This window comes from Enoplosus armatus, chromosome 6, assembly GCF_043641665.1.
Source record: "Enoplosus armatus isolate fEnoArm2 chromosome 6, fEnoArm2.hap1, whole genome shotgun sequence".
Classification (NCBI taxonomy): domain Eukaryota; kingdom Metazoa; phylum Chordata; class Actinopteri; order Centrarchiformes; family Enoplosidae; genus Enoplosus; species Enoplosus armatus.
The window spans coordinates 6,443,497-6,587,675 of record NC_092185.1 but is presented as its reverse complement, the minus strand read 5'-3'; the positions used below and the strand labels follow the sequence as shown (position 1 = coordinate 6,587,675).

The window sequence follows — 144,179 nt, the reverse complement described above, 5'->3', positions numbered from 1 at the left end:
CTGGAGGAGCAAGAGGGGCTAGAAGAAGAAGAGGAGGAGGATCAGGAGGACAGGACAAAGAAGTAGAAGGCCAGGAGGAGGACTAGGAGGGTCAGGAGGAGGAGGCAGAATACAAAGACGAGGAAGACCAGGTGGACAGGAAGAGGAGGAAGAATAAGAGGGGTAGGAGGGCGATAGGAGGAGAAAGAAGAGGAAGAGGACCAGGGAGAGGAGGAAACAAAGGAGGAGCAGGAGGAGATTTAGTGTTGACAAGCGTTGATAAAGACATTCTCCTTCTTTTTGAGGAGGCAGGAGGATGAGGAGCAGATGATTCTCTTTCGGCTCACAGTGAAATAAAATAAAATGAAGACACAAGACGTTAGGAGGAGGCGTGATGGAGGCGTAGAAGGTGGGCGGTCAGGAAGGAGAGAACAACAACAGGTCAAACCTTTAGTGAGAAACACAAATGAGAGATTTTATTTTAAGTCAGAAAGTCATCATTCATGGATAAATATTTTCTCACAAAAAAGGAAAAATGAAACAACATTTTGTGCCTGAAGATGTGAGTGAACAGTAAACCATCAGACCAGCAGGTGGCAGCACAGTAACATCACAGCACATAACGGCTGAAGACGTAGTGAAAGAAAAAGCACTTCTGTACATTTATTTGGTGATCGACATTAATGAGCTCAGGAAGTGACCGTATTATCTGCAGTGTAAGTAGTGATACAAGTGACAGTATTAGTGGTATTAGTAGTATTATGAGCAGAGTGGCAGCAGGGAAGCCGTCCTGATCACATTTATTAATCAGATTTGTCTCGGCTGCCTGCTGACTGACTGAATGAACCTAATCAGTTTATTTGTCCTCGCTCAGAAAGCTGATATCTCACTCTCGCCTGGTCCAGGATCAGCTTTCCTCGCCATGAAAGCGGAGCAGCATCAAAGCTCAGGGTCTCTGCAGACACTGTGGCCGAGCTGCAGTGGTCCAGATGCTGCTGTGGTCCAGGTGCTGCTGGTCTCTGTCCAGGAGCTGCAGCCTGGTGACATCCGGGCGTCTGCAGTCTGTTTTGAATTGTATTATTTAAATAAACTGGTTTGTACAGAAAGTTAAAGAGCTGCGACATTTTACTGTCAGAAGGTTTGAGCGTTACAAGTGAAATGTCTCAGCTTTCGTTACAAACAACATTTTTGTGGCTTCAACTTAGAAACTAAATTCCTTGAAGAGGTCACGGTCAATAATCATGCTGTTTACTGAACTGCTTTTCTTTGAAACAGCCCTAATTATTTAGGTAGAATATGATGACTATTTCTGCAAGCACCTGCTCTACAATCTCAAACTTATATGATTGTTTAGTCTATAAAATGTCGCCCACTTTGAGCCCAAAGTGTCAACTTCAAACTGCTGTCCAAAACACAAAGATATTGTTGAGTTTGGTTTATTTGTACAAAAGCCCATCTATGGATGGGCACTGCAAACTACATTAGTCTGTAAATGCTGTGGTGTGTGACGTTGGTCCTTATTGTACATTTCACTATGAAATAAACAAATTGAGGGCCGGATTCACCTCCTTTCTGTGCCTTTTGTCTGTATTAGTGAGTCTCTTGACCCTAACCCTGACCCTCATTAAGTTAAGAGTATGCACCATGTAAAGGGCAATATGAACTGGATCTGAACTGTGAGCTCCTGAACAGGCCTCGCACCTTCTCGTCCCCATTGTTAAGGTTTCTATTGTCTTTTAGTGTTGATTACAGAAAACACGTTTGTAGTTAATCAAATTACCACATACTAATAGTCACATGGTGAACTTGGAGTCATGACGCCCATTGAGGGTGTGGGGCTTCGGGGCAGTTGCCCACTTTTCCCCTTTGGTAATGTAGCCTTGCTGCAACTGGATGCTGGCATTATTTAAGGGGAATCCAATCTGGAAGAATTAAGTATTTAACAGATCAGGCAGCAGTCTGACTGTCGACAGACCACAGCAGGTTTCACTGTACGGTTTGTTTGTAACTTCTCTTCTTCTTTTCATTCATCTTTTCATCTGTTTGTACTCATGTTGATTATAATCTGTGCTGGAACAAGTACTCAGATCTTTTACTTCAGTAAAAGTAGTGATACTACTGTGTAGAAGTACTCTTACAAGTAAAAGTCCTGCATTCAAAACTTTACTTAAGTAAAAGTACAATAATATTAGCATCAAAATATACTTAAAGTACCAAAAGTAAAAGTGCTCATTATGCAGAATGGCCCATTTCAGAATGATAGATATTATATTATTGGATTACAGTTTTTGATGCATTAATTAATGTTGCAGCTGGTGAAGGTGGAGCTCACTTTATATGCTAGCTTGTTAATTATCTTAATTTATTTGTTGATTATATTTTGTATTATTAATCTGAAAAGTAACTGAAGTTATCAGATAAATGATGTGAAGTAAAGAGTACAATATTTCCCGCTGAGATGGAGTGGAGTGGAAGTATGAAGTAGCTTAAAATGGAAATACTTAAGTAAAGTACAAGTACCTGAGTAAATGTACAGTAATCTAGTTACACAGAAGGAGGAGAAGCTGGTTTTAAATAGCCTGAGCAGGTCAGTGATGGCAGCTCGTCAGTCACACGGCTGTGATCCAACCAGGAGCTGCAGCTGATCTTTTAAGCCTCTTCCAGGTAATCTACCTCCTCATTTAAAAAGTACCAACAAGGGAGTCGCAGCGTCCACAGGAGAGGAACTCTTCGTGTTAAAAAGGATACGTCGCAAAGTCACATTTCACAGGTGTCTCTGCAGATGCTACATGTCGGGTTTATTCCTCCTCGGCCCGTGTAAACGGCTGTATAAACTCTTCTGTGACTCTGGAGGAGAAAATAACCCAGATGACGTCACAGTGATGTCATCTGGGTGATGGCGTCACTGTGACGACTATAGATGTCTCACAGTCTGTGTTACAAACTGGAGGTGTGGAGTTTGAAAGACGCGGCCGTTCACCAGGCAGAGAGGCGCCAATGAAAGAGACTGTCCAGGTGCGTTATGGGAAATGTAGGATCAGGATATCTCCGCCTCTGCTACTCAGATTTGGATCGTCCTATTTTTAATCTGTCTCCCCCAAGAACTACTACTTCAGCAAAACCAAACTGCTGATATGGTTTGAGCGGCTACATTTAAAGTTATTTTCAAATCTGCTGGTCCTGATTGACATGAACCTGAGCAGAGCGGTCCAATAACGTAGACTGAGCGGCTGGATGAGCTCGTCCCTGTACTTGGTGGCCGTGCTGTGATTGGAGCAGATGACCTGATGGGGGCGTGGCTGAGAGTGGTGACTGAGACTGATAGTTGTGACATCACAACCTTACAGAAGTCCTGACGGCTCATTTAAAGGCAAAGTGTCGGAATACGGGCTGTGTGCATTTCTCCCTGGACTGAGCGTTTTGATACTTTCACAGTATTTACACAGCACCTAGACCTGCTTTATAAATAAACAAGACATGGAAATCTCACTTCCTACAATATGGGACCTTTAATTGTGCATGTTACAACCACCTTATGGACAGTTCTGAGAGACATCTTCAGTCCAAAACTCTTATATTAGATATTCAGTTTAGAAAAGCAGCAAATCTTGATATTTGAGAGGCTGAAACTGGAGAATATTTGACTTTTGTGCTTGTTTAAACGACTGTAATGATTCATCGATGAATTTTTTCAGCTCTGAACTGCTCTGCTGAGTAAAAGAGCTTTTTATGAATCTGCTGCTTCTGCCTGGAAGAGTTAAAATGGCAACATTTGGTCTTTCAATGTGAATTTAAATAACTGCAGCAAAGATGGATTGCGATGAAATGTGGTTCAGACATTCATGTTCCCCTCAAGATGAATTGTAATAACTTTGGTGATCCTCTGACTTTTCATCATTTTAATGCGTCCAATACTTTGATTTATGACCAAATACCTGCAGAACTGATGATATTCCCATCACAGACAACACACCAAACTAATATGGTGAACATGGTGAACATTAGACCTGCTTAACATTAACATGTTAGCATTGTCATTGTGATCATGTTAGCATATAGCTCAGAGCTTTGCTGTATCTCGGTACAGCCTCACAGAGCTGCTAGCATGGCTGCAGACTCTTGTTCCATCATGTGAAAAAGAGATTTTTAGGGCTGAGTTTATTAATCCATTAATTGATTAGTCGATTGTGCATGATAAATCAGTGAATGGAGAGAAGAATTGTCAGACGAATCGACAAATAATCTTTAGTTGCGGCTGTAGAAATTTTTAATCTCATTGAGAATTTCCTGCTTATTTAAAGGTTTAAATGTTTGTGCATCACAAGATTTTTTTTTTATCCTGACCTTAAAAATATTTGACAGAAACTCAAAAGTGGGATCATCTGAGATCTTGAAGGGAGCGTCAGCCTGGTTGCCATGCCACTCGCTCCATAGTAACGGCAAAAGCAACCAACAGAATTAGATTCTCCTACAAGACGTCACTAATTAGTCACATTATCAGCACCTATGTTCACTTTAGTTGAACTGTCAGCAGGTTAATAAACCTAAAGAACATATGAGATGTAATGTTTGGACACATTAGCATGCAGCCTCCTTCCTGTTATTTTATTTGTGTTTAATCGGATCCATAATGCAGCAGCGCCACAGCCTTGAAGTGTTAATGAAGAGTATTCTGGGATGTTGGAGTGGGCCGGCGGCTCCATTCATCTCCGGACAAGCCGCATTGAAGTGAGCGATTACAAAAGGACGAGCTGCTCCTAAATCAGCTCTGTTGATGAACTGGTCCTGGGTCAGCTGCTTGGTCCAACATGAAGCTGCACTGAGAGCAGATTTAGCTGCAGTGAAGCTCCTGAGTTAAAGAGTTATTTTAAAACAGCAGCTTAGTCTCTCTCTCTCTCTCTCTCTCTCTCTCTCTCTCTCTCTCTCTCTCTCTCTCTCTCTCTCTCGCTCTGCTGCCTCTGTCAGTGTGTTTTTCCTCTTCATCCATCCAGGACTGACTGAACGCTTCCTCTCAGGTTGTATAAAACTTAACTGTACAAATCTCATCCTGAGCTTCTTCTTCTGTCTCTGATTGGTTGCTGTGATTTTGATTTTCAGTTATTTCTTTGTTTACTGTTTTAGGAGTTTTTCTATGTACTGGACCATCTCAGATACCCCCTCTCTCTTTCTCTCTCTCTCTGTGTCCTGTGTTGACCTCGCTGTTAAATCACTGACTGAATAACAGAGATTACATTTCTGCGGTTATTTAACAGCCACATGTTGCAAGTTATTGTTTGAGTTCTGGTTTTCTCGGTGTTGATGCTCCTCTTTTCAAGTGTTTAAAATTGTAATTAGAGCTGGGTGATAATCTACTCAGGCTGCTGTCTTTTGTGTCGATATTATACCTGATTTTTGATTTCTTTTTCTGCTGCACAGAATCCTTTTTTCATTAACAAAAAAGCAAACTTTTCAAAAATGAACTGTCTAAACTGAAGCAACAATACAAGAACTTTTCTTCAATAAAATAAGCAAACTGTTGCTTAAAATCTGAAAATATTTCTTTTTGTGTTTTTATCCTGTGTCATGCTTAATTTTATGCATGACATTTTGTTAATATTCTGTTATAGTTTCTGTTATAGTCCATGTTTTATGTGAGATTGAATCTGTGTCCTTTTGTTTTTATAGTAACAGACATAACTCACTTTTCCACACATTGAAAAGTGAGTTATGTGTCTGTTGTTTTAAGACAGAATCAAACCATTTGATTGAAAAATAAGTAAACAGCAGTATTGTGATATAATTTCCTAGTCCTAATTATAATGTCAGTGTAGACAGTTGGTGTCAGAGGGAAGGTGGTGCTGAGTTTTCCGCAGACAGTTTGATCTGGATCTGTCGCTGTCTTTCCCACCAGACCCCACCGCGCTGCATCGAAAAGGATCGATCTGTCCCCCTCCAACTAAATGTAGTTGCACTCTGCAGGCGGATCAGAGGAGCTATTAATATAAGATGTGAATGATATGAATAATGTTAAAACTGTAGAAACTGTAGACCCTCTGTAGTCTGTGTTGCACTAAGATAAACTGAGGCATTTTAAAGTGAGATCTGGTTCAGCAGCTGTTCAAAACTGAGCCTTGTTCTAGCGTCAATGTTTGACTGAATAACATCAGTTAGCTTAGCATAATCATATATATCAATACTACTAACTCTGAAACACACAGATTTCTCCATGTATGCAGACAGAAATGAATAAAGTTTTAATGGTGCAACGTGATTTAGTAAAGCACTAGTTTGAAACTAGCTTGTAGTTACTAAGAGACTTATGAAGGACTTTTTGTTCAGACTGAGTGAAGGACTTATGAAGAGCTAACACAGACCTGGTTCTGAGTCTGGTTGAAGGTTGACGTCCTCTGTAACATCAAATCAGCCAGAAGGGTCTTTGGCAGTGGTGAAAGTGTTGGCTGGCTTTTGTATATGTTGCTCCTTCTGCCTGGAACCTTCTGAAACTACATTTAAAATAATGTAAACTGTGCTCTTGGTCTTTGTGATTTAAAACATTGCTGTAGAAAACTGCACTTTGTGGTTGCTGATGTTTTGGATTATTTTAGGATCTACGCTTGCTTCATTATGATTGGTCTTATTTGTTTTATTGTTTTAAACAGCTCTTGGTTGGTTTGAAGGTGTCATTAAGGTGGTTTCAAGGATCCAGTCTTATATATGATTTGTAGTAGCATTTTTAGCCATGCTAGCAGTTTGGTTGGCCCAAAACTTTGATCTAGATTATAACAACTATTGGATGGATTGTGATGAAATATGGTTCAGACATTCATGTTCCCCTCAGGATGAATTGTAATAACTTTGGTGATCCTCTGACTTTTCATCTAGCGCCATCATCAGGTCAACATTTTACTGGTTTATAACCAAGTACCTGCAGAACTAATGACATTCCTATCAGCCTCAGCTGTACTTTGTGTTTACTGCTAATTAGCAAATTTTAGCATGCTAACACGCTAAACTAAGATGATGAACATGGTAAACATTATACCTGACTGATGTTAGCATTTAGCTCAAAGCACTGCTGTGTCTCACAGAGCTGCTACCATGACTCTCAGCCTGATTGTGTTTTGTGTTTTGTTTTTTGTCTGTAACTCATTTTGTTGCTGCAAATATAAAAAAGAGATTTGTTAGAAAATCAATCAACCAAGCAAAAAATTATTTTGATAATCAAATAAATGATTTTTCAAGCAAAAATTTCATGATTCCAACTTCTCAAATGTGAGTATTTGTAACTTTTCCTTGTCTTACACGATAGTGAACTGAATATCTTCCGGTTGAAGATACTTGGGCTTTAAGAAAGTGTGTCTATATTTTGTTTTTGACTCTGATGAAGACAAAGCAGTTGTTTGAGAGAGAGAGAAGATGACATACAGCAAAGGGACCAGGCTGGAATCAAACCCAGGCCGCTGGGGTAAGGACTCAGCCTTGATATAGTACGCGCTCCACCAGCTGAGCTACCAGGGCATTTAATTTAGACACCTGGACAGTTTATCATGATGTCTCTAGTTTCTGTCGTTCTCTCCTTCTCTTCACCAGCTTCAGTCTGAACTGTGTTTGTGTCCTCAGATCTCTGTAAAACAAACTGCATCACTGCTGCCGGTTGTTGGTTATCTGTGTTTGTCCACATGTTGCTGCAGTTTATCACCTGCTGTTTATTACAGCTCACTGAGTCTCGTCTGCTGCTGTTTGTGAAACCAACAATAGCATGATAATTAGTGAGCAGCCCCAGCTTGTACTATTTACTGTTTGATAGTGTTGTTTGGATTCATACTGAAGTCAACAGAGACGCAGACAGATGAGGCAGCTGTGGTTTTATATAAGTTTATACACCGACTATTTTTATTCTCATGGCGAAGCAGCGCTGCTGGGAGGGAACTTCACTCACATGTTATCATTAATTTTATTTATATATAAGTAGAATATACAGTAAAGATAGAAAGAAAACAGGACATAAGCTATACAATGCAAATGTTAAAAGGACAAAAATAGAAATTACACTTGAGAATAAAAGATACAGTTTTTATGCTCTCGCATTAAATGTTAAAAGTCGGACTAACTACATTTAAAAGTTTGTTTTTTGGTGTTAAAATATTCAGGTTTAAATTTGGTATCTTAAACAAACAGTTTGACGATGCAACATACTGCATCAGAGGGGTCGTACTCTCCTACAGCCAAAAATACAAACTGATTCTTTGAAGCAAAAGTACAACATTTCTGGAAACAATCTTTTTCTCTGTCAGATTGATACCAGCAGTAACTAAGTACTCAAGTACTGCATTTATGTATAATGTTGAGATTCATTACGTACATTCTTTACCATCAGTACAAACTTTTACTGATACACAGTATATGGTGTACTTCACTGTGTACTTTCTACCTAATGTTCAGTGCAGAATTGTTGTAGTGGAGTATTTTTCCTTTATTCTTATTCTTAATTATTTACTCTTCATTTGGATCTGCATCAGCTTCCACACACAGTCATTGCTAGCCTATTCTTCACACAAAAACAACAGCAATTCAAAAACACACAGTATCAATAAAACAGAAAATATTTGAAATAATCTACATATGAAAAGGTAAATAATAGAGACTTACAACAAAAACAAAGTCATAGAAAATGTCATTAAATGTGAGGATTTGATGGGTTTTTTTGAGCAGTATATGTATATACACTGTCTGGAAGATCATAAGCATTTTTCACTATTTTGTTATTTGAGAAAATAATTTGCAGATGAATCAACAATAACGACAATAGTCATTAGTTGGAGCTCTATATGTGTTTATACCTCTGAAAACAAAAGTATATACTAGTTTTTTTATGAAAGAAGTGTTGTGTGTTTTCCACTGTGGCACTGTGTGTACTTTTCCACTGTGGCACTGTGTGTACTTTTCCACTGTGGTACTGTAACTTGTACCTGAGTATTGAGTATTTGAGGCTGCTAAGCGTCCGGTTACCAGGTGTTGAATGTTACAGTGAGCTGTGGGACGTCGGCCAGCCTCTGATCAAAAGGTAACCTGATAACTGTGACTGGCTGCTGCTCAGACAGGTGACAGGTGAGGCTGCAGAGTGAAAGTGAGGAGGAAGTCCTATAAATAGAGAGGTTTCCCTGCAGCTCCTGGAGAGAGAGAGAGAGTGTGTGTGTGTGTGTGTGTGTGTGTGTGTGTGTGTGTGTGTGTGTGTGTGTGTGTGTGTGTGTGTGTGTGTGTGTGTGTGTGTGTGTGTGTGTGTGTGTGTGTGTGTGTGTGTGTCAGTAATCGGCTGCTGATAATCAGTTAGAGCAGCAGAGTTTCCTCCCCTCGTTCTGCTCACGTCACATCCTGCAGATAAGACCTCATGATCCCTAAAACACAGCAGGGATCAGGCCAACCACGGTGTGCTCCGGGGAAACTTTATTTTTATTTATTTATGTATGGCTTTATTGTGCCAACATGCACAGACTTGTTAGTATTGACAGATATAAAGACAAGTAAACAATGTTTTAAAATGTTGTTTCATCAGCAAATCGAAGCAGAAATTCCTGCTGGGTTTGAACAAACAGAACATTTTACATGAAGATTATAAAGTTAAGGTCAATGTGATTCATAAGATACGAGAATTTAAGAGAATATAAAAGAGCTTATTTATTTTGGATTGCATTAGATTATACAGTTTATACACTTCATGGCTCCAAATGTTTGAACTGGCTCTTAAAAAAATAAATACATAATAAACAAAATCCTCCCATACTGATAACTTGTTTGTAGAGACTAGATCACTGTGAAGAGTCTGTGAGAAAAAGACTTGTGGATTTGGGGTTTAAATATGAAAACGTATTGAGCTGAACTGTATATAAAAAAGTCGTACTTCAGTGAGGAACAATCAACAATATTGCAGTGTGAGTATTTCCTTTTTAAAACTGGATCAATTATTTTACACGTTACCAAATCTTTATAGGAGAGGCAAAGATTTATACTTGAATTTTGTTTATTCCTTTTAAACTGTTTGCTGTTTAAACAGCTCTGAATGCGTTTATATTAGTTAGAGAACCAGTCAGATATATTCGACTTTAAATTAAAAATCCTGTGTTGTTTCGTTCGGCCAATGATAGAGTGGTTGCCTGTTTTTCTGTGTGCTGATTGGCTCAAATTTTGAGCTGTACAAATGTGAACTGAATTCACATTATATTTTAAAGAGGGCCATGAAAGGAAGTGTAGTGTCTTGCTGTCACACTTGCAGTAATAATCAAGCAAAGTGCCTTTCCGATATTAACTTCATCTGCTGTAACAAACAAACCATTTGTACAGAAAAGCATGCATGCATGCAAAACACACATGCTTTATTGTCTGTTTATAGTTTCAGTGTACAGGAAACAGAGTGCCATGTGCTCTCTTATGTGCAGTGAGTGGACTGATGGACACTATTTATTGTCTAAAACCACAGTAAACTGAATGTCTTTGAGTTTTGGACTGACAAGATATTTGAAGAAGTCACCTTGTTCTGGATGAACAGATATTAACTGTTTTGAGTTTGTGCTGTTGGATCGGTGAAGCTGTCGTCACAGACTGATTACTGGTGTTATGTTTCTGTTTGGAGGGCAAGAAGCCAGCAGGTAGCCGTGGCCTTAATTACTGTTCCTTCCTGTTGTTGTGCTGCTCCCCCCCCCCCCCATGGAGAGACCCCCACTCTTCCTCTGAGTGTTTTATAATTCATGTTTCTCTGTTCCTGTCAGCTTAAAGCTAATATGTCAGTAACACGAGCAATTTTGCACAAAGACACAACTTCACATGATACTTTACAACATGAAAGGTTGTTTAGCTTTTACAAAAAGGAGCACTTCTAAAGCAGAGTGATGGTCGTCAGTGTATGTTTGACACGTAAATTCTTAATCACAGTGCCGACTGTTGTTTGAGTGACACATCAGGAAGCCAATATCATGTTCAGAGGTGGAGAGCTCTCTGGTTAGAGCTCATTGTGCAGCTCCACCTCATGTTTCATGCTGCTGAATTTGCCGGAAGACAGTGCATTTCGAGTTATAAGGTTTAGGCAATGTTCTATTGGAAATGAGGAAGATGACTTTAAAATACCTGATTATTTAAATGTCATCTGGTGGAAAACTCTGACAAATGGCACAGTGTACAGTGTGATATTTCTAATGTTTGTCAGGACTGGGTGGCAGTATTTCTGCAGGTATGTGATCTCACCTGTCTTATGGTTATTAATGCCACTAAATGAGTAAACAAGGAACAAGCTGGTGATTTAGATGAAAGAAAATGATGCCAACTTTATACCCATGTTTTCTATGTTTCTATATACTACAAACTTTCACAAGTGAAGGCTGAAATAAAATCTAAATCCAGGATAAAAATAAAAGAGGACTTGGTCTCAGTTCTATAAAACACAAGCACAGGTGTGAAAGGGAGAGTGTGGTGGTCCAGTAGTCTTATAGAGAGCCAAAGTCATGACGTCCCTTCCTGTCTAGCCTCTGATCCACTAGCATCTGTAACTTAATTCATTCAGCATTTTCTTTCCTCTATCTTTCTGAAAACATGAAGTGTGTTCCTGAAGTTTAGTTTCCATTTTCTGAGACAGATCAGCCTCTCTCTCTCATCAGACACTCTACTGTCCCGCTGTTATTACAGACATCTGAACTATGTGTCGCTGTTCGACTTCAGACTCACCTCTTTAGTCGAACAGGTGACGTTCAACCCACGAAGGTCTGTGGGCTTATGGGAGAATCATGTTTGTTAAAGTCAACGAAAAACATACAAACATGTTTTTCTTTTTAAATTACCGTCCTTATATAAACATATGGAGTAAAACACACGACATACTGTTGAGTTGGATTTTTGGTTATTAGCGTCAATGGGATTTTGAATTAAGTTTTCTTATTTCTGGAACAGAAGTCACAGGAGGTCACAGTCTCACCTCGGCTCTCTATAAACCTGAAACTTGATTTTTGTTTTTGATGGACGAACAAAATTGTAGCTTATGATGACAAGGATATAATTTGTGTTTCCTTGATATAATATCTAATATCTAAATGCTTCTTCCCAGTATCAGCTTCTAGTTTGAATAGCTCTGCACTCCAGGCTAACTCCTTTTTGCGCCCAACAGCCAAAGAGGAGCATTTCAGAAGTCTATCCCCTCGCTCCGTCCAACATGGACACTTTTTTCCGCCGTCACTTTAAGAGGAAGGAAGCTGCTCTGCAGGTGGACGCAGAGGCCAAATCCTGCTGCCAGCGGAGGCCCAGTGTGGCCGTCCCGACCAGCAAGGCCCGTCGGAGGTCTAGCGTCGGGCTGCCTTCCTCCACTCTGACCCAGCGGCGGCGGTCCAGCGTCCAGCTGCAGGTGGGGCTGCCATGTGCAGGAGGGGGGCGTCTGGCAAAATCAGCAAGGCACAACAGGTGGACGGGACACGTTCGCAGGCGCTCCAGCACCACCACCCCCAACCTCAACCCAAGGTTTGCTGTGCGCAGGAAGAAGGTGGGGAAGCTGCGGACCATCGACACCCACCTGCTGGGGCCGTCCATGTTGCTGGCCAGTCTGATCCAGATGGCTGAGGAGGAGGAGGAGGGCATGGAGGCGGGGCTACCGGCCGGAGAACAGCAGGTGGAGGTGAGGGGTGGGGCCAACAACAGGAGGATGTTTTCACGCTCCAGCAGCCTCCACTCAGACGGAGACGATGACAGCAGCGTTTACTCCACTGCCAACGACAGCCAGTCAGAAGCCAGTCAGCTGTCTGAGGCGGATCAGCTGGCCGAAGAGGAGGACGACACCTCCTGGTCTCCTGATCAGCACTCCTCCACCCCCTCCTCCTCCTCTGCTCTGGAGGTGATGAGAGAAACTCCCCAGCCTCCCCCGACGTCGCGGCCCCTTATCAGGGCCCCTCGCTGCCTCCGAAGGAACTCCTCTCATGTTTGTGCAGTAGACTCTGCTCCCTACAGCCGCTATCGTGCTTCCAGCCAGAGGAAGAGGAGAAAGATCTCTACCATCTCCAAGGCTGGGAGCCCCTGGCCAGGAAGAGGCCCTCCGCTGCCCAGCCGCAGGAGTTCAGTCTACTACCTCAACCACCCGGCCTTCTACAGGGGCCCCGGAGCCCTCAGCCCGTTGGGGGCCCACGGCTACGACTCCCACCTGGAGAGCTGGAGTGGCTTCCTGCTGTATGTGTTCCCTGATCTCCAACATGACGGCTGAAGTTAGCTGAGCTTGTCTTAATGTTACTGAAAAAAAACAGTGATTTGACTTATTGACAATGTGACAGATTTTGCTTCCATTCAGTGTGGCTGTAATTTTATTTAACTGACTTCTCCAATAACAACAAACCCCAATATCATGAGGTAGATATAAAATACGATAAGATAAGATAAGCCTTTCAGGTGTTGTAGCAGCACAAGGATAGAAATAAGTACAGATAAATAGAGAAAAGTGAAAATAGAAATAATTAGAAGTATATAAAAAATAAGGCAAGAAATAAAAATAGAAACTAAAGAGCTATTAAACTCGAACTCGCATATATCACACAATAGCACCCACATGGAAATCAGTGTCATCAGTGTCTATCCACTTCATCCGTGAAATAAATATTTATGCCCCACATGAGGAAATATTTTCTTGTTACACATCCTATATGACATTGTGTCATGTGCAGCAACATTTCCTCCAAATCCTGAGAATGAGGCACTAGGCGACTTCCTGAGAATAATTTGTCGTTTCAGTTGAAATAGTCACAAATAAATAGTTATCTAAAAGTAACAGATAAACATTTGAAATAGTTAGCTAAAAGTAACTAATAAACTCTTGAAACAGCTAGCTAAAAGTAATGAATGAACATTTAAAATAGTTAGCTAAAAATAACATATAACATTTGAAATAGCTAAAAGTAACAAATAAACTTGAAACAGCTAGCTAAAAGTAATGAATAAATGGTTGAAATTGTCAGCTAAAAGGAATGTGACAGATTGTGTGACAGAACCACTGTTCTATAGCATACCCTCATCTCCTATATTTCCAGCAGCCCATATTAACCAAGTCTAACTATTTAAGTTATATAGTCTATAACTACTCAGATTGAGGTGGAAGGCTATTACAATTTGGAAATGTACATAGTTACAAGGACATGACATTATGTCATATTATATTTTCCTCTATTCTCTCCTCCTCCTGCCTGGTTCTTCCACTAGTGTTTTCTGTTGGATGTGTTAGAGCTTTACTGCAACATGTGACGAGGTTGAATGTTGTTTGTAAAGGAAATAATGCGTTTTCCATACTGTGCATGGGTGGAGTTAACAAGTGAAAGTCTATGCAGATGATGCAAAGGTTAAAGAACACCTGCACATTTGCTTTGTGGGTAGGGCACCTCCTGTAGCACGTCGGAAGCATGAAAAGTGCCCAACATAAATAAGTCATAAAATGATTAAATGATTCCTGATCTCAGCCGGAGATTCTGCTGCAGACACAGACTTCCTCCGTGGAGCTGAAGCTCATTAGCAGCTTGCGCTAACAATTACATGACTGACTCACCGACACCGATAACAGCAGAGCAGCTCTGTTGCTAAGGTTAATGAATGGATGTGTGTTTGTGTGTTTTGTGGCATCTGGATGCCTGAGCAGGTGACTGGGATCTCACAACAAAGTGTACAGTACACCGTGTCAGTCCTGAAGTGTTGTGAACAACACCTTTAAAAATGCAAATAGCTTGAGATGAAAGCACAAGGAGGGAGGTCATATAACATTAATACCATCATAACAGAGATTATCTGCTTCTGATTGGCTGGCAGTTTTTTTTTTAAGTTATGTTGTTCACCAAAAGAATAAAATGATTTTGGTCAACAGTTTCATCACCACTTACTAAATCAGCGCTTCATTTATATTAGGCTGCAGGTAACCGTAGCAACAACAATATTGACTACATTCATTGTTTGAGTCTACTAAACTAATTGAAGTTTAGACCCGATGAGAAGCTCGAAGAAGCTGAAAAATGAATGAACTTTCATTTCCACAGTGCTGCTAATTTGATATAAAAAGTAATGATCTTGTAGGAGAAGCTATGTGATGTGTTACCTTTGCTCATGAAAGGACTCAAGAAAGCTGGTCGATCTGAAGTCTGTTTTCTTAAGAGATTTTTTGCCTTCTTGTGGTTTCAGGAAAGCCATTGCGAAGTCGGGCCTGCAACACGTGGCGGCTCCGCCCAACGTCTCGACGTCCGGACAGACTGACCCGCTGCAGGAGCCCAACAGCACCGTCGACTGGAGCGTGAGTCACTTTTGACACGGCATTTGACAAACTCGCCAGCTACTGAACCAGCCAGTGAATATTCAAAATAAAATGATTAAATCAATGAGGAAACTTCAAAATCATTCAGGATATTAAAACGAGGAGGTAGAGAACCGTGTGTAACAACATAATCACGAATGAAAATGGTGACATGCTGATGCCAGGTCAAAGGTCAATCAGGGACTGAATGACGGCGCACACACATAAACTATTAGTATTACTAATTGTTCTGCTATTGTTATTTGTACTACTAATCTCTGCTAATAATATCTGCTGACTAAAAAAAACCTAAAGCTACTGCAGCACTCCAGTGTTACACACCAGTTGTGGTTTCTCTGTCACAGTTTAGTTTGATAGTCTGACTGAACTGCTGAAACAAAAGCATCAGAGGAAATAGTTAAAGGAGCTCCGTGGAGTTTTCTTGTAAACAAACAATTGTTATGTTCGCATTCAATATGAATGTGTTTGTATCCTTGAGCTCTAACAAACATGTTGAGTGTATTTTGTTAAAACATCATAAAACATCTGCAAAGCCGATTTTTTAAAGTATTTTAAATCCTGTATTGTGTTAATCCAGGTTTACTAGCTTGCAGTCTTCCTCTTGCCTGTCTTTGTTGGCACATTGCTGTATATTCAATTCAACTGTAATTGGCATGACATTTGATGTGTTGCCAAAGCGCTATTACAATTACAAACGTCAAATATATAAATACATACATATATACATAACATAACAAAATTATAAAATTGGTCAGTGGAAGAGCATGAAAACCATTGGTAAGACTGGGCCTCTGCATGTGCACGAGAGAGCAAAACAAGAACTCATATAAACAGTTCCAAGAGTTCAGAAACTCAACAGAGAACCATTAAGACTGCATGTATTTTTTAAATGTATGTAAGTTCAGCTCTGACCATTTTTAGAGATGATCATGACCAGGAGAAAAAAAAGGTTGAATTTAACCACCTTACTTTGAATGTGCCATACTCGCGAGCTGACCTGCCTTTTTCCTCATTCCATTGAACAATTTTCTCTATTGCTACTGATGAAGTGTCTGTCGCTGGTACATGTCGCTATCGTTTTATCGCCCAGGCCTTTATTTTTTTATGTTTGACTTTGTGAAAAGATTTAAATTGTCTCGAGCAGGATAGTTGCTGTAAAAATGTTTTGATGAATGGCTGTTATCCGTCGCAGGACAACGCCCAGTTTGGGGACCACATCTGGTTTGAGACCAGTGGGTCTGGAGACTTCTGTTATGTTGGAGAGCAGTACTGCATCGCTAAATCACTGGTGAGTTACAGCCTGTGGTCAGAAACACTGTACTGCCTGTTAATGAAATGTTGCTGCTGGAGTATTTTAGGGACTGTATGAAAATTGTTGGGGTGGGGAGGCAGGCACGCTGAGTATTATGTTTCACTTAGTTAAAAAAGCAAGGCCCTCCCCAGTGTTTAATATTTAATGTTTTCCTTGGACCTCCCCTTGACTAAGAAACTAAGACACAAAACATTTCAACACTGCCCGCAATAAGATAGTGAACTCCAATTTGAACTTTAATACATTAGTGGAATAACAAATTTAAGTTTTCAACAGTAATGTAATTAGCAAAAGTGTTAAAATGATGACAAGCACAAAATGATGCATCCTGTTTACTGAATATTCAATATATTCTTTATTTTATTTTATTTATACTGAACCAAGAGCTGCAACAGGACACATTTATATTTTGTGACATTTATAATGTAGTTCTGCTTTGTTAAGATACACAATAAAGTGAAGCTGGGAGCTGCTGTAGGCCTTACCCTAATAAGAAATACACAACCCTCCCCCTTTTCTAAACCACCTCCCCCTTCACAATTACATACAGTCGCTCAATAAAACAACTGTTACCAAGCAATACGCAGGTATTTCAATGCATTAAACATGTTGTTATTTTCAGCAAAAGTCGGTGGCGAGGAAGAAATGTGCAGGATGTAAGATATCAGTTCACACCATGTGTATGGAGCAGCTAGAGAAGGTAAACTCTGGGTCTTCTCTGGATCAACAGCTTCACTCTGAGATGTTTCTGTTTCTCTCCTCACAGCCTCTTTGTCTTGTTCAGATTAATTTCAGGTGCAAACCGTCATTTAGAGAACCAGGATCTCGAGCTGTTCGAGAGGTCAGCCTCATTTCAGTTTGTCTAAAGTGGTGTCATATTGGTTATTTGCTGTGTGGTTAGTCATTTCTGTGTCGACTCTCTAGTGACTGCTGTTATCCATTAGATGATTTGAAATGAATTGAATACTCGTGCTTACAAATCATGTCAGACTGTTAATACACTGTTTTATTTCAGTCCAACGTTGTGCGACACCACTGGGTCCACAGGAGGCGCCAGACAGGGAAATGTCGACAATGTGGGAAGGTGAGCCTCCACTGATCCCTCCAAACTGTTTTACTCAAAGGATGCAGAGCCTGAGAGCTAACTGAGTCTCTTATTTTATCACCAACAGGGATTTCAACAGAAGTTTTCATTTCACAGCAAAGAGATTGTTGCCATCAGCTGCTCGTGGTGCAAACAGGCGGTAAGTCCCACAGTCACACAGCTGTTAGGTAGATTGGAACAGTAACCTTTCAGAGATGTCAGAAAATTTTATTTTGTAATCTCCCAGCCGGTGAAACCTCAGTGTGTACAGAAAGCATTATTTCTCATGTTAGTGCACTTTTGTGCTAAATATTGCAAAGAAGTGAGTAAAAGTTTAAAAAGAGAAAAAAGAGAAACAGACTTGGTGAATAAATGCTGACGTACATGAAGCATGTGACTTAAAGTGAAGAGCTAAAAACATCAGATCTGTGTGGGGCGATGAGGAGACTGTAACCTTCCTCACATCATGTTCTCCACATGGTTTTCTATTGTTTGTGCTTTGACTGGAGCTCTTTTAATGACCTCATCTCGTCGCGTCCTCTTCTTCTTCTGCGATGGTTTAATGCCAGCTGTTTATCTCCATCAATCAGTGAACTCAATATTCACACAGCAGCAGTGGATGGAAACAAGCAGCAAGTTGTGTTTCTGAAAGAAATTCTGTTAAAATTTGCAAAAAATTTGGATGGAAACCAGACTTGTGTCACTTTTGCAACAAGATATAAGAGACTTATGGTGCCTAATGTTAGCAAACATTAGACAGATATTTCTGTGTAACACACTTACATCGGTTCACTTTAAAAAGTAACTCAACATTAAATCCACTTTTTTGAGTTAGTAAGGTAGTAAGTAGTATTCATTGCCTACTTATTTACTTACTTATTTGCACTTATTTGCCTTTTTTCCAGAGAAAATCTAGTAATGCTACCTTTTACACCAAGAAAAAGAAATCTATGATGTTGCCTTGTACTCGACACCTCCGAAGTACAAGACAACGTCATCTTGTGAGGGCTTGTTCAAGCTGAAACTGGGTTCCAGTATCACAACAAGGTGACTTCCTGTTTGTGTTTCAGTATCACAACAAGGTGACATGCTTCATGCTGCAGCAGATAGAGGAGTGCTGCTCTCTGGGAGCTCATGCTGCTGTCATCATTCCTCCTACCTGGATCATCAGGGTCCGCAGAACACAGGTACACAAGCACACACGCACACAACTATCACCAACTACAACCATCACAACTAAATGCCCAACCACAACCTGTACCCTAACCTCAAGCTAAACCTTATAAACCCTAAAACCAAGTCTTTACCTTAAAACAGTCCTTTGAAGTAGTGCAGACAAGTCAAAATGTACTCACAATGTAGAAATGTCCTCACTAGGATAGTTTAAAACTGAAATTGACCCTCAGAAAACAGCAATACAAGCCCACAACCACACACACACACACACACACACACACACTACAGTGATTCTCTATTGTGGTCCCCACAATGTCAGTGTGCTACCAGGTTTGGGTCCTCACTCTGTAAAACGAACGTGACTCACACACATACGGACACCGGTTGTGTTTGTCTTCCTTTCTGCAGTCGTCTCTAAAGTCCAGTAAAAAGAAGAAAAGAACGTCGCTGAAATGCAACAAGTCGAGCAAGAAGGGAGCAGAGGTGAGGAAGTGACGACACAAAACAGGTTGTTTTATCATTTTACAGATCTAAGGCAAAGCATTGTTTAAGGCTTTCCAGCGGATGTAGCCTTCACTGCTGTGTTGCTTTATGCTTTCGAATCATTGAGTTTGTCTGAATTTAATAACCTGAATTTTCAAAAACATTGCTGTAGTCTTTGAGGTAGCTGTAATATGATTAAAATATCTGTTGTATTAAGGTTAATAAGTTAGGATCACATCACTTGTAAATGTGTCAGCTTCCTGGATGTTTCTACTCGGCTTTGTCTCTCAGGTCCAAGATGGCCGCTGGAAGCCCTTCCTGGTGAAGCCCCTCCCCTCTCAGCTCATGAAGCCTCTGCTGGTGTTTGTTAACCCGAAGAGTGGTGGAAACCAGGTAGTGTAATGGTTCTGCTTAACCAAGCTTAACTATTTCCACTGTGGATGGGGGAATTTTACAGTTTGATTTTCTCACTAAAATCTCTGTAAACGGTGTCCCGACTGTCCAGCTGCCAAAAATCAGATGTGAGAGGAGCTGATCAACATGTTGATACACTCACTCAGTTACTACTGTATTCTATGTGTTTATTTACAGTTAATATTCCCATAAAAATATACTAGAGTTGAGCATCAATTAAAGATAAAGGACTGTGATCTTTGTAGTAAAAAATGGAAATACATTATTTGTCATTAAGGTCTCTACCAAGGAAATTAAACAGGATTTTAAGAAAGTACAAAAATAATGCTGCAATTTACATAGCATTTAATTTTTTTTATACTACCATTATCAAAAAAACAAGATGATCCTACTTTTTTTGTTTTGTTTGTTGAAGAACCTCTGCTTCAAGCTTACAGCCTGAAAGCTTCAATAGAAAAATCCTGTTAAAAGATATAAAAATCCACCTGCAGTGCATTTATGCTTCTGTGTACAAGGGCTGCAACTAATGATTATTTCCATTATCCTTTTTATTTTTATTAATCAATTTAAAAAGGTGTTGAGTCTGTAAAAAGTGAAAATGATTGTGAAAATTGTCATCAAATGTCTTTTTTGCCTGACAAACAGTCCAAAATAAAATAGATTCAATTAACAGTGAAAGCAGCAAATCCCATATTTGAAGCTGGAACCACAGAACGTTTCACATTTTTGTTTGAAAAATGACCTAAATGATTTATTGGATAGCAAAATTATTGGCTGTGAATTTTCTGTTGATCAATGAACAGAAACTACTTATTTCAGTCCTGCTTTGTAAGCGTTGTTGCGTAGTTGCCCAGATGTGACGTCACGTCACGTCCAGATAGTTTCAGCAGCTGCAAAACTTTTCATGAAGAGTTTCACTGATCTAAAACTTCATCAACATTTGTAATTATATTGATTTAGTCCCTCAGATCAAAGAGTGACGTTCTATAAATGTACAGTGAGAAATCTATCAGAGAAGAAGAAACATAAACACCAACTTCTACACTCATAGGAGCAGGAAATAGACCAGAATGCAGTGCAGCTATGACATACTGTAGGTAGTGTAAAGGATAGACTTAAAATCTCCTGCTACACCAACTACACATGTTATCCAAATCCAACAAGTTCAGACTGATGTTGTGCGGACGTGTGAGACTCCCTACAGATGAGGAATATTGTAGCTGAAAATAAAAACACAATTTATTTGTTTTTGTTACGTGGTTTTCCCTCTAAGTTTCTCACCTCAAATGCTTCTGGTTTGTTTGTTTGTTTGTTTTTTTACATTCAGGGAGCCAAGATCATCCAGTCTTTCATGTGGTACCTGAACCCTCGACAGGTATTTGACCTGACGAAGGGAGGACCCAGAGAGGGGTAAGATCAGCCACTTTGACCCAACTACATCCCAATTCATGTATTTCTGTTGGGGAGAGCACTGAAGTTCAGCTGATCTGAGCTCAGTATAAATACAGAACAATGCAGGTTTTTTGATAAATGTGCAGATGTTTAAAGGGGAAACATGCAGAGACACAAATACAAACTCCAAACCATCAAAATCTGTGACGCCGCCATCGGAAAGTGACATCGTTTCAGATGTTCAGTCTCTTTTCTCTAAAAACATTACATTTATTTGTCAGGAACCATGTACAAAAAAACATTAATGTCATACAAGGAGAACAGATGCACCAGATTAAGCTACTAGCTAATCTGCAGTCCTCGGCAGGTCGACAGAAACAGTAATGCAATTAATACAAAAATATAATATTCAAAATACTATAAACACTAAAATCAATAATAGATCCAAACATACAAACCTCAATCAATCAAACTAAACTAAAGTAAATACCCTCCCAGTTGTTCCCCCATGTTTAATTTCACTCCTCAGTCTACTGAAGTCCTCTAAGCCCCCCTAGTCATATACAGACCCCTCCTGTTCTCTCCAGTCCTTCCAGGTCTTTCCAGAGTCTCTTCAGCCCTGGAGGTTTGGAGGAGGTTGTCTGTCCCGGTTTAAATCTCCCTGTTCATGCTTTACTTTGTGTTTTTTTCCCCTGCAGGTTGGAGCTGTATGCCAAAGTGCCCAACCTGAGAATCCTGGCCTGTGGGGGAGACGGGACGGTGAGTCCAACATTATTCACGACATACTGATTTAATGTCAAATGACTGCCGGTATTACACATCCTCTGACTTTATAAGTGTTAAACTGAGCAACAACTGATTACTTATATGTCTATGAACCAAACAACTCAATATAAATATGTTAAACATCATTCTTCACCTTGAAAATGATCAACTTTTGATCAGTGATCACTTTTTCATTAAAGGCACCATGACTGTGGCAGACGACAGGGCCCAACATGTTTAGTTAAAGAACATTTTCAGAACATTTGGAAAAAGGAGTTAAAGATGTTGAATGCAGCTGTGAGACTGAAGCATGTTTCTGACTATGTGTGTTCAGGTGGGCTGGATCTTGTCAGTGCTGGACCAGCTGAAACTCCGTCCTCAGCCTCCTGTGGCCATCCTTCCTCTCGGGACCGGCAACGACCTGGCGAGGACTCTCAACTGGGGAGGGGTGAGTTCTAATGGAGCTTAACTGGAGCTCTACTGGGCGGTTCAGGAGTTCTCATGCTGGTCCTGAAGCAGCAGTTTTATACTACAGTATAAAAATGCTGCATTCAGAGTTGACCTTCAGTAAATATTATCAGCAAAATGTCCATTATTACAAAAGTAAAAGCACAGCCCCTTTCAGAACATTATATTATTATTACTCATGCATTATTTTAATGTTGCTGGCTGAGATAGTACTTGGAATACTGTTTGGTATTTAAATAAAAAACAATGCATCACATTTTATAAACTAGCAAAAGAGTGTGCAGTGTAGTACCTCTCGGGGAAACCTACTCCGTTACACTCAGCCTCTGCCCTCAAGGAAAACACATTTCAGAAAGCATATAAACAAAAAGTAAAACAGCATTTCAGAACATCACAGAAGTATTTCAGAGGCAGTGTTGTTGCTCATAACGCGCTGTACATATAAGCTGGCAGGACAGATATAAACCGTGTTCCCTCCTTTCTCAGGGTTACACTGATGAACCGATAACAAAGATCCTCTCCCACGTTGAGGACGGAAACGTCGTCCAGCTGGATCGATGGAACCTGAACGTGGAGGCGAACCCAGAGGCCCGGCCGGAGGACAGGGACGAACATCAGACAGACAAGGTCCGTCATTTATCGCTGACACAAAATAGTACATTGAGTAAGAAATCTCGTCATTTTGAACACTTTCAATGTTGATTTATGTCGCTGCTGTTTCTCAGCTTCCTATTGACGTCTTCAACAACTACTTCAGTCTGGGCTTCGATGCTCACGTCACACTGGGCTTCCATGAATCTAGAGGTCAGTCCACATGTTATATGTCACAGACTAGACCAGATTGAGCAGCACATCACTGTTGAAGTAGGACCATCACTGCTGTATTCCTATGAGAGACTGCTTTATAGACCTTTAGACTGATATTCAAGATACAAACTGATTTTCTACAAACACTCTAATAATTCAAACATCTAGAAATGCACCATGCATCTCCAGATCTTTTGTATAAATTGTAGTAGCCTGATGATCAGACATTTCACTTTATTATTCAGCCTGACAGTGTGTTCATAACTGAGGTAGCAGCATTTCTCACATCGGTCAACGAATCATTCTGATTTAACAGATGTTATGTCTGTAAATTGAATTACAACTTCCTGTACATTTGCATTGGTCTCATCCACTCTTGCTGCCATTTTTCTGGCTCCGGCACAAGAAGATGACGTCTCCATTGTTAACGTCCGGCCACACCATTGTGTATAAAAGAAACATCACAGTCAAATCAAACACGCAGTCAAATCAATTCATCCAATAAAACTCTTGATGAAATTAAATGATGAACAATCCTGAGGACAAAATGCCTGCCTACAAATTGGCTCAGGTATCTTTTAAATCATTGATCATCATCATCATCACCATGAAGCTTAAAACAAGGCTGTTTTTTTGTGATTAATTAAAAGATAAAGTGCAGGATTTTCACAGGAGAGCAACTTTATCTTTCTGTCTTTCATACATTATGAAATGTGTATTAGTAAGACTAGAACCCGCAAAATAAATCCGCATTATCCTCCTATGTTCTGTTGATGTAATTGCTCCATTTTATCTTCAGTGGTCCTACTGTATTTGTTCTATTCTTATCTACATCCTTTCCTCTGCTGCTCAGTGACCTGATTACCCAACAGGGATCAATAAAAATGCATCTAATTAAATTAAAGTCTCATATAATGAAACTGAGAAACCAATTTATGGATGGACATGTAAGCAAGCTAAGTTTGCTTCAACCACAGTATGTCCACCTCTGTCTTTGTTTTATTCAGATTAAGTGCAGTAAGTGGGTTATTCTGTATTTCAAGTCAATGATGGCTTTAATGCTTAATCAGAAACTTTGTGAATGAATGTTTCTGCTGTTTGTCATTTCAGAGGCGAATCCAGAGAAGTTTAACAGCCGCTTTAGGAACAAGATGTTCTATGCAGGGGTAAGTGTCGTCACTGGTCTGTTCTGTTTACTCTATTTACACATTGAAATGTTTGTAATGTCCATGTATTTGTGTGTGTTTCAGACGGCCTTCTCAGATTTCCTGAGCGGTAGTTCGAAAGACCTCGCCAAGCACATAAAAGTGGTGGTGAGTAGAGACAGATAATGAAAATGTACATGAAACTTTCTACAGAAGGAGGAAGACACAACTTACAGGAATAGACACAAGCTTCCTTTTTAATAAGTAATGATGATTTTATTTCTTAAAACTGAGAAACGGTTTGACTCACATACTTGAAAAATGTGTCCCTTTTAAAGCAGTTAGTTAGATATTCTATATTTTTCTTAATGTCATCAATTCGCATGTTCCGACTCAAACCAACAACATGTTAATCCGTCTCTCAACACTGTCTGTGGCTCTCAGTTCCAAACCCATTGTTTCCTACTGAAGACGTACATCTTTAAAAACACCTGACAAATATATAGTTTGATGTTTAAAAGGTTCACTAATTTGCTCAAACAGCTGCTCACTGTAGTTTTTATCAAACAAACAGGAGGACGGTGTACTGAGTCAAAATAAACTACAGTGTGTGTGTGTGTAAGGTAATGAAGGAACATGTCACCCAGTGCAACAGTGTGGCTCACTGATGTGTTTTCAATATTTTTTTATGGCACAGAGGAAGAAGATATATCAGGCTGTGATTCACACACAGTACTTGTTAGTAGATACATTCACTGTTGGATTGAGTCTGAACATTTGATGAGAAGAAGAAAAGTATTTAATATTTATAGAATATTTCCAGAGTTATACAGTAATATGACTTGACAGCACAGTTGTGTACGGTGGGGCACTCGAGGCTACTGAGCAAGAGAAAGTGTGCTTTAAATGCTAAATATACAACACCCCAGATATGCTGTCAATGGTAGAATGAACAGGCTGCAATGGTTGTGTTGGTGGAAAGAACAGCAGTAACATTTACATACATGAGGCTATTTCTGGTCTGTACAAACAGTCAGTGCTCCTCCCTGCACCCTCAGCAGACTAAAGCTACAGGACACACTGACTGACAGTGTGTACAGTTACATGTAGGAAACCCTGAGCCTGTTTGTGTGTTCCTCCCTCCTCAGTGTGACGGTACAGACCTGACGGCCAAAGTCCAGGAGATGAAGTTACAGTGTCTGCTCTTCCTCAACATCCCCAGGTACGCCAAGCCGGAGAGTAAAACAAACGCACCTCTGAAATCTAATGTTCACATTTGATCTTTGTAAAATGTAAAAGACAGTTGGCTTTAGTCTGTTAAAGCATGTGAGCACTGTACTCAAATGAAAACTAATCTCAAACATCAAACAAACACAGACCTGTATTTAATTATTTAAACTCTCTCTTGTTTGACTTCTGGTTGGGATGGAAATATAAAGCGTATAAAGAGTTTCCTCCTGCACTTTAAACAGTGAAGATCAGTAACTCAGATCAGTAACGTGTGAGTGTGCTGCAGGTACTGTGCCGGCACCATGCCATGGGGTCACCCCAGCGAGCATCAGGACTTTGAACCGCAGCGCCATGACGACGGCTGCATCGAGGTCATCGGCTTCACCATGACCTCTCTGGTGAGCTCTCAGCTGTACTCGGGTACACCACATCAAACCACATGAAACCACACCCAGACCACATCAAATCAGACCACATCACACCTTGTACAAATAACAAACCTGAGCTCACAATGTTTCAAGATATGTTTTATTGTCGTCTGCATAGAAGCGACGTTTAAACCATTCACATGTTTTATGTTTTGTCAGTTGTTTCCTTGCAGGTATTCAGACAAACAATGTTTAATTTAGCTTTAAATGACAATGAACTTAATTAATCATACCACACCATCCTCCACCATCAATGCCATAATACATAATATACCACACAACTCTATATGGGATCATAAATTAGATGAAAGACACTAAACTAAACCACATGCTCAGGTCAGATGTATATGACTCATGAGCAGCAGTTCTACCTGTTGCTGACCTGTGGTTGTTTGTGTCCAGGCCACGCTGCAGGTGGGCGGTCACGGTGAACGGCTCCATCAGTGTAAAGAAGTGACCCTCACCACCTACAAGTCCATCCCCATGCAGGTGGACGGAGAGCCCTGCAAGTTGGCACCGTCCATCATCCACATCAACCTGAGGAACCAGGCCAACATGGTGCAGAAGGCCAAGAGGAGGATCTCCATGCCCCATCTCAACGAGTAAATAATTCACTGATGGTCGCACTACAAACACACTGACCCGTGCTTTGATACTGTATACTGGAAACCAGTACACACTATGGGCCTGATTCACCTAGAAAATGGTGCAAAATGGCCACTTCTGCACTAAGAGCAAGTGTGAAAACAGGCACACACACTAGACCAGATTTATTAGCATGCTAACAGCGTGGCTTTAGGCATGGCTGGTCTGTCAGTCCAGTCTGAAACATCCAAACAACTGGATGGATTGTGATGAAATGTGGTTCAAATGTTCATGTTCCCCTCAGGATGAACTGTAATGACTTTGGTGATCTTCTGACTTTTCATCTAGCGCCATCATCAGCATTTTAATGCGTCCAATACTTTGACCAAATACCTGCGGAACTAATGATCAGTAACGTGTGAGTGTGCTGTGAGTGTGTTCAGCTCATAGTACAAATGAAATGTTTGTGTGTGTTTGTGTGCAGTCAGCAGCCCGTTCCTGAGAAGCTGCAGATCAGGGTGAACAGGATCAGCATGGCAGCGTACGAGGCTCTGCATTACGACAAGGACCAGCTGAGGGAGGCCTGTGAGTCACTGAAGGGTTAACCGATCAATAATGTGCTCAACATGATTAATCAATGATATTTATTTGTTTTCACATTACTTCATCTTGAATTGATATGAACTGGAAAAAGATAAATATCAGCTGTTTATACCTTCTCCTACTGTAGCAGGACTTTGAAGCTTCAGTGTCGTCACTTTGACCTCAAAGTATTCTTTGTTTGTGCAGCGACGCCGCTTGGAGTCATCACCGTCCCCGGAGACAGCGACCTGGAGACCTGCCGCCTGCTCATCGAGCGCCTGCACGACAACCTGGACCAGGTACAGCAGAGATGTGTTATTAGGGCTGCAAATAATGGCTATTAGTGTTATTCATCGATTCATTATCATTACCATTCATTCATGTCCACCAGAAAGGTACCTTCGTTATGGTACAAAAGTTAAAAAGCCTTTATTTTCAGATCACATCCAAACAGCACGTCCTCCTTTGTTTTTTTTATTAATCTGCTGATTATTTGTCATTTAATGAAGTGATCATTAACCTGTAAGACATAACATCTCATACCTCCCTTTTGAAGCCGCAAAAAAAAAGAAAATCAATGCATAAACAGATTAAATATTAATTAAATGTTAATGGTGTTGTTGGACACAAAATGAGCCGAGGTGAAATTACTTTATCTAGAACATTAACTGGATGTTTCTTTTCACGTATGTGATTAAAATGATTAAACCAGTGGTTTCCAAACTCACTGACTAAATAAATGTGCAGGTGTTACTCTTTTGTAAGTTCTTTCTAAAGGCCAGTTCAGATTTGACATTTGGAATATGTTATGTTTCCGGTCTCATCTATCTGTTAAAATTATGTCTTTTTGCATTCAGACATGACGGGACATTGACGGAGAGAGACATAATTTCTCTGTGATTTTTGACACTTTGGGGTCGATGCAGTTTGCCTGACGTGGAGAATTTCCTCTACAACTTGAAATAGTTTCTTTTACAGTGTTTCATAGTTTTTGTGCTGCAGATTGAGATAACACTTGTATCACAGTGATGTTAGAAGACATTTCTCTCTCATGTTTCACCTGCATGTTAATCTGACAGCGTTCACTTCAGACTTGTGTGGTGTTGAAAGTGTCAGAGGAAAGTTTCAGCTCGTCAGATTTCCGTTGTGACTTTTACATAAAAGTGAGCAGAGAGTTTATTCAGATCTAATAAAACGGGGTGGGTGGGAGTCAAAACACTTCATTGAGATAAAAGAAAACAAACAGTTTGGCGACAGTGAATTCAGTTCAGTTAGTCAGGTTTATCAAGACCGAGACGTTTTCATGCGTCTTCTTTCTTGCTGCTCTTTCAGGACTGTGATGCGATGAAGGGAGAGTGTCTGTCTTCACAGAAGTTGTCCATGAAGTGGTGTTTCCTCGACTGTAAGTCCAAACCAGCACACGGCTTCTCAGCACAGAGTCCGGCTCACACACAGAAACCTGACACCAGCTGTTGGTTTGTTTTTCAGGTACAACTGCAGATCGCTTCTACAGGATCGACCGAGCGCAGGTGGGACGGCCACACAAGTGTACCTCTTCTACTACTTTTATGAACATAACCAGTAATGAACTGACATTTGAAGTAAGACATAATTGGAGAAAGACACAAATGCAGGTGTAACCTCAACTGTAGACGGCAGCACAGGACTTCCAGCCAAGTTCCTCTTTATAAGAAAAAATCTGCTTTTTGACAACCTGCCGTGTAAACAAGGCCACATTCACTTTGTGCTGAAAGCCAAATTAATTGATATCATCTGTTGACTGTTGATCTTTTTGAAACAGAATAAAATATTTTTTTCATTCATGGTTGCTGTCAAAACATTTTTCACACACAGTGTATCAGTTGTTTTTTCATCATTTATTTAAAAGTCAATAAACTAATAACCATCAATAACACTTAAAACTTATTTAGGTGATCCAGAATCAGAATTGTAATCATTTTTGTAAATATATATTTATTTATGTATTTATGAATAACTATAGAGACCACATGACCTGAAGACAGTCCTTGAACCAGGTGTTCCCTGACGTTCTCCGGGTGTCCTTCATTTCTTCCAGGAGCACCTGAACTATGTGACGGAGATCTCTCAGGAGGAACTGTACATCCTGGACCCGGAGCTGGTCGTCAAGGAGACGGTGGGCACCTCCCCCGGCATGCCGGACCTGGTGGACTCTGAGGAGCACCAGGACCAGCAGAGACAGTTCGCCTTCCCCTGCTCCCCGTCCTCCCCCAAGTCCTCAAACACACCGAGGTGAGAGGCTGGACGGGATTTATATGGTTTTTACATCAACGTGAAGTACCTTCATTTACTTAATTTAGTATTTAGTTCTCTGGATCAGATATTCCCATCCGTTAATTTACATGAACAGTTTGCAGAAAATGTACTACTTCACAATAAACCATATATTGCAATATAAAGGTACATATACCTCAAAGATTGTATGATAATTAAATACATTTCATTAGCGTATCACTTATAACAAAGTTACAAACAATCAAAGCAAATGCAAATAAAAAGTAATGAGATCATAAAAACAAACGAGTTCATCAAACACAGGAGATTAAAGAAATACTCATTTGAAAAAACACTGAATTTGTGATTAACCGGCCAATTATTTTCTCGATGAGTCGTTTTGTGTATAATAGTGACAAATGTCCAAAAAAATGAAGATGAAGATGATTCATGTAGATGTCTTGTTTTATTTGACGAACCGTCTGAAACCCAAAGATATTCAGTTTACTGGAAGAAAAAATCTGTTTTTATTTTGCTGAGCAAAATGTTTCAGTTTGAGTCAGTTTCCTATTATTTCACCCCCATGTATTAATCTCTATTTAGAGATTATAAATATCTTAGGTTGAATGTTGTGAGGAAAATGAGCTGTTTTGAAAATTAAAATAACATTCTGCATGAGTCACTGTTGCTCTGAAATGTTCGTCTTCCACTTCGCTGTCAGAGAGTCACTTATCACACTTATCACAGTCACAAATATTTCCTGTGTTGTCTTATGTGTTCACACTCTGCAAAGAACTTTTAGTTCAGTCTCAGTGTAGTTCTTAGGGTTTTATTTAGCCGAGTCCTGCACAATCAGCCTTCTGTGTCCTTCCCAGTAAACACAGTCACCAGTTTGTGTTGGGAACCACAGTATCACCTCTTCAGTGTGCTGTGTGTGAGCCGAGCGCCTCCTGCTGGATAAAGCAGGTCCTGCAGCAGCTGCCAGAGCGTCACGACGACCGGTTCAGAGGCTGGATGAATGTGAATGAAGCAGCTCTGATGAGACGAGGTGACAGCTGGTCATTATTATCTGCAGCCAGCAGAAATTAGCTCCTGCTGCTGTTTCCATGGAGCCGCTGATCTGAACCTTTGTCCCTTTGTGGCTTCAGTTTTCTGAGTCACCTGACGACTGCTGCGGAGTTTAGAGTCACAAATCAATCATAGAACACAGGAACAAAACCACGAAAGATGAAGCATGAAAACATCAGCATGAAGCAGAGAAACAGCAGCTCTGTCTGTGTTGTAGGGTGAGGGACTTTCAGAGGAAGAGGATCTCCAGCGACAGTTCAGTGACTGATGCGTTGTCCCAGAGCTCCTCTAAGACTGCCCTCTGCAGGTAGCGTTACACACACACACACACACACACACACACACACACACACACACGTTATGGGGACTTGCAATTAGTCCCCAAAAGGTATGCGAGTCCCCACAATGTGACATGAAACACATTTGTCACGTGGGACATTGCATAAAACACAAAAGGTTTTAAGAAAATGAGACAACAGCCAATATAAAAAACACATACAAATAAGATTTAAAAATAGTAGAGAGAGTAGTAAAAAAAAAACAAGTTTAAAATAGAATAAGACAGAAAAACATGAGAATAAAGATCACAGTGTGTTATGAGGGATGAATAGTGAAAAGTTGACCTGATCCAGACCGTCTGAGAGGTCTGGATGCTTCATAACAGCTGCATAATAAGCAGCAGATCAGAAATAAATCAGTGATTTATAAACCAATCAGAACCACTCTGATTTATCAGCAGTCTCACCATGTTATTATGCAAAAACCTGATGCTTTTATTTGAGTTGATTCTATTTGTGTGTGAAATATTGAATATCACCAGTAGCAACAATTAGATTAATTAAATAACAATCTATATATTCATAAAACTCACATATATCTCTGTAAAAAGGGATAAAATAAATAAGAAATTGGCTCAAATAGAAACAAAAAGATAATTCTCTGATGATCAATGAAAACTGATCACAAAGAGTATTTTTGAAGTTTTAATTTGATAAATAGGTTTTTCTCTTAAGTTTACTTTTGTCTTTCACATAAGTCACTTAAGTCCAAAAATAAAAATCTGAATAGTTAAGATGTGCTCAAAAAGTCGCATAAAATGGAAATACTCAAGTAAAGTACAAGAACCTAAATGTACCTCATGTCTACTGTGAGGTACACTTTGTTCACGGAGTACAGAGTACAGTACTTGAATAAATGTACTTGAGTTACTTTCTATCACTGTTAGATTTTGATGTTGTGACATTGATGATAAATGGTTTCTCAGAGAAAGATTATTTCACCCAAAAAAGAACTAAAAGAACTTTGTTTGTCTTGTCATCAGTGTCGTCATGTATTTATGTATGTATGTGTATATACATATATATATATATATATATATATATATATATATATGATATATATCTCAGATCACAGAGCTCTGGTTGACTGTCAGCTTTGAAATACTTCATGGTACCACATACATGGTACCTCGTACTGTAATACTGCTGGTACCATGAACTGAAGCTGCTATTGAACCTGTCACCTGTCCATCTTGTCCTCGCTGTCTCTCATATGTGATCCGAAGGAGGGGGGCAAAGATTCTCAATGTCCATCGCTCCAATACAACCCTTGCTGATTTCAGACCCATCATTAGGTACGACTCAGTTCAGTGTGTGTGAGCCGTTCCGTCTGTTTTATGTTCATATTTCTATAACATTTTATTTTGCTCCTCTCTGTCTCTTTTCTCTCGACAGTCCCTCCAGTGCTACCTCACACGACCCTGAAAAAGGTAAAAGCTCCTGATGCTGTTCCTCCCAAAGTAAAGGAGAGCTGGTGGTTCTTATACGTTTAAATAATAATGATTTTTCATAGATTTCTTAATGTCCGGCACTATATTGAACAATTAATGAAACAAAAGTATTTAGATAATATTCTATAGAGGTTTTGCACTCAAACCATAAAACCATCTCAAAACTCTACAGGCGCCTACAACAAAGTAAATGCAACTCACTGTTTGTAAAACAAAGATGGGAACGGGAGGAAACCTGATTTATAGGAGGAATTAATGTGAACTTCAATGGAAAAATTAATGTTCATGGAGACAGTTTTGTTGTTGTTGTCTTCATATTATTATTATTATTATTATTATTTATTCTTCTTTTCTTTAAGTGAATTGAGTGTTATGAAGGTACAACCCAACAGCAAGATGAATCTAAGGGGTCAGGAGATAAAGAGCATCAGAGCGAGGAAACAAGAAAAAAAAAAACGACGGAAAATAATGTATATTTTTCATATATTTTCTTGGAACACGGGAGAGTTTAACTTCTTCATGCTTCTAAAATTATTCAAATTTAAACAATCTGAAAAGGTAGAATCACTCTTTATCCAAACGTATCGTATCCAAACTACAGCAAGTAAACATTTGTTTGTATTAACGAGTCAGAGACCAAAGAGTTTAACGTCTCAGTGTCGAGTGGATCCAGTTCTCGTCTTCTCTGCTGTTACGTTTCCGTTTAAATGTGTCTGGATCTGGCTGAACTGCTCATTTACTGTAACAGCTGCTCAGCAGTGAATTCTTTTTCTGTTTTTTAGATGCAGAGTTGATCAACTGCATCAAGGCTGAAGACCTGAACAGAGTGAGTCTGTAAACCGACTGTTAGCGGACAGTTTTCACCTCTTGATCATATAAACCGAAAAGTTTCGGTAAAATCTTTATTGAATTGTTCAAAGTCTTAATACTCATTTCCTCTAAACCGTCTTTTCAGGAAGAAACTGATAAATATATGTATTCAGTTTGTTCCTGTCTGCTGGACTGATTTGTTTATTTAAAGCCATGAGACTGAAACTGGTGACCGGGGTGACTTTGTTTGTCTGTGTTGTTGTTGTTATTGTTGTTGTACAGCTGATGGAGCTCCACCAGCAGGGGGCGGACATCCTGCTGCAGGACGCCGCCGGCTGCACGCTGCTGCATCACGCTGTGGAGGCCAACAGCAAAGAGATCCTCAAGTACCTCATCGACAACGGTGAGAGACTCATGGAGAAGTTTACACCTCTCAAAGATGTACATCAGGGTTTGAAAACTGACTGCATTCAATTGTCATTTTGTCTCTTATTGAGTCTTACAACTTTCTTAAAACAAGTAAATGATTGTGGCGTTACTTTGCCTGCTTTAATGCAAATAATTTAAGAGTTTTCTTTAATGAAAGTTTGTTCTTGATTCTAATGCAGCGATCTGTTTTACTCGTTGTTTCAAGATATAGAACATTTCTAGAAAATACCTGAAACAAAGAAAACTGCAGAAGCGTCTCGTTGACTCATTTCACCGACAGGTCTCTTTCATGTTTTAAAGAGTTTTAATGTGATCTATCTTTATTCTGATACGTTTTAGATGATGCTGATGGCAGACGTTTTGTTTGACAAAATCCCGGTGAAGTCTGGTGCAGTTTATATGTCGCTTTCAGTCTATTCATCTCAACTTCCTTTATGCAGCCTGCACTGCAGCCGACCACTGTGTCTGTTTTTGTTCCTACCACTGGGGGGCGCCAGCAGCAGAACACAGTGGCTCCAAGAATAATACAAAGTACTGAAGGCTGCACCTAGCTGAAACAACCTGTTAAGACTGGACGTGTTTCCAGTGTTTCCACACCTGCAGTCATGACAGGAAGTTCAGTTTCACACTTACATAATTTTCCTTCCAACTGACATGATCTTTAAAGGCAAATAATAAATGGTCTTCCTGAATGTTTAGGTGTAGTTATACATAAAAAAATAAACAATAATAATAACTTTATTTATATAGCAGCTTTCAAAACAAAGTGAGTTTTAAGAAGACATTTAAAACAGGTTTCAGGGTTTTCTAGGTTTAGGAGCCATTGGTGGTAGTTGGTTGTTGTTGTTGTTGTTTTGAGTCAACTGAAGAAAGACTTTCCCACACTGCACCTGTGTATTAATGATGTAAACATGGTAGCTTTGACTGGTTGGTCTCTTTTTACATTCACCTGCTTGTATTTTATATTTTTTTTAAATGGTGAGTAACTCCTGTACCAGTAAGACCACATCAGTTTTTCAAATGTTGTGGTTTAACTTTAAAGTTTTCTGACAAACCGCCTGTGAATGCAGCTCTGTTCTCTGTACCAGCAGACATGTTTAACTTCCCAGCAGCAGGTGAACTTACAGGCTCCATAATGAACAGCTTTCAGGCTGCTGACGTCCTATTAATCACTTTAGGAGTGATTGATTAGTTTGAACTTTCTGCTCTGACAGACAGTTTGTGTGGAGCTGCACAACATGTCACCTCTCCGTGCACACCGTGTCACTGCATGATGTGTGTGTGTGTTTGTTTTGCTTTTCAACTTTTTTTGCAGCAATTTTATTGATATTTCAGGCAAAAAGAGTTGCCATGGGAAACACAGTTCATTCATTCATTATTTTATTTTTGTAATCGCTTCAGAGGACACCTCGAACACAAAGTATAAGCTACAGTATGTGACACCATACACATTCTGTGACTTGTAAAGGAACAGGTTCTTCAGTGACGTACATGTTGAGTTATAGGCACATAAACAGTCTGTGGTCTATTCTTTCCAGTATCTTACATGTTCGTCATCTTGTGGCCTTAAGGTAAAACTCAGTTTCTCCACAGCTTATTGATGAAATGTGTTTCTGTCCCGTTACATTTAGTGCCCACATCTCACCTGGACATAACAGAGAAGGAGACGTAAGTCAAATTTCTGTCCTGTTTTTAATCTAATTAATTTAAAACAACTGTTTATCATTTCTTCTCTTCCACATGTAGCTTTCTTTACGTGTTTATGTTGTGTGTTTCAGAGGTGAGACGGCGCTCCATAAAGCCGCCTCCTCCTGTCAGAGGAGTATCTGTCACTACCTGGTGGAGGCCGGGGCGTCCCTCATGAAGACAGACCTGCAGGTGAACCAACACTCACCTGTAACACACACTCCGTGTTCACACTGAGAAACACACTCAACCTGTCAGGTGAACAGAGAAACTCAACACACTGGCTGAGGACAAGTAGCACTGGTTTAACTGTCTCCAATTGATTTATTTAGTGTTCATTGCTTATGAACGGCAAATCAACATTCATAAGTACATTTATTAAATTAATTTCAGTTAATGATAATGAAACCTCTTAGCAGCCATGGTGGTTTGGGCGAAATGCTAACATCAGCCGTGTTGGGAAAGTTACTTAAATACTGTAATAAATGACTAATTACACTTTACTCATTGAAAAAATATTTATATTACTTTACTTTTGCTGCTGAATAATTAGTAATGTGCTACTTTACTTGTTACTTTACTTTTTTTTTACTCAGCCAACTCCAAATCCTCCACATTCACACGTCACATATTCTGTATTTAACTTGTGTAGAAATTAAAAAACAAGACATTGTGGTTTAACAAGCTGTCAGCCAGTCCAATTTCCTGACCATCCAGCAGCTAACGTTAGCTTAGCTTCAGTGACAGCTCACAGCTCTCCATAAGTCCTGACCTCAGCTGGTCACAAACCCTCCAGCTCTAAGCAAAACGAGGTGATTGTTTACCAGGTTCACCATCTTAGTTTAACGTGTTAGCATGCTAACATTAGCTAATTAGCAGTAAACACAGAGTACAACTGAAACTGATGGGAATGTCATTAGTTCTGCAGGTATTTGGTCATAAAGCATTGGACACATTAAAATGTTGACCTGATGATGGCGCTAGACGAAAAGTCAGAGGATCACCAAAGTTATTACAGTTCATCCTGAGGGGAACATGAACGTCTGAACCACATTTCATCACAGTTGAGACATTTCAGTCTGGACTTAAGTGGAGGACAGACAGACAGACTGACAGACAGATATTAGCATCCATAGAGCCACGATGCTAACATGGCTTAAATAATGACCCTTGACTTCATCGTAAAAATTTAAATATAACTCTTGATAATTTCCTAATAGTTTTCTGGAAAGTAATTTTGTACTAATTATTATAGTGAAAATAGAACTCTTTGATTCTGATTATAGTTGATGTTTTGGATGAGTGAAACATTTTTCTGAGAGCCGCTCAGCAGTGGCAGCTTCCTGCTGTACGAGGCAGCTTTGTGAGGCGTTCTCAGGCACAGTGACGGCCACCAGCCTGAGCTGTCCCACCACTCTTTAAATGGATCTCCTGCAGTATTTGACCCACTTCTATAAAGTGATTAATGTTGTGTGTCATTGAGAAACGAAGCGCCGCGGGATCCCCGGCCTCGCTCCGACACACACAAAGGCCGCGGCTCACCGTTGCCATGGTGAAGCCAGTGGTAACAGGAAGCAGCCCATAATCTGATTTTTTTTTTTTTTCCTTCTTCTTCTTCTTCTCTCCACCAAATGAAAAGAGTTCATGTGTTACTTAGTGTGTCCAGTGTTGGTGTGGAGCCGAGATTCACTGCAGGGTTAGAGAGGAGCTGAGAGGCTTTCCTTTATTATATCTCCTTTCATTTCTCACTCTATCTGTCTGTCTGTATATCTACCTGTCTGTCTGTCAAACTCTAGTAACAACACATCACTTCCACATTGATCGACAACCTTTAATAAAAGCTAAATTGCCTATTTTCATTGGTTCTGCTACATCTGTAATGTTTTCTAATTTATAAGGTCAGAAAATAACAGACTGATTGTCCATTTAAATGTCTAACAAACATCTGTAGTCAATTTTTAACTTTGTTTTAGATTCCAGTGTAGATTCCAACATTTCCAAAGATACTAAATATGTCTATTTACTGCACTGTACTGCATTTCTTTACTGTGCAAAGACATGTTTACATGTTCCACTGACGTCACTTTCACCAGTTAACGTGACAAATGTCTCCGGCTGCAGCTCAGATCAGCTGTCACTAATTAATGTCCATTCAGAACAAAAGTAAACTTGTCTGTTGTCTGTTTGTGTGTCTGAACTCGAGCAAAGATCATCTGTGTGGGAAGAAGCTCCACTCTGTGACACCAGGGTGTTTCTGTAGTCCAACAACTCCAACAGAGTGAGACGGCTTCTCTAATATAAACATCAGCTGATCTCGCGTCAGTTTCAGGAGTCACATGAGGGGTTCATTTGCAAAAACTGATATTTATTTTCCTAAATTGTTCTTTTTTTGTAGTCCAGGGAATATCAATCAAACTGGTTTTGGATTAGTCATTTTAAGAATGGCGTTTATCTGTTTTTGCAAATTAACTCTTCACATTCTCCAGTTAATCTTTCAAAGCGGATCAATAATTTAAGATGATCAATTTAAAGGTACTATATGTAACAATTTACATGTATTAATCGTTTTTTAATGCCAACGTGTGAATGGATTGTAACATAACTTAAAAAATTAGACCTTCCCTGACTTTCTATAACAGCCTGTGGACTGATTTCTATGTAAAGGACTCAGGACGGTTTTTCTAGTTAAATCCAAAGGATGTGACATTTATGCACTCTGCCTAGTTAATGAGCCTCTCTGCAGCTCCATGTTCAGCTTCCCTACAGCAACAACAGTGTGCGACACTAGTTAACATTAGCTAAGAAATGGAGTCCACTAATGTCAACAAACAAAGAGTCCGAAGCAACCAACACCAGATCCATGCAGTGTAGCTAAGTCACAGCTAGCTGGCTAACCTTAGCTTGCTTGCTCGCTAACGTTATTGCTAGCAAAATACTCTCTTGAGTGAATCTGTTAGTTGGCTAGCTTGCCAAATTATTTCACCAGCTAATGTTATCCATGGTATTACGAACTGTGTTGATTTTAGCTAACAATGAATTATGTAGTGGTACAAAGCAAAGGTGTATAACTAATGATTGCTTTCTACTAGTAACCTAAGCTAGCTAGTAGTAGATAGTAATGTTATTCTATGATTGTAAATCACAGTAAATAAGTCTGGTGTGTGTCACTTCACTGTTTTGGCTCGCTTCTTCAACCGCCGTGTCTGTCTGATGTCAGTTAGGCACGGATGTCCTTGGTATCTCTGCTCCAGGCACAGACGATGTTTATGTTTATGTTTATGTCAACATTACTTAGTGACTGTCGTGGGAATTTCAGGAAAACAGAAGACTGGCAACAAGGGAGTAGCTCTTGTGGTTTTATTCACGCCTGCAGACGGACGGCCTCGACAGCAACTCAGTTGCTCCTGCCCGGCTGACCGTACTGCATCTCAGAGTGGTCTGCTTTTATACAGCATGTACAGCAAGGAATGTGAACACCCGTAAGACATATATCACTCTCTTTATTACCTTGTAGGAAATGAAGCCACAATAAAAGATAATTACAGATAGCTGATAACACACAGCTAAGAAAACGTAAAGAAAGCTATAGTCCTTTTACTAGGGTCAAAGGGCACTACAGCAAATGCCTGTGACCATAAATGAACTCTTCAGGGTAGAAAAGGAATGTGTTGTATTTTCCCACTACAGTAACTTTAGGTTTACAGTTTGTCTTTGGAAACTCTTCCAAACACTTCTGGAACTTGGCCGGCCAATCAGAAGAAAGTGGGCTTTTAGGGAGGCGGTCCTTAAAGAGACAGGAGCTCAAACGGCTTGTTTCAGACAGAGGATGAACTGAGGGGCTGCATGAAGGGCCAGAATAAAATAAATCAGGACTTTTTTGAAATGTGAATCATGCAAAGCTACTCTAGTGGAATCACAAAATGAAAATATAGAGCTGGAAATGTGCATAATAGGTCCCCTTTAATAGCAACAACTATTTCAATGTGTCAGATACATATGTCATCAACATTCAGGTTGATATAAGTATCAGATCGGAATCATCGTTAAAGGACCAGATCGGATCAGGACATCCCGAGCTAAAACCCTTTTTGACTAAATGTTTGTGTCTCTGTTTTAGGGTGAGACTCCCAAACAGCGTTCTGAGAAGGCCAACGATCAGGAACTGGCTGAATATCTGGAGAACCGCCAACATTACCAGATGATCCAGAGAGAAGACCAGGAGACGGCGGTCTGAAGTCCACCCTGCCCATCCAAAACATCTGTCTGTCCTTAGGTCTTTCATTTATTTACTCCTTTCTCCCCAAAACATCTATAGCCAGGGTCAGAGGAGAGCAGCTAGTGTTAAACTCCACAGACCGGGCATATTGACAGCAACATATCAGCTATTGCTTCTCCCTTGCGTTGAGGCGGCAGGGGACCGGTAGACAGATGTAAATGGATTATTAATTTTTTTTTAATTGACCAGAGATGATGCTTTGTTTTGAATGAAGTCGGGTTTGTAGATGCCTGAAAACGCCTCTGTCCTCTGGTCAACTCCAAACTAAAGAACATAAAAGCCTCTGGACACTAAAGTGAATTCAAACTTGTCTCTTCAGGCCACAAATACTTTCAGATCTCCTACAAACTGCGTTTTGAATGTGGCTTTATCGACTTAACGTTAGCGCTGTGACCTCTGTGTTAAATGATGTGTACAGAAAGTGCTGTTGAAGTGAAACAACAGCTGCTTTGACCGAACAGTGACTGTATTCATGTGTCTGCAGCTGAACATGATGGAACTAGAAGCTTTCGCCATTTCAGATAGAACGGCTGCAAAAACGTGTCTTCTTTCAAGCTTATAGTGACCTTTTGGATGTATTTGTTTACTCAACAGAAATAAGTGTTTGTTCAGACTTTGGATATTTAACTTAGACACAGACGAATTTAGCTATTTATGATTTACTTGTAGAGATAAAACACATTTTGCTTGTGATCAAACAGTGAAGCAAGTCGTCCATTGCTTCAGTCCGAATTTTAGATATTTCAGTCGACATATGAGATTTGTTTTTGTAATTTTTTTTGTCTGTTACATAACTGTAAAGCAAATGGCTGCCAGCAGAATGCTTTCATTGTGATGTGTATCTACTGTGTAAATAGACGCCCGGTAGACTCGTTTTAAACGGCAACAGAAGCTGAAGCCAGATTCTGCCAAAGCAGTCAAGTCTGTATTAATAATAATTACCTAACAGTCAGAATGACATTATACTGTATGATACTGGAGTAATAACTGTTTTGTTTGGTTTTATCATTTCTGAGTGACCTGCAATAAAGCATGTCAGTTACAGTTTTCTGTGAGGACAATGAAATTATTCCCAAAGAAGAAATGGTTTAATTTATAGCTGAAACAATTCAGCAGCTATTTTGATTTTTTGATTTTATTTTTGATCAATTAATCATTTGAGTCAAAAATACCAGATATTCAGCTTAGTTGTTTGGATTCATTTTTCTTGGTGAAAATGTGATGGTGAAACCACAAACTTGGGGATTTTGAGTGTTGATTGGACAAAACAAGTAATTTGAAGACATCAACAGCTTTAGGAATTTTTTCACAATTTCGTGACTTTTATTAGACCAAAAGATTAATCGATTTATTGAGAAAATAAGTGGTAATTAGCAGATCAATCGATAAAGAACATAATTGAATGTAATTTGTAGTTTGTTTCCAGCAGAATGTGGAGACCGTTACACACTTATTACTTAGAAAAGTCACATTTTGTAGCTTCAGAGGGGCAATACATTTCAGTTTTATCACTTTGTATAATTTTCAAAAAATAAATAACATTAGCCATGGCCTCTCTCAGCTCAACAAAGCTTACAAATCAGGTTTGCTCTCTTGTTTGAAAGATAGAAACTTACAATAAAGAACAGTGAAGGTTGTTTCTCTTTTGGACTAGAAGACTTGTTGTTTAGTAGCTAATGTTCTGCCTCATGTGTCATTATAGTTTTGGTTTATTTATAGTCGTGTTGGCTTCAGTGCATGGGAGTTTCCATTACAGGAACTTTCCCAGTGGACCAAGAACCTTTTCAGGAACTAAACCTGAGTTTCTACTGGAGGAGTTCAGGAACTCTAGAGGCGGGGTTTGTAGGGCTGACCGTCACTGATTGGTCGAACACTTCTTCAACTTGTGAGCCGCTTCATTCATAAAACATGGAAGTCCTCCAGCATTGATATCAGGACAAGGGTTGGACATTTATTCACATTAAACACAATGTCACGAGTTGTTGTTTCCTGACTGTTTTTTTAAAAAGAGAGAAATAAAACTTTCTTTTCTGATTTTCTTCAGATGCAGTAGAAACTTTAATTTTGATATCAGTCTCTCTGGTTCCACAGATCCTGGAACGTTTTGGTCAAAAAGCAACTTTAGAAAAACCTCAAGCTGTCCATAAGGACAGTATATACAGCAGAGCCAGCCTAAATAAAACAATTGATCATTGATTATATTTCGACTTTATGAGTTTGATTAGTTTGTTGCACCATGGTGGATCATTTATGGGAACTTACAAACCATAACAATGCATTCTGGGTAATATGAACCCCTGATGTTTGTTCCACATTTAGTCTCAGAGTTCATCAGAGTAATGCAGCAGCAGGGAGGAGCACAGGGATTGACTGCACTGACTGAACACAAGTCCTAAAAACACCAAGTCCTGGTGTGAGAGGGGACCTGAAGGGGGACAGGACGGGAAGGTTTCCTTCCCTCCCGTTCCCTGGTCCCAGCTGCAGGCCTTAACAATGGCCTCCACGCATGACTGAGCCATCAGAGCGCTGGGAGACTTTATTCTACTGACTGTTTGCCACCAAGAGAACATAGAGCGGAGAACACAGACTGACACAGAACAGTAGAACCACATGAACTAAAGTAGACATTTTAAGTGTTGACATCCAGGATCTTCATTACGTGTCCTCCTCCTCCTCCTGTAATGTGGGTCGGCTCAACTAAACCACAAAAAACCTAATTTCCTAATTTACCTCGACTGGAATCAGCAATAGTTTTGATTTTATTTGCACCTCAGTACAAATAATTTGTGGCGCTCACAGCACATGTACATTGAGAAACTTTAAAAGAAACATGTCTTTGTTATTCTTTGTTACAGACTGATTTTGTTAGAGACTTTGTGCATTTATTCTTTAATGGTGTGAGCAGGACAAACTAAATCCAGTCACCTTCGTATTGTGAAATTTAAAGACAAATAAAACCGAGACTATCTGCATGGTTAGACACACAGTATCATAGAGGTAAGTGAGAAAATATGTTGTTTTGGGTTGTAATTTGAACTCAAGTTCTGTATTTAAGTACACTTTTGATGCTTCTTTACACGTGTACTCCATTACATTTATTTAGGAGCTTTGGTTACTAATTTTACAATAAACTTTCCATGTAAAACATATGATGATGGATTGCTATATGTTAAATTACATGTAAATGGGTCATTAAAAATAGTCAAATAATGTAAATATGATAAATATAATGGTGCCGTTTTGTACTTATATTTTGATACTTTAAGAACATTTTGTTGATAATACTTTTATACTGTGTTGTTGATACTTTTACTTGAGTAAAAAATGTTAATAGTTGTTCCACAGCTGCATACAGCAGAGAGTCGGGTTAGTGTTGAACACTGTGACTGTCTGAGCGACCTTTGACCCAGTCCAGTGTTCCTGTTAAAACAGGCGTTCCCATCACACACCTGTACCTGTGAGTCAGTCTGACTTCTATCCTACAAGCAGCACTTGAAGCGCTCAGTGTTTGAGTAAATATTAGCTCACAGACTCCGTTCACACACACGCACACACACACACACACTTTATGCTAATGAGCTGAGCTTTTGTTCCTCAGGGTATGGATTAAAGCTTGTGATGTCACCATGAGTGTGTGTGTGTGTGTTGGGGGGGTATATATGTGTGTGTGTCTATATGTGTGTGTATGTGTGTGCGTGTGTGTGAGGGGAGGGGTGTTCAGCAGCAGCAGCTGAAGGCAGCGACAGAAAGCAACGACTCCACAGCTCGACTGGCTGCCCCTCTGAGCTCGGCACGTAAGTTTTTATGATTTTATCAAATTACTACCAAAACTGTGTGCGTTTGTTTGCATTCATTAAGGTGTAAAAATAGAATTTGTTTTCAGGATTTGAGCGGAAATGATTAGCTGATTAATAATTTTATCTATCAACAGAGAATTACTCATCTTCTTAAATGTGATTTATTTTAGATGATATTATTAAATTGAATATATCTGAGTTTTGAACTGTTGGTCAGGTAACAACCACCCAACCAAAACAACAATCAGATTTTTTTTCTATTTTCTGACATTTTATAGACAAAATGATGAATTGATTAATCAAGAAATCTGTAGATTAATTGTTAGTTGCAGCTTGAGTAAAAAAAAAATCATTTAGCTACCTTAATATTTCACAAAGAAAGTACACAAAAAGGAGTAGGTTTATTTTGAAGGGGTGGATTCTTTGAATGTCAGAAAACTCAGATTGTTTCACAAACTTTATTTTGGAGGGATATTATAATGCTGCTGAAAAACATCTTGAAATAAGTTTTATTGTAGCTGAGAGTTGGTGAGATATAATTCTGAGGGACAGTTCATTTTCCTGTTTTCCCACATAATGATTTCATTGCTTTATGTATACAAAATGTGATTTAATATTCGATTTATGTCCAGTTTATTTCAAACTGTATGTACTTGTGTTGTTAGACAGGTGATAATGAGATATGTTTGTTTAATAGGTTTGATTTGAGTTTTTTTGAGTTTATTTTTGAGATTGTTGAAGAAAGAAAGAAAGGAAGGAAGATGGAAAGCACACGACTGTTGCGAAGGAGTTTGATACTAATATTCATGTAATGTTCTGAGTTTCAATCAGCTCTGTGGTCCAAAAAGGGAAATGCTGTATAAGTGGCAGGTATGCAGATGTTTCAGCCTCTGGCTCAGTTTATATAACCTTCATATTGTTGTTGTTGCCACTTGCAAACCTTCAGTTTGGTTGTGATCAGTTAAACATAAGTGTTTATTGGACATTTTTCTAGCTGTAGATTTTTACTTGATCTCAGTTAAAGCAGCACCTCATTCTCAGTCGGGGGGAACAAGGAGATGTTTGCGTTGACATGTTTGTGCTTCCTCATTTCCTCCTCACAGCCATCAGACCGCACCTTTTCCTTACAGAGACACAATCCTCATGCCTTTGTTTATGACTCTGCTGTATGTGAGGCTCTGAAAACAAGCTCTGCAGGAGTGAACGTAAAGAGATTCACATCTTTAAACTGTGTTTCATGTTTGCCTCCGGATGTGAGAGTGAACCCTGAGATTCAGGAGGAAGTTCCTCTAAATGTTGTTCCTAGTTTTGAACCAAAGGGAGCATCCCACTCCTTTTCTTCATGCTAAGATTTCATTGTTTTCTTATGCAAATAAGTTTCTATTCAGGGCGGTCTGGGCCGGCAGGGGGGGGGCACAGCTCCTAAGATGTGGCATGGAATCTGTGTTAGGCTTTAAAGAAATGAAACCAGGCTAGAAGAGGCTTTGTTTTGGGCCAATGAATCAGTATTCTTTTGAGGGGAAATCTAAAGGGCTCTTTCAGACGCTGCTTGGCCTCCCCCCCCCCCCTTCTCCTCCTCCTCCTCCTCCTCTTCTTCATTGATGGAGGACAGAGTGGAGGCCTGCTGAGAGCCGGTTCTTTCCTCATAAAAGGCCGCAGGAGGAGCGAGAAGAGCAGGATTTGCTCTGCCAGCTGACATGTGAAAGAGGACCATTGCTTTAATGGAAGCCTGAAAGAGGAGTCTGTCATTTCTCAGCACAATAACAACAGAGAGGGAGAGAGGAGCTTTATGGGTAATTGACTCTCTTTTTTTCAAAGTGGAGCCAAGAGCCTCACTACATTTCTCCTCTGATGGGTGCTGTCGCCGTGTGACGCTCGCACTCATCAAACACTGAAGGAACGCTTTCATCAGGACCAGAGAAACCAGAAATAAATCAAAATATGTGCAAAGTAACAGCAATACGTGTGTGTGTGAGAACAGGAACAATATCTGAATACATTAGCCTACTTTTATAATCCCGATGCTGCTGTGACTACAATAGTCAGATTATTTGGTTTAAGCGTTCTGAGATTTGGGGGGCCGAGCTGAAAAGGGAGCAGATTTGATTTGGACTAAATTTGGACCATCTGGCCCAAGCGGACCAGATCACGCTACAGCTAAACATCGAGATCATGGCAGCTAACAGCAAAACAAGATACGATAATAACAAGGATAGACTTAGATAGATAAATATTAGACAGAATAATAGGCTGTCTTTGTAAATTCAAGCAAATTTCTACAGATTTGATCCACCTTAATATTATGTTATCCTTATATTTGCAGATAAAAGCTTTACTTTTAACTCCAACCTCCATGTTAGAGCCCCGGGTAGTTGGTTCTGCCTGGTTGAACGTTGCGTCACGGCTGCAGTGTGTTGGTTATGTTTTAATCTTGGATGTATTATTCTTCATTTTCCATTTAAAGACATCAGTGTTTTTGTCTCTGCAGAATGCGAAGTTTGTTCTCAGTGACGCTGCTGCTGCTCCTGGCCCTGACGCTCACCACCACGGCCAACAAAAGAGCCAAAGGTCACAAAGGTGAGACTTTGAAATAAGAGTGAAATCGTTTTTCTAAATTCCTAAAGGCATCAGTTACTAGTCCGTTTCAAACCAGGGTCAGTTCACTTAAACCTAATCTAAAACAGACGTGTTTCTTCTGACTTACATTCTACAATAAAAACGTACCTTAGGTGGATATTTTACAGACTGATCCCAGTATTGTTTTAGAGTGAGTCTGCAGCCATGCTAGCAGCTGTACTTACACACAGCAGAGCTAAATGCTAACATGCATGCATTAACATTACATACATTCGCTCGTCCTGGTCGTCTACGTCTGTTTGATTTTCACGTTTCCCAGCATGCCTTTCATGACAGCAGGAACGCACAGCTTGTTGCATGAAGGTTAAAGACAGACAACGAGTTTTTCCTGTAGTGATAAAACTTGGTCACATTCTAATCAAAACCAAACTCAATGAGCCTCGGCTGGATGTCATGGATGTGTAAACTGGTTTTACTGGGACGTTAAAACGAGCTCCTCAGATTCAGGCTAATATTTAAATCTCCGCAGGAATTTTGTGTCTTTGATGCTTGTTCACATAAGATTTTATCCAACTATTGATGTTATCATAATGCACAGACACACCTTTATTTTTGTGAAAATCAACTTAAGGTGGTGTTCCCTTTTTTGTACTTAGGTGTTGTATTGTGTTAAAACCCATAAAACCCTTGATTGCCACAAAAATCACACTCCTTCTCTGAGTCATTACTCAAATCTGAGTACGCAAACATGATACACATACTTTCAGATTCACTTCATGAGGACATCACTAACTCAGACAGCCATTATGAATACACATCCCTACATCCTCTTAGAAATCATAGAAAAAGGGCCTTATAGCTTCAGAACTTGCCCGAGAATCATCATGTTTTTACGTAATCCATTTATAGTTGTCTGTACATCCATGGGTGCACTGCAGGAGCTGCTAACAGCTAATCCAGTTTACTTTAATGGGAATAATTTGACAAAATGTAAACAAATATAAGCCAAAAAACAACACATGGCTGAAGTTGTAGCTTACAGCATTTTATGAGGTATGACAAGTGTTTATAATGAAAATGTTAATGAAACATTTTCAGTTTAACACCTGGATGTACCTGCACAATTTATGACATCACAACTAGTTTGGAACCAATCAGGGCCCAGTATGAAACTTGAAGTCACAAACACTGAGACTTTGCAGTGACGTCTTGTGTCCAGCTGTTAAACTTTAGAAATCAACAATATTTACAGATTCAGAGACTCTGGATTTTTACATTTTTACTTTTTTTGTGGAAAAAGCACATCAGAAAGACATTAATATTAAAGTAGAGTAATAAGTAAGTAAGTAGAGACTGAGTCTGGAGGGGCTCTTCTGAAACATTGTCCCTTTCCGAGTGTATTTTCCTGTTAAAGGTCTGCAGTCTAATACACCAGGTATTGTTAAGTTTTATTCTGACAGAAGCTGCGACTCTCTGTTCCACCAGGTGGTAAACATGATAAATCCCGAACCGCCTCAGAGTGCTCCACTGCAGAGACTCAGTACGGGAAATGTGTACCAGATCATGGAGACTGTGGAGACGGTCTGAGGGAGGCCACCTGCAAAGATCGTACCGACAAGATCCACTGCAAGATCCCCTGCAACTGGAAGAAGGACATCAGTAAGACTCAGCTAACACCAGCAAACACATCTGAATAACACTGGACCATTTTACTGATGTAGTCAAGTAAAAACCTTCAAAATGAATCTTTTAGGAACTAAGAGCAGTTTGATGAACGCACACTGTTGATGTCCGCTGGGTTTTAAGGGAGAAGAACATGAAAGTACTGTATATTTGGCCAATTTATTTTGACTCATTTGAATTTGGTCAATTTGAATAATTAAATAATTAATTTGTGTGCACAATTTTGTATTTTGAAGTCTTGATTCAAAATCATTTTATATATTTTTCCTCAGTCTTTGATGCATTCAGTCAAACGAGTTTGAAGAAGACATTTATGAAGGGCTAGGTTACTTTTTAATGAAGTGGACATCTGTCGTATCATCAAAGTCTTTAGTCGGTTATCCTGTGAAATATGTTTAACAGATCTCAAAGATAAAACACAACGTTGACCAGAAAAAATATCCAAAGACTCTCAGTCTGAGATCCAAATTAAACCGTATTAAATGAAAAGAGACCCGCAGTGAGAGTCGCTTGTCGCAACACTTGAATTTTATTGAGTTCATTTTGTATGTAAAGTTTTGAAAGTGAATATATTTAAAATCACATTTCAGTTAAAGGCAAGTTAAATAACCACCAATACGTTATGTTATATGTTAAGGTTTTTGGAGCCAACTTCTAGTGGTCATTGCAGAAACTGCACACTATGTCCTTTTGATATTGGACTCATCTGATGGACATTTAATGTTGTTTTGAGCTGTAGAAAGAGTCTTTGAATGGTAATCTATCCTGTGTTTGAACGTCCAGTTAGACCATTTTAGGATGAACTGCTCCTTTAAAGTTACTGGTTTGTGTTCATGGTGTTAATTTGAAAGGTGAGGCCTCATTTATGGAGTGAATTAGACTTTGACAAGGAGCATGTGTTCAGGTTTGGTTTGGCAAAGTCACACTTGACATGATCAGAAACACATGTGGACAGTGTTTTCAGTGTGATGGTACAAATGCTGAAACTCACCGGTGTATTAAAGGTTTAAATGTCGCGTATTTCCTCCAGGTGACTGCAAGTACAAGTTCGGCCCGTGGGGATCCTGCGACGCCGACACCAACACTAAGAACCGGTCAGGAACGCTGAAGCGAGCGCTGTTCAACGCAGAGTGTCAAACAACCGTCAAGGTGTCCAAACCCTGCTCCCCAAAAGTCAAGAAGACCAGAGGTGAGACCTGAAGGTTCACAACACCTGAATCACATCCACTCAAAGCTTATGTCTGGATAATAAAAGAAAAAATACTGTATTCTGATCTTATCTTGTAGAGCTCAACACAGCCCCAAATCTCCAAATCACCAAACAGTAACAGTGAAGTGCAAAAACATTTTGTTATTTTTGTTATTACAGAATCAGGGAATGAAGCTTTAAAATAAAGCTAAAAAAACCCAGCATGATAAAATCACATTTTGTTTATGTATATATTTTCAAATATAAACTCTCTGTGCCAGTTTTATATCATATTAATATTAATGTCTTTATATTGCCACGTGCCGATTGGACGAACAGAGGAAGAAGAGATCACAATGTTTATGAATGAAGAATGGCACTTATTATCATTTCCTGGTGAGATGGTTGAATATTAATATACAGTTCAGTCCCTCCAGGACTTGTGACTTCAAGAATAAACACAAATTCAAACATCTCTTTACAATTTTTGCACAAGCTTGCAACTACTTTAAGTCCTGGCAATAAATCGGGAAAATCAATGTAGTTTTCTGTATAAATATAATCTCATTCAGAAACTTTTATTAGTAAAAGTCAAATCAAAATCTAGCCTAAATTACCTTCTTCGTAATTATGGTGAAGGGAACAAACGGTTTGCTGTAAGTTACCTTACAGACTAGTATCAGGGAGAGCTTAAGCCAAGCTGTTATCAAAGATTTTTTAATACATTTTTAAACTTTACTGCAATTTAATGCAAAATAACACAACATTTTATTTATTTTTTTGACAGCCATATAGGAAGCACAAACTAACTTGTTATCTGACCTGTTAAAGAAAACACACAGCTGTTAACTTCCTGGCCAGATCCTGAACTCAGTTTTGCTGTAAAGTATTTACACATTATTTCTTTAATTCCTTAAACAGCTGTAATCTTTTACAGCTGAGTTGCAAGTTTTAAACAACATTTTACTGTTCAACAACAAAATGTTGCAGATTTTATCACAAATATTTGGAAAATTCAAAACAATTAATCACAAAAAAAAACCTCAGTGAGCTCGTGATGAGAATCAGAGCGACTGATTAATTGATTTTAGACGACAGTTCTTCTGAAAACAGCCTGAGGTTGATGAATCAACCCTTTACATGTCCTTTTCCTTCTCCAGGGGACAAGAAGTCAAACTAAAGGATGAACAGAGATGCAGAAGACGGCAGGATTCCCTTCTCATCCTCCAGCTGAACAATCGTCTTCCCTCCTTCATCAAACACAAAAAAAAAAAAACCGAGAGACTCCTCCAAAACAACCAACCACCTTTGATTTTTGGCCCCTTTGACTTTTTTTCTTGTTTTACTGATTCTGATTTGATGTTCTTGTGTTTATTTGGATTAAAGTGTGGAAAGCTTTTCCAGAATCCTCCCGTTAGATAATGATGAATAATACTGTCCTGGTAGTTGATAGTTTGTTTTAACAGTAAATTTCAGATAGTCCTAAAAGCTTTTACAGTAGCTGAAGTTAAATTAATGTTCTGATCCGGTCTCAAAACTCTCCTCGATGATCCGGGACGTCACTTGCTGGATTATAAAAGAGTTCTGTTTAGAATCACCTTTAAAATATGTTAAAAAAAATTTAAAAAAATTAGAAAGGCTTGGATGGATCTGTAATGGCAAAATCCTCTATAAAATCTATTTTTTGAACTATAGATTATTGACGCTGCAAGATGAGACTTGTATAAATGAACAAATTAAATACTGTACATTGTTTTGGTGAAGAGTCTGTTGTTGAGTTTGTTCATTAATGTTCCCGTAACACAAACACATGATAATAAATCTGCTAAAGGACAAAAAATATTCAACACATTTGAACATGATTTAAATTCAGCGGTGATTATAGTCCAAACATTTATATATAGTCCAACAGATATTTATCATGCTGACAGGTTACATCATGCTAACAGTCAGAATTTCACATCGACTACGTTGGGATCTTAGCATGCTTCTAGCATGTTAGCTTGAAGCATGACAGCATGTGTTGACGCGTCAACATTTAGCATTAGCCTGGTTCCAGACCTCTGAGTCCGAATTGTGTAAAATGAGTGTAAATGTGTGTTCGATATAGACGAGTTTCCAGTTTACAATCACTGAAGGATGTGTGTGCAAACGTGTGGTAGAAAAACACCACAAACGCCACAATGTCAAGACAGCTTCATTTTGTACATTTTCAGTATTTAGAAATAAAGCAACCTGCTGGAAACCAGTACAGTTACTGTTTAGAGATACATTTGTATGCGACACCCCTCCCTGCATTTCCAAAACTTTTTGACCACATGCCATCTTTGACAGACATCTGCCTGCTCTGGCTAGCTAACATGATGCATATATATATATATATATATAACACAGACTACACACAGTTAGCTCTACAGGTAGAGAGAAAAGAACTGTGTCTCAAAACATCAGCGGACACCACAGAAGAACTCACACATGGAGCGTAAAACATGAAAAATAAGGTTAGCATGAAATTCCTGCTGCTAAGAGCACAGACTCATTCTGATTATTTTATTTGCAGCATTAGCATGTGTATAAATCCTGCTGTTTCCTCTAAATATACAGACGCTGGATATCTGCCAGAGGTTTTATGTTAGCGCAAAGACTCATATTAGAGATGGCTGTGGTGCCATCAGTCTGCAGCTCTATCAGCTGTCACCACTGAAACTCTAAACACACGTCAGTCAAACTGATTAGTGAAGCATCGATCTGAGAGTCTGACGGACTCTTTATTACTAAAAAGCCTTAAACACACAGTAACAGTCTGAGCATCTCAACTTAAAACTTGCATTCCTGCAGTTTCAGTGGAAAAAAACATCCACAGCCTTCATAAAATGCACGGCTCTGACCAGATCTGTGGAGCTAACAGCTAATTCTGCACTCGGAGCTAAAAGCGAACAGTTTCCTTCTTGAGATAATGAACATTTCAAAGCACAAAAACAACTCCACATGTTGATCTCCAGATAAACTCTCATGTCTCTCTCATGCATCTCACTGATGACGTCGCTCGGAAACCCGCAAAAATCCCACAATGCAATGCCCTACATCAGTCAGTTCAGAGAGTTAGCATGCTATAATAGCAATAAAGTTACAACTCTGATTCACAACTGACTCCTTCTTCTTCTTCTTCTTCTTCTTCTTCTTCTTCTTCTTCTTCTTCTTCTTCGTCAGGTGAGGTTCATGGGTATTGTAGTATTTAGAGCAGCAGAATATAAACAGATAGTATCTGTAAATTATCCAGGAGACTGCTGAGTGTCTGTGTTGAGGAATATCGAGGAGATCACTAAAGAGGAAACTTTGAGAATTGAAGTTTACATCAGGGAAACAAAACTTTGCAAAAAATCTCAAATCTGTATGAAACATTGTCACATCTCATATCGTGTCAGGTGATCAAATGGACCAAACTCCATGACTCCGCTGCTGTGGTGGGTGGCAGCTCAGTCTCATCGCAGCTTCCTGCTGCGGCAGCGCAGGAGGCTGCAGAAGGTCTTTCTGAAGGTGACGTTACACAGAGCGTAGCAGCCGGGGTTGATGGCGCTGTTGATGTAGCAGAGCCAGTATCCTGTGGTCCACAGGACGTCAGGGATGCAGACGTGACAGAAGGCGGCGACGACGGCCATGATGTTGTATGGCGTCCAGGTGAGGATGAAGGCCAGCAGGATGGCCAGGATGGTCTTGGTGACCCTCCTCTCCCTCGCCATCACTCGACGCCTCCGTCTCTCCTGAGACTTGAAGCTGGGACAGACGGAGAAAGCTGCCGAGGCCTTCCTGTGGAGGTCGGTGTTGGACGAGGAGTCGTTTTCGATTTTGTTGTAGGCTTCGTCCCTGGGGGGGCGGGCGGCGGTCCGAGGGTGAGACTGCTGAGGAGACAGAGAGACGTCTGCCGGCTCGGAGGTGTCACAAGGACTTCTGGACACTTTCTGGCTCCTTCTGGGCTTTGGAGTGCTGGACTCCGATTGGTTCAGAGACAGGTCTGAGCCTGGGTCAGAGGTCACCCAACTCCGTCGTTTCAAGAGGAAGTCTTTTATGGACGGACTGGACATCCTGAGTGTCCCTCGCTCTGACCCGAGCGCGCTCAGTCGGCCGCGGCTGGCGGCGGACAGGCGGCTGTACAGGCCGATCATGACGAGCGCCGGCAGGTAAAAAGAAGGAAGCGTCGTTCCCAAAGTGACAGCAGGGCTGGCGAGGAGCTGCGTGTAACACTCTTCATCAGGGACGACACGTTTGCCCCCGACGGTCTGCCAGCAGAGGATGGCGGGGGCCCAGAGGACGAAGGACAGCAGCCAGGCGGCTCCAATCATCAGACCGGCCATCCTGCCCGTCCGCCGCACCGGGTAGCTGAGTGGCCGCGTCATACAGAGGTACCGATCCAAACTGATGATCAGCAGGTTCATGACGGAGGCGTTGCTCACCACGTGGTCCACAACGAGCCACATGTCGCAGACCGCGGCCCCCAGGGGCCAACGGCCCCACAGCAGGTACAGCGTGTACAGGTTCATGGAGAGCAGGCCGATGAGCAGGTCGGCCACCGCCAGGCTCAACAGGAAGTAGTTGTTGACGGTCCGCAGGTGACGGTTCACTTTGATGGACAGGATCACCAGCATGTTGCCCAGGACGGTGACCACGCTGAGGGAGGCGGTTACCATGACAATGAGGATCAGCTGAGCCGTGCTGTATGGACACGCTGCTCTGATTGGAGGCTGACCGGAGGCGTTAACGCAGGGGCGAAGCCAGATGGAGGAGTTCAGGTCAGGCTCAGGTGCTCGTCCCATGATTCCTGAAAACACACACACACATGCACGTCCCTCTTAATATTTAGAAACGCCCCAATAAAAACACGAAAGAAGTGCAGACCTATATTTTGACGAACTACTAGAATGCGATTCACGGTACAGACGTTGGTGGCAGTAAAAAACAGTAAATCTGAGACATTTTGAGAATCTGGAACCTTTTTTGGGGTTTTTAATGGAAAGATGTCTTAAACAATTAAGCAATTATCAAAATAGTTGCTGATTAATTTTCTGTCAATAATTAAAATAAATATTGCAAATCATTAAATCTATTTTTTCATTATGTTGACAACAACATACTTCTAAACTAAAACATATCTGACTGCATCCTATAAGAGGGGAAACACGAAGTCATTCTTACACATTATCTATTAAATTAATAGGTAACTATTGTGATTATCAATTAAGAGAAAATTGCCAAATATTTGATGAATCCAGGTTCTCAAATGTGAGGAATTGCTGCGTTTCCTTGTTTACATTATGACATTAAACTGATTCTGTTTTAATTTTGGACAAAACATTTGAAACACTTCTGTGCTCTGGTACATTGTGACAGCCATCTGTGTTTTATTAATTGATTAATCAAGAAAATGATCGGCAGATTAATCGATAATCGGTGGTGGAATCACTAAGTACATTTTCTCAAGTGCTGGACAGCTTTAGTTACTAGTTACTTACTCAAATTAAGATTTTTGCACAAAACATAAAGAGTTAATAAAATGAGAAGTTTTGTTATAATTTAAACTCCCCAACAGTTTATAGTAGTACAGCTGGAATGATTAGTCGATTAATCAATTAGTCAATTGACAGAACATTAATTGGCAACTATTTTGACCGTTGAAGTCATTTTTGTGTGAAGTGTGAAGATTTGCTGCTTTTCCTTTGAATGATTGTAATAATTGTAATGTAAAGCATGTGAAGGTGCCACTTTGGGCTCTGGGTCATTGTGACGGCATCAGTCAAGTAATGGAGGAAATAATCAGCAGATTCATCCATAATGAAAAAAAATCATTTGTTTCAGTCTGATACAAAATAGTTCAAAATAATCTCACCTCAACCAACAACAGTAAAATCCTGCTTTTACATTAATGCATAACTAATAATAATAATCTAATGATATAATATATAATAAGATTAGATAAGATTAGTATAATAATCCAAGTATAATAATATATAAGTACATTTTCCTGATTATACTTACATACTTTTACTGAAGTAACATTTTCAATGCAGGACTTTTACTGTATTTTTTACAGTGTGGTATTAGTACTTTTACTGAAGTAAAGGATCTGAATACCTCCTCCATCACTGACGATAAGGAAAAAATAATTATAAAAGTCAGTCACTTTTAACGACCACTAGAGGGCCTCAAACCTGTTTGGAAACACAAAGATTTGACTTCAAATTACAAATATCAACTTTACATTTAAACTCTCAGAATCTGGAGTTCAGTCTGACTTGCCTGCAGAGTCTGGACCTGATGGTGCTGGACCTGCTGAGTCTGGACCTGCTGAGTCTGGACCTGCTGATGCTGGACCTGCTGATGCTGGACCTGCTGAGTCTGGACCTACTGATGCTGGACCTGCTGATGCTGGACCTGCTGATGCTGGACCTGCTGAGTCTGGACCTGCAGACTCTGGACCTGATGGTGCTGGACCTGCTGAGTCTGGGCCTACTGATGCTGGACCTGCTGATGCTGGACCTGCTGAGTCTGGACCTGCGGATGCTGGACCTGCTGAGTCTGGACCTACTGATGCTGGACCTGCTGATGCTGGACCTGCTGAGTCTGGACCTGCGGATGCTGGACCTGCTGAGTCTGGACCTACTGATGCTGGACCTGCTGATGCTGGACCTGCTGAGTCTGGACCTACTGAGTCTGGACCTACTGATGCTGGACCTGCTGATGCTGGACCTGCTGAGTCTGGACCTGCTGAGTCTGGACCTGCGGATGCTGGACCTGCTGAGTCTGGACCTGCTGAGTCTGGACCTGCTGAGTCTGGACCTGCGGATGCTGGACCTGCTGAGTCTGGACCTGCTGTCTGTACTCGCAGCAGCTCCTCAGCTGCGTCTCCTCTCAGTCACCAGGCAGCTGCAGTATATATGCACCCGGGGAATCCCTCATTCATTCTCATTAGTCGACGCTCCGCCTGAGTGTCTCCCTGCTGCTGTGACCTTCCTCAGATCAGACTCTGCTTCATGTGGGATGTAATGACACATCTCTCTGAGAATAGACCAAGCCCTGCTTCCGTTATTTTCCTTTCACCATTAATGTCAATAAAGACTCTAAACACAGTCAGAAGCTTTTACTGTTGTTGATCTTATTTTCTGCTGCACAGCATCAAACCTAACTTCACTCCCAGAATAAAGTGACCTTTAATCGGGGAGAAGCTGCTGGGCTGTGAAAGAAGATCTGGATCAGATCTCGGATCGTGTTTCTGTTTCATAAAGTTGGACTTGTGAAGGCCCGTGACACTGTCGACCTGCACTGAGCATGTGCAGGGAGGTGTGAATACAAGATGACGAAAGTGTTCAGGCTTTTGTTTTGTGTTGACACGTTATAAAAAAAAACACCATGAACGTCACATTCAGCAGAGATGGTGTTCACATTATCACGCTGATCTCAGTTTGGGCTCAGAGACTGAATGTCTAACTCACTCTCTAATGAAACACTGTCCAGGTGCATTATGGGAAATGTAGGATCCAAAGTCAGGACATCTCCATCTCTGCTGATCAGATTTAGACTTCAGTTTTAATGAGTTTGTCTTATTAGAGCGCCTGAATTCCCTTCACTACTTTCTGCTAACAATCCCACAATGCAATGTGTCACATTTTATAGATGCAAGATGATTCACAAGTGCTCCTGTAGTCTGTCTGTTATGAGTGAACATATTTCATATTTATATAGTTTCCTGTAAGGCCGGTTGGTGGTTCAACAGGGGGCCAACATAGGTTTACAGGTGTGGTGGAGATGCAGCACTAAATGTTAACAATGTTTTTCTTTTCTTTTAAAAATAAAACAGATTTAGAAAAGGTAGTTTTCCCATTGTATCTGAGGTGGATGACCTTCTTCTCATAAATTGGTGAGCCTCAGACAAGAGTCACAGCAACTCATGCTACTGATGTACAGCGGTATTAGCTTTGCGTTGCACGTGATTTTCAATATAACTGATGGTTAGTCAATAAACAGTGACCTGCTCTATTCAAAAAATAATAATGTTTCCTTTGAGATGTTCTTATCAGACGTCCGTCAGGCCGACACTCTTCTTGTTTGAGATGCAAATCACTGAATGTACGTGTTGTAACAAGTTGATGTTTATTTACACAAGTCTGTTATTTACATCGTTACCTGCAGTCGATGGGGGGGCTAAATATTTTTGTTGGAGGGCCAGATCTGGCCACAACTTGACGGCCACCGAGCTTTTGAATTCTTATGTAATGTTTTTCAGCTTTGATCTTTGACAGAAGTTGACCTTAAAAGAGTTGATGAACTCAAAGATGAACAGCCAAAGAACTAAAACTCAGGTTTTGCCCGATAAATTATTTATTAGCTATTAATCTAAGTGACTACCTGAGTGTGTTCTTACATCACTGCTGGCTAATAAAAGCTGAGATAAAAGATCTGATTAGAGATATGGATGCTTCACCAGCTGAAGAAACATTTTTCAAACACATTATCATCCAAACAGGAACAGCTGATCAGTTGTTCAGGAAGCTTCACTAAATAATCTCCAACAATTTCATCCGATCACAGAAAAACTCTCAAAGCTCTTTAATTACATCACGTCTAAAAGTCAAAGCAAAGAATCGCATTCGAGCTGTACAAACTCCACCGTGTGGTGGAGCAGGGGTTTGGTGACAGGTGTACCTTTGTTATAGACCAGTTGCATTGTTGGATACGACGGTGCTCAGTTCATCATTCACAGGGAAGGAGGGACAGAAATCGCCCCCCCGATGACCCGAACAAACACACACAAAACAGACGCAACATCACCCAAACAAATCGGTTTTAAAATGTTCATTAATCAAGTAAAGCCAGGAGGAGCATTCAGATCAGTTTGTGTTCGTCTCTCAGACAGATTCTTACATGCAGCCGCTGTCCTTGCCAGGTCGCCGTGGAAATGAGATCCCTGATCTCACCTGGACTAACCTGCAGAAAATAAAGGTTAAATTAAAAAATAAAAAGTAAACAGCTCTGTCTCGACTCACACAGTGTCTCTGCACAGCTCCAATCAGGGCTCTCCCTCCTCATCTTCATGTCCATAGGTCCGTCAACCCCCCCTCCCCATCCCCATCCCCACCATTATAACCCCAAAACGCACACATACACAACTTAAACACTATCAGTACATGAACCTCTATGCAGCTGTGTGTGGTGGCTAAGCACATGTGGAATAACAATTAAAAAAACAAACAAATTAAAAACCAGCAGAGCGTTGGCGGCTGTACAGTCTCACAGGCTGGAAAGGAAAAGTAGCACTTGATCAAAAAATTCAAGTTTTCTTCTGCAGGAGTTTGAAGGGAGAGGAGAGGCGGGTGGGGTTTAGTGTGGAGACACCAATCACAGGCCTTTTCCACCACAGGAACTTAACGAGCCCTAAGTCCAGGTTCGTCCATCATCTCTGGTCCTGCCTTTATATGGGGGCGACTTCACGGAACTTAAGTTGGGCTCCGATCAGATACTGAATCCACGTTCAGGTATGAACATGTTTCGATAAACAATATTCTGATTCACAGCATCAGTGCTTGTTCTGCAGTTGACCTGCCAACTTGTTTGTTGTTTGACCTTAAAAGTTTAAAGTATTTTCGTTCGGATTTTCAGAATCTTGTAACATTTCCAGCACTGAGCGGGAGACCAAATGCTACATCGCGGTATTTTATTTTCAAAGAACAGAGATGATTTCCTGTCAGTCTCACGCTCTGACCTCCTGCTGTGGGTTGGGCTCTAAGGTCAATTGAACAATACTGATGTTAAACCAAATGTAAATGTAAAAGAAAATCCATCTACGCACCACTTTTCCCTCGTTTGTCCCCACAACTCACTGACCAAGCTGATCCCTTTTCAACAACACTCATCTGAAACGTTCTGGTTTGTGAAACGCAGTGGGAAAACAAGGCAGAACTCAGAACCAGGACCTTACAGGTTCAGGTTATGGGAAGCTCCAGGTTCCAGTTCCTGCTGTGGAAAAGAGCCGTCAGACACCGACCACGTCCCCCGACTGGTGACTGGAAGGAGCAGAGAGATGCTACATGTGTCTCCTGTCCTCCCCGCTGCGACACACTACTACACAAACACACTCTTACAGGAGCACGCTCAGTACACACGCCTCCGTTTGACCAGGCCACTTCCATCCACATATATTCAACATTTACAATAAACTCAAATGCTCATTTGCTCACACCAATATGAACTCCACATCAGTGTGTGTGCAAGTGTTAGCTCCAAATCATGTGTATTTTACATTTTTCTGACCATTTTGAAACTATTTCATATTGTTCAAAGGATATAAGTATTCGATATTTTTCTCCTCATGAATAAATCTCATGTTCAGACTCAAACCAACAGTGAATATAGAGCCACAGACAGGAAGTCAGACAGTACTTAGAGTCGGATTAACATGTTGTTGGTTTGAGTCTGAACATGAGATTTGACGAGGATAGGAAAAGGTAGAAGAACACCATTGTTATCCTTCAATCTATTGTTCCAACAGTTCCAGGCTTCCATTCATTTCTTTACAGTCCTAAAATGAACCAGGAGACTTATGAAACCTACATTATCACTCATGGTAATGCTGTTATGTAATAATAATGTTGAAATAATAAAAAAAAACCTTGATGTTCACTGAGATGGATTACACACATTTCAAGAGTAATTCATTTTCATACACGATCTTGTAGGAAAAATACCTCCAAACTGTAAAGAACTGCACAGTATTAATTCCAAAATAATCAGTTAAACATAGATGAACTGTAGTTTAGGGCAGCGTCTAACCACTATTTTCATTATCCATTAATTAAGAAAATGATCAGATTAATTGTTTCGTCTACAAACCATCAGAAAACTGTGAAACACGGCCATCACAATTTCAACAGTCCAAAACACAAAAACATGTTATTTATTATAAAATACGACCAGTAAAAGTAACAAATTCTCACATTTGAGAATCTGAAACCGTCAAATGTTTTGAGACTTTTGCTTAAAAATGACAATCGATAACCAAAATCTTCTTTTGATCGACTGATCGTTGCAGCAGATAAAAAACTAAAACTTGGAAGAAAAAAATTAATAGGATCGTTGACAGACGAGTCACACCTGAAGGTCCATTTAGTAGCTGTTCTGGAGCTTTTAATCATATCATATGATCTTGGTCCAGTAGATGGAGTTGTCCAGTTGTCATTGAACAGCTGATGTTCAAATTTCCATTTTTTTCTTAAAATGCACATACATGAAAGATCTTTAAAGGCCATGTGATATGATTGAAAGCTCCAGAACAGCTACTAAATGGATGTTCAGGTGAAACAGTTTAATCAACTGCTGTTTCAAAGGGTCGAAGAATAAACAGAACCTCAACTTAGCAGTCATTTCAGTTTGTTTTATGTGGTGAATGTAGAACTTCAATTAGTGGGGCAGTGGGTTGCATTGTGGGTAACGTAGGCGACCAGGTTTTGACAAAGAAGAAGAATGTGTGGGATAAAAAGAAGACTGCATCGATTTTGTTCCAATTTTTCTGTCGGGGTTACAGGAGCGCAATGATCTGTGACGGACTTCACTGGTTTTATCTTGACTGTTAATATTTTATGGTTTTCTTACTCTTCTGTAAAGTCACATCTTTAGGATTTGGACAAAACAAATCATCTGAAATCATCAGTTGTGATGGGCGTTTCCTCACAATTTGCTGACAGTTTGGAGAAAATGGTCTGAAAACTTTCTGCTCACACAACAAATGCGGTCACATGACTTTCACCACCTCTGAATGTGGTTTCAGTGATCAGAGATCTCCTTTTTCAGATTCACACAAAGTTTTTACTGCCAACTCCAAATGGGGAGGGACACACACACACACACACACACACACACACACACACACACACACACACACACACACACACACACACACACACACACACACACACACACACACACACACACACACACACACACACACACACACACACACACACACACGTCCATCCAGTCCTTCTTAGCACCAAACACACTTTAGTGCAACTGGGTTGGGTGGGTTTTTAGAGGGGGGGGGGGTTTGGAGCAGGGCCAGATGATCCCTCCCTCCTCCAAACAGGAAATTGTTCTTCTCCTCTTCAGCCTTTTAGAAAAACAAAAAACGTTTCCAAAACAAAAAAAAAAGAAAATAGTTTCATGAACTGCAGCATTACTGAATAGACATGCAGTAGATTCAGTTCAGTCTCAGATGTCCGTTCAGTCATCGATGATTGGTTTTCCTCGTGGCGGGACACAGTAACATCCTCCATTAACTGCAGGCCATGATACAGAGTTCAGCCTCCGACACGATTTCTTGTTTTCAAACATCATAATTACACACGGTACAAAAACAGGCTTCAAAATAAAGTAGTGCTGAATTCACTTTTTAAACACTTCAATCACACACTATTTCACATCAAATTTCAACATCACATGGCACCGAATGCAGCACGTTGGAGTAAATGTGTGTGTGAGAAAGAGATACCACCCCCCCTCCCCCCTCAGACATGGCACTTTGATAAACAGGAACCTTGTCTTCCATCATGCTGATACTTAAAGAGAAACGGGCGGAGAGGAGCTCAGCGCTAACTGGCCTCCGTTCAAGTAGAAGCCCTTTCTGACGAGGAATGATCGCGGTTCAGCTTCAGTCCAGTTTTCATAAGTGCAGAGGAAGTGCACGCCAATGCCACTGACGGTTCAGGGGTGAGGAGGGGTGAGGTGGGGTTCTTGTGTCCCTTCTTTTCCAGGCGGGAGACCCTGTGCAGAGTCCAAGCAGCACCCATTTCTTTGTGAGATAAGGCTTTGAGGAGCTAAACCCATTGGCCAACGCTCTGCTTCGCTTGGCCAATAGGGGAACTACCTGCTGTATGGGTCGCCAGGGTAACTATTGGGGCCTCCCCCGCCGCCGCCACCGGGGAGGGGGCTGTGAGAGGAGGAGGAGGAGGAAGAGGGGGAAGACAACAGCAGGGAGGAGGAGGGACCCGGCAGGGAGTCGTCGTCTGTTCGCCCCCCGTCAAACACGTCGTCCATGTCCACGGCCAGAGAGAGGCCGGAGGGCTGGGGGCCCCACATGGGAGCGAGCTGTTCTGACGGGTTGGAAGCCTGGGGAGGGGCGTAGGTTTGGGTCTGAGGCTGGGTGATGAGGAGAGGACCTGAGGTGGAGGGGGCTGTCATGGTGGGGTCAGCTGCAGGCCTGGAGGCCCCCATGCCCGTTTGGGAGCCGCGGTGGATGCGATGACTGACGATGATGTTGTTTCCGAAGCCGCCCATGGAGGCCATGGTGGTGCTCTGCTCCCGCTGGACCACGGCCGTCATACCTCCTTCAGCGATCAGCCGACGGATTCGTGCCAAAGCGTCTTCGCCCGAGCCGAACTCTGGAGACTCTCCTGGACCAACGAGAGCGACAACAGAGGTCACATGAACATTAGACTATTATTATTGCTCAGTATTCATGTTACACACACGTTATCCTTCAGTGTCAAGTGGGACACCGTGAGCCCCACCTCAGGCAAAACTGAGATAACTCCTATTATTATCATTCTCAGTCTTACTTCTATTTGGGGGATAATCATGCTCTAAGTTTTGTAACTACCATTCCCATAGTGCTTTGGGGAATTTAAACAGGAAGTATAATGTCGCCATGGAGTCATTTTGGATGCTCAGGGGACACTTGTTATACACAATGAGTTGGGAAACGTACCAGCTGATTCTCAAAAATTGGAAAACAACCACTTCACCTTGTTTCCAAAGATGGCCACAAGAGTTAACTTCTTTCATACGTTTGGAAAATCCTGGGCACTTCTTCTTCAAGATCTTGAGACAAGATGAAGATGGGTTGACCGATAGCTTTGCTCTCAGTAGCGCTTTAGAGACAACTTGGTTTTGGTTAGTATTGACAGTAAGGAAGTGTATCTATTATAGTTCAGCAAGTCTATAAATCGCTACATTGGAGAAGTGGCTGTTCTCCTTAAATCTTTAAAGCAACAGCCTGGTTTAAACCGAAGATATTGTTCAAAAGAGGTTCATGGCATTGGAGTAACTTAAAGTGATACATGATAATATTCTTTCATCAAACGGGACGGTTTTGGTTTAAGGCTGTTTTAGAGACGTTGAAGACTACAGCAGAGCTCAACTGGAACAAAAAATAAACATGGCCTTTATTAATTCCTATCCAGGGAATGAGGATCTGCATCCGCAACTGAACCATAATTAGGTTGAACCCGGGAAAGCGATCAGACAGCTCTGTAAAGGAATGACCCCGGAGACGACGGCGGCGGCAGCAGACAGCACAAACCTCTGGCTATCAGCATCTAGTGTTTATTCACTTTAGTACCACAGCTGTCAATGATCTGGTCGGTTTAGAGCTAATTCAAACCCATATGTTGCAAGAAGTGAAATCAAATCAAGACATAGTTTCTCTTTAGTCAATGAAACTTGTTTCACCGTCATGCACACAACTAAAAGTATGTTGAAATGGAGATCATTTCACAATTAGGGAACATACAAATTTAGCAAATTCTGCAAAGTAACATGTTTATCACAACAGGACAAATGGAGTTAATAAAGTGGTGTTAAACCCTCAGTGTGGCTGTGTAGCAGACAGTGGAGCAGTACCAGTACTAGCGGTGGATGTGTTAGCCTCGGCTGAAGCTTCACCCTGGCTACCATCCTGAGCTCTGCTGGTCTGAGACGCCTCCAGCTGCCCCGGAGCTGCTCCACTTGTGGATGGAGTCTCAGGAGGGACATCTGAGGAGAGACGCAACAGAAGTCCTTTAATAGAAAGTCTTAAAAACAAGTGTCAGTACACAGTATATATCTTTACCTCATGGGATACGATCTGCATTGTGCTAGTAGCACGACTGTTTCTTAGTGATGTCAGTAGTTTATTGATACTTTCCTATTGATTGTTATTATTATTGTTTCATTATATCCAGACTGTAAAACACGTTACCAATAAACAATCAAATGTCTCATCTGACTTCAAAAGACATTTACAGACTCAAGACAACGAAGGATGTAGGGATGCAATTAATGATTATACTCATTATTAATTAGCCTGCCCATTATTTTCTCGATTAATCAATCAATCGTTTGGTCTATGTATCAGAAAATAATGAAAAATGCCAGAATGAAAGATAACAAATTTAAATTGCTTATTTATATTTCTAAAACCATTTATTTCCATATATTTTCAAAAACTTAAATCTTAAAAGATAATGAAAAGCCGCAAATCTTTGGAACCACAAAATATTTTGGAATTTTAGCTTAAAATGCTTGAAACAATTAATCAATTATCAAAATTGTTGCAGATTCATTAATCGATTAGGCAACCAATATGTTTCAGCCTCAGGAGGATGAAAGTCTTCGTCTCTGACTCCAACATGGCTGAAGGTATACACATCTCAACTGTCCCCCCCCTCATGTTATCTATTTACGTAGTATAGTGGAGGTATTACACAGTTAGCATTGTTTGTTGGAGCTGGTTAAGTGGAAGTATCAATCAATCAGGTTTATTTGTCACAATCATATAAAGCTACAATCACAGTGAAATAGAGGTGTTTATAGAGTTTCAGTACTGAGTGCTGGCTGGGAGACGCTGGGCTCTGATAGGTCCCTCTCTGTTTGTGTCTCGGCGTTCTGCAGCTGGATGATTGGCGTCTGGGTCCCTTGTGATGTCACTGAAGGGGTGGGGTGTCTGGGCTGAAGACCAATTGCGTTCATCAAACCCATGTCTCTGTCCAGTCTCCAGCCAGAGCGATTTGGCCTAAAACAAAATTACAGAACAAAAATATGTGGCTTAGTACAGCACAAAAACAAACACTAATATTGGTCCCTACTTATTAAATTTAAGTAACAGATACTACTTCAATTGCTTGAAAATAAGGTCACTCCACAAGGCAAACTTTGCAAAAACTGGCACTTATCTATTGTTATACAAACTCAACTATGTGGAAAAGTAGAAATGATGATCCAATTTCACAAACTCAAACAAAAGATTTAGTTGTTTCCTCAGTTTCATCCACAAGTTATAAACCCTCAAGAACTGACCCAGGGCCCTGTTCTTCAAATGTGGCTCAACTAACCCAGGCTAACATGTTGTGATCAGCTAAACTCATCCTGTTTTATCTCATGCAGCTAATTTGGCTCTTTGAATGTAGTCAGAAGTTTGATTTGTTCACTTTAAGAAAACACGTTCTCACCCTGGTCTGTCAGAACCTCGGGTCCGGCTGGTTCCACTGTTGTTGACGGAGAATAAAGGTTCGCTGCTCGACTCTGCAGGGCTCTCACCATCGCTTCGATAGAACCTGAACACACACACACACACACACACACACACACACACACACACAGCTTGTTAATTCACTTCCATTCAGGAAGTCTTAAAAGCAGAGGAGGGTTTTCTTCGTGGAATCACACAGACCACGGCCTCATTAAAAGCGCTAATTGACCTTCTCCAATTAATGGTCTTCCTGTTCAGATTGACCATTAGGATAATCACATCAGTTAACTTCTCGTTGTGGAGGGGGTGGAAGGGAAGCTCTCTGCAGATCAGAAGAAAATCCAACAAACCAGAAGAATGGCTGAATTCAAGCTAACATCTGTATTCATTCTGGTTCAAGTGAAGTACGGCTTAACTACTTCAGGTTGTTTACCTATACACATAAAAACTGATGGCATTTTCTGCATTTCGACTTTAATCTTCATCTAAAACTCAAAACCACATTTGTCAGTAAGCAACCTCACATCATCATAATTTTTACTTTGTCCCAGGAGTAGTGAGTGTAGGAAAATTCACAAATAAGTCCTACTCTGAGGTACGAGTGGTTTAGTCCCAGATTAACTAACTGTGATTTATAAGGTGATTGACAAGCACGGGCCAGAATCAATGGTAAGCATATATTCAAATTTACCACCAGTGTAATGGCCGAAACTAATAGAAATAGCAATAAAAACATGCAATATAACCAATTAATGAGTTCTGGTTTCCACTTTCACAGAGTTAAGAGACTCACACGGGCCGGCAGATGACCAGGTCTCCCTTGTTGGTTCCATAAGCCAGACCCATCCCTGGATCCGGCAGCCAGCGAGCAGAGTTGATACTGACGTGGCGCCTCTGGTCTGGAGCCATGGGGTAAACCACGTTGAACACCATCTGAAACACAGCAGCAGATTCAACACACACCGACGGCACACAGACATTCAACACACCGCAGCTGTATTTACACACTGCAGCGATCACTAGCCGACTTGTGGAGAAGCAAAACTGTGCAGTTCTGTTCAAAACTAAATGTGGAATTTTCCTCATTCAAGTGTAGTTTTACGTGACTGAGACAATTTTCTGAGATGTTTCCAAGACTGAGGAATACGAAAACACAAGGGTTTGTAATCATCACTGAATTGATATATTTTAACAATTATTTTCATTATCAGTTCATTTGTTGATTAATTTCTGCATAATCCATTTAATTGCTTCATCTATAAAATGTCAGTAAATAGTGAAAAATGCCATCACAATTTGCCAGGTCTGTTTTGTCTGCCGAACACTTCCAAACTCGATGTTCAATTTAACAACAATATAAAACTGAGAAAAACAGTGAATTCTCTCATTTTACAGGAAGCGTCTGCAAGTGCCTGTCAAAAAACGATTAATCGATTATCAGAATAGTTGCCAATTAACTTTCTGTCATTTTACTAATCGTTTCAGCTTAAATACATTTACTTTGAACTCTCAACTTATTTTTCATTTTCAAAACACGTCATTTATCACAACTCTTTCATCAGTCCAGAGGCCAGCGTCACAAACCACAACCAGCAAAGTTCTCAGTTTTCTCTTCTTGACTGAAACATTACACAGAGACAATTTCTGCCTCATCCAAATCCAACAGCAGAATTATGTTTGTGATGATCGAACTTCTCTGCCCGTATTGTTTTAACTTGTGTAAAACAGTTTTGTTTGACCCATTTCTTTGTATTCACATGATCTGTTAATGTGCTTTGGTTGTGCTGCCGTGGAAGCAGAAAGATAAAAACACAATTTCCCTTTGAGGACAAATACAGAGTTGACTGATAACACATTGAAAGACTCATAGCCAGAAGCAACATCCCAGTAACATATTAGTTAATGGTTACTTTCTAAGAATCCATTAAAAAATAACTGTTATGAAACACAGAATAAACTTAATAAACAGATTACAGATATATATTGCGATACTACAGTATTATTAGTCATCACTTATTCAAGCATCAGTATTATTCCTAATACTATTGTCAGAGCTGTTTGACGCTGCTCGTGCTCTGTCCTGCATGCGATTGCTGTTTTATTAACTGTGGCAGCAGTGATAATCGTATCAGTGTTAGTAAAGTAAGAGGGCTGGTCGCTCTGTCAGTGCTGTCTCACCCTGATGGAAGTCTCTCCTCCGTGTGGCTGCTGCAGGCGGAAGACTTGCGCCACCATGTGGTCGGTGGTGGGATGCAGCAGGATCCTGCGAGAGGCCAGGCCGACCATCACATAGCAGCCCATCGGAGACAAGCTAACAGAGATAGCATTTGGACCTGTTGAAGGAAGAATGACAAACCTTTTCATTACAATAATCTGGTTGATAGAATTACACAAGAAAGATATGTTTTCCTTTTGGACTTAGACATTAGGTTCATAAAACGGCAAAATCCAAGTCGGCCTTTTAATGCAACACATTCTAACATGGAAATGGAAAACTAATTCACATCTGAATATAATTCAAGATCAGTTTAATGCACGTCTAATATCTACTTGGCAGTCCATGGCAGTCACTGTGTCAAACATATAATCAACATATTTACAGTCTTTGTTGATAGAGGCTGAACTTCAGAAGGGTACTGTACCAAATCTCTTGGTGTAAAGCATCTCTCCCAGGTTGTGGGGAGCCAAAGAGTAGATGGCGAGGATGCCCTCATCTGGAAAACCCCGCTGACTGCTGGGAATGAAGACTGCCAGCAGCTGACCGTCTGCAGAGATGTCGCAACTCGCATCGTTGTAGATCTTGCAGTTTGGCACCAGAACGTTGACTGAGGCTGGACACAGGACAAAGAAACACAGACACAAAAAAAGTCATAAAGTCATAAAAAGTTTTCTTTAATCATCTTGTGACCCGTCAGATCTCGACCCTAAGACTCGGTATGCAGCAACACCCAATTCTTAACTAAACACCAGTAATGCTGCTTTACTAACAGTTACATCTCAGAGTGCCTCACAAACTACAGGACAAAGTAAAAAGTGCAGGTACAAGTTGTTGTACCATTGCTGATCTCCGGCAGGTCAAATTTGGTGAAGTCCCACCACTGCAGACGGTAGGTGGTGTTAGCGATGTTGCTGGCGACAGCAGACTGACCGTCCCCGATCGATGCACCTGAGGAAGACAATAGTAAACACTGTCAATATTAAATACTGGGGATATTCACACAGAGGAGAAATAAGTAACAAAAAAAGTACAGATGAACAGCTGGTCACAGAAGAAGTAGCTACAGATTGAGTGCTCCTCGCTTTCACACTGCTCTCCGGGGTAAAAACATTCCACTACGTCAAATTGTCCCGTCTGAATGGTGAAGATGTCTCTTTATATACAGTCTATGGTCTGCAATGGGTACAGGCAGCTGCGGACCTGGACCCAGTGAGAGTCTGGCTTGTATACTATATTACGTGAACGTTGCTATCATCTGAACATCCCGTCGAATCCTGTTTAAAAATCTAGCAATTCAATAAAACGTTACTTGATAGTCTATATGAAAATAAAAGGAACGATCAGTCGAATAGTCTTATTGAAACACCAAATCCAATTCCACTGACAAAATTCGGGGTTGGGTACAGCCCTGGTGATTTCCAAATTTAAATTGGTATTTTTGGTAGCAGTACAAAGTGTGTGCTTACCAGCGAGTACTCTGTTGACAGAGGAGTGTGTGGCCAGGCCAGGCTGCCCTCTTTCATGGAAGATCCCAGCATAGGGCAGGTACTCAGGGAGGAGGAAACGCCTGGAGCAGAACAGGACAAAAAGAAAAGACATAAAGCCAAACCTGGACTGACAACTATAAATTATTTCTGTATTTAAATTCTGCACACGAAACAATGAAAACTGAAGACTTGCTCATCCAGCGCTCTATAATACACATTCAGGTATTCCTTCATCTTCTGAAGTCCAAGGATCAATATTGATAGTGTTAGAAAAAAGAGAACAGGGTCTAAAAGCTGTTCTGCACAGAGGAAGCAGAAATGAGCTGAGGTTAGGATTAGACCTTAGAGCTGACTCACCGTGGGACAAAGCGACCCAACGAGGGGGCAGACATCCTGGCATTACGTGGTGTCCTGTGCCTCGCTCTGTCTCCATTATCACTGAAAAAAGGGAAAAGTGAGGCTACACAGAAGAACAACACTACAAGCATTGCTTTAGTACTCAGTGCAGGTTATACGCCAGGAAAAGACATCTTTGGTACCAATCAAACAAACCAATCACAGCAAAGAACAACATGATCTCCTCCTAACAAAATACTAATTGTCTGTACACGACTGCACTCAACTGTGTTTACTCATCTCAGCCTGCTGGTGTTGCAGCGCTGCTCTCCTTTACAACAGCTGGGCTCTACCCTGCGAGCATGTCGCTGCACATTCAAGTGAATATTTGTATTCATCTGAAAGTTTGTGAATGTGAAACATTATTTGGGCGCAGTGAGTGACTCTTAGTTCAAACACAGGTTGGCAAAATATTTTTGAACCAGTACCTTCGGTGTTTGGATCAAGTAGTTAGTGAAAATAAGGTGCGTCATATTTTGTAGTCTACAGCTGTTATTTCAATGTGTCAGATACGTATTTAATTATCATTTAAGTAAATATTAAGCATTGGCTCGCATTCAGTATCAGCAGTTAACAAATATTTTAGGGGCCAAAAAAAACTTGATTGGGACTTGATCCCTACTAAACATTACAGGTGATGAAGCAGCATGTATCATTACAGCAGTGTAAACTCAATGTTCAACTTACAATGAACCTTGTGTTTTGAAAGAAGACGACATGACAGTGAAATCAGTTTACAGTTGTCTTGGCACAACCACTTGCATGCAACAACGTTTCAACTCCCCAGAGCTACTGTTTTGATAGAAACCAGCTTTGCTTAGTTTTGTGAAAAGCAAACAGTATTATTCTTGCTCCTCTTGCCTCTAACAACGTCCACAGCCAACTAAATGTGATGAAGCTCTGTAGGTTATCATGTTCCATGTGATAAAAACACGTTTAACCCATAAGAGATACAAAATTAAACTTACTCCAGCTCCTCAAAGTCCACATCGCTGTTGTCAATGGAGTTGGACGGGTTGCTGGCAGGGCTGTCGGATGAAGACGACATGGCCCGTAGGCGGTTCTGCTGGTAGCGAAGTGAACGCTGACGAATGCTGTCCCGCCTCGACAGATACTGGATCATTCTCTGGGCGTAGTAAGCAGCTGGAGAAAGCCTGGACAGCACAGAGGACGAGTTCAGGTGTAAAATGGTGTAAAAGGGTGTAACAGGTGTGACTAGGGAAGTAAGAATACTGTCAGCATATGAGACAGTAGCTTCATCAGAGAAAAAAAACTCAGAAACAGAAAGGTAGGTGCTTTAAACATATTTTAATTGTTAGTCTTAAACCTGATGTACCACAGAGTCCAATTACTTGTGTCCTATCTAATCTCAGAACCAGTGAGTGTTTCAATAGGGAAGAGAAACCAGTCTACAAACTCAGTGACCCCTGGCATCCTGCCCTGGCACAGGAAGTTCCTCTTTTATCCACTGTTATGAGAAGTGTGTGTATTGCAGAGCCTGTGCAGTGGGCAATAATTTAATGCAGACACTTGGCAAAGTCAAAGAGAAGTCCTACAGCTCAGTTTGAAAAATGTTAAACAAAATAATTACAAGGTTGTATTAACTTGTAAAACAGAGAGCGCTCCATGCCACAGTCAGACTTTCCAACTACTGTAACTGCTGTTTATAAAATGAAGTCCTCCATCCCGCAAAGGATTCAGTCTCTTCAGAAAATGGCAATCGCAATGATGATAATTAAATACACAAATCCTAGCAACGTCTTTAATAATGTTAGAAAGAAACAGTGTAGATGAGTAATACTATATCACATGAAACTATTTGGGCTACAGCAAGCAGGGAGTAGTGTACCTGGCTGCCTCAGAGTAAATGAAGTGTATTTGTGTACCTGGCTGGATCGGGGTAAATGGGATGGTCTCTTGATCCTGACATGTCATAGCGAGACAACGATAACAGAGATGATTCCAACAGTCGCCTGTGTGAAAGAAACAGAAGGACAAATGTTATGAAAAGAGATAATTAGTGAATTAAAAAAAATAAACGTTAACATTTAACTTACCCTGTGGAAAAAAGTAGATATTCAACAGCATGTCAGCCAATGAATGGTTGACAGGCTGTGAAACAGAGATGTCAACCATGCCCCACAACTAAGATTAACCCAAAACCAGATGGCTACCTATTACACACATGTGGTATTCACTTGAATCTCAGACTTCACACTTTCAGTGATTACTGTGACTGTAATTCAAAGTAGGAGTGTACGTATGCTGGTATTGGTAGTCAATGAAAGTGAAAATAGATCGTACCTCCTTAGGGAGTCCTCATCTGGGGGGTCAACAGGCATTTCTTGGCTTAAGGCCTCTGGTGGCTCTGCTGATCTGCCGGCAGCGGCCTGCCGGTACACCCTCTCCCACTGCGCTGTGTCCTGGTTGTACACCAAGCCCACTGTCTGCTCTCCAGGCTGGCTGGGGGACGGGGCTATTGGGAAGGCCACTGTCCCTGCTCCCCCACTTCCAGGGGGAGGCGGCTGCTCACTGGGCTCTGGAGGCGCCCTCCTCTCTTGGGGTTGGGCTTCTAGTGTCCTCCTGCTCTCCTCAGGCTGCCAAGGGGAAGAAGAAGAAGGGAAGGAGGGGGAAGAAGAGGAGGGCTCCAGAGTGGAGGCAGAGATGGAGGAGGCCTGGTTGGTACGCTCCCAGCGCTGAGAGTCATGGTTGAAGGTCAGCAGGTTGTGGCAGGCCCGGCAGCGGTTCAGATGGCCGCGGGAGGCCGGGGGAGGAACATTGTTCTCCAGGCTGTGGGAGGTAGGGGGAGGGGGGAGAGGAGGCTGGTAATGGATTATAGTAGGAGAGGAGGTGGAGGAAGATGAGGATGGCCCAGGTCTCTCTGGGTCCATGTTATTGTTCAGCAACTCTTGGCTCTGCTCCTGACTACCATCCGCCATGCTGCCCCCTAATGGTGGCTCCAGGTCCTGCATGCGGTCAAACTCCATAAAGTAGCGGCTCAGGTTGCACTGCAGCACATTGCGGAAAGAGGCCGTGTTGCTGCGAGAGCCATCCCAGAATGGATGATGCCCGCTGCTTGTACCAGAACCATCTCGGGCCCCGGGCTCTCCTTGTTGAGGAAAACCCCGTCCTTCAGAGGCAGAGGTGTAGACAGGGGACTGAGAGGAGCCGTCCTGCTGACGAAGCACTGAAAGGAGGCTGATGGAGGAAGAGGAGGTTCTGGGAGGCAGCATACCTGGACCAACCCCACCCTCCCTCATACTTAGCAGATTGCGAGTCCAGTCAGGTCCTGGCCTGGAGGTGGAGTGCGGCTCAACACCGCTCGGTGCAGTGGGATTAAGAGAAGTGCCAGCGCTGTAATAGACTGAGGTAAAGGCAGAGGGTCGTTCTGAGGGCTGTCTGGGCTCCGTACGGGCTGAAGAGAAAGTGGAAGCTGGGGGAGGCTGGGGAGCGTCAGATGACACCCTGGGATCAGAAGGGGTCGCATTGGTAGCCAGGGAAGGGTTACGATTGACGGAGCAGCGACTACACAGACAAACCATGCCCAGGTGCTGGGTGCAGCCCGGGAAGGGAGGCCCGCGCTCAGAGGTGGGGTACTGCGCTAGAGGCATACTGGGAGATTCTCCAACATTGCTTCCATTTTCACCGTGAGGGCGCGGCTGCTCACCTCCCGTCTGAGCCCCCGGGGAGCGAGATGACAAGATATGGAGGAAGTTGTGGAGGATGGGTGTGCGGCGAACTGGTTGGGAAGGCAGGAAGGAGCGCTGACGGAAGTGAGGCATCTCAACACTGTCCATAGGAACCTCAGAGTCCTCCTCATTCTGAAAGAAAGTCAACAGCTCTGAGAACTCCACTCAACCAGTGATTAACAACAGACACACAGTCAACAGTGCTCACCTGCTGATTGGACGGATTCACTATCGCCGTCAATAGGTTGTGACCAAGAGGGTCAAACCTCACCAACCTGAAAGGAACACATGTACAAATAAATGACAGAGAAAAACACAAGGTTCTGTTGATGTTCATGCTTTTTACCAGTATTCAAATAATAGTGTGGCCAGCACAAATAGTTGCTTTTTTGCTTGTTTACTAAAAACATTGAGTTATCTGTTGTGTACAACAACAGCTCACATTAAATTCAACATAATGCTCCACTCTGCTAAGAACAGGTTTATATTTTTAAACAGAAATACACGTTTTCATACATTCATTCATTCCAGTCGTTTCTTCTTTGCCGTTTTCACATTAATTGCCTACATATAAATGGAAGGATGCATCATTTTATTGTGAAAATTCTGAGGTGCTGAGCTTCATTCATGAAGCACAACAAGAAAAATATATTTTGAAATGAGGCTAAATTAAACAAAAAAGTTCTTTGAGCAGCTCTGTGTTTTTAGGGAATTAAATATAAATCAGATATGCAACTCTTAATACGCAAAAAAACAATGCTGATTCATGGAAATCTGTTTTTGGGGTTATTTTAATGTATCTGTATTATTCCCATTTTGAAATTTGTCCTGTTCATGCAAGTGCGAGTGCCGTCCACCACAGTGACATGGAGGAATGCTGTTGGTACAGTGCGGCCGACTGGCTAACTGTTAAAGTCACCGTAGTGACTCATACTGACACCACAGCTGCTCTGTCCAACCCACCGGACTCTCTCCGTGTCACTGCCCGTCTTGACCACGGCGAAGGGCTCCGGTCGGCTCCAGTCCCAGAAGTGGAGCTCGTTGTTGGTGGCGATCAGGAGGAGCTGAGCAGTCGGGTGGAAGGCCAGGGATGCAATGGCAACATTGCTCTCTGTAAACCAACTCTCACTACCGCCCTGCAGAAAGAACACATACTCTTCGTTATTACTGCAGATAATCACAAACATGTGTATTTAAAGAGAACCATTTTCTTCAGAACCGGCTGTGCAAATCCTTAAATTGGTATTTTCAATCATTTTATTTTAAGCAGGCAAGAGCAGTTTTGTATTTCACTCTTAGAGATAATTTCATCACAATGAGTACAAAGCTTCAGATGACGAAACTATGAGTCTTCAATAGTAGTGGTGGGATATATGAGGCCAGTAGCAGCAAATCTTTAGGGCTGCAACTAACACTTATTTTAATTATCAATTCATTTCTTGATTAATGGTTTGGTTTATAAAATGCTAAAAAACTGTGAAAAATGCTCATCACAATATCCTAGAGCCCAAGGTGATGTCATCTTATGTCTTGTTTTGTCCAAAACACGTATTTATTCAGTTTCCTATAATGTAAGACCGTGAAGAGCAGCATTTGATAAATTGAAATATAAAATGTTTGGCATTTTTGCTTGAAAAATTAGTCAAATGATTTATTGATTATCAGAATAGTCACTCTAATGTAGCTCTACAAATCTGTCGGCAAATGTAAGGCACACTTCATCAAAATAAAATAAATAACTATGACACATAACTTTTTATGACTACATAAAAAGAAACATAATTTGAGATTACCAAATCAGTTAAACCTAAGAGACCAAGTGGACGAAGGTAAAGAATGTACTACATCACATTACTCGATATACTACCTCAGAGGAAGGTTCTACCTGTTACAATACTTCAGATGGCGATACTCACATGCAGGTCCCAGATGCGGACTTCGCCATCAAGGCACCCGGAGGCCACCAGGCCGGGAATTGTGGGGTGAAAGGTTACACACCAGGGGGTTCTACGGTGGCCCACTAAGGAATGTAGGCACTTTCCAGTCTTCACCTCCGTTATGTAAATGTTGTGGTTGACATGTGTGGAAGCCATAAGGGTCCTATGAGACGCAAAGAGAGTTCATAGTATTATCATTTAAAATCATAATTTTAAAGTAACATTGGATACGGCAAAATTAGATATGGAAAGGTGGTCATCCCTCCCCCTATCATTAGCAGGGAAGATAAATTCTGTTAAAATGAACATAATGCCACGGTTCCTCTATTTATTCCAGACGGTACCAATTTTCATACCTAAGTCATTTTTTAAAGAACTGAATAAATGTACATCCACCTTTATCTGGGAAAAAAAAGTCCCCCGGATAAGAAGAGAGTTCCTTGAGAGACAGAGGGAGGAGGGAGGCCTGGCCCTACCAAATTATATGCACTATTATTGGGCTGCTAATATACATAAGGTGTTGTTTTGGGTCTCAAAGTTGGATGACGATGAAACTCCAGTGTGGGTACATATGGAAAGATATGCATCTAGCCCGGTGTCCCTATGCTCCCTGGTCTGCGCTCCTCTGCCCTTAAGCAAACACCTTTACACAAACAACCCTGTTGTATGTGACTCTATCAAAATCTGGGTCCAATTCAGAACACATTTTAAAAATAGAAACGCCCTCCTGTCTGCTCCCGTCTATGGCAATCACTTATTCTCCCCGGCCCTTGGGGGAACAGCATTTAGGGAATGGTATAGAGCTGGGGTGGAATGCGTCAAAAATCTTTTTAAAGGTGGTGTTTTCATGTCTGCTGCTCAGTTGGAGAAGGAATATGGAATCCCCTCAAAGACGAATTACTTAAGATATTTTCAGGTTCGAGATTTTGTGAAAAAGACATTCGCCTCATCCCTTGAGTTGCCACAGAGTGGATGGATAGATGGGCTGCTAGACATGAATCCGACTCTTAAAGGGACGGTTTCCACGCTCTATGTGAGCATCCAGAAGGTGGCTTCCCCATCCCTTGATATCTTACAAAGGAAGTGGGAGGAAGAGTTAGAATTGGACATATCAGATGTTGACTGGAGACGGGCAGTGGAACTAATACACTCTTCTTCTGTATGTGTTAGACATGGATTGATACAGTTTAAGGTCTTACACAGACTTCATTTCTCAAGGGACAAACTGGCAAGAATGTATCAGGGGGCTGATCCGACTTGCCCTAGATGTAAACAGGTGCCAGCCAATATAGGTCATATGTTCTGGTCCTGTCCCAAGCTGAAAGAGTTCTGGGCCAGAATTTTTAGAACTTTCTCGTCAATCTATAACAAAGATATAGAGCCCGGCCCTCTGACAGCCATCTTTGGTGTGGCACCAAGGGAAGCGCCACTAACAATCTCTCAAAGGAAAACAATAGTATTCTCTTCATTGCTGGCTAGGAGATTGATCCTACTTAACTGGATAAAGGCGACACCGCCATCCCATAAACGATGGGTAGAAGAGGTGATGGCACACCTTAAATTAGAACATATTAGATTCACCTTGCAGGGCAACACTAAGAAGTACTCTACGGTCTGGCAGCCTTATTTCCTACTTTGAACATGAGTTCTAATTAGCCCCAACATAGATGGCAGCTTTTGACCCCCCCCCCTCCTTCCCTTCCCTTCCCACATGGGTGGTGGGTATGTCTGATGTCTGATATTAGTATGGTATGTCTTGTTACTGTTTTGTCTGTGGTTTAGACCTGTATTTGAGATGTATGTTTTGAGTCCTGCTGTCTTTTTTTTTTTTTTTTTTGAATGGGATGTTTGTTGTTTGAACAGAAAATTCAATAAAAACACTTTGATAATAATATTATCATTTAACAACTATTATATAAATAGTACTTTTAGTTCTTTGTCTTCACCATTGATAACTGGCTTGCTAATACACACAAGTTAAGCATGCAAATCTCACTGAAATAAATTCACACACCATTAAAAACAAGCTTTTTGCTATTCTAGCTGCAAGGTGCTAAAAACAGCTGGAACTGAAATACTCACTATACTCTATTTACTACAAATTCAGTTGACAATTTTACTCTGACCGAGTTCCTGGTCAATTAAATAGATTTGTGGGTGGATATTCTCACCTGTCGGGGCTGAATGCCAGCAGAAACGTTGACCGAGGGCTGTCCGGCAGCTCCACTTTCTGTCAGGGGCACACAAACATTTCTATACTCAGTTAAGTGGATTCAAAACTATGTAGTAGTTGTAGAGACAAAAATCAGTACTAAAAGGGAAGAGAACAGTAGTAATCAAACCTAGGTGAACTATATGTTAATAAAGTCCGTACTAGATCCAAAGAAAGTTCAGCTAAATGTGTGAGTGTTGAATGGAGGGAATATTGGTACAATCCAGATAGACTACTTTTACATACCAGCAGACAGAAGTTAAGACTTGACTGGAGGCACTACACACTTTGTTTGACAACTTGGAACAGAACAGGAAAATCCACAATAAACTGTGTCAAACAAGAATTCAAATTCACTTGTTTGGGTATGTTATGGCTTTGTTCCAGAAAAAAGGGCCAACCAGTGTATGTAGCAGACTCTCAGGTGAAGTTTGACAGTGACAAATAGTTTGAGTGTTGGTCCCTCTGCCCAGTTATTTTGTCTCATTTTCACTCAGCCCCATGATATTTTTTCTAATACCATCTGTCCAGAGGAATCATTTCTCACATGGACGAGCTATCACAAAGTTTCTATCTCAAGAACTGGTGAAGGTCTAAACACAACAGGCAACATTATGTTAAGCAGTAATCAAAACATCATGCTGAAATGGCTGCCAGGTGAGTCATCCTGGCTCCTACGTTTTCCTGTCTGGTACACAGCAACAAAGTCTGTCACACATCATCAAGAATTTTATCAAAACATCGGTCGGCCCTAAAGGGCATGGCTCTTATTTTGCTATCACATAATTAACCGACTATGTGTCTGACAGACTGATCAGGGTTGTTTGTGATTCCTGGTCTTTGTTTCTGCCCTGCAGCCTGGACTGAACGGTTTCCTCATGGGACAGCGCAGAGACTGGACATTTATTCTGAACAGGCCTCACTGGGCAACATTTGAATAGTCTCGTGGTCTGACCCAGGCTTTAGAGGTACGTACACAATAAGACCAGTGTTGGTGCAGAGAGGACAGACTCGAGGTGGAGGAGACAGAAAGGGCTGACAGTTGGTTAGGAGTCTGGCTGATTTTGGTTTGAAATACACCAATGACAGTGTTTAGGTTAACAAACAGGGAAAAACTATAGTGAGACAGAAACACAACATTGATATGAACTGCATTTCACCTTGTATGCACTCTGTTGGTGAATAACCAACATGACCATCAATTCAATATTACTGTATATCAACTTTCAGTGAAACTGTATTATCTGATGGGAGCATCAACAGTGGAACACAATTAATATCATGATAAATATCAATATCGACACTATTTCTGTTGTGCTTAAGATACCTTTAAGCTTTAAATCTCCCAGCAAGAGATTCAGAACAAGAAACTGTGTGAGCTGCAAACAGGAAGTTTATTCAAATAAGTAGATAATTAAAAATAAACAACAACCTTCAATCCTGTCGGTCCACATCCTTAGAAATGACGAAGTGTGACATGTTTGCAGTCAGGGGGCTCATATCTTGGGTCAGTTACCTTCATCAATTAAAATCTCTCATGTTCAACACCACGTCTATTGCCTTTAGAAAGCCAAAGCCTGTGTGGTGTGTTAAAAAGGGGAAAGCACACAGTAACTTTACAGGACCAGAGGACGACTAGCAACCGCATCAGCAGGCACTAATGGGGATCCTCTGAACAATAAACAACGGTTTGCTGTGGGGGCGTTTCTCGAAGACACTCGCTACTCAATAGCATGTGGTGTGTTTAACTCAACTAACCCTGCTGTGCCTATTTTGGGAGGGGGCTCCTCAAAAGACTGCCGTGTGATTGGTTAGAAACAGCTCCGTTACTCTACTCTGTCCAAACTAAACACAGAGAAGCAGCTTTCAGTTTTTATGCTTCACATATCTGAATCAAACTGTTCAGTTCTAACTCTCAGTTCTTTAAATCAGGACTTAAGACTTTCCTGTTTGCATTTTATTAAGTTAAACTTGTGACTGTTTATTCATATATTGCACTGTTATGTCATTTTTATTCTCTTTAAATCTCTCTTTTTAATATTGCCTTGTGTTTCTTCTTATGTCTCATGTAAAGCACTTTGAATTGCCTTATTAGTATGTTGTCGCATGACACATGATTACTGAGTGATCACATGATGATATCCATGTGAATATCATATCCACATTACAGAATTTAATATTTAAAAATAGTTTAGAAATAGCAGAGTGCAGGTACTTTTCCTCCTTTGTTGTAATAAATTAAAATTATTTAATTATAATTAGTAGCTGAATAATTATAATTAATAATCAACAATGTATTCAAAATCACGTGCAAAATATTCAAACTGATGTTCATTGCAATGAAGTGTCTCTTTATTCATCCATTTCATTTTATGGATCTATTTTTGTCTCTGCATGTCTGGGTGACATGTTGGATTGAATTTGTCTCTTTTGTTTACTTATTTGTTGTTGAGAATATTTGGACAGGTGTGTTATGTGCAGGTCGTTCATGACTGAATAAACCCAAATTATGTTGTTCAATTCTAACATCCCTATATTCGCATATATAAAAACACAGTGATGCAGCTCAGATCAAACCTTGATGATTTCTAAAGCCCCTTTCAGACATGGAATACTTAACGAACAGCGGTGAGTTAGATGTGTTAGTGTGATGATACCAAGGACGAAGAACTTGTTTTGCTGTTGAAACTTTAATTAATGGCCATCGCTCTCCTTCTCTTCTCTCAGTGACACATTGTCACATCAGTTTCATCATTTAAACGTTATGAGAGAGTGAATTCTGCTGCCTGTTTTATATATGACAGAGCACATTCATGACGCAACGTTAGTTTTAACTTCCTGTTTGTTCTCATGCTGCATGTGAAGACTTTGGCAGGATATTCATTTATTCATCCACACAGTCGGCATGAATGAAAAATGAAAATATAATGAGAGACTGTTGGTCAGATTATTACTGTGGTGGGACAATGTTTTTTTGACACACGTTTAATCTCTCGCTCAGTCTTCACGTTAATCTAATAGCATTCAGTTCAGGCTTGTGCCGTGTTGAAAATGTTACAGGTGTGACTTAGTAAGATGGCCGTCGGGTCTTTCAGGTAAAAATGACTCATTCAGACATAAGACTGACATGTTAAATTGTCACGAAATTAGGGGAATAAGGGTTGCATGTCTGAAAGGGGCTGAGGACTACTTCTTGTTTTTGTCATGTGGGGGAAAAACTCCATAATAATACTCCAGAACCAACCAGATGTCTAAGCCTATCTAATGTTATATACCTGACTCTGCCATTTCATCCAGCGGACTTTCTCCTCCACCAGCAGCTGCAGGAGCCTCTGCGAGCCAAAGGTCTGGGAGCCTCGCTCCCGGCTGGACAGGATCCGGACCGAGTTCCTCTGACGGGACGCCATGTTGCTACCAGTGGCCTTGGCTGATTGGCTGCTCACTCCCACTGCTGCCAGTCCGTCGCCATGCAGAGTCTAGGCTGAGAGAGAGCAGAGCAGTTGTTCAGCGTGAATACATGAGACGAAGCTGGCCACAGTGTCACAAGCCACGGGTCATGTTGCTTAATAAACACAACACAAACTTCGCCAAGAATAGATAACAAAACATTAAAAGTTCATCTAACTAGTTCATCTGGCAAAGGGATAGAGTAATATGTAGTTAATTTGTGGGAGTGAACTGGTCTAAACAGGATTAGACATCCCCAGACAGAAGTCGAGCGCTTCCACCACGCCTCTGATCAGTTAAAATCAAGACTGTACTCCCAAACAGATGCGTACACAGACAGCTGTGGACACCACAGATGCGTACTAGTCCTGTTTATACTTTATGGAGTCCGCTTGCACAATAGATCGGCATCTACCGAAAAAAACTCTAAATTAGACTTTAGATTTAAAATGGTCAAAATCTAAACAAAATTCACTTCTTTATAGCCTATATTAAGTGCTTCATATGAAGCTGAGATGATTAGTCGATTAATCGATTAGCTGATCGACAACTGTGATAATCAATGGATTCATATTTCCCAAGTTTGGGCCATTGTTCCTACTGGTCACTGCTGCATTACACACACCAGAGATGGTTAAACCAGTTAAACCCAATTATTTAAACAAAGGTGGATGTCCGGCTGCAACTAACAATTATTTTCATTTGGGATTAATCTGCAGATACTTTCTCGATTAATCAATTTGCTGTTTGGTCTATAAAACGTGAGAAAATGGAAAAAAAAAAATGACCATCACAGTTTCCCAGAGTCCAAGGTGACGTCTTCAAATGTCTATCTTTGGGTTAACCTGTCTATTATTTTCTCGATTAATCAATTTGACTTATCAGTCTATAAAATTTCGGAAAATGGTGAAAAATGTCTGACCAACAGTCCAAAACCCAAAGATATTCAGTTTATTGTCAACGAATAATTAAAAAAACTGAAAACATTCACATGTGAGAAGCTGAAACCCGAGCGTTTTTAAATTACTCAAAGCGATTAATCAATTATCTAAATTGTTATAGAAAATAGTAGATACATTTTCTGTCGATCAACTAATCGTCAAAGTGTTGCAGCTCTAATTCAGTTGTCAATTAAATACACAGAAAATCCTCCCATTGGAGGAGCAGGAACAAGCTAATTTTGGCATTTCTGCTGCAAAAATGACTCAAAATAGCTGTCGATTAGTTGATTATTGATTAATTGTTTCAGCTCTAGTTGACTTTAAGTATCCAAACCTTCCCCGATAATCATCCACTGCAATGTAAAACTTTTGCCGAGCACAACCAAGGCGAGTAATCACTCATTTGGGTAATTACTTCAATGCTTACATAAATTTTAACTTTTTAATGAGTGGTAAAGGTTTCAACTGGACATTAAAATGTCCTGTGAGCTAACAGGAATAATGGTACAAAATGATGACAGTGGCATCTGAGTTGTAAGACTTTGTTTGAGTGGAACAGCTTAATTTAAATAACAGTTAGTTTCCCATCAGAGATGTGATCTCCATTAGAGCTGACTGAATGTTGGTCAGCCACAGTTAATTCACTGTAAAAGCCCTCAGTATGCTGGAGCTGCTGCCTCCCACTGATAAGGACATATTTCATCTGAAAACAGGTCCCATTTCCCAAATGCAATTCACACCTTAATGCTGGAACAGTAGGCACACTGGTAGGTGGGTTGTAGCTATTTTAGATTTTAGTTACTTGCAAATGTTGGACGGGAAACCTAATAAGATTTGATAAGGGAATCAAAAGGATTTGATGAGATACGTGGATTCCATACTGGATTTTAGGGCTGCATCTAACGATTATTTTCATTATCGATTTATCTGCCGATTATGTTCTCAATTAATCGTTTTATTTACAAAATGTTACAATGTTACGCCACCTTATGCTCAGAGAAATTATGATGGCCATCATAATTTCTCTGAGCATAAGGTGGCGTCTCAAATGTCTTGTTTTGTCTGACCAACAGTGAAAACTCATTGGCAAGATGTCATAAATACTAAGTGTAAAATATAAGGCGAGTGTGATACAGACTGCTCTGCGCACCAAACAAAATTAACCATACAATAAAAAATATTTTGAATTAATTAATTTGGAAGACAACATGTTTAGTTTGTCATGTTAAACCTATGACAACTCATTTTGCTGAAAGGGAGGTTACTGCTGTTTACATCCTGTTGACCCTCTGTTAGGCAGCATAAAACACTTGTATAAAACACGCTGTTGGTGCAACTAGTGCTGGAAACAAGTGAGATGGAAGTGATACGATAATGACATTGATAACCAGATGCAGGTGACAAAACATCAGGCGGTGAAAAAGGCAGTGAGAAAATGTAAGTTCTGCAAGCTTGTCTGAACACACAGCAGCAATTACTGCCAAATGCAGCACTTAATATTGTTTGCAAACCTGCAATTTGTCGGAACAAACACCAAATTCTATTTAATTTTCAGTGCCCTGTCTATTTACGTCTCTGCCCAGGCAGGTTTGGGTTGTTTACAGCTATTCCCTACAGAGTTTGGATCATTTTCTCAGTTAGGGTGCTGCCAGAAATCTCAGCATGCAAAACCAAAAAGATCCAAATCCCCACGAAAAACATTATAACAATATTATAATAGGTATGAATATGTACAGCTGAAACAAATACTTGATTAATCTATTGGTTGACTGACAGCAATTGTGTTCATAACAAATTAATTGAAGTTTGGATCATAGTTGGTTGATGGTTCCAGTTTCTCACATATAATATATTGCATTATAGTAAACTGAATATTTTGGGGTTTTGGACAGTAGTTCAGAGAAAACAAGACATTTAGTGACATCATCAATTATTAATCAAAGAGAGAAATGGCAGATTAATTGATTGTGAAAATAATCACTGGTTACACCTATAATTTGGTAAAAAAAAGCAAACGTTACATGTAAGCACTTATTACATTCATATTGCTGACTAGCTGCAAGGTGTGTTAAAAGAAATCTTTGTTTTGTGAAATTTGAAAATGAATTAGAACATTTGCAAACACACATCCACTGCTGACATCCTGTGAGTAGTAAAAATTAATGTGAGGCAGTTATTACAGAGTTTGCACAGCTCTATTTTATTTTAAAGATTATTTTTCAAGGCTTTTGCCTTTTTATAGAAAAGAGACCGCAGAGATAGACAGGAAAGGTGGGAGGGAGAGAGGACATGCAGGAAAGGGCCCTGGCTGGAACCGAACCCAGTCAGCCTTAATGGTACGCGCTCTCCCAGGTGAGCTACCGGGGCACCCCCACATTTCCATTTTAAACAAATGTAGCAGGCCTCAATTCAGTTCCAATAAAGACAAATAACCAAAGATCAACACTGTTCTCCAGGGATCACACAGGCTTTCCACAACCCAGAGATGGCACATTACATTACACTGTATCTCTGGGAAAGAGCACATCACAAGCTGCTTTTAGATTTTGTCATTTCATATCAATATCTCTGTGACGGCAGCAGTCTAACCGTTAGTGAAGTAGGATTGTAACTTGAAAAGCACCAGTTGGGATCTCCAGACTGGCTGGGAAAACTCCAGGCAAAGCACAAGCTAATGAGGTGAAATCTCTCAACAACTTTCATCAGGCTGTCCTTGATCCCACCTGCTCCAGTGGAGCAGCTCAGCGGCAGCAGCAGAGCTCTGTGGTCTCGCTGCTCAGTTCCCACTGTGAATGTTTGGAATTTTTTGGAACCATATGAATGTGGAGGACAGTGGGGCTGAGGGGAGAGTTCAATCAACTTTCACTAGGAAAAATAAAGTGCAAGCAAGAAAACACCTTCACACTCACAAGAATGTGAATTCAACAACAGTTTACTTAATGGCTGCAACTGAGATGATTTCCAGTATCGATTAATATGTTTGATTCATTTGATATTTGTTTGGACTGTTAGATCTCAAAAAATAGTGAAAAATACCAACAACTATATTTCAAGAAACAAACATCTTCAAATATTTTGTTTTGTCCTTTCAAAGGTCAAAACGCAAAGATATTCTGTCTATTATAAAACTGAAAAACTTCCTCACATTTGAGAAGCTGGAAAAGGCAAATGTCTGACATCTTTACATGATAAACAACTTACACAATGAATTTTCAGAATTGTTGATTCAGAGAATTGAGATTCAGTTTATGTCTGTTGACTAGTCGATTAACTGGCTAATTGCTGCAGCTCTATGTCATTTTATAATGGAGGCAGACATTGACTGAATCTCAAAAAAAACAAATTAAAACTGAAACGGTTAGTGAATTAAATCATTAATTAATAATGGGCAACTTTTTTTGATAATCAACAAAGTAATTTTTCAAGCAAAAATGCTAAACATTCCCTAGTTCCAGCTTGTCAGTTGTGAGGATCTGCTGCTTTTCTTTGTCATTTGTGAAACTAAAAAACTGAAATCAGAAGTTTTGGACTGTTGAACGGACTAAACAAGCAATCTGAAGACATCGCATTTGGATCTAGCATTGTATAGACCAAATGATTAATCGACAAAATAATCAATAATTAAAACAACAGTTAGTTGCAGCCCTAAAATAAATCCATACAATGTCAGAGTTTTTCCTCTCTACACAACTTAATTACATAAAATGTCATTTGGACTATCTCTAAAAGAACAGCCCACCACACCAATGAAGCTGCACCAACTTCATTCATTAATACTGTGTAATACAAAACAACTATGCTATCAAAACCTCCTTACACATAATAAATATTATATTAATACTGACAGCAGGACAAAAGGGTGCAACTGCCTGAAATAGTCATAGTATCCATGACAAACATGTCCTTTGATATAAAACATAAGTAAATTTAACGAGCAGCTCCTTACTGTACATCATTACTATCAAACTTATTATAGCTGTCTTAAAGTCTGATTAACTTAAGACATATAAGCCATTTTAGATGCAAGCCACACCAAAATAAACAGCAGACAGCCTTCTCAATTGTATACAATACGAACAAGCAGATGCCAATTTGTTACTGGCAGCAGTGTTATAATGTTAATGTTCGCTAGATGTGAGTTTTTAATTCAGCATGATAGTCAGAACTCTGACTAACATGACATCCAGCTAAACGTTGGTATTCACAGAAACCATTAACGTTAACAACCCCCTACAAAGTTAATTTAGGTGATGTTAGCTTGCCTTTTAAACCCGTACTGAGGCAGCTAACCAAAGAGCTAAATTAGCCCATTCCGGATATAGTTACCAAGCCAACAATCTGGAAAACGAAGCGACGTTACTTAGGATTGTAATAAGACTGGCGTAAACTCACAAGCATTATTACATTATTAAAGTCTGATTTCAACAATACCAAAATAAAATAAATCAATAAAAACGAACTGTATGGCCTACCTTCCTTTATCGACTCGCTATCCGGCTGTGCCATCATAGGCGTTGCTAACAGGCTATCTTGAGTTAACAGTAGCTGTGCTAGCTAGTTGGCTAGCTCGGTCAAAAACGGAAAATGTGGCCGCTGCAAATAATATGCTGCCCAACGCTAACATCGGTGTTTTGCGGTTATTCCAATAAATAGCGCCCACTGAAGTCAATGGACACCATTCATATTATCTGAGGGAGGCGAAGAAAAAATGTTTTCTAAGGCATTGGTCCAATGTTTTACTAGCTGCCCGACGCGAACCTGCTACTGCGTAACTAGCTAGCTGCTAGCTAGTCACACAACAGAGCACCGATTACAAATAATCGAACGCAGTGTAACACAACCTTCCATTCACTAAAATTACATTTTTTATGGTGCAATCCAGTAACCAAATAAAAATATATTCTTAGTACTTGTAGAAGTGTTTCAAATCGTTTGAGATACAATTAAATCCATCGGAAAATACCATAATTTGCGCCAGCAAGAGGCTACTCTTACTTCGACTAGAGATCCTGGAAATAGTTTCTTTTTTTCCAGTCTGGGTCAATTTTTTTTATTTTATTGAAGAAATAAGTCTGGACTCACGAAAGAACTGAGAAAATCTATTACAGTCACTTAGAAGGCATTCACTGATATAATCCATCATTAAGAACTAAAAAACGAATTAAACCTGCTGACATAAACCATAAAATTAATAGAAAATGAACAAGGTAGTATCTGTGGATACTATTATCTAAATATGGTTTATTAATTGTGTAAAAAAACAGATTATGTTAAAGTAAAAATATTCCCCAGTCACTCCCTCAAATACTAGTATAACTACACCACATGATTGAAGGGGGTTATCAGATTTTTTTTTCCATTAGTCTCAGATATATTTGGATGAAAAGTTCCTCATAGATACCCTGACACGGTCACTTTTCAGCTTCAGAAACTGGGAAACCTTTAATGTTACTGGGAGCAACAGTCCAGAGTGTAATTTCTAGAGGAAAACAACTTTTAAAGAGCTGAGACCAGGGTTGAAAATCAGTGACATGACTTGCAATATGCTTACCATCCACTCTGATAAACTTGAAAAATCCCCCCAGTAAAAATTTTTTTTTCTTCAGGTAAAGTATAAATTACAAAATATCATAAAATATGTTTATAAACATGACATGTAAAAACCCACCTGAATGCATTTTGAATCTAATCTGTGATGTTGAATACTTTGTGAAGGTGTGTTTTGCTCACTGAGGTCAGAAGAGGCTGAGACCAGCACGACGACTTTCCTGTAGAGTTCTGCATTTTGCTGCAGTGATGCTGACATATGTTCTGCTGAATGCAGGAGGGCGTCAGAAACACCTGCACTCCCCAATGACGTCAACAGGATGACAGATGTGAAGATCCTGCAGATGCATTTCAGTTTTTATCGCCCTGGTGAAATGCTAAGAAGAATTTTCCTGGACTGTAACCAGCGCTGCTGTCTGCACACAGTCAGAAGTTATCAGGACTGTAACAAAGTACATTTACTTAAGTACAATATTAAGGCACTTTAATTGAGTATTTCCATATTATACTACTTTACACTTCTACTCCGCTGCATCTCAGAGGGAAATATTGTACTTTTTACTCCACTACATTTACCTGACAGCTTATTTATCAGTTACCTCTCAAATTTTCCAAAATATTACTGGTATTAATAATATATACTATATAATTATATTAAAGATTAAACCAGTGGTTCCCAACCTCTTTGTCTTGTGACCTCTTGGGATGTTTATGAATTCTTATCAGTTCCACCAAAGAGACATTGCCCCTCTAAACTTCTCACATGGTTTCATTTAAATAACTTTATCCAAAAAATTCACAAATAACCACAAATCTGAAAACAGCTAGAGACCTTTCTCTTAGCATGTAGCTGCAGCCTTATGTGTATAAACCATTATAATGTCACACTGAGCTGCTTTTCTGTGGATTTCTGAGATGAAACGTAGGAAATTACTTTCAGAGAGAAGAAAACATTTATTCTCTATATGCAGACATAAATGACTCATCACCGGATCTACACAGGTACATTATATAAACAATGTGTCACCAGTTAAACCACACCAGTGCATATATGATTTAACAGCTAACACGATGGGTCATTTTCTACAGGCAGGAAACAAGGCAGAAACACAACACAGACGGTTGTTATGAAGAGAAGAAAAAAATAACATGGTACAAAGCAAAAGCAACACACACACACACACACACACACAGACACACACACACAGACACACACACACACACAGAGGATGGCACAGCAGGAGTTGTGTGTTGAACAGCAGGTGACCTCCTCAGAAGTTTTCCTTGTAGAAGTTGAAGCCGAAGTGTTCACACTGAGCTTTGATGACTTTAGCCAGCGCAGGAGAGCCGCAGTAAAACACGTGGACTTTCCCTTTCTTCTCCTCAGACACTTTCTGAAACACCTGACACACAACAACATGTTTCAGAGGAGAAAATGCTTCAAACAATAAGATGTTTCATCACAAACTTAACAACCAGAAAATATCACCAATGTGCTTTACAGACAGTAATCACACATTGTCAGAAAATAAGGAAACATAACCCCCTTTAAAGGCCCCATTAAATGAGGAATCGACAAAATATTTGGTCTCACCTCAAAATACTAGCACAAGACAGTAAAATAGTAAAGTACAGCTTCTGAGGACACAGCAATAAGGTTTAAGTGATCATGTGTCTTTGACCCAGACAACACAGGTTTAAACCTGTCTAAGCTAATGACAGATCAACAGCCCCCAGTCTGATACAAACAGCATGTTTGTGTAGCCGTGCTGCTGCTGCTGATCCTGCTCATATTCCCTCACATTCATTATATTTGATAATGTTATCGAACATGTTTGAGCTGGAAATGGAAACAGCGAAAGTTTAATGCCTTTTTTTAGTGCTCAAATACATTGATATGTTAACTTTTAATGGAATGAAGTACATATACTCTCTATTGAGTAAATTATATTACTGCTGAAACAATCAACAGAAAACGTATCAGCAACAATAATTTGATAATCAATTCATTGTTTAAGTCATTTATCAAGCAAAAATACCAAACATCCTTTAAAGATCTCAGCTGTGATGATTTACTGTTTTTCTGTTTCATATATCAGTAAACTGAATATCTTTAAGTTTTGTAGTTCGGACATTTGAAGACGTCACCTTGAACTCTGGGAACTTGTGATGGATGTGTGTCACTATTTTATAGATATTTTATTAACTAAAGGATTCATCAATAATGAAAATAATCCTTAATAACAGCCCTAAATAATATGGTATATATCCATATATTTTTGCATGTTGAAACTCTCCTTCACTACATGACAGTATGTCCTCACCTTCCCCCACTCAGGTCGTCCAGGTTGGGTTCTGGTCCTCAGTCCAGTGATGGAGTCTCTCTTCTCCTTCTTGGCCAGGAGGTCCAGCGCCATCTGCAGGCCGATGGCCTTCATGTCATTCTTACTGAGCGCTGACGTCATGTACATGTGCATCTCCAGGAAGCGGCCTGATGGACAACAGAGGTTCATCAGAGGTTTTATTTCTGTCTGTTCATAATCCGGATTATCTCTCTACATGGCTTTCTTTATGTATCACTCTTTCTCACCTTCTGGCTCTTCATCGGCCTGGTCCATCTCCAGGTTCGTCAGTAAACTGACAAACCATTCAAAAGACTTCTGGTCTCTGTTGATCCAGATGAAGTCGACCTGCAGGGTACAAAACAGACTAATATCCACGTCTGTTCACATCAAATACATTTTCACAATCATTTAATTAAACTATGACATAATATGTGCAAAGAAACATCACTAATAACTAATCCTTCATGGTGTTTTCTTACTTTGCGTAACTTCATGTCACTGTCTTTAATGTTTTCACACCAGGAGTAGCTACAGTTGGGACAGTTCTGCTTCCTCCTGCGGTATCTGTATAAATCAAACATTTATCAAGTTACATATGAAGCTAATTTTACATATTATTTGAAGCACTTCATTCATTCTTCTTGTCTATTCTGCCCCTAGCCTTTGATCTGACCTCTGACTGTTTGACGGGCATTAGTAGACAAATAGTAGGTAAAAAAAAAAACCATCACCATCATCTCTTAACTCTCCAGCATTAAAGGCCCAAAACATATTTAATAAAGAAGTATGGAACACATTGTAATTGTAACTGTCGCTCCACAGAAATTACACATTTTAAAGCAAAAGAAGTTGCAGCAAACGTCCACAAACTCAAATTCAAATGTAAGTTTTAAGAATTTCATGATAAAATTGTGTTTATAGCAAAGCAAAAACAGAAAGTTCCCTTCCCCCGAAGTGAAGAGTCACTTCTACTTGCATTGTAGGCAGCATGTGATGATTATTGTATATTACATATCCTATAGTCTGCACCTCAGCACCAGCTGTGTGTAGTATTTAATAGTCATGTGTAGAATGTGCTAACCATTCATTCAGACCAAGGCATGCTGGGATGCAGTGTAGAGGGTGGTTTTATCCTGTCTGCCTTATGCAGTCTGGTATCTTACCGGTACATGATACTCTGCAGGATGGAGGCGAACGGTGTGATTCCGATGCCGGCCCCGATCAGGACAGCATGTTCAGAGGCAAAGATCTGTCTCGTAGGAGTCCCATACGGTCCGTCTACATAACACTGACACACAACATAGAATACTCTGTCTGAATACTATGAAACAACATATTCAGGTTTTAGATTTATAGTATTTAAAGACACTAAGTGGAGACTCCTTATATTATAGAATCTCTTAAATGATCCTGATAATTTTTGTTTTAAAATTTTAGTTATTATTTATTTTCTTTCTTTCTCTCCATATATATGTGTGTATATACATCATACAGCGGGGAAGTCCAATGTTATGTTCTTGTGGCCACTGTGTGTTGGAGTTACGTCTTTGTAAATGCACGGATGCTAAATTTGCTCACCTTGATGTTACAGAACCTGTGATTCTCACCAAACTTGGCAGAAACCTGCAGGTTAAAAAGGAGAACCATCTGATAACAGATAAAAGTCCATCAGATATTTGTTAATATACTGAAGACACATTTCTTGACCTCTTTGAGTGGAGGAGCCTCTCCTCTCTCTGCCGGCCCCAGCTCGTCTGGAAGAGGCTCCGCTGGCCCCTGAGAGTCAGACATCGGGGCCGGGGCCTCACCGGACAGGGAGCCGTTCTGGCGGTACATCATCAGCTCGATGGCGTTGTCCTCATTAGAAGCTACTCCTCCGCCACAGTTTGTAGAGTTGAACAACTCCTCCTGCAAAGAAATCACAAGTAAAAACGATGGGACACGTCATGAAATATAACCTGGCTGACAGAGACACTGATTCACAGGAAAGTGTGTGTGTGTGTGTGTGTGTGTGTGTGTGTGTGTGTGTGTGTGTGTGTGTGTGTGTGAGTGTCTGTGTGTGTGGGCGTGTATTACTCATATTGTAGGGACATAAATCTGTTTACACAGTCACATTGTGGGGACTCGCCCTCCTTTTGGGGACAAAACAGTCCCCATAACATAAGTCATTCAATTTATGGTGAAGACACCGAGGTTTAAGATTAGGGGTTAGGTTAGAGTAAGTCTCCAGGAAACAAATGTAAGTCAATGTAATGTCCTCTGAAGTGATGGAAACACGACTGTGTGTGTGTGTTTTGAACCTGGGCCTTCATCAGTTGTCTCCGGTTCCTCAGGCTGGTGGCCAGTCTCTTGGGGCTGACCGCCGGGCTCTCTGGCTGTCTGAAGTACTCGTACAGACGGTTGGTCCACTGACCCATCGAGCGGATGTGAAGCCACAGAGCATCTGCAGGTCAAAGGTCGTAGCAGGGAACTACTTTGAAATTGGGTTACACTGATATCGGCTGCTGAACACAATGTTATATTCACACTAAACCCTCAACTGAGGGTCAGCGTAATTAGCTGCTCTTTTTGGTCCACAGTATCCCCCCTTGACTACACCCACTCCTCTGATTGGCCTGTTTCTTAAGGATCTGATGCTCTGCTGCCCAATCCCTGCCAGCCACACCTCTTTTAAAGCCCACGGTGTACCTGACTGCTCCGGAGCGCTGCTGATGGTGAACGGATGCCACTCGTACTTGGCGATCTCCGGGATGTTGATGTAGACGTAATCTCCAGGTTTGAAATGAAAGAACTGAGGACGTTTGATCACCAGGTGAGTCACCTGCACACAGAAAAACACACAGCACACACAGTACTATTAATATCAGACATGTCAGACATTCATCCAGCCCAGGCGCTGATCACATCATGCTGCTACTTTCCATGATGACAGAACTACATCAACCATTTCTGACCTCTGATGAACACAATCTAGGTATTTTTTTCTGTTTGACTCTGATGACGACACAGTGGTGTTGAAACATTTATGTGTTAGTACAATTAAAGGCTGTAAATCAATCAGACAGCTCCAGTCCCTTTTTGTCCCTCTGAAGTTTTCTGTCCTCCAACTGAGAAGCTCCTGATTCAACTGCAAACTGCTAGAAGATGCACCAAGAACCCTGTTTCAGGTAAATGTTACCTGTAACAGGTATGTCTGACAGTTTCATGTTCGGCATGACAAGAACATGTCTCCATGCAGACAGATGACATGAGCTGAGAGGTTCACTCATTTACGAATCTTCTACGAATTCTAGAGCCATCTCTAGAAAATAATTATATTTTATTGATTTTTCTAATTTAGTTGTGATCATTTAAGAAAAATAATTTCTCATGTCATTTTAGCAGCTGCGACACCAGAGAGAAGACAAGAATCATTTGGGACAATTCAGATTTGTGATGTTGAGAAATTGAGGACACATCTCACATTTGGACATTCCCAGTACATCTGCAAACATCATCCTATAGGTGTCTGAGGACATACTGAGGCTGATAAACTGTTTTCTTCTTTGAATAAACGTCCTACCAAATGTAATGATCACTGGTTACTGAATGACAAATTAAATACATTTCTAAATCTCAAAAAAAAAATGCCAGCAGCCCTCGCACCAATCAGGGATTCTCAACTCTCTAAACCATGAAAACAAACCGACCAATGATGTGTCGCTTTCAGATTTTAAACACAGAGACAATCTGTAATTTAAATAATCTCATGCTTTTAAACTCAGACTGCTGCAGTCTGAAACATAAAATGTAGGTTCATCACACTGATGACCGATCAATAAACTGTCAGGTTGTGTTCGGCACCTTGGACGGCAGCAGGTTGACCTCCACGATGTAAAGACCTCCCATACGAGAAACTGCGATTCCTACAATCTTCTCCAGCAGGAAGATCAAACCAGGGACCACAAACCACTTCCAGAAGTTTGCACAGTGAACCATCAGCAGAGACCAGACCCACACGTAGGACAGGTGGGACCAGTAGAACACCTGGAGGACAAACAGCACACAGTGTCAGCTGTTTATCATCTCATCCCATGAAACCCATGATTATTAGAAAGACTGAGATTGGATTCATTAAAGTGTTAAGTTAAAAATATCTAATAATCTTTTACTTTCTTTAAAGATTTTTCTCACTGAGAGTTTGATGTTACACCGTCTACTGAACATCAAGGACGGGACAATGAAACAATATATGTAGAATAAATATATGAGAATAAAAACAGACCAGCTTCAGTTGGAGTTTTAATTGGGTCTATATTGTAATAACTGAGTACAGACACAAGAGGGAGCCACACACACTGTATACAGACTGGACACTACATAACATGATTATTGTGGGTGAAGGTGGAGAAAGTGATGCTGTGCATGCAGAGACAGAGAAAGACACAAAAAGACACATATACAACATACAGTATATTCAGATACAGATATATACATCAGTGCAAGCCTGTTGAGTCTTACTTCAAAGTGTCCGCTGCGTCGTACAAAGGTGCTGGAGCAAAGCACCATGAGGCAGATCACTACCTGCAGAACGACTCCGGTCAATGAGGCCGTCCCCTTCACCCAGCCGATCCCGGGCCTCGTGGTCAGCAGGTACTCCCACAGCCTGTACTCACTGCTCTCTGACAGCTGCACTGAAACACAGAGACGAAGCATAAAGACTTATTTCACACCTGTTTCTCAACACGACTCACCGCTTGTGTATGTTTATGTGTAAATAAATGCATGTTTGTACCAAAGTTTATTTAATTTTTACCCGCCCTCCCCTCGACTAAACGTCTCCTGCACATGTGACTTCTGTTTGTTCCATTTGATTGTGAACAGAAATAATAGAAATAAAGTAAAACAGAACGTATCACACATCAGCATCATCAACAAGACATCAAAGTGAAAGAAATGAGTGCATTTTCACTTCAGTTCCTCATCAGTCCTAGTTTTCTACAGGATCAACACTTGCATAAATACTTCTCATTCATTTCATATGTATAATAAACGATGTGCTAATAGTTTTACCCACAGCTCCGTGTGATCAAAGATTCTCATAACTAATAACTAATAAATGCAATGTCATCTGATAATCAATCAAAATAAGAGAAGAGTCAACATCTGAAATGATGCTTGCCGTCCCACTTCATCTGAAATGAAACCTAAATAAGTGACACACTCTGATCAATACTCAGTTTGTACCAAAGTTGAAGATGTGAGCGGTAGTGTGCACCAGTGTGAAGCAGAGGACGGCGTAGCCCACGATCTGATGCAGCAAGATGTTCTGGTCCAGAGGTAAGACCCTCACTATCCAGGTCGCTCTCAGCCAGGTTAAACAGCGCCGCAGCATCAGCATCTGCACACACACACACACACACACACACACACACACACAAGATATATAATAAGTAGTAAAATCCATAAAATGCAGTTCAGTAATGGAAATGGAAAACTTACAGTGAGTTTGGCTTCATCAAAGAAACCACAAGAGAATGAAAACAAGTCAAAATGTGAAGATATGAAGCAGAGTTTGCTGTAAATTATCCAGATTTTTCCATCCATAGCGTTTACCCTCTTTTGTCCAACCTCCCGCATCAGAGCCGGTTTCAAAGAGCCAGATATTACAGGGACTTATGTGTAATTGTATCCATTTTATAGCTTTTATATGTAACTGTCTCTTATGCATGTGTGATTATCGTGAAGTGCAGATGTTTTCATGTGTAACAGGCTGGAAAAGGACTCCCTGCTGCTTCACATGAACCCCTCCAGCAGCACTAACTGCACCCCTCTGTCCTGCCTCCTCTGCACTGGCTGGTGTCGTACCATGACGAAGGTGCAGTTGAAGTTGAGACACTGTCCGCAGCCCTTGGCCACCATGTACCAGGCCCCCCCGTGACTGTGCTGCAGCATGGCCCCGATGAACAGCAGCACACTGAGGCAGGCGTACAGGCACAGGAACAGCAGCTTACGGCTGTTGTTGTGCCAGTAGGCTCGCGTCAGGTAACGTGGAGCATGACGCTTCTTCTGATCCACATCAGGAGGCTTCAACCAGTTAGCAGCACTGAGGAGGCGAGGACGGGCGAGAGAGGCAGAGGAAGAACAAGAGAGAGAGATGAGAGTCAAGAGGAGGAATTCATGTTAGTGTAAAATACTCAAAGGACTTTTCAACCTCTGCTTCTGTTTAGTGGTTTGGTTTATTCTTAGGCTGCAACTATCAATTATTTTCATTATTATTCACTGTTAATGATAATCTAGTCGATAGAATATATGAAAACAGTGACTTTAAATGTCTTGTTTTGTCTGTCCAACCGTCCCAAACCCAAAGAGATTGAGTTTAAACAATACAAAACAAACAAAATCTACATTTATGCATCAGTGCATGTCAGTTAAAACACTGTACACTGATTCATTGATAAATAATCTGTTATCAATATAAAGTGTGAGGGTTACTTTTTGAGTGTGAGGTAAGTTACTTTTCTCTGACTGCCCCATGCTTTAGAAATATATTTAGAAATTGCAAAGACACGTCAAAAAGGGATTCGATTAAAGCTCCATCCTCTACTAAATCTTCAATAAAAACTCTGCAGATCTTTGAAAGTTCTTCTTCTTCGTGTCACGTCAGACTGGACACAGGAAGTACGTGTTGCTGCCCCCACAGGTAGAATTCAGTTAACTGTGCTTTGTAGTAATAATATTATATATTATTATTGTATATTATATATAGTAATCACAGGAATAATAAATAATAGGAAATAACAGTAATAAGTGCAGAGAGCAGCAGAGGACAACATGCAGACAGTGAATGTTAGTGTTGTCTGACCTGATGGTGAGGTTCTCCATCACCTCCGGGAAGTTCTCCAGCTCGGCCTTGAGCTCCTCGAAGGTGATGGCGCCGCTGTTGTCTTTGTCAGCCGACTCGAACAGCGCCAGCGTCAGGTCGTCCAGCTTCTCCTCTGGCAGAGAGATGGCGCTCTCACGCAGACACGACTTCAAAACTGTCCTCAGCTCGTCTGGATCGATAGAACCGCTGCCTGTGAGCAAAAACAACCTCTATTAAACTAAAAGAGCTTTATTGTCCACACAAGTGGAAAACACATAACAACAACACTGACATGTTATTAGCATAACATATACTACCTCACTATTACTTATTCTTAAATGACATACATTACAATACATACATATATATATATAGACATACATATACATTGCTGTTGTATATATTTTTTACTTTTATTTTTCACTTAAATATTGTAAATGTGTATTGTATATTTTTATTTTCTATTTCTTATTTTTATATTTTTGTACATACTTTTATTTCTAAATTTATGCTGCTTTCTAATCTTGAATGAGTGCACTGGTACTGAATATTTCAGGTAATAAATACAATACACAACAAGTCACACAACACAAAACAAGATTAAAACTGAGTCTCTAAGAAGCGACCGAGAAAAATGACTATCTCCTACACAGACCTTCCTCCTCCTCACCCTCTGTTCGCAAAGAGCGAACAACCCAAACCCCCTTAAACCTAACCCTTAAGAAACCTCTCAGCTAGTTAAGACTTTAGTAATGTGTAAATCTGTTGCTAGGAAACATCTGCAGCGCTGTCCAATCAAGAGCAATGAACTATGTAAACAGGAAGTCGCTGTAGCATCACAAACTAGCATACCTTCCAGAAACTAGTGTTTTAGAGGCTATATAATGAGAGTGAAATATTTCATTATGCTAAGCTTATTGACTATATTTACTCATTTAGTCAAGTGTTATTAGCATAACGTTTTATTTTAGTGAAATGTTATTTAAAATCAGCATTTATCAAGTTTCAGGTCAGATATGTTGACCGTACTCCATATTACCTCTTTTACTCTAAATGGCTCATATATTAGCATGCTAACGCTAGCTTTGTTAGATGCTTCAGTTAGCTACACAACAGCTGCACTTGCAGTTAGTGGCTGTAAATATTCAGTAACAACTAATCTCTACGTAAGAACTAGTCCAGTTCACTGCTGACTCCAAATATCTGGAGAGCAGTCACATGGTTCATACCAACTCTCCTATTACTTATTATTATCACCCTTACACAAAGGTCCAGCAAAGGCCATATCATCTGCATATCTGTATTAACCATAGCTTCTGTCATGGGTCATCATTTATTAGTCATCCTATGTCCATATATGTGTGTGTTTGTGTAACTGGATGACTGACCGTCCACATCATAGACCTGGAAGAGGAACTTGAGCTTGTCCGTCTCGCTGCCGTGGATCAGGAGGTCCAGAGCTTTCAGCAGCTCGTCCAGACTGATGGAGCTGCTGCCGTCCGAGTCAAACAGCGCAAAGAAACGTTCGGCAAAGAAAGACTGCACAGAATACAGATTTTTACATAAAAACATATAATTAATCTTATAAAATACATCATCATTAAAGATGAAACCAATGGTTTCCAACCCGTTTGTCTTGTGATATATATAAATCAGTGTGCGGTTGTGTGTAAATAAAAAAAGAAAAAAGAAAAAAAAATATATATATATATAGCTAACTGTATATAAAGCAGTTAAAACTAACTGTATTTAAAGTAGCTCCACCTCGAGCAGCAACAACAGTAAGATGCTGCTCCAACATTGATCAGTATTAACAATCTAATAATGTCAGATATCAGTCACAGGGACAAAATGAATACTTTTACTGGTACTTTAGTATATTTTGCTGGTAAAACTTTACTATGTTTTCATGCATACCTTTTATTTGTAACAGAGTATTTTTACATTGTTGTATTGGTACTTATGGTAAGTAATAGATCTGAATACTTCCTCCACCTCTGGCTTTCTCACCTCTTTGACTTTGAGAGCCGTTTTGAACTCATCGATGTCGATCTCTTTGTCGTCTCCTGCGATGCTCTCAAACTGTTTGGTCATCCAATCCAGCCAGCGGGCGTCCTCGTCCAGACTCATGGTGACCGACTCTGCTGCTGCTGGAGGACAGAAACCAACAGTCTTAATGCTGGGATTCAATTTCACAAAGATTTTTTAATATACACATGTTCTTAACAGATTAGCACCTCCCCCACTTAGCACATCCATGATTCAGAAAAATGCTGGGTTAGGGTTAGATCCAGAAGAGGGGAGGAAAACATCTTTTGGGATATCTGGTACAGCACATGAAATGTAATCCACTTATTTATCTAATCCTAATGTCATTGTTTCTAAAGTGTCACTGCTCCTCTGACCTGTGGAGTTCCTCAGGGGTCAATCCTGGGCCCCATTTTATTCTCTCAACATGTTCTCCTTGGGACACATTATCTGTCACTTTGTCTCTTATTGCTGATGATGTTCGGCTTCATGCATTTATGAAACCTGGTGAACTTTAAAATCTGACCATTTCACAGAATTGTCTGAGGGAGATTAGAGCCTGGATGTCTGTTTCCTGCTGTGGACAAACTGAAGTTCACAACAAAACTGAAGTTCAGGTCTTAACAGGTGTTTAGACCAAAAACATGCTTTAAAACAACACAAGGCTAAAACAATAGATGAAAACAAAGCTGTACCACGTGGTCTGAGCTGTTTGCTGTTATTGGTTCTACAGTAGAAACACTCTGATACACTTGTTTGAGATGCCTCATCGATGCCAAAATATCCCATGGCTGGCCGGCTGCAGGGACACGGCTACTGACTGATTGACTGTCTGCAGTTTTATGGGATAGATTATGGGGCAGGTTGTGCTGCAGGAGGCTGTTCATTGCAGAAGTTCCTTCTTGGGACCATGTTGGACCATGTTATATATTATTATACATATCAGCATTTTTCTCAGCAGTATGTAACAATAATTCCTAATGACATAATTAATTAAATTGACGCGACCTGGACCTGATAAGCTTAATGCACCATCACAACAATGCCACTGTTAGATCACAGGAGAAGAACGACAGAAACATTTTATAACCAACGTTAGCAGCCAAGACTTCCATCAATTTAAATATTTAAAGACTGTTTAATACCTTCCAAAGCCTTTTTGAAGAACTTTTTTTGCAGATACCCTGGACATTCTGAGGAAGCTAAACTAAACATCAAAATAGAAATAGACGTGCTTTGTTAACTGAGTAAATAAAAATATTTGTGGGGTTAGTTGTCACTGTTAAAATAATAATAACTGGTGATGTTTGCGTCACCTGGTTTCATCCCATATAAAATGTCATGTGATCTCCTGCTTCATCACTAATCAAGAAGAGTTCAGACCTGAACAACACAAACTAGAAACGAGTTATTCCAAAAACATTAGTACTGTTAAGGAGAAAATGGACCGTCAAGGCGTTAACTACCCATTTCAAACTACAACTGTTTTCGGAGCGAGCTAGTTATGTTTACATATTGACATGAAGGATTTTCTTTTGAATAAACTCTTATCTTAAGGCTCCATGTAAACACAGAGAAGAGTAACGGTCTGAGGAACCTCACAGGTAATATCCCTGTTCATCCCTTTCATTTCTTTTATTTCTTATTTCATTTGTATTCATTTCACTCAAATAGTTCTTAATCAGTCTGTCTCAAACATCAACGCTGTTTTATTTGATCTGATTTTACTACGTAATCTCACAACGTCACAATAATAACTTTTGTGTTCAGCTCCAATGGCCAACCTTCATGAACAGCTGAAGTCCTGTGGACGTCCTGCTGTATTCCTACAGAGGGACGACTATTGATAGACTGCAGCAACATTTAGGATGTTGCCATGGAGATGTCAGACACAGAGAAAGAAAAAAATAACACACACACATTGTGGCTGAAAATCATCAGAGATAACAAACCTCTCCGATTCAGACGGGAAGAAAGTACAGATTGTATATCCACAGCGATGAATCCAGCTTTCTGTAAATATATGCTACTAATATTAATAACACAACAAGTTACTGAATTGTGCAACTGTTAACAAAGTCCCCTTTTCTAGTTTTTCGCTCTGAATCTTATTATTTGTGATGAAAACACATGAAGTTCCTGTGCAACAGTTCAGCTTATTTTTTCCAGATTTGAAGTGAACAAAACAGCATTTACAACAATATTAAAGGCTGAATAAACGTCTCACATCATGGGGGCTCCAACAGCTAGCGAGTATTTTCATTACTCATTCATCTGCTGATTATTGTCTTGATTCATTTGGTCTATAAAACATCAGCAATCAGTGAAAAATGCCCCATTATAACACCCTAAAGAACAATGACGTCATTAAATATATTAGTTTATATATATTAAAATATTCACTTTTCTGTGTTGAAAGACCAAGAAAAGCAGCAAATTCTCACATTCGAGAAACCATCAAATGTTTGATTGCACCATTTTAGCTTGAAAAGAACGACAAACAATTAATTGCATATCAAAATAGTTTGATTAATTATGTTTTTGATCAACTAATCAATTATTTGACTAACAGTTGCAGCTCTCCAGTCACAACTTCACAACCTGCTCAAATATCAGAAAGAATACAGAGGATGAAACAGATCCTATAATCAGAGGAAAGTTTTACCTGCTGCAGTGAAATCTGCTGCGTCCTCGGCTCTTTATATCCTGAGTGTTTGATGTTTCTGTGTTCAGTCCTTTTCTTCACCTCCTCCTGTTCTTCAGTCTGTCAGCTGGAGCTGACACACTGGAGATGAACCACCTCGGTGGACAAACTGGGACGCTGCAACATGAGAATACAATAACACTGTGTGTGGAAAATAATACAGAAAGTAGATAATGAGTGTACAGAGGCAGCGGTGCACGACGATTTTTCACACTGAACTAAACTAAACCAGACTGACTCCAGCAGGACCAGAACCAGGACCAGAACTTTTTTTTACATCAACTCACTCTGCAGCCAGTTATAAACTGTCAGGATCCACATTTTATAACGTTTCACAAAAATCCACCAGAGCTGCAACCAACAATTATCTTTACTATAAATTAATCTGCTGATAATTTTCTATGCAATGTTAAAAAAATAGCATTCACAATTTCTCAAGGTCTTCAAATGTCTTTGTTTTGAGATTCAGCATCAAATGTTCACATCTGAGAATCTGAAAGATGATTAATTGGCTCTTTTGCTTGTGAAATGACTGAAACGATTAATCAATACTCAAAATGACTGCTGAATCATTTCTTTTCTTTTAATAACTTATCAAAATAATAACAAAGACAATATACAAGTGATATAACTTACACAACCCACATACTAATGATAAGAATAATGATAAGAATAAAACCAAACAAAAATCCTAAATAACAACACTATTAAACTAACTTGGCCTTAATTTATACCATTTCGTCTCATAAAATGTAGCTTCACTTGTCTATTTACAATTATTCCCTCTAAATAAAATAAACAAAATCTGCTGCTTATCTTTTTTTGATCGATTGATCGATTTATTTAACAATCGCTGCCTGTGTCTTATAGAAGAGCAACATTTCATGAGAACTCTTCATATTTAAACAGACTCATATTCAATGCAGCTTTTCACACCAAAGTTAGAGGAGATTTGCATCTTTTGAAGTACGTCATAAAACAATTCTCACATGTACATTTCAAGGCTGATTGCTTATTTGCTTTCAGACTGTGACCGTGTTCTTTTGATCGTTAGAGGTTTGTAATGACACTTCCAACTTTCTTTCATCATGTTTATGAAATAAACATATTTGGTTCCCCACATGTGCAGAAAAAACACTCTTTATTAGAGCACAATACAAAACATCATACAGGAAACATCAAATTTAAGGCACGCTTTTAAGACTTCTTTCTCTCCTATAAACATTACAAACATTATTCTGCAGGTTTGAAGCAGCTATCAATACACTGAAACTATATTACATTACATCCAAAATGAAAGAAAACTGTAGAAACTCTATCCAGCTGCTGCTAACCTGCCAGAGGCAGAGATCATCATCCACAGCCAAATCTAAAACTCAGACCTGAACCTGAGCTACAGGAAATATTACATCAACTAAAAACCTGAAATACATTAAATAACTGTAGTGTATCAACACAGTGCAAACTTTAAATTATTTTCACGTTTAAAAATAGATCATTACGATAGCTAGTGTACAGTATATCAACATACTATTATATATTTGACTTCATAATACATTCTGACAGTAACGGTTAAGTTCAGTTATATATCAAGTAAGATAACCTACCTCAGTAGATTTGTCTCGATACACTACAGTCCTCTCTAGCAGGGAAGGCAACTACATTTTATCTTTATATTCAGTTTTTATGGTGACTTCCACATGGTGGCTGTTAACCTGCAACATGACTGAGACAGAAAGTCACTGAGCAGAAAGTCACTGAGTATCCTCATACTGAGCATCAATTTGGTGATTTGCAGGTCAATGTCTCATTTACATTAAAACTGGGCTAAATAAACAGTTGAAAAGTTAACGTTTTTGAAAGCATCAAGGTTAAACATAATGACTGTTTTTCAATGTAAAACAAATCCCTACAACACACTGAAATATTAAAATGCTAACATGCTCACAAAGGCCATGCTAACATGCTGATTTACAGGTACAATGTTGACCATGTTCACTATCCTAGTTTGGCGTGTTAGCATGATAACATTAGCTAATTAGCAGTAAAGTACAGCTGAGGATGATGGGAATGTCATTAGTTCTGTAGTATTGGACACATTAAAATGTAGATCTGATGAAAAGTCGGAGGATCACCAAAGTTATTACAACTCATCCTGAGGAGAACATGAGTGTCTGAACCATCGTCACATTTCATCACAATCCATCCAATAGCTGTTAAGATGTTTCTGTCTGGACAGACGGACGGACAGACAGACAGACAAAGAGCCAAGCTGCTTACAGGGCTAAAAAAACAAAACGTAAACTCCTACATTTATTCATCTGTGAATTTGTGCAAAGAAACAGTTAAAATGACCTGAACAATCATTCAGTTCCCTCAAGCTCAGAAACATGTTAACATGCAGTAATTGACACGTTTTACATGTCAGTGGAAATATCTACAAAATACCACCCGAGATCAAAACCTGAATGAACCACGACCTCAGAATGAAGGTAGATTTCCTGCTGAAGCACCGTCTGAGGTTTGAACAGTAGTTAACTGAGTACTTAGTCAGACCTGCCGGGTCGGTGGTGTCAGGTGATGTTGAGTCAGTGTTGTTGCCTCATGCTGATGGAAGCAGAGGGGAGACGGGGGTCCGCTCCTGGTCCTGGTCTTGGATGATGGCCTGCAGGGCATCCAGTCCCTCCACAGACACGGTCAGACTGCCGACCACCTCGCTGCTATCCTCCACGTCCAAAACTGCAGGAAACACACAGACAAACACTGAATACCAGCAGCTGTTCAAGTGAGGGCTGCAGACCAAACGATTGGTCAACCTTGCTGTCAATCAACATATGAATAGACCTGGTGCTTAAATCAAAATTAGTTGTTATGCCTGGTTGTAACTCCTCCTTGTGTTGTTATGATGATCCAGTTTGGTTGCGTCCCATTCTGCTTAACGGTGTGTGTGTGTGTGTGTGTGTGTGTGTGTGTGTGTGTGTGTGTGTGTGTGTGCTGACCATTGAGGCTGGTCTCAGTCAGGTCTTGTTGTCTCTCCAGGATCTCAGGGATCCTGAGGAAGGCCACTCCCACGTCCTCACACTCCCTCTCCTGCTCCTCTTCCTCAGGAGGCTCACTCACCACCGTGAACCGGATTCTGTCCAACGACAACAAACAGATTAATTATTACTATTTATTATTAATACTTTCAGTATGACTCATTTCATAACCCCCATCTTGATGATTATTCTCCTTATCAAATAATTCCTTGATTATTTTTATGATGAATGGTTTGGTCTATAAAATGCCCGCCACAATATTGCTTTCTGAAGTTGCAGTGCGTTGAGCCTTCAGGGCCACCGTAGAGATCCCTTCATCGTATGATGTTTTATGTCTGCTGCTGTGACTATTTAACTGAGCGACTCTGGCTCTGAATCCCACCAGAACATCTGCCTCCAGCTGTCTCACTTCCTGCCTCAACAAGGAAAAACAAAAGCTTTCTTTTATCTCATCAGACGTGTCCTCACCCACCTCTCCATCTGAGGGTTTCGTCCCTGCAGGACTCCCCTCAGCAGCCGCCGCCTCACCCCGTTGTTCTCTGCGTCCACAGGAATGACTGAAAGGACAGAACAACAAACAGGTCAATCAAACCCGCATTCAAAACACGTCACACTGGAGTCTGAATTTCACTGGAAAACACAGAAAACTACTGGAGACCATCCTGTGATGAGATCACAGCAGCCGCGATACCGTCAACATGTTCGCCACCCACGAGTACTCAGTAGTCATCACTACATTATTACACGAGTACTCAGTAGTCATTACTACATTAGTACATGAGTACTCAGTAGTCATCACTACATTAGTACATGAGTACTCATGGGTCAGACCACACCCACATACTAACATACTGGGATAAAGTGATCAGCGACTTAAAACGAATGTGGGCCAGGGGCGTAAGTGAAGCCCCTTCCCTACTAACTACCCCCCTACTTCTGGCGCCCTTGCTCAGATCACACCCATCTTGGAATTCTCTTGCCTTCATTTTGATCTCTCTCTGATCTCTTCTTACCTTTGCTGTAGTTGTAGTTGATGCTCTTGCCCCGGGGGGGTTTGGGCAGAGACAGGGGGGTTTCCTCCGTGGGCAGATCCAGGAGAGAGTATTCCACAAACAGACGCACCACGCTGCTGTCCCGGGCCACCCAAGACTCCGGCCTCAAACTCAGGGACATGATCTCCACCCGCACTCGCTCCGAGGACTGAGGACCAACACATGGATCACAGTTTATAGAGTTAGTTCAAATAATCAGTAATTAGTTAACCGGCAGCATTAACTCCTGCAAAGTGCGCCTCCTCCATCATTGTGTATTTGTGTTGTGATGGTCGAGCTGCGCCCAAAGTTCAGTCTCTGTTGTTGACTTCTATATAACAATAGCAGATAATCTGAAATAACAAGCTGACTTCAGCTGGACGTTTGTGGTGTTCACAAATGGAGCGAGCGCTCCGGATTCAGAAACAAGCTCCTGCTTGTCCGCAGAATAAAATCGAACTGAACCTCAACAAAAACAAAACACCTTCACAAATCTCTGCACAATCAAAACATGAGTGCAACTGTGTTTTCCTGAGCCGGAGATCAACTCTGCTGTGTAGTCCCAGGCTACGAGGCCCAGACTGGAACAATCCTTCCTTCTGTCTGGGGCTTTCTCTCAGTTCTGTGGAAGGTAAACAGACGATTCACTGACCTTCCTCCCCGTGGCTGGTCCATAAACAATGCAGTCATCGCTGTCGGACTGAGTCGATTCACTTTGATCCTCTTTGGCTGCTGGAGCCTCCTCAGGATCTGGATGGATCCGGACAGCGAGCAGGAGAGGAGAAAAAAAAGACAGGCATGAGATAAATCACTGGTACAATAAAAGAAGATTGTGATTATGTAGAAACATGTTATTTAAGAAGGAAATAAAAAGCAAATGATAAAGATTTGAATGCATCGCCTTCTCAGCTGCATTTGGCATCAGGATGTTTGCTGGTATCGAGTAACAAGGTGAGTAAGATGTCCGCTGTCTCTCAGAGGGCTGTCATTAACATTTATGAAGCAGGTCTAAAGATTATTGGCAGCCACATTCAAAATTTATGTCTGTTTTGCTCAGGAAGCATTGCTGGAAAACAAAAACATTAGCACCTTTAAGACAGTGCACAGGCCTTAAAAAACAGCCAGGCTGGTAGAGTTTGACCCACGATTAAAAACAAACACTTCTTTCCACAGTGAATCAAAATATAACAAGTATGATGTAGTATTTGGAAACAGAGGATTGAATAAAGAAGGAGAAAAACAATAACTACTATTTTCCCCCTTACCTTCTGTAATATTGCCAATGATAAAATACTATTTTTTTACTAATAGAAAAAAGCATTTTAATACAAATGTACATTATAAATAAGGTAATACAATATAAACCAACCCCCCACAAAAACAAACAAAAGCACACAATTGAAAGACACTGATCAACATATTAAAAATACTGATAATAATTATTTTAAATCATATTACCTATTCCTGCTCACTCTTTTTTAACGTGATGCTGTAATATAATTTAACCACCTCCTGCACGTGTGACTTTGTTTGTTGCAAAACAAAATAATAGAAATACTAAACTAAATCAGAATCCCGACATGCAGCAAACATTAGCAGCATCAACAAAATAACAGCAGTCAAGTATCCATCCAAATGGAGCTCAAATTTTAACTGGATTTCCAGAAACTCATCCAAAGAAGACACAACTGCTGCTGTGTGAACATGAGTTCACTGGTTGATGGAGATAAACAGCTGGTGGAGCTAATTCTCTAGTCGCTGCCATTAAACCATCGCAGAAGGAGAAGAAGAGGACACAACGAGATGACGTCATTAAAAGAGCACCAGTCAAAGCTCAAAAGATGGAAAACCATGTGGAGAACATGATGAGAGGAAGGTTACAGTCTCCTCATCGCTGCACACAGATCTGATGTTTTCAGCGCTTCACTTTAGGTCTCATGCTTCATGTACATCAGCATTTATTCACTCAGTCAGTTTCTGGTTTTAACCACAAACCACTTAAACAAATAAATAAATGTTTCCAATTTGGCACCAAACTAAATTTTCTACATAACCAGTACGTCCATAAATACCTCATCAATCTCTTATAATAAAGACTGTGCTGAATGAAGGGCGCTGGTCAAACGGTATTAATTCAGGAGGAAACGTATATATTAAAGGGTTAAACCCCAACATCTGAAATGATGCTTACAACCTGCACACAAAAGGATTTAACCGCAGAGATGTCCCACATCATGAGAACAGTTTGTTCAGAAGGCATCATAATAATATTATACAATATTGCCGGTGATTCTAACAATCAACATTAATCAATATTTCTTTACCTTCGATAATTTCCTCCGAGATTTCAGAATCGTCGGAGTAGGACTGAGAGCTTGTTGGGAGCAGCTGTCCTTCAGAGAAGTGAGACTCTTCCTCCTCATCCTCTTCCTCTGCGGTGCTTTGAGGAGTCGCTTCTGACAAAACCTGCAAATACAAAACACTCTTGTTTCAAAAAGCCAAAGTCACACATTGATTGATTTCACATCAGCGATAATCAAAGATTTTAGTTATTCTTCAGCACAGAACAGTAAAAATCTGAGTTCAACTCTGACAGACTTCATTTGGAAATGAATTTCAAAGTCACAACAGGTTCAATCAGTGTAGCCGGAGTGGGTGGTTTTCCAGAATATATATTCCATAATATTAACCTCTAATGGTAAATGATGTGATACCTCAATTGTATTTACTTTGAAAAGAGAATCTTTGAAGGAAAGTAAAACCCTATCATGATTATTATTATTGTTATTAATTATAGATGAAACAGACACACGGTTTGACTGTAGTGACCCTCTCACTTTACCTGTCCAACAGGTGATGACGTGGTCTCTCTGGGACGTGGTGAGCTCTTGTCCTCAACCTGAAAGAAGAGAAAAGAACAACAACATTAAACTGATGTTGTTGGTTTCTGGTTTATAATAGTTCCCAAATATTTCCACTGCAGGTTTCCCAATCAACTGAAAATCAACAACTTTTATTATCTGCTGTACAAGTTAAAACCCCTTCATGAAGCAGAGATTAGTCAATTAATCATTAAATTATTAAACAGCAACAATTTTAATAACTTGTTGAGGTCAGTAATCAAGCTCATCATTTTGTTCTCCGTCCCAGTAGTCAGAGGCTAATAAGTCATCAAAATGTTTTCCTTTCAAAGCTTTTGAAATAATCGACTGTAACGCCGTATGGAATAAAAATGTATATAGAATTTGTTCAGTGAAAAGAACAATACTTTTTTAAAGGTTGGACAAATGTATGCTTGTAGCACTGTGGACAGCTGGAAGGGGTGATTCCTCAGCAGAATAGATGCCAACAGTTTCCCTCCTCATTATAAAACCTTGTTATTATTAGTAATTACACTAGTTATTTTAGCCATTTCCATATTATTTAAATCCCTTCCTGTTCTTCAATTATAAAAGAGAGTAGGAAGTCAGTCAGTGACACCTATTTAAACTGGTCCGTGGTCTGGTTCACCTCTCTTTCAGAGACAAAACACATAAAATAGGACATGCATGGGTCACAGTAACTAAATTCTTACTAAATATCTCACCTGGTCATTAGCAGCTGAGGGATCCACAAATGTGACTTTTTTGGCCATCAGTCCCTCTTTTATTTGTGTCTTCTGTCTGAGATTTGGCAGCAGGGCCTGGTGGTAACAAAACATTCAAATTAGGGAAAATAGTTTGTTGGAATACACCTTTATAGGTAAACATCGACTTTTCTTTCTGGCTCCAAAGAAGCCAGTTAAAAAGCTACAACTTGAAAAAACAGTGATATGATTGTTGATGACACAATCACGACTTAAGGTTCTGGCTCCAAAGAAGCCAGAAAGAAAAGACAAACAGGCACACAAAACATTTGACACTGCTGAATTACTGTTAAGACTTCTGGTTTCACTGTTTTGTATTTATTCATCTCCTGACCTTCGACGCAGTGACCGCAGGGAGAGAGGCGGAGAGATGAAAAAGGTCTTTGGCTTCCTCCTTCCCTTTCTCACCAACATCTCTCTTCTCTTCCTCCACAAAGTAATGTTCCTGCTTTAGATCAGCCGTTAGCTTGACATGCTTCTCTCTTGGGATGAACTTGGGCTCTTCGACAGTCATGGTGGAGCCTGGTGGAGGGAGGTAAGTCAACTTCCACTTCAGGGTCACTTCAATATGGCCGGCGGGGAATCCAGAGGGATCAGTCAGCTCAAACACACCTGAAGGACAAACAAGAGAGAAATGATCTAACGCGTTACAAAACACTGAAATAAGCCTTGAAGCAGACAAAGGCTTCAATATGAGAAAATCATAATATCCAGAGATAACCTCATTCATGACAGTGCAGATTGAATCTCAGTGAACCAAACTAGAGCTGCAACTAACGATAATTTGCAATGTCGATTAATCTGACAATTATTTCTCCATTAACTGGTTCAACATTTGGTTCATACAACATCAAAAATCTGTGAAAAATGCCCATCCCAGTTTCACAGACTCCAAGGTGACATCTTAAAAATGTCTTGTCTCCAACCAAAACTCTAAAAACTCAAAAATATTTAATTTACTACAATGAAAGAAATCAAAATAGTTGCTGATTCATTTTCTTTCAGTCAACTAATCAATGAATTGGCTAATTGTTGGAGCTCTATTGTAGTTAAAAAGCTACAACTTGAAAAAACAGTGGTATGATTGTTGATGACACAATCGCAACTTAAGGTCTGTTTAGTAGTTGTTCTGGAGCTTTCACTCATGTCATGTGACCTTCATCAGCAGATCGAGTTGTCCAGCTGTCATGGAACAGCAGATGCTCAAATCTCCATTTTTAATTTAACACTTTCACTTAAATATTTCAATTTAATTTTTAAAATGTAATCTAATTAGCATGTGTTTTATTTATTTGCTATAAAGTAAGGTCAAGAACAGCAGCAAACCTTTGAAAATCTGTACTTTTAAAACCCTGAGAAAAGTCAAAGTCCAGGAGAGAGAGCCCCGAGGCCCAGTAAACCCTCACCAGTGATGCCCTGGTCCTGGGCCAATGACAGCAGAGGCACTCTGGCCTTCCCCAGGTACGTGTCCATCTGCTCCTCTTTGTAGTCAAACACGTAGAACTGAAGGACCTCAGACTTCAGGTACTGGTCCAGCTCTACATCCATCAGGACAGAGTAGGACTTGAGTTCACCAAAGTGGGGGTCGCAGCAGTCGTGGACGGTGGCGGTTGGGTGGTCGGAGAAGTCAAAGACCTTGTAGACCACATAGGGGCTCGGCTGCTGGGAGCTTCTGGACTGCAGGTCTCGGCAACGTTGGACAGTGATGTAGAGTTCATTCCAACAGCCGCTGGGTGACTGCAGCTGAGGTGCATCATGGGACAAAAATGAAAGGTTCATGTAGAAGTTACATCATGCTGATGATTAACTGAAGCTTCCAACGTTGCAGTTACTGTGAGTTGTTGTGTTATGAGAGTAAGACACACTCAAACTGATTTGAGAGAAAACAAAGTCAAATGTTGAAGTTATTCCTGAAACCGCCTCTTAAAACATTCTGAGATTTCATCAGTTACATTATTGGAATAGATAGAAATGAGGGCGATGCAATGATGTAACAAACTGTAGTTTCCCTTTAAATTACTCAAATGTGAAGTGCAGCTACCTGTGCGTCTTGGTTCAGTGCAGTGTTGATGTATCCAACAGCCTTCACCTTCTCTTTGTACAGACGGATGGTCTCTGCCATGGGGATCCGCAGCCTCAGCCAGTAATCCACAGAGCCAAAGGACCACACCTCATCAGACGTCCCTGACAAAGAGTTGCAAACATGTTTCCTCTGTTAAAATGTTTTAATTGCAACTGCAAAGGTCTGAGCATGACTGCATTCTGCTGATTCTCTCACGTTCACTGTTCCTCGGTCCAGGACTAAAGTCTAGTTCAGACAGTCTGGAACAGCCTCCATGTAGATCTGAGAATGTGAACCTCATTTACGTTTAAAACAAAACTTAAAACTCATCCGTTCAAAATCACATTTTGACTAGAAAGTTGTTTTTATATTTTAACCTCACAGATTGCATTAATTATAATTTATTCACTGTTATTTTTGTCTTCTTTTGTCTTTCTGTCTTTTTAGGTGTGTTATTCAACTTTTGTAAGCATATTGTATTGCATTTTATTGTATTTATTAGAACTGCAAAAAACAAACAAACACTGTTTCTAGACAAAATGAAAATCTAAAGGCAAGGTTTCTTTTCTGTTGAGGTTTTGTGGTTTGTTTTCACAGGGAAGCACTCAGGAGTACAACCCACAAACTTCAGCCACACTGGAGCTAGTCAGAGTAAAATGCCTTGCTCAAGGTCAACACAATACAAAGCGTTTTCTACTTTTCACACCAACATTTTCACCGTGGATCTGGGGATTTGGACCTGCAGCTCCTGGTCCAGCTGTTGACCAGGTCTGCTCACATTGTTTGTCTCTTTCACAGTTTGTATTGTGTTTTTCTTTGCCATATCATATTACTACCTGCCAACAGGGATTGTTAGTTTGAGCTAAACTCACCAACCAGCGACATGCTCCCATGAACTCTTCCGTCTTGCTCTAGTAGCTGCTGCAGCCGAAGCTGACCAGTCGCCACTGTCCTCCAGTCTAAACCCAGGGCCTGATGCAGCTCCACAGTGACGGAGTTTCTATGGAGATAGTCCAGGAACCGGTCGTCCATGCTCACCACGTACTTAGATGTGAACCCGTATTTTGGTTTCTGGCCCGTCACCACCGGAGTGGAGTGCAGCTCAAACAGATAGAAGGAGTAGGTACAGAAGGTGGAGGGTTCAGAGTCGCCCAGAGCCTCCAGGGCGGAAGGAGACAGTGTGGTGCCGACTATTTGAAGTTCAAGAAGGTTCTCTCCACGCTGGAGTTGAAGAGTTTCATCAGACTCGTCTGCCTCATCTTCATCTGTGACGCCTGGTTTGAAGACGTAGGTTTTGTTGCCGTAGGCGATGTCTCTGAGCTGAGCTGAGGAGCAGCAACAGAAACTTTGAGTTCATAGATAATCACAGCTGATAGAGAACAAACACAAACAAAGACAGAGGAGATATTACAAAACAACCTCTAGTAAACAGTTACACATCAAAAACCCCTGTTTTTCGTGGGATGTTTCTACACTATAGAATTGTATGCGTGAGGAGCCGCCAGTGTTTTTCCCGATTCTGTATTCCTTAAAGTGGTTATAATCATTTTTTTAATGATAAGGACGTATGAAATGTGAACAAATGTGACAATGTGATTGTTTCTGTCTGGACCACAACTTTGCTGTTTAGCTTCATTCTCACTCTCTCATAGCTGTAGAAAGACACTGTACACTACCTGCTCAGCAGCAAACAACAGACAGACAAAGTTAGAGACTAGCTGGTGAACAGAGTGGAGCATTTAACAGAAAAGGAGATTAGTTTTTGGAAGGTGTTTAAACAATTGATTGGGAAATACACTTATTGGCTTTCCTTTTAATCAGTGAGCTTTAGAGGAGCTAGTAGGTGGATTGTGTGACAGAGCCAGGCTAGCTGTGTTTGGGAGGTTTTCTCAGATGAAGGTTTGTTGAAAGCCTGGATAAATAAATACCTTCCAGTTTCTTGATCTTCGCTGCCCTCGTGTCCAGCAGTTGGGCCTGTCGCTCCAGCTTCTGCTCATGCTCGACTCTGTCACTGTCCATCTTCTTTAACACAGCTTCCAGCTCCGCCTCATTACCAAGAGATTCAGAACAAAGTCTACTAAGCACTTACACTTCAGGCAATAAGGAGACATTTGTATCAGACAGCATGAATGGTTTCAGTGCACACATGTTGATGGACACATAGATACACAAACTGTAGTCATTCTTTTGGATTTACTGTCACATGTTGGCATTTATTTTTTCTTTACTGGATAATGTGCAGTAGAGAGTTGACAAGAAATAGAGGAAGTGGGGCGAAGACAAGCTACAAGGGCCCAGAACTGGACTCAAACCAGCGATGTTGTGATTACATGGTCAGGATCTTAGACTAACCCTTGGCCACCAGGACGCCCCTCACACACTCATTTGAATTACAACAATGACTTTGAGGTTAAAGTACTGACTATCAGCTTTGATGGTCAGTACTTTAACCTTTAGGACAATGCAGCAACAAAAAAGGTCCTAAAATGCAGAGAAGGCAACCAATGACTTTTTAGGGTCAAACTGTTGAATGTTCTTGACAAGTAAAGTCGCATGTTTCACTGCTGAAGACCAGACTGAAGGCAAAATGTCCCTGAAACAAGCAACAATCATCACCATCTCCAAAACCAGCAAAGATACAAAGAGTCTGCTGATGTCTGTGGGTGGGACACTTCAGCCAGTCAATTCTAACTTTCACTGTGATGGTTAAGTCTGTCTGCTTAACCAGTCAACACACATCTACGTGAAATGTCAATGTTCAAAATGAGTGTGGTCTAAAAAATATGGATATGAAAAATGAAAAAAAAAAAAAAAAAATGAAAAAGATAATGAAGGATAAAAAAGAAAGATAAATTGAGAGAAATAGGTCTGCATGTGACCCCCTCCACCTTGTAGTCTTTGCAGATCTTGCTCTCCATGCTGAGGAGGTTTCTGGTCTTCTCCAGCTCTTGGATGGTTTCAGCGTGAGCGGCTCGTAGCTCTCGGACGGTGCTCTCTGCGCTTCTGCCCGCTCCCTCCTCCACCTCCTTCAGGAAGCCCAGATCTCCGCTCCTCTGGGAGTTACGCGTCTGTGGGGGAGAATCATTATTTAGTACTAGAGGCGACAGCAACTTAATTTACAGGTAACAAAATATACCTGACAAATACATATATACACACAGTGAAACATACTGTATTTTTTAAAAGGTTTATTTTCCTTATACCATCACAAAGACATTATTAAAACCTTTATAGAAAGAATAAGTTGTACACCTCACTGACACCATTTCCTGTGTTTGTTCTGTAATAACTAAATGAAAAGCAACACAATATAAAAAGGTTTATTTTGCACTTACCTTTATGAGCAGTAGTGCCTCAGTGAGTTCGGACACGTTGTACTCACTCTCCTTTAAAGAACACAACATGAGTCGTTTAGATGCAATGACCCTGAAGAACTACAGTTCACAGAACGCCTGACATGTGGGCTGTGATGTCAGCCACTAATATCAACCACAAGCCCGAAGTTGATTTGTGTTGAATGTGACTGAAAAAATAACTTTCTACTCTAAAAAGGAAATTAGCTGGTAAACGGCAAATAATAAAGTAGTCATTAAAAACACGTTGTTCATTAATCCTTATGGTCCAGATTCTTCCAATTCACAACCACCACTAAGATTGGTCCACTCTGCTGTGGGATTCCCCTGCAACGGCTGGACCATCGTTTCCAGACCGCCTCTAATCAGGCAACGTCTTCCTCCTCTCGCCATCAGCCTGGTACACCAACTTAGAGTCTGCTTAGCAGATCTATGAAGTGATAAAAGTCGCCCAGTGCAGCCCGTTCACGTTTAACTCGATCTCGCTAAACTACACCAAACACTTGTGAATTGTTAACTCGCTGAGGAACTCGTTTAAGGCTTTCAAACGCTCATTGCTAAACTTTGAAAATGTGCCACCAGCTAGCAAAATGTGAAACTACTGGTTTTATGCAACATTTTGCTGCCTCTGTTCTGAACTGAGTTGTTTTTTTGACACTATAAACCAGAACAGCTGTGACCTAATAAGCAGATCTGTGCTTCTATATTATATATTCACTATTAACTAACTTTAATATTACAGGATTCATTTTAAAATCTTACCCTGCTGTAGAATTTCAAACGATCATTGAGTTCCTCCAGCTGCTGCTTCTGTTCCAAAAACTGGATCTGAAGTTTCTTATTTTCTTCTGTCAGCTTCTCACTTGTATCTGAAAAAACAATCACGTTGATTAAATCGGGGGTTAAATCTCTTTATCAATACTCATATATTTCCTTTCAAATATTAGCATGATTTAAGCTCCTCTGTAGCAAAACAATTATTCTTCATATGACAATAAATTAAATGACAGTAGCTCTACAACTACATAAAATCAGAGAGGAATGTGAAATTATTTATTTTTAATATTTTAACCAGATCAGTTACAAATGATCAATTATCGACCTGCACAGCAACAAAGTAAATCTATTTAGTAATCAGCATGCAGAACAGTTATAATATTGAAATAAAATAAGTAAAAGTACCTCTCTCCGCTTTGATTTTGTCGAGGATTTCATTTTTGTCAACGAGGTCGGCCTTCAGCGCCGTCTCTAGCTGGACGATCTGTAACTTCAGCTGCTGCTCCTGAATCTGCCACTTTTGTTGCCATGACACGTCAAAGGCACTGGAAACATTTGAATTTGCAGACATGTGAGTATGAAGGCTGGTAGGAAGGAACTGGAAGCTACAGCTGAGTCACAACATTTGACTGGTCATTAGATATACAGCTCTGTACACAGAGCTGTGCGTCTGAAAACAAACGTGTCTAAATGTTTAGGATGCTAACATTTTATAATTAGCACTAAACACATCGGGTCTTTGCCAGGTTTTTAGAAATAAATTTATAGGTTTATAGGTTAAAATAAAATCATTTAAAACCAACCTTGTTGGGTTAGGGTTAGGGTTAGGGTTAGGGATCTGATATTTAAAAGAACCATTTTGTGGAGCAGAGTATTCTGCATGGTCACCCTGCAACTGGTGGAATTGGTTGATTGGTTAGATCAGATTACCAGATATCAGATGACCAGGTGCTTAAACTCAGTAAAAGTGCAAATTGCTCTGTTGCTGGTGGGAAGTGGGCCGGAGATTATAACAGGCCTATTAAACAAACAGGTAAGCATTTACCTGAAATAAACCATCAGACTGAGGCTGCCTACCTGTTGACCAGTTTCTCATTGTTCTCCTTCAGCAGGTCCCTCTCCTGCTCCACTTCACTGATTCGCTCCTGCAGCTAGAGAACACACAAGATGGAGAGAAGAGATGAGTCTGTCCTGTGGTTCATCTCCACCACAGTCCGACCACAGAAGGTTCGTCCGAACAACCTGCTTCCTGATTACATCATCCAGTGGTCTTTAGTGCCTCGGCTTTAAGGACCGACAGAGAGCAGTTTAGAAGCTTTATGCTTCATTTATATGATGTTCACCCTTTATATTTTAAATTCAGTTCAATACATCAATACATAACCACCATGCAGATCAGCTCAGAGTCTTGAACCAGATGAAGATGCAACAAAGAGCCGTCTTCCAAACAAACGTGAAGCATTTAATGTTTCTGAGAATAACCATGTAGCCCTCGTGTGGTGTAGCGGTCACCTGCTCCATCTTTATCTTGGATATGGTTGAACTCTGCAGCCGTTTTTCCAGATCCAAACTCTTCAGCCTCTCGTCTTTCAGCTGACCCGACAGCTCGTCCACCTTCATCATCGCTGCATCATGGCTGACCTTCAGTGTCCTCTGACTCTGGAATCCACAAATTAACATTCAGCAAAAACATTCTGGACAACATATTTTAAAGTACAAGTCTGGTGATATTCTCTATTTTTCTTATAGTCTCAGAGCCTGATATATCTTCTTTCTCTGTGCCATAGAGCACATTAAAATATAGAATTACACCAGCCTTACCCTTTAATCCATTAGCCAAAATCTTTCTCCTGAATTTCTACTGCTGTGATTCTGAGCTGTGATGTGTCCTGCAACTCAAAATCAACTGTTCAAAGATTTTATTTGTTAATTGTTTTTGCAGCTGTTCATCTGTCTGCTGTTAATCAAATGTGGTTCAGCTAATCCAGGCTAACATGCTGATATCAGGCTAAAACAATCCTGTTAATTCTCATCCAGCTAATTTGGTTCTTTGAAAGCAGTTTGAGGATTGATTTGTTATCATGAACAACACGGCTCTCTTATTCTGAAATAAAGGCAAAATGAGCAGAGAGTTGAAACCACGATCAGCTCTCATATGATTGGCAGACTGCTGTTACACAATACACAAACAATAATTATACTTTCAATGATTTTTAAACCAAAAATTTATACCATTACTTTATTTTTATACAATTTATTTTGTAGTATATTTTATTATGTGTAAGTCTCATAATTAAATGATGATAATTACACCGACAGATCATAATGATTTTTCAATAACCTGCATATTCTCATCTAAAATCATAATTACATCAACACTCTTATAAATCTAAGAAAGCCATTTGTAGCTGAAAATTAGATGACAGAAGATAAAAGGTAAAACCCCTGTGACTCATCAAATCAACATCTCATTCATAACATGGTGAGTTCACAACCATCTTTTTTCTGTTCTTGTCTTCTTCAGAGATTTGTTGTCTCAGAGTCAAGAGGTGGAGACTGCTCCCCACAGAGGTACAAGTATTGATTTGGCATTATTGGCTTTCACTATTTGCCTTGTGAGTTGACGTAATTGCAGGACTTCAGTGAGGAAGAGGCTGTAAGAGCTTCTCACCTCTTGCAGCTGTAGGAATCGTCCCTCCAGCTCTGTTATGCCGTTGGATCTGTCAGCCAGCTGCTTCTGCAGTTTGATCATCGTCACGTTGTTGTTGACATGTGACCTGAGAGACAACACAACACACGAGTGTTACTGTGCATTCAGGTGTGAAACCCTGAGATGTTTCTTTACACAGCAGATGCACATGTATAACCTCTCGCCTGTCTGATCCAATAGAAAGGCTTGACACAATCAATAGTTGTCATATTCAGGTTCTGATCAAACAACGTCAGTGTCTGTAGACATACATTGAATTTTCTGATTTACTGAGTTTTCATTTATTTATTTGTTCGTTTATCAAACAGATAAAGACAATACAGATAAACATTGTTACATAGAGAGAAGCAATGCAACAGATCAGCAGGCTCTGTCTCATCAGGTTTAGAGTAAACACACTGATAAAGCAGACTGTGTTCTTGTGTGTGTATGTATTATACTGTGCATGACTGTGTATGCACTGACATGTAGGTGTGACAGTGTGTGTGTGTCTGTGTGTGTATACTGTACATACATAGTACATAGGCGTACATGTATTACATCTGGGGCCATTTATGCACTTAAATTTTGTTGTTACAAACAACAACTTTGTAAAACTATCAAAACATACATACCAAATTATATTTCATTGGTATAAATATTGGAAGTGTGGATCATATTACAGTATCAGTGGAATGACATGGTCCTGGTACTGAGGTAGTGAGAGCAACACTGCTCATATAATAGCTTTTAAAGGGTCAGTTCACTCAAATGGTAAAATAAGATTTTACCTCAGTTTGGAGGTCTGCTGCTGTCGGACCTGCAGAAGTCTCTCCTGATATTCTGCCTCCTTCTTCCTCAGTTCGTCCTGCAGCTGCTCTGAGACTCCCTCCATCTCCTCCATGTGGCTCCGCTGGAGCTCGATCACATTCTCTCTGGTGCACAAAAAACCCCAAAACTTACTAGTTAGCTTTAGTTATTTCAACTTACTACAGATATGGCAAATACAAATCTGTCCCCAGCCAGATGGCATGATGATTAAAAACCCTGCATTTCAGAGACTAGAAAAAATGCCTTGTTTTGTCCTGCACAGTGTGAACTGAAAGATGTGATCAATTACTCATTACGTAATACCAACTGGAAAATTACCGCATTAATTATAGCAAAAGTAATTAGTTACATTACTCTTTACTTTACTTTTGTGACTCAGCCATCAGATATAAAAGGTGCCTTTAAATAGCTCCACAGATTTCATGTCTAACATGTGTACAAATAGAAAATGAGACATTGTGGTTTAACAAGCAGCCAGCCAACAGTCTGGAGGAATTTACTGTAACAGCTACGTTAGACCCTCTGACTGCACACGGAAGCTCTATAGTAGTCCTCACACACATCCTCAACTCTGAACAAAATCCGCTAATTCACTAATGTAGGCCTACCAGTGGCTAATGTTAGCAAGCCAGCTAAGAACACATATGTAAATAAGACTTTAACACTTTGGAGTTAAAGGTAGCATTATCTCTCTTCTTTTGGTAGAGGCTAACCTTCAACAGCTCCTGCAAAAAGCTAACATGTTCTGTCTGTCCTCTGAGATCAAACTGATACCAAGCCTCAATCACAACAAAGTTATGTGTTTTTTTATGCTTTTAGAGATGGAAAGAAAGAATATAAATGAGACAACATCTGGAGGTTTAAGCACAGTACTAAAACCCAAGGTTTGAGGTTAGATTCTTTGGCAATTATGTTAAAATATGGAAGCAACCAAAAAACAATATTTGTCTTGATTATTCATCACTGTGGCCTTTAAACCAGCTGATTTAAAAATGCTGGAGGGCTCCATTGGTCGTGTCTGATGGACAAATGTTCAGCGATGACGTGCAGCACTTACAGGTTGCGGATCTCTGCCCTTGCCTCCTCCAGCAGGCTGTGTCCGAATCGAGGTAAGAGGCCGGTCGGAGGTCTCCCACCTCCCTCCAAACTCCTGGTACCTGCAGGAGACCAAAGAGTTTGTTCACAGAGGTTTTTACTACAATGACTGTTCTGTCTGTTCCACTGTGACATACATGATACTTCTAACCTGTATTGTAGGAAAAACAGTAGGAGGATAAACAGGCTTATAAAAAAAAAAAAAGGTTTGCAAGCAGTGTCTGGGGGGAAAATACAGGAGATAGTGAAGTAAACATTTGATTTATGGACTCTGTATAGAAGAATCCGCCGACTGATTTATAACTTATGCAGTGTATCACACCCAGCTAGCAAGAGATCAACAGGACACTGCAGGCCGCTAGGCCCCTGGTCAGCCCCTGGTCGGTCTCTGGTCTGCAGCCACTCAAAGCGAAATGAACTTCATGTAACAGAGGATTGTGGATTTTGCCTCAGCTGATAACAGCACAGAACAGTCAGGGTGGTTTTGGTGATTTGAAGGTGTAAAATCTACCCATCCATTTTAATGGTATTTCATTTATCATATTTTCAACATGTAACAAGCTCTACAGAATGTCCTGCTCAGATTTGGTGGTAAAAGTGAATAAAGAGTAAAATCCTTTCATAAATCACAGTGTTATTGTGCGGGTTTAAAAATGACGTGGCACCGCAGATGACGGCTTGTTTACTTTTCAAACAAGATTTGTCTATAGAGCTGAGGTGGAACCACATTTTAACATCAATAATTTGAAGGAGGTTGTGATGGTGTTGCAGCGCCAAACTTGCAACAAAACGTGTTTGGAGGCTGTAAATGTGTTAAAGGGGCTTCTGCTGACATAATTAGATACTGATTTTCATTTTGGGGTGAACTATGACAATGTGTACAGCAGCAGAATACATTTAAATATATTACTGTAGTCATATAAAACCAAGTTGGGTACTCTACTGTTCATTCTATATCTAAATATCTGTGACGTACTTTTTGGTCGTGTTTGAGGAGAGGAAGCATCGTCTCGCAGCTTCTTTAATCCAGAGCTGACTCGTGACTGGACGTGGCCGTATGGTGACGGCCTCCTGCTCTGCGAGTTGATGAGCTGCTGCTTGGCCACAAGGAGGCGCTGTTTCAGTCCCTCGTTCTCGGTCTGCAGTCCCCGGACATTCTCCTGGAGCTCCTCTATCATCTCCTCCATCTCCACGTCCCGCACCCTGGAGACCGGCTGGCCTCCCCCCACTGCCAGCTGCTCCATCCGACCCCGGTCCTTCACCAGCCTCATCAGCTTAGTGCCCAGCCTGAAGGGTGGATGAGGAGGAGATGGATGATTACAGGTGATAAAGAAAAGTGTTAATGTCGCTGTCCACCATTTCTACAGATGAAGTTCCGTTTACTTGTCATGAGGGGTATTATACAGCCATGTCATCTGGGTTATCAGCTTGGCCTTGAGACTTCATGTATTTAACATACAGCTGGTGTTACAAACTGGAGTTGGGGGGTTTGAAAAAGCAATGGTGGGGGATCCATCAAGTTGTATTATGGGAGCCGTAGGATAACTAAAAGTCAGGATGCCTTCGCTTCTGCTGCTCAGATTTTGACCATCCTGTTTTTAATGTGTCTCTTGTGAGTTTCCCTCTATAGGACATATGAGACCAGGATAAACTTGCATGTAAGTCTAAGTGATAGTTCAAACTAGAGCAGCAACGATTAGTCAATCAACAGAGAATTGGAACTATTTTGATAATACATTTATCATTTATTTTTGGTCCAACTCTGTGGTGTGTGTGCATCTCACTTCTTGATCTTGTCATCCTGTTTGTGAATATGCTGTTTGAGGTGCAGGGTCTCCTCATGGAGGCGCAGAAACCGGTCCTCCAGCTCCTCCCTCGACACCCGCGAGATGTCCTGTCGCGCCCGAGCATTTTGATAAACGGATGAATCTGTCACCATAAAAAACCCCATTATCATTTGTTGTTGTTTTTACATTTTCAAGCATTTTGCTGTAAGTAAATTAACTGCAATTCTAAGATCAAAACACTTTCAATGCAGTAAACATACCACATAGAAAGTACAGCAATATCAAATAATTCGTTTTTCTTATTCCAATCCACAATTCAGCAATTAGTTGGAAACAAAATCAATCATGTTAACCCCTCTCTAATGGCTTCCAAAGCGCCTCTTGGTGGAAACAGAACATAGAAACAAAATCAGGGATTTGGATATAACAATGCATACATAAAATGAACAGTAACACACAGAGCACATGTAGTTACTGCAGTTTCATATGTTGGATGGGCAGCATGACAGACCTTGTGGACCTGCTGCAAGCCGGGACAGGGTTACTGTGATGTCTCTGACTGGCACATCTGCTGCTGTCTCATCAAGTAGAGTGGACATAATTCAATCTGAAAATGAAAATTTACAACATTTATATTCAACCTTATCAGCCACCATATGCCAACACTGAGCCGGTATATAGCCCATAACATTTACATAAACCGTTATGTAGTATTGGGGAAAAAAAGTTACGCCAAACTCCATTTGAAATCTAATAGATTAAAACTAATGCCCCTGTGGAGATAAAAAAGATACACGGCAGAACAAGATTTAAGAGTTTTCACTGACAGTGGGTATCTTGTAATATATTCGGCATACAAATGACAGGCCAAGAGCATTTATTTTTAATATCATATAAAATAAAAAACGAAAGATTCCCATGCTGCCACCGCCATCAGTCTGTTTAAAAATCGGAGCATTATGAAGCGAGCTGGTTAAAAAATTGAAATGTCACTGAAATATGAGCTGCTTGCTGTGTAGGTTATGTGCCGAACTGAAAACAGGAATTTCATGATTCTTCAGTGTTTTGAGCCATATGTCTGAAGAAACATGTTACGTTTCCTTGACCAGTGAGCACGAAAGCTGACAGAATTTAAACGCTGTCTGGCGTCACATCCTCTACACTGATTTAAAAAAAACATCTTAGATAAATAAAATAATTCACATATCTGGGCGTAGAATAAGTAAATGTATCAACGACTGTCAGAAAAGTGTGTGTGGTATAAAAACCCCTGTGTCTGTTGTGGTCTATTTCAATCAAATCTCATACGAGCCGTGAGTTTACTTTAGCTAGCACTAGCTACGTTAGCTAGCTCAGCTCTGCACTGTTGAGGCAGCTAGCTAAAGGGCTAGCTCACTCTTCTAATCATGCTAAGATATTACAGTAGTGACATATGTGTCTTCGCATTTACAAAAACATTTTTCAAGGATCTCCATGCGTACTTTTTAAACATTTCTTACCTTTTACAACGACTTTATTCAGTTCAGAGTGACGGTTGCTACTGAAAACATAACAGTTCGTCATGTCGTTATGATGCTACTACGCATGCGTCATGTGAGGAGATTTGAGGGAAATGTAGTTTCCTCTGAACTGAAAGCCTTTTGCCACTCTAGATGATTTTACTTGCTTGCTATTTATTTAATATTAATATTCTTTATCACACTTTAACAATTTAACAGGAAAACATAACATGAAGAAAGCTTGTCACTTTGGATGTGAGTGAATGTGTAGCCTCGTTTTCTTTGACTTGTTCCTGAATTTTAATGAATCTTTTCCATTACAGTTCTCCCTCACATGTCTCCTGTGTATATCCATCAGCTCTATTTCAGCTGCTTCCCATTATATTTTACCCATGACAATCTTTCTGGAGGGACATTGGCCCAATTTGAAGACTCTGTCTGACCTGACTTTACATGTAGGCCTATTTATGAGCAGCGTAGTGGTGCGATGGCTCACTGGTACACATATATTCCGGGGAATTTGACAGGCATGCTGTCAGATGTCTGCCTTTCATGAATTGGCAATGGATCTAATTTAGTAGCCTGAGATGAGTGTGCTGGCTGGACAGAATGAGTTCAACCCACATGTCAGGCTCATGGCTTGCTACACAGCGATCACTGGACCGTGACAGTCTCCCATCACTGCTGCTTCTACCAGCCATAACCTTTGACCCCTCCCCCCATCATTTTAGGCGGGGACGGTGCTCCAAAAACCGGCAGCCGGCTGGAAAAGGAGCAAAATGTGTGTCTGTCAGCAGTGGATTGTCAGAGAGTCAGCCTGTCGTTGAAATCTATGATGCCTGCCGACCTTTGGTTCAACAGGCCGTGCCCACCTCCATGCAACAACTGTCAAGTGCATGATCAGATGAGCATGGAGGCTCTTTCTACCTTCATCTCATCCCCATATTCTAATATAGGCAGATTTCCCTTAAAACATCCTCTGTCTGGGGGATTCCAATTTTGACCTGTCATGCCATTTAAGAGGATATACCATCTGAATATATCATATACACAATTTGACCGAAGATCTTTTACTTAAAGTCTGCCTCCAATCAAAAATGGGTTTTGCTTATTGTTACTTCTGTGACGTTGTTGACTTCTCTGTGCAGAATGATGTTTGTGCAGAGTTTGTTTTCACATTTATCTGCTGAAGGAGGAAAGTTTCTCTATGCTCATCTTCACCTGCAGGATTTATGACATCACAACTAGTCTGGAGCCAATCAGGGTCCAGTATGAAACTAACACTAGTATGATGTGGGAACTTGAAGCCTCCTGGTCACAGGAGGAGACATCTTGTGTTCAGCAGTTAAGCTTCTGGATTTTTACATGAGAGAGATAGACATTATTATTATTCCAAGCAGAGTATTTCTATCATGTCTTAAAACATGTCTGGAATGGATCTGTAAGTGTTAAAGTGCCATGATTAAGTACACACAACTGAAATATATACTTTAACATATACAGACTTATCCTCTAGTGTATGTATTACTGCACATATTGAAAATATGACTTTGTGACAAATAAATAGTCTCTAAAACAGCTTCAACACAGACTGTTGGATTAGACCGACTTAGTTTTAGATACCTAATAAACAGACAACTGAGTTTATGTTCCTGCTGCACAAAATTAGGTTCAGGCCTCTAAAAGTATTCAAATAAACCAATCTGGCAACTGACCGTATATATTATTTTTCTGCTTGACTATCCTTTTAACTAATCCAACAACCCATCACACGTATCTACCGACCTCCAGGTTGGGAACCGCTGCTGTAGAAAGTGCAGCACAGAGCTGAACTGGATCATCAGTGTGTATTTGTGAATCCCAGAAGCGTCCCAGATGTGACACTAGGTGGCAGTTGGTTAACATGTCTGAGTAGCTGAATGTCTTCCTCCTCTTCATGACTGCTGCTGCAGTTAAAGGAGTGATGGCACTCTGAATTTAACCGCTCTGTTAATCTGATGATAGAGATGTGGAAGCAGCAGCAGAGTTTTTTAGTTGAGTGTGTGTGTCAGTCTGATGGTTCAAGTAACTCCATGAGTAGGACAAGGTGAAGATTTTAGCATTAACAACTATTTTCAGACATTAGTATGTATTCATGTATGTGCAGTAAGGTGTTACCATGGCTACTTGTTAACCTGTAACTGGTCAAAGTTTACATAATTCACAGTGAGAAATTAAGCTTCACATATGCAGTATCCAGCGGCTCATAATGCATTTCAACGCTCCCTTTATTTCAGAAATGTAAAGTTAGAATCAGGTTTGGTGACACTGAATCATCTCATCATCTTTTATACATGAAATGTTGACACACAGATATTTTTTATGTTCATTTTCAAGCATTATAATTGCAAAAATATTCACTCACATTTTCATGCAAATAAATGCCTCTTGTGTTCCGTAACACAGCAGAGATGGAAGATTTTTCATTTGTTATTATATATTATTATTTTTTGTTTTGTTAATATTTTAAAGTGTCTCTGGTGGGAAGTACACATGTACTATCAGCAAAAAGTACTTGTTATGCAAAATGGCTCCATGTAGAGTATTACAGTATTTAACTTTATTTCATTAGTAATACTGATTCATTAATGTGTAAGCATTGTAATTTTACTGTTGGTCAGCGTGGAGATAATTACTTTATAGATCATATAGATTATATGTTTCCCTCTGAGATGTAGAGGAAGTGGAAGTGGAAATACTGGAAAAAGGATAATATACTTAAATATAGTACTTGTATGTACTTGCATCTTTTTGTTGGGAATAAATAGAAGAAGAGGAGAGATTTTCAACATTTTGAAATGTAACATCTCAGATTCACAGATTCACAGATTCACAGAGCTCCAACCTGTTTTTAAATAAAAAAACATGTCACATATTTGCAGGTCAGCATCATTTATCTCTTAGATATAAACAACCAGCAATGTAAGGATATTTTCTTTAAACTCTTCAAAATATGTTCATCATCTGCATTTCATTGTAATTTCACCTTTAACTTTAAAGGTGTGCTGTTGAGGTTTTGGACACTAGTAGTGCTGTGGAGCACAATGTTTATGTGAGCGGGTCCCCGGGTTGTGTTTGTATGTTGTGCACACATTCCTGGAGAGGTTTTCATGCTATTTTGATAACGCACCAGGAAATATATTTTGAGATGGGGTTTTTTAGTGAGGGAAATTCATTCATCTCCACAGGGTAACTTTAAAACCAGGAATGAACATTTACCCTACACTGTGGGGTACAATACTCTATCAGTGTCCCCTGTTTCTTTACTTCACTGAAGTGCCATGTTTTTAAAGTGGCACCTTTACATTACATTTCTGGGTCGAGTCATTCATATACAACCACAGTCTACCAGTCATTCTGTACTGTGTATCTTTGGACTTTTTTAATTTTTCTAGAATTTGAAATGAAGATCTCAGTGTTTAAACAACACTCGCCTGCACAACATAGTTCATGACGTCAGACCGATCAGGGGTACAGTGGGACAGAAGAGGTTAAAAATCAAAGGGTCTGCCCTCACAACAGCTCTTCAGGGAGAAACGCTGAATGAGAGTTCATTTCCCACCTTTAAATGTGAAACTCTAAAGATGTTAGACTGTGAAACAAAATAATAAGCAGTCAGCAGATTCTTTACAAAAGTATGATCAGCCTTGATAAACACTTTAGTGGACCGGCTGTAGTTTTTCTGTCTCCCATCGAGTCTTCCTAATCTAGGCCACAGCAGTCAGGATGATGGAGGGATCCGTCTCCATCGCAGTGGTTTCACTTCAGCCTCGCTGCTAACACACTGCTGTTTAGGGCGATGAATAACACTTCCCTCCAGACTCCAGAAACAATTAGACGACTCCTGTGTTCGGCTTCACTGTGAGAGTCATTTTTCACTCTGTTTTTACAGTCGAAATGTCTAAAGTGATGGAGCAGCTGCTTGTTTTATGTAGGAGTGTGTTTGCCAGCATCCCTGAGTGTGGACAGTGTGTAAAAGTGTGTGTAAAGGAGTATATGCAAGCCTCTGTGTGTGTGTGTGTGTGTGTGTGTGTGTGTGTGTGTGTGAGTGTAGGTGGACGGCCAAAGGGAGTTTTGTGATTAATGGAGATGCTGACTGAGCTGTTACAATACAAGTCTAAACCTGAACCTCACACCAGGATCAGTATCTGATGGGAGAGGAAAACTGCTACGTTGAACAAAAATCACATGACCCGCGGAGATAGCCAGGCTAGCACTAGCACAAGCGCTAGGGAGCTAAAGTCCGACACCTTGATGACATCACTAGACATCACCCAGCTCCCTCTTGAGCCACAGAAGTTATTAAACATCAAGCTGCGTGGTGAAAACTCTGTGTGATCTTCATGTGTAAAATGTGTGGACTGTCCCTTTAATGCATTGGGCTGTATGGTGGGATAATTTTGTTTTTTTAATTTGGACACAACAAAAAAAAAAGTCATTTTGTTTACTTTTGTTTCATAATCACAAAATCATATTTTTGCCTGCGTTCGGTTTTATTTGCTCACTTCAGACAGTCCAGCTGTTAAAGAGGAGACAAGAGTTAGTGAAAATATTGATATTTTCATTGAGGTCGCTTTCAATTATTATCGTGTGCTCACAGTAATTAAGCTCCATGCAGCAGAGATGATGATTGTAATCTCTTTTTTTGCCCGAGCTTCGCCTTTCAGGCTACATAGACGATTCTGCTCTACCCTCTGATTGGTGGACATTGTACCTGCAGCCTGAGATGAAGTCCTGCAGGCAAGTACTGTTTTTCAGTAAAAAAAAAAAAAAGGCATGTATGTTGTTATTTATAGTCAGTAATCTCCTTAAAAATGCAATTGAACAACATGAAAGATAAGGCACTAAAGGGCAGAGGTCTTTGTAGTAAAGACGGGAGACAGTTATTAAAGTAGACAATAAAGTTCTAAAAACCAACAATATGCAGTTTAAATTGACGTCTCTGTTGATGATGTTAAGGTGTGTGTGTGAGTGTGTGTGTGTGTGTGTGTGTGTGTGTAATCACAGTGGGCAGCTGAGGCAGACCGAGTCTAATATCTGATGGTCATTGACCCTCCTCTTTAAGTGACGGGGAGGCGGATGTTGGCGTTGGTGCAGCACACGGAGGTTAAATACATGTTGTATGTTTCTGCAGCTCTCTCCTCAGGATGCAAAGTTGGCTACTGGCCACCGGGTCTGCCGCCACCATCTTGTTTAGTGCTAATTTAGCTGATGTTAGCATGCTAACACACTAAACTAAGATGGTGGACATGGCAAACTTTTTACCTGCGAAACATCAGCATGTTAGCATTGTCACTATGAGCATGTTAGCAGGCTGATGTCAGCATTTAGCTCAAAGTACAGCAACTTCGAGCTGCTAGCGTGACTTTAGTGTAGATCTCAATGCAAACGAGACAAAAACATCCTTCAGTTGCCTCCATTATTCTGTCTTTTATCACAGTTTTACAGAGTGACGAAGAGAAGAGACGCAGCAGCGTTATGAACAGAGTCAGTGCAGAGTGTAAACACCTCCATTCAGTCCATTCTTAACTTGCTCCAGCTCACCCCACAGTGAGCATATTGTCTGCTCAAGGATCTCTGGAGCTGCTCATTAATTATGTTGAAGGTGAACTATGACTTGGGGATAGGCGGTTATGAAAATTTCATCAATCTGGTGAGTTGGGGGGGTGGGGGGGGGACCAGCTGCTCCTGTCAGAGGCCACTTCTGGTGGACGAGTGGGGGGTCAGATCAGGAGGGCTGGAGGGGGGGTCTGAGGTGTGTGTGTGTGTGTGGGGGGGGGGGTTCTGTAACTCAGAATGTAATAAGTAGAGAGTCTGGGATTTTGTCTGTTTTTTGTTGCAGACGTGTTTCAGTTTTGCAGCAAAAAGACCCTAAAAACAGAACACGTGAAAACAAGATGTCAACAATGTCAGAAATCAAGAGAATATGCAGAGAAAATACTGGATTTCCAAGTTGAAACATAAAACCATGAGTTTTTTATTGTACTGAATTACATGTTTTAAGATATTGTCATATTTCAGCTTGCAGGAGTTATAAAAACACATTTTATAGAAACTGTAAAATGTGAGTAAAACATTTTCAATTGGTTGTAGTTTGGTCCCTAAGGATCAATCAGGCTTCTTGTTAACTGAGAATTGAAACCAACAACATGTTAGTCCGTGTCTCTGTACTTTCTGACTTCCTGTCTGTGGCTCTCAGCTCCAAGCCCATTGGTTCCTACTGAAGATGTAAATCTTTAAAAACACCTCACAAATATATAGTTTCATGTTTTAAAAGGTTCAGTGATTTCCTAAAACAGCTGCTCACTGTAGTTCTTATCAAACAAACATTTATTTATAACATTCATTTGTTGGGGACTATTTTCAGTGGCGGATTAATCCACATTTGGTGCTCTAGTGAGTATTTGGGGCAGCAGGATGGTGTATGAGGAATGAGTCTGAATAAACTACTGTGTGTGTGTGTTAGGGTTAGTGCAGTGTGGCTCAAAATACATTGATGTGTTTTTAATAGTTTTATATGGCACAGAGGAAGAAGATATATCAGGCTGTGGTGCACACACAACACTAGTAGATACATTCACTGATGGTTTGAGTCTTTTCAATCTGTTAAAAATATGAAAAATATAGAAATTTGATGACCTCATGCTTTAAATTTCCCCTAAAGAAGCTTCAAAGATAAATGTAATGTTCTTTCCACACTGTTTGACAACATGACAACATATAAGTGTAAATGAAAGTGTCTTAAATCTCATCTGAATTTAATCTGGACACTTGAAATGACAACTCATCCTCTGACCGTGACGATATTCATACAATTCCAGCATGTATGGGCAGTTTTGAGAGATACAGTTTTGTTTTGGGCCTGTGTGTAGTTGTCTCTTGTGTGTGTTTTTATATATTCTTATTATAAAAGTTCAAAATAAAAAAAATAAACTAAGAAAAATGTGTTGGCTGGTGTTAAATTAGTTGTTTAGTTGTTTTTATATCCGTGGAGGTTAATAAACAATAAGGACAATCCTTATAAAATGTCCTTGAGTCACTGTAAACAGCATCAACAGAAAACAGAGACCCTGAGTTACCCTCCCCAGCCTCTCTTTGCTCTCCAGGACGTCCCCCTCCTCCCCCCGTCCCTCCTGCAGAGCCAGTGACTTCCAAAGCAGGAGGACATGTGACCTTCTGTGTCCGGGGTCGTGCCCTCCGCCGCCGCCGCCTCCCCTCCTGCAGCCGCCTCTCTGACAGACGTGTAAACAGATGCAGCCGTTGTTTGCAGTGACAGGTGATTATAGTTGGCACCGGTGCCAAGGCAATTAAACCCGAGGGCTGACAGCGCCATTTGGTGGGCTGTTATTTCGATGCCCAGTGTAATTGTAGCAGCACGTTTTCACCTGCTAGGCAGAGGCCTCCGAACATCATTAATCTGAGCAGGAACATGGCCGGCTGGAGCTGTTCGACGTAGAAGAACTGGCTTCAGCCCGTGTTGGTTTGATGCGCGGTAATGAGATGGCTGCTGAGGACGTGGGGAAAAGATTTACTTTGTGATAATTAGCCTCAGTTAGCTGGGCTGGGGTGAGGGTCTGTTTATTCTAACTTTATTTATCCAGGGAAGGTTTGACAGAGCAGGTGTGCTCCTGTAATACATTCACATTCAGATAAACTTCTAGTACGACCACAGTCTTCTGCAGCAACTCAGGCTCCATTTCCACACGTCTTTTCAAGTGTCCCGTATTCAGATAAAATCCAGATGAGATTTCAGACACTTTCATTTGAGCCACATATGAGTCTCTGTCACAAATCTGATTGCGATCAGTCCTTTCTGGGCTACATGCTGATCAGGGTCCTCCAGTCCAGGAGGAGTTGCTGATGCACCTGAAGCTGACAAATGAGAAAAACACAAAGAAGAACTTCTGCACTTCAGCTACAACAGAATCAAGTGGGTTTCGCCACTGCTCCGTCCCTTTAGGAGACTACTGGCAGGTTCTGTGTCTATTCACTCCAATGGGAGAAGTGAACATGAGCACAGATTACGACAGATTCTTTCATTTTGTAGTCGTTTCACAAGCCGCATATCTTCTGAACACTCTGACACTAAAATGACGGACAAATCAGGAGAAAATTGACTTTGTTCGAGACCTGTCTCTGTTTGAGCCACACACTCTTGCGAGATCTGGCAACACAGGTATCACTTCTCACTGCTGGTGCTGAACCGTCGGTGAATGAAAAGCTGAAACTAAAATGAAACTCGTGTTTCTTTGCTTAATAACACTATTATCGTTATTATTTAACTGGATTTGTAGAATATTATTGGATGGATAAAACAAGCAGCAAAATAAGGCGGCGGGGAGGTGACCACGCCCACTTAGGAGACAGGAAGTATATACCATTTCATACCAGTGGCACAGCTTGTAATGTGTACGCTTCTGTTATAGAGTACCTTTGGTTACGACAATAGCAGTTGAGCAGCTAACTAACAACTACCCATGAGCTAACGTGAATCATATTCATGAACTACGAGCGTGACAAAAGCTTTGTCTGTCAAGGCTCTCTATCATTCACTGGTTGCACTGATCAGGGATCAGATAAATGCTACAACAGCTCGGCTTGAAATCAAACGACAGCTGCATTATGACAGAGCACAGACCCTGTAGAGGCTAATATTACTTCCACACATCACAAACTGACGTCAGATGTACTCAACACCTCTGTGCTTGTCATGAACAGGGCATTGTTTTTTTTCTAACAAAACCTGAAACTCTTCAAAATAATGTCATATGAAATGTGCATTGGTTGTGGAAGTAATACTAGGTTACTGCTTTTGGTTGTAAGCCAGTTAGCCTGACGTGCTAACATGGGTGGATGCCGTCTTGGAGTCCTTTATCCAGTTCTTATAATATCCATGTCCCAGACCAACAGCTGTCAACAGCAACAAAGGCCAAATAATCAGGTTTCTACAGCATCTGCAACATCTGACAGTGTAAACCAGGTTATTTTGATCCTTTTAACCTTAAAAAGAACACACTAACATTAATGTCTCTGAACGCAAACACATTTAATAACCTGCATGTATTTACCTCTGAATCTAAAGCTGTGTGATTCATGGATGGTTGGATTTAGTGTGTGAATCCACAGAAACCCTGCAGGACACACAGGACTGAGTCAGTGTCCACTAATGTAGGAGAAGTGCAGCATTACAAGGCAGTTAACTGTGGATCAGTAAATCCTACCAGGTTCAGTGTCGGTCACTGGACCAGCTGGTCCGGAGGAACACATGACACCATTTGTCCACGCATGCTGTTTATCTTTAATTATGATGCCGGGACTCAGTTGACCTCTGCTAACAACATTTAATCAGCAGAGATTTGACTAATGGGCAGACTTTGATGAGGTTCAGCCTCGACTGTCACGACTTCCCTGAAAGAGAACTCTCGTCAAGTGTGTGACGGACCTGAAGCAGACCGCCCTCCCACTGCATCTTCTCTTTATTTAGCCGAGCAGCAAAACAGAGCATCATGAAGGATCATAGTCATAAAAAAGTGTCGAAGGCTGGATCAAACCTGTGGACCGCACAGGGGGATCCGTCAGGTTTCAAGGCTGGAGAGATGCCTGATCCGAGATCTGTACGTGATGACCAAGATTTGTTGATTGCATCAAATTTTAATATCTAAAAATACAGCAGAGCCCTTTAAACCCGTTTAACGAGTACCTTAAGTACCTATCAGTGCAAACAGTAGCGTTTCAGTCTGTTTCACCACTGATGCTGATTGGAGGACTCTTACTTACTTTTTACACATAATTTACTAACTTTAACAATGGAGGGGAATTTATTGAACATGTGGCGATAAACGTCTTATTGGAAATATAAACTTCCTCCTTAGGAATTTCATATAATTTCTTTTTTTCTTTTATTAATTGTTCTAATTTGCCAATTAAATTATTTTAGTTTTTTGGTTGGTGGGGACCTGAATGTGTTTGTGTACGTTCACGTGTATATTTATAGATTTTTTGTATATACAGTAGGTATATGTATGTATATTTGTATATATGGTATTTTGTATGGTATTATAGTAGTATTTTGTCGTATTATTGTTAATTTATTCTGAATTTATACCATTTGGTGCTGAGGGGAAACATAAACTCATAGTTACTAGGTTTCCTGCGGTCGGTTTCAGTGAACTGAGTGTTCAGAAATGATTTGAATGTGTTCGTGACCTGTAAAGCCTGCTGGAGCTGTTTCAGCTCGTCCATAATCACTTTCATACTAATAGGATTACTTCCTTTGTCTTTTGTGCTCTTAAATTTAGACCATCACTCCACTTATACTGAGAAACTCATATCATTTTACTCGAAAGCATGTCAGTCCGTCAGTCAGTCAGTCACGTTCACTCTCTTCTGTCTGTTGTTGTCCATTTAAAATAAGCTGCAGGGTTGAGGTGTTAATCTCAGCAGTGCAGCTCCATTTGTCTGAGGGATCATTTGTTAATCAGAAACACTGAAGCAGTCCAACATATTTGTGTGTATCTTTAGGGGTGCAGAGGTGACTGTCTGGCCCAGCAAGTTAAGTGAGATTTTAATACTTAGACGTCTAAAAGTGTAAAAGACGGAGCTGCGTGACATAAATGGGTTGTGGCAGTCAGCGTCTGGAAGAGAAGAATGCTTGGATCATGTGAGATAAATCATGCAAGATCACGCTAAGAGAGCACATTTTAATTCCTCCCAAAAAGACGGTAGACATTTTGTCATTTCCATAAGTTATCTGGAAAACTATTTTGCTTTTCAAGTTTGGAGATGAAGTCAGCGGGTTACTTTTTTGCTTTCTCACTTCTAAACTATAATCTTCTTTTAAGCGCACAGTCAAACTCCTCAAAGAAACGCCGCAGCTAAGACAATGTTTAATCTCGGCCTCTTGGGGATCATGGAGTAGTGTTTGAAAGAAGACGAGGGTGTCAATTAAGAAGAAAAAACTTCAAAATGGAGGCGATTAAACTTTGAAATCTTTAAAATGCTCCCTGCTGAATTGTCTTCTCTGTGGAAAAGGTTGCCAAAGTGCACTGCTTTATTCTGCATCGTGCAATGAGGAGAGACAAGTGGTATTTATTTACTCTGCTGCGGCTGTCAACACGCCTCCGCCTGAATGTTTCTGTCGACTCTCTCCACATCGAACCTGTCACAGAGCTTTTTTAAACACCCGCTATGAGATGTCAAGTCAGCTGTCCGACCACTTGTATGTGAGGAACTTTAAGGAAAAATACTGAAAGACAGAAAGAGTGAGACAGATAAACACACATGTGTAATGATTCCCTCTGCTTTGCTGGTTAGAAATGTGTTTCCAGATGCTGTTTTAACAATAAAACTCTCCTTCAGTTGATTTTAAAAGGCTTGCTTGTAATTGATGTTTCATTTACTGTCAACCAGTGGTGGAAGAAGTATTCAGATCCTTTACTTCATTAAAAGTACTGATGCCACACTGTGAAAATACACCACTACAAGTAAACGTCCTGCATTCAAAATCGTACTTAAAGCAGCTACAGCTACTTTCATTTGGTGTTGATTTTGGCGGACCCTGTGGACAAAAGCGGCACTGTTTTACCGCCTTGTGATCTTGATCTGGCTAGCTCGTGCATTTGTTTTGGAAGTGAGTGAAAGAAAGTCGCAACACTGAGGACGTTTTTATTGGACTTTAATAGTTGTAACCATAGACTGCCAAAACATCTCGATCGCCCCCCTGGTGGCTGGCTGCAGTATAAACAAAAAAAAACACATCAAGTATATTTTTCCCCCAAAGATGGTCTCTGTCATTTTAGGTAGTTCTTATCACGCTGATGTTTGTTTAAGTATTCGTTTTTCTGATACGTTTGTACAGTGGGAAGAAGTGGAGACGCCTCGTCCATCTTTATATACAGTCTATGGTTGTAACCCACAGAAGACAATGACGTCATGTGTGCCATGATCCACAAATATTTCGCTATCCACAAACGTGTTTTTTTATTTGTGATGTGTAAAGGCATATCCACAAAAATACAGAGAGAACAAATACATGTAAAGTCATATTTACGCATGGGGGTGCTTTTAATTACGAGAAAGCTCATTAAATACAAAAAAATCTTTCTTAAATTGCCATACAATGTTTTAGGACTAACCTTTTGTTGTGATTCAACCTTAAATTATACATTCTTAGTTTAGCGGTTGACAGCACATGTCTGGATTACTGTGACTCTTGGTAGCGTTTTCATGATTTCTCTCAAATGATTGGTCCAAAAGGCGTCAATCAAACGTGTTTTGACTCGTAAGACCTTCCCCCAGAGACGGGGCGAGCAATCAAGCTAGTGCGTGCATGCGAAGTGAATTTACTGCTTCAAGTGTCCGAAATACAGTTAAGAGAATTTTAAAGGAACATTTCATCTTTCAGTTCATCTCAAACATTCACCACATTTGGAGATACATAAAAAGGAAATACTCAAGTAAGTACCTTGAATTTGTACTTGATAACAGTACTAGAGTAAATGTACTTACAATGTTACATTCCACCACTGCAGTCTGTGACTGTGTGTGTTCAGTTATTAGCAGTAATTGTGTATTTATTTAAAGGGACTGTCACTGAAAGAAAGGTAATAACTCACTGCAGAATCCTGAGACGGCTGAGTGTACCAGGAAATTATGTTGCCATGAAATTAGATATCATGATTGTCCAAAGCCCTACATACACACACACACACACACACACACACACACCTGACTGTAGGATTATCATTGCTAGCTTTATTGATAAGCCTACCGTCACTTTTCATCTTTTTACCGTCACTACCGCCAGATATATGTGTATTATTGTGTATGTGTGATGTTCTTTTTTTAACATGAAATCCCATCAGCCACTTGGTTTCACTCTCTTGGTTTCACTTTCATCATTGAGAATTCAGAGGGAGGGGTCACTCACCTCATTAGAGTGAAAATTTCAGAATAAAGGAAGTTGTCTTCGGTTTCCTCCACAGTGTGGGATAACTCTCTTTCTCTCCTCCATCCCTCCATCCTTTTGTCTTTTACCTGCCGTTGTCTTTCTTTGCCACTTCACTGCTTTTGTTCTGGTCTTCTGGTATTTCAGCTCCACGTGTATAATAAGGCGTGCCGTATTACATTTAGATAAACATCTCTCATTTATTCAGTGCAGTTTCTCAAACTGCCTGCAGCGATGGTTCCTCTGTACTTCAGGGTTTATTCAGCTGTCACTAATTATTTAGATCCATATCATGATTTCATGATGGAGTCGAAAATATTTCAGAGACACTGGAGAAATTCTGTAATGATGTTTAAATACGTGATTTATTATTTGTTCTCTTCTGAACTTCTGAATCCTTTACATGAATGGCTGGAGAACAAAGGAGGACCAAAATTTGTCACGCAATCCAAACACACGCTGCAGCAACGCATTTCAGGTAGAAATGCGACAGGAATGTTAACAAGTTATTTCCAGTGATCTAAAATGCTTACAAACGTAAGCAGGTCCCGTCCAGTTGGGGGCGCTGGTTGCATGTCATTGCCGCCCTTTTTTCTCTCCTTGTGTTTCCCGTCTCTCTTCACCTCATCAGCGTATTTTTTTTCCACTTAGATCTTTATCGGCAAAAGATTTGCAAATTAAACGAAGACATTAAAACAACAAAAAAAAAAACATGTTTGTGTTATTTCTTCCCATTGTTCAGTTCTGTTGATGGATTTATTTGCAGCTCCGTTCCTATGTCGCCATTTTGAGTCTTATAAAGTCATTTTTTTCTAGTTTTCCTTCCTGTTGTGCTTTTTGTAGTCTCAAAATTTGCGTCAGTTTTCTATTACAAAGATTTCTTCAAGGATTATTAGCCATTAGTCCTGCGTCTGTGGCGCTACCTTCCCCAGTTCTTTGTAATAGTTTTTTTGCTTGCTACGATCTTATCCGTATCTGTTGTAGCACTTTATATACCATTTCCCAAAACACAGTTGTTTTCTGACATTTCCGTTCACATCAGATGGTCCAAACTGTGTGTGACTGCTTACTTTTCACCTTCTGTGTGTCAAAGAAACAAATTTCCAGGAGAATTCCCTCCATGTCTGTGAATCGGTGGATGTTTGTTTTATCTTCTACGTGTTTTGCCAGTCATCATCTGAGATTTAAATATTAAGCTCTTTTTAACATTTGTCTTTTATATATTTATATTTAGTTCTCATCAGTAATGTTCAGTCCTTGATATAATGCAGAAATTATTAGTTTGTTAGTTTGGTTATATGCTTTGATTTTTAACTCGATGACTCCATTCACTTCCCTGCTTTGATTTCTTTTCTGTAGAGTTCAAATCACATTTTTCTGTCAGATTGACCTTGAGACCACGAATCTTCAGCAAACTAAATACCATGTTCCAGTGAAAGTTGCTCACCAGGCGCACTTCTGCCACATCTTTGGACTACATTATTGGACTGATGACACAAATACAGAAATTTTGTCATTTCTGAATGTTTTTACATGAACCTTTGATAAAATATCTGTATGAGGTGGAGCAGGTCAGCCGTTACATGTAGAGTACAGGGTCGACGGTTTCATCCACAGATCCTTCACCGAAATATCGAAACGTCTTTGAGCAACACATTGAACCTCAAATTACTCGACAAATTTAAGTTTATTTGGATGAAACGCGTCTGTTGAATCAATGTTATGTGTCTAAAACAAGCTGCCTGAAGAGAGAGAGAAAGTACAACTCACTACTTTGTTGTTGACACCATCATCATCATCATCATCATATCTGATGAGGAGCCCTCTGAACTTCAGCCATAAAGGCGACACTACTTCTTCTGTGCTACTTAACGCTACCAGTGTGTGTTACCATGTACTTCAGGCGATCCACAGACCTCAAGATGAACCTCTTTCATTGGAAAACTTTCTGCCCAAAGTTGCTCCTGAAACTGTCAAAAAATATGTGTCATTTGGATGAACTGACCCTTTTAACAACTAATCATTGTGTTATTTCACAAGCAAAGGGTTTTAAATGAGCTCGTACACGTAATCTCCTCTGCTGTTTGACTTTCACACCAGAGATTATTTATTTATTTGGACATTATTTGTTTCTATTGGTGGATGTCTTGATTTGGAATAAAACTACGCATTTCTTCACTCGTCCTAAACTCCTAAACATCTTCATCTCCTTTTTTGTTGTTTTCAGCCTTCCTAAATCCCAGCTCTGGACTTCTACTTGTAATTAAATTTGAAAAGACTGCAGCTTTACTCGAGCTTTGATAAGAGCTAATGATTTTATTATTAAGCCCTTACAACACACCATCACATCACCAGGATGTACCAGTTAAGAGAATTTCAGAATAAAAATACAACAGAATAAAAAAATATATATTACAATAGCTGGATTTTAATAACGCTGGAATATTAACTGACAAGACAAACTGTCCTTTTGTAATTAGTTTTGACTTTTAAATGCATTTCTCAGAATAACCAGATTATTGTTGTGTTTAAACCTGTTTGTTTGATAAAGAGCAGAATTACTTCTGCATGTAAACGCCGTTGCTGTCAGATGTAAACCACTTTTGCAGCAACAAAACATTCTGAATGTGAACATTTTGAATTAATTCACTCAGCCACTCTTGTCTATTGTCTCCTGCATGTATTTCAGCAGCTATAAATACGCCTGCCGGTAATACCAATCAGCCCGTTTGCATGCAGACTGTAATTGCCCCAGAACATCTCGCCACAAAACTTTCACACCCTCTCAACTTTAGCTGTCCTCCAAATTGCTGTTGACACCGTGGAGAAGCGTCTAATATCAATCTGTAATGGGTTCTGATGACAAACTACATGGTTGGAAGACCATGTAATCTCCCCTCAATTAATTAAAGCACACAGGGCTTTCCAGCCCATCGACTGCCGGCCACGCTGAACCAGCTGCCACTAAATGGCTCCACTCGCGCTGCTGCTGTCAAGTGGAAAAGATTGAGCTTCTACGTGCTGAGGAAGGTGCTTAGCTGAGGCAGGCAGATGCTGCATGTGTGTGTGTGTGTGTGTGTGTGTGCCGCAGCATCGTGAGTCCTCAGAAAACATCTGCACATTCAGTGAGTTAATTACCTGCACCAGTTCCCCAGTCCATCAACACCAATTCATTCAGTCTCACACACACACACACCCCTGCAATAAGAATAACAACTGTGTGAGAAATACCAACAGTCGCTGCACTTTGTATCAAGACTGCCAGCATGTGAAAAGGTTTAGCGACATAATTTAAAGGATCAGTTCACACAAATGACAAAAGAAACCCAAAATCAGTTCCTCCAGTGACGATGCTTCCATTTAATCTGCTGAGATGTTCAGATATCCGCCTCTAAGACGTGTGTTTGTGTCTTGTACGTTTTTCTGTCATTTGGATGAATTGACGACAACTAATTATTCTGTTAAGGGTTTTAAATGAGCTCGTACTTCCTGCAGTAATCTCTTCTGCTGTTTGACTTTCACACCAGAGATTCTTTATTTATTTGGACATTATTTGTCTATTTCTTTCCTGGACGTCTCGATTTGCAATAAAACTATTTATTTCTCCACTTGTCCTCGTCCTAAACTCTTTAACTGAAGAGACAAACATCTTCATTTCTTGTTTATTTCACTCTTAAATCCCGGGCCGGTCTTTCTCCTCGTAATTAAAATGCGAAACGACTGCAGCTTTACTCGAGCTTTGATAAGAGCTATCAGTTTGGAGTTACTTTGGCTATTGATTTGATTAAGAGGCTTATACATTGTTTAATGAGTTTTCCACTTCACTGCGCTCCTTCTAATCAGGCACATTGCCAGGTCCTGGGATCCCTCTCTCTCTCTCTCTCTCTCTCTCTCCTCCTGTCTGTCTCGGTGTCTCTCACCCTGGCAGCCACTCAAACTGCTCAGATATCCACGAGGCTGCAGGAATCAATGGAGCGCTTTACTTTCAGTTTAAAAACACTAATGTTCTCATTCTGTGAACTTTTGATTGCTTCATTTAAGAGCTCAGATGAGATTATTGTTCCAGGATTTGTTTTTTTAAACTATCTATTTAGCTTTTTGCTGCTAAACTTAAATGGTTTAAACTCTTTATTAAGACTGACATCTATCCCACTGAGTGATAGATGTTATTTAAATCTGACGATGTAGAACACAGTATTAGAGCAGCACCACATATAGCATTTAAAGACACATTAACAGCTGTGAATATGAAAAACATGTGCAGCAGAGAAAAAAAATAATGTCATTTATCCAGGAACTGTAGTCTGAGACATTTCTAAACTCTCAGTTTTAATCTCTCTGGATTCCCTTTGTGGCCTTTAACCATTCAGATGTCTTTTACACGGCGAATCAGTAAAACTGTGGGAGAGTGTGAGACCAGCAGGTGCAGGGATTTTCATGTCACAGATGTTAAATAAACCCACGTTACATCTTTAAGCCTCATTTGATATTTTTGTTAGATGGTTTTCCCGTGGGAAGATTTTCCTTGTTGCTGGTTTAGTTTAGGTTGAATGGAAATGAGGAAATAACATCACTGACAGCTTCAAACAATAATAATAGTTTAACACTGAAGGTGCCGTTCTTTGACCCTGTCGACACTAAACCGGCTAAATCTGAAAACACTGTCTTCAGGTGTTGAGCATATTTTAAGATCGCTGTTCATCCTGAAATACCTAAATAAATCTCTTCTTATTTCACGCATGATATCTGGTCAGTATCCTCCTGTATCCTGTATGAAAGTCCATCCACCACCCTGACCTCCACAGCTTTACTGTCAGCCACCAACAACTCTTTGCTGCTCCTGGCACTGTAGTTTGGCTTTGGACGTAAGTCATGAGGTGAAAAGCGGCCAGGTTTTTGGCTGTGACCAGCTTGAGTGTGGACATGACCCGTGTGCGACCTCTCGGACGCCTCCTGGATGTCTGACGGGATCTTCTGGCCGATCGTGTTTGCTGTTCCGTGTATTTTGGTAAATTGCCCCCCCCCCCAGTAATTCACTGAACTCCTTTCTGCTGGTTCCCAGTCAGCTGCTCTCAGATCAGAGCATCAGAAAGGTGTCAGGTGTACGGATGTGAACAGAAGTGAGACACTGAGTCTCTACTTAAGACTCCTCTGTATTTATTTAACTCCCAGCGTCACCTGCACAAAAAGTCACATGTTAAAGCCTCGAGCACCGAACACCAGCAGAGTGATGCCATCTGAATATGATTTACCAGTACAATGGAAGTGAATGGGTCGGCCTCATATATTTTGCCCCCCGGGTCCTAGAATACACTGAGGACATCACCTCTGTCAAAGACGCCTGTGAAGAATGACTGAATAATATTCTCATTTGAGGAGTTGGTATCTAAGCACATATATAACGCAGGGTATCATTTAAGATGCGATGGCTTTAAGCACCTCCGTTATGAAAACGGCCCTCGCGCGGCGCTCAATCTCCGCCATGATTGACAATTATAGCTGCATAATTCCCCTCCTTCACTCTGCCGGCCCGAGTGACAGCAGACAGATAAATATGTCATAAATCACGGCGGCGGGCTCCCGGGGCTCTCGGGGGAGTAATCTTCCTCTGCCTCGCCAGGCCACTATTCATCATTAGATGGAGAGTCACTCACAGCCTCTTTACCGGCGGTGACAGAGCGAGCCGGAGGAGGCAGCGGCTCAAACAGCGGGAACAAAGAGCTGCTCGCCACTGCCAATAACCCAGCATCATGAGATTGCCTGCTGCCCCCCCCACCTCCCCCTGCTTATTTTTCTCCCGGGGAGAGATAACTCGATTTGATGTCGACAGCGCTCCTTTTTTCTCCCCAGCTTCCAAGTGGGGCCGGTGTCAGCCATTGTTAGCCTCTTGAGTTATTAGCAGCCTTCAGCTCCGGCGCTTCTCGCTGTCACTTTCGTTAGCCGCGGCTAGCTTGACAGTTGCAAAGTTAATTAGCCCCGCTAATGGGAAGCCGGTGTTCGGCCGGATGTGACATTTGAGGTGTGTCGAGAGAGAAAACAAACAAATCAAGCATTTCATTAGTGGACTGTGACAGCTTCTGTTTCTGAGGCCCGCTGTTTGTTTTCTGGGCGGTAATGAACTTCTAACTCGCTCTCTCTTCTTTCTGCTCAAGCTGCTGCTGAATCTTTACTCCCTCCACTTATTAATGCCAGTACAAATAAAATCACACTCTCCTCTGGATGTAACGACACACACATTAATAATGTATTGATGTAACGGCTCGGAGCAGCCACCTCCCGGCTCAGAGCCGATCTGAAGCCGGGTAATGATCAATGGGGCGTGAGGCTCAGTGCTGTGTGACGATCCTGATTATATTTACTCCGCCACTGTTGTCAGTTCCTGTCACTCGGGTGGTAATGAGAGCAGGGGAGGCCTCCACATATTACCTGCCCATCAGGGGGAGAGGCGCTGAGAGTAATTACACAGCCGAGGTGGTGACAGGAAGTGAGTGACGCGGCGGCAGCGTGCTAACAGCTCTGGACTCGCTGTGCTGGTGTTTCAGAGCCGCTACAGCTGACAAACATCAGCGTCAATACCTCGACTCCCTCAATCTGTGGAGAGCAGGATCAGGTCTGAGAGGAGACGGGTGATTATAAACGTCTTTGTAACATGAGACTTGTTTCATTCAACTTCTTCCACCTGCAGGACCGCAGTTCTGTCCTGAGAACACGGAGCTGGAGATCTTACTTTTACTTGAGTAGTAAAACCACAATTCAAAAATACTCTGTTGCAAGTAAAAGTCCTGCATTCCAATCCTTACTTGAGTAAAAGTACACAAGTATTATCATTCAAACGTACTTAAAGTACTCATAACTCGCTCTGTCAGTGTTACATTTTTATGTTATTGCATTATTATTATTATTTTACTAATTTTATACACTGTCAGGTGGCTTAATTTACTGTATAACAAAGCATTGTATTTTATAGGATCATTACGTTATCATTACATTAAGTTTTCAAAATCTTAATCTGCTGGTAATCAGTAACTCCAGCTGTCAGATAAATGTAGTGAAGTAAAAAGTGCAATATTTCCCTCTGAGATGTAGTGGAGTAGAAGTAGAGAGCAAAGTACCTCCAAATTGTAATCAAGTACAGATATTTGAGTAAATGTACTTTGCTTTTAGGACTTTAGTAAAAGCATTTGATTAATAATCTTAATTTATGAAAAGGCTTTTGTCTGTGCTGATTATTTATTTATCTATCAGGAGGCGTAACTTGTTGGAGCTGCAGGAGATCATCAAAAGATTTGATCCACAGCTCCTCAGATAACACACAGATTTCATTCATTTCCCACCATTCAGGGTCACGTTCTGAAAAAACTAAGCTGCGTTCACACTAATTGTGGCTTTATTTATTAACCGAACCATCCGTTTATTCATTTATGTGTTTAAATGACTGATGGCTGAGCTATGTTGAAGAGATACTGGCCAAGTTTCCATCCAAATGTGGCGCACATTTTAACCGAAAATAAATAACTCTCAGCTCCTTCTTGTCTGTGGGTGGAGTGATTTTAGTCCTGAGTGATTGATAAATATGGACCCGGGTTATCAAAAAGCCTTTATAATAGACACACTTCATTTTTTTAAATCCACCATCAAAACCTCATTTCTGTCTTCAGTGAACCTCTGTGGACGTTTCCATTCCCCTCCTGCCCGCTAACATCCCCCTGCCGTCCTCCTCATTCACCCTCTTTCACTGTAATTCCTTTATTTTTCCATTTCCGTGCATCTTGTCTCCCTAAATATCCGCTCTCAGCCTCTTCCATCTATAATTCACAGCCCGAGATGCCCCTCTTTGTCAGGCAGCAGCATCATCACCTCTGCCTCGCTGTGATAACCGTCCTCATCTCTGGCTGAGCTATGGAGATTTATAGCGCTTTGATAAGCAACAAGCTAGCCATCACTCTCAGCCAAACAGACCGCCGCTCGCATTTATGCCTTTATGCTTATTGTGTTTGCCCCCACCCCCCCCACCCCCCGGAGGCCTTCTCAGGCTGCCAAAGCGGGCAGCAAACGCAGTCTGTGTCATTATTTTCTATTAGATAAAGAAATAAATGGCCCACGACGGGCTTTGATAGAGAGAGAAGAGGTGACAGGCTCCTGAAGACAGTTTATTGTGTGTGTGATGTTTGTGTTGAGAGGTCTGGGACGGAGCCTCCGCAGCCTCAGAGTCACGCCGTCTTCACTGTTCGTCCTTCTGCTTAATTGGCAGTCAAATGAATTAATCAGCAGAAAGGAGACGTGACAGGAGGCCGCTCTCACTCGTCAGTGCCGGTCGCATTTTATCTGCGATTCAGCCACAGAATCACACGAGACTAATGTAACTGAGTGCAGTTACTCCAGTACTGCTTTAATGTACTTGTACTTTACACGAGTACTTCCATTTTATGCTGTTTTGTACTTCTACTCCACTGCATCTTAGAAGGAAGTATTGTACTTTTTACTTCACTTCATTTATTTAAGAGATGTTCTCTCGCAGATTATTGTTCATACAAAATATAAGTACTCAAATTTTTACTCTACAATAAAAGTACTAATGCAATACTCCATTTTACTTAAAGTAAAAGTCAGACATTCACAAAGTGCTGATACTTTATCTAATGACGCTGAGAA

The 144,179-nt window shown here is 40.5% G+C and overlaps 6 protein-coding genes across 6 annotated transcripts; 2 read left to right on the top strand and 4 right to left on the bottom strand.

Moving 5' to 3' along the window:
• Nucleotides 1–12,151: 12,151 nt before the first annotated feature.
• LOC139287132 (diacylglycerol kinase zeta-like) lies at nucleotides 12,152–40,491 on the top strand. Its single transcript, XM_070908118.1, has 33 exons — nucleotides 12,152–13,152; nucleotides 15,136–15,244; nucleotides 16,458–16,553; nucleotides 17,200–17,277; nucleotides 17,362–17,418; nucleotides 17,593–17,661; nucleotides 17,750–17,821; nucleotides 18,732–18,848; nucleotides 19,246–19,320; nucleotides 19,612–19,713; nucleotides 21,062–21,144; nucleotides 21,825–21,885; nucleotides 22,226–22,339; nucleotides 22,846–22,986; nucleotides 23,085–23,163; nucleotides 24,277–24,332; nucleotides 24,417–24,479; nucleotides 25,460–25,533; nucleotides 25,828–25,939; nucleotides 26,372–26,571; nucleotides 27,039–27,139; nucleotides 27,344–27,435; nucleotides 28,469–28,538; nucleotides 28,625–28,665; nucleotides 29,214–29,407; nucleotides 30,675–30,764; nucleotides 32,022–32,090; nucleotides 32,191–32,225; nucleotides 33,029–33,072; nucleotides 33,339–33,459; nucleotides 35,117–35,153; nucleotides 35,264–35,363; nucleotides 39,289–40,491. The coding sequence occupies exons 1-33, from the start codon at nucleotides 12,152–12,154 to the stop codon at nucleotides 39,403–39,405; spliced, it is 3,870 nt and encodes a 1,289-aa protein (XP_070764219.1). The 3' UTR covers nucleotides 39,406–40,491.
• A 5,242-nt stretch (nucleotides 40,492–45,733) lies between these two features.
• Nucleotides 45,734–50,347, top strand: mdkb (midkine b). Its single transcript, XM_070907780.1, has 4 exons — nucleotides 45,734–45,821; nucleotides 47,307–47,480; nucleotides 48,535–48,693; nucleotides 49,854–50,347. The coding sequence occupies exons 1-4, from the start codon at nucleotides 45,734–45,736 to the stop codon at nucleotides 49,871–49,873; spliced, it is 441 nt and encodes a 146-aa protein (XP_070763881.1). The 3' UTR covers nucleotides 49,874–50,347.
• Nucleotides 50,348–52,175: 1,828 nt separating this feature from the next.
• Nucleotides 52,176–53,504, bottom strand: LOC139286236 (muscarinic acetylcholine receptor M4-like). The gene has a single exon (XM_070906975.1). The coding sequence runs from the start codon at nucleotides 53,502–53,504 to the stop codon at nucleotides 52,176–52,178; it is 1,329 nt and encodes a 442-aa protein (XP_070763076.1).
• Nucleotides 53,505–61,292: 7,788 nt separating this feature from the next.
• Nucleotides 61,293–85,876, bottom strand: ambra1b (autophagy/beclin-1 regulator 1b). Its single transcript, XM_070907155.1, has 20 exons — nucleotides 85,760–85,876; nucleotides 80,175–80,380; nucleotides 76,859–76,917; nucleotides 74,667–74,850; nucleotides 73,714–73,886; nucleotides 72,959–73,025; nucleotides 71,595–72,882; nucleotides 71,366–71,537; nucleotides 70,948–71,034; nucleotides 70,030–70,215; nucleotides 69,023–69,103; nucleotides 68,645–68,745; nucleotides 68,016–68,126; nucleotides 67,603–67,791; nucleotides 67,139–67,293; nucleotides 65,754–65,893; nucleotides 64,941–65,045; nucleotides 64,317–64,504; nucleotides 63,355–63,486; nucleotides 61,293–62,126 (listed from the first exon to the last, which is right to left on the bottom strand). The coding sequence occupies exons 2-20, from the start codon at nucleotides 80,304–80,306 to the stop codon at nucleotides 61,597–61,599; spliced, it is 4,080 nt and encodes a 1,359-aa protein (XP_070763256.1). The 5' UTR covers nucleotides 80,307–80,380; nucleotides 85,760–85,876; the 3' UTR covers nucleotides 61,293–61,596.
• Nucleotides 85,877–88,105: 2,229 nt separating this feature from the next.
• nox5 (NADPH oxidase, EF-hand calcium binding domain 5) lies at nucleotides 88,106–98,153 on the bottom strand. Its single transcript, XM_070907729.1, is given in 15 exon segments — nucleotides 88,106–88,237; nucleotides 89,159–89,325; nucleotides 89,425–89,524; nucleotides 89,659–89,743; nucleotides 90,343–90,467; nucleotides 90,758–90,802; nucleotides 91,480–91,622; nucleotides 91,868–92,000; nucleotides 93,023–93,205; nucleotides 93,680–93,847; nucleotides 94,395–94,559; nucleotides 95,027–95,264; nucleotides 96,024–96,234; nucleotides 97,412–97,562; nucleotides 98,034–98,153. Coding segments are annotated over 15 exon segments (2,166 nt in total).
• A 5,204-nt stretch (nucleotides 98,154–103,357) lies between these two features.
• rpgrip1l (RPGRIP1 like) lies at nucleotides 103,358–121,642 on the bottom strand. Its single transcript, XM_070907736.1, has 25 exons — nucleotides 121,555–121,642; nucleotides 121,041–121,185; nucleotides 120,233–120,543; nucleotides 119,219–119,318; nucleotides 118,122–118,265; nucleotides 117,313–117,418; nucleotides 116,154–116,300; nucleotides 115,719–115,792; nucleotides 115,047–115,186; nucleotides 114,627–114,733; nucleotides 113,847–113,897; nucleotides 113,400–113,579; nucleotides 112,440–112,557; nucleotides 111,384–111,836; nucleotides 110,491–110,633; nucleotides 109,856–110,192; nucleotides 108,784–109,061; nucleotides 108,411–108,506; nucleotides 107,667–107,723; nucleotides 107,149–107,290; nucleotides 105,477–105,574; nucleotides 104,807–104,993; nucleotides 104,266–104,350; nucleotides 103,755–103,891; nucleotides 103,358–103,494 (listed from the first exon to the last, which is right to left on the bottom strand). Exons 1-25 carry the CDS (start codon nucleotides 121,640–121,642, stop codon nucleotides 103,358–103,360), a joined length of 3,861 nt encoding a protein of 1,286 aa, XP_070763837.1.
• Between the last annotated feature and the right edge of the window lie 22,537 nt (nucleotides 121,643–144,179).

What these genes read in the sequence shown, in the direction of transcription:
- LOC139287132 (XM_070908118.1), top strand. Translation starts at nt 12,152, where the DNA reads ATGGACACTTTTTTCCGCCGTCACTTTAAGAGGAAGGAAGCTGCTCTG. An exon ending in TCCATGCCCCATCTCAACGA is followed by an intron (nt 26,572 to 27,038) that starts GTAAATAATTCA and finishes GTTTGTGTGCAG; the next exon opens with TCAGCAGCCCGTTCCTGAGA. An exon ending in TCTAAGACTGCCCTCTGCAG is followed by an intron (nt 30,765 to 32,021) that starts GTAGCGTTACAC and finishes TGTGATCCGAAG; the next exon opens with GAGGGGGGCAAAGATTCTCA.
- rpgrip1l (XM_070907736.1), bottom strand. Translation starts at nt 121,642, where the DNA reads ATGTCCACTCTACTTGATGAGACAGCAGCAGATGTGCCAGTCAGAGAC. An exon ending in GATTCCTACAGCTGCAAGAG is followed by an intron (nt 116,301 to 117,312) that starts GTGAGAAGCTCT and finishes TGTGGATTCCAG; the next exon opens with AGTCAGAGGACACTGAAGGT. An exon ending in CACTGAACCAAGACGCACAG is followed by an intron (nt 110,193 to 110,490) that starts GTAGCTGCACTT and finishes GATGCACCTCAG; the next exon opens with CTGCAGTCACCCAGCGGCTG.
- mdkb (XM_070907780.1), top strand. Translation starts at nt 45,734, where the DNA reads ATGCGAAGTTTGTTCTCAGTGACGCTGCTGCTGCTCCTGGCCCTGACG. An exon ending in AAGAGCCAAAGGTCACAAAG is followed by an intron (nt 45,822 to 47,306) that starts GTGAGACTTTGA and finishes CTGTTCCACCAG; the next exon opens with GTGGTAAACATGATAAATCC. An exon ending in AAAAGTCAAGAAGACCAGAG is followed by an intron (nt 48,694 to 49,853) that starts GTGAGACCTGAA and finishes TTCCTTCTCCAG; the next exon opens with GGGACAAGAAGTCAAACTAA.
- ambra1b (XM_070907155.1), bottom strand. Translation starts at nt 80,306, where the DNA reads ATGGCGTCCCGTCAGAGGAACTCGGTCCGGATCCTGTCCAGCCGGGAG. An exon ending in TGTCAACAGAGTACTCGCTG is followed by an intron (nt 68,127 to 68,644) that starts GTAAGCACACAC and finishes TGTCTTCCTCAG; the next exon opens with GTGCATCGATCGGGGACGGT. An exon ending in GCTTTACACCAAGAGATTTG is followed by an intron (nt 67,294 to 67,602) that starts GTACAGTACCCT and finishes TTCCTTCAACAG; the next exon opens with GTCCAAATGCTATCTCTGTT.
- LOC139286236 (XM_070906975.1), bottom strand. Translation starts at nt 53,504, where the DNA reads ATGGGACGAGCACCTGAGCCTGACCTGAACTCCTCCATCTGGCTTCGC.